Genomic DNA, 144,179 nt, shown 5'->3' on the forward strand with positions numbered 1-144,179 from the left:
CTTTAGATCCTTCCTGGCTACCTTATAACTCTCAATCACCCCAATTGAACCTTCAAGCCTCATCTTTACATAGGCCGCCCTCTTCCCTTTAACAAGGGATTCCAATTCCTTATTAAACCACGGCTCCCTCACATGACCCTTTCCTCCCTGCCTGACAGGTACATTCTTATCAAGGAAACTCAATAGATGCTCCTTGAACAAGCTCCACATATCGATTGTGCCCTTCCCTTGAAGCCTACTTTTCCAAGCCACACAACCTAAGTCATGCCTCACCTCTTCATAATTTCCCTGTCCCAGCTATAACTCTTACCCTGCAATGCACACTTATCCCTCTCCATCACTAGAGTAAAAGTCACTGAATTGTGGTCACTGTCCCCAAAGTGCTCACCTACCTCCAATTCTAACACCTGGCCTGGTTCGTTACCCAGAACCAAATCCAAGTATGGCCTCACCTCTTGTTGGCCTGTCTACATATTGTGTCAGGAAACCCTCCTGCATACATTGGACAAACACCGACCCATCTAACGTACTTGAGCTATAGCTTTCCCAGTCAATATCTGGAAAGTTAAAGTCCCCCATAACAACCACCCTATTACTTTCACTCTTCTCCTGAATCATCCTCGCAATCCTTTCTTCTACGTCTCTAGGACTATTAGGAGGCCTGTAGAAAACTCCTAACAGGGTGACCCCACCTTTCCTATTTCTAAGCTCAGCCCAAACTACCTCAGATGGCGAGTCTTCATCCATCGTTCTTGCCACCGCTGTAAAACTAGCAATTTCACACCCCCCCTCTTTTACCCCACCTCTGACCCTGCTAAAACATTTAAACCCTGGAACCTGCAACAGCCAATCCTGTCCCTGTTCTACCCATGTCTCCGTAATAGCCATAACATCGAAATCCCAGGTACCAACCCACGCTGCAAGTTCACCTACCTTATTTCGTATACTTCTCGCATTGAAGTATACACACTTCAAGCCACTTTCCTTTAACAATTCTGTTAAAGAAATGAGCTAGCGTTGGCAAATAGAATTAAGGAGAATCCAAAGGGTTTTTACAAATAAATTAAGGACAAAAGGGTAACTAGGGAGAGAATAGGGTCCCTCAAAGATCAGCAAGGCGGTCTTTGTGTGGAGCTGCAGAAAATGGGGGAGATACTAAACAAATATTTTGCATCAGCATTTACTGTGGAAAAGGATATGGAAGATATGGACTGTAAGGAAATAGATGGTGACATCTTGCAAAATGTCCAGATTACAGAGAAGGAAGTGCTGGATGTCTTGAAACGCATAAACGTGGATAAGTCCCCAGGACCTGATCAGGTGTACCCGAGAACTCTGTGAGAAGCTAGAGAAGTGATTGCTGGGCCTCTTGCTGAGATATTTGTATCATCGATAGTCACAGGTGAGGTACCGGAAGACTGGAGGTTGGCTAACGTGGTGCTACTGTTTAAGAAGGGTGGTAAAGACAAGCCAGGAAACCTGGTGAGCCTGGTGTTGGTGGTGGGCAAGTTGTTGGAGGCAATCCTGAGGGACAGGATGTACATGTATTTGGAAAGGCAAGGACTGATTAGGGTTAGTCAACATGGTTTTGTGTGTGGGGAATCATGTCTCACAAACTTGATTGAGTTTTTTGAAGAAGTAACAAAGAAGATTGATGAGGGCAGAGTGGTAGATGTGATCTATATGGACTTCAGTAAGGCGTTCGACAAGGTTCCCCATGGGAGACTGATTAGCAAGGTTAGATCTCATGGAATACAGGGAGAACTATCCATTTGGATACAGAACTGGCTCAAAGGTAGAAGAGAGAGGCTGGTGATGGAGGGCTGTTTTTCAGACTGGAGGCCTGTGACCAGTGGAGTGCCACAAGGATTCGTGCTGGGTCCTCTACTTTTCATCATTTATATAAATGATTTGGATGTGAGCATAAGAGGCATGGTAAGTTTGCAGATTGCAAAATTGGAGGTGCAGTAGACAGGGAAGAAGGTTACCTCAGATTATAACAGGATCTTGATCAGATGGGCCAATGGACTGAGGAGTGGCAGATGGAGTTTAATTCAGATAAGTGCGAGGTGCTGCATTTTGGAAAAGCAAATCTTAGCAGGACTTATACTCATAATGCTAAGATCCTAGGGAGTGTTGCTGAACAAAGAGACCTTGGAGTGCAGGTTCATAGCTCCTTGAAAGTGGAGTCGCAGGTAGATAGGATATTGAAGAAGGCATTTGGTATGCTTTCCTTTATTGGTCAGAGTACTGAGTACAGGAGTTGGGAGGTCATGTTGTGGCTGTACAGGACATTGGTTAGGTCACTGTTGGAATATTACGTGAATTCTGGTCTCTTTCCTATTGGAAGGATTCTGTGAAACTTGAAAGGGTTTAGAAAAGATTTATAAGGACGTTGCCAGGGTTGGAGGATTTGAGCTATAGGGAGAGGTTGGGGCTGTTTTCCCTGGAGCGTCGGAGGCTGGGGGATGACTTTATAGAGGTTTATAAAACCATGAAGGGCATGGATAGGGTAAATAGACAAAGTCTCTTCCCTGGGGTCGGGGAGTCCAGAACTAGAGAGTATAGGTTTAGGGTGAGAGGGGAAAGATATAAAAGAGTCCTAAGGGGCAACTTTTTCATGCAGAGGGTGGTGCGTGTATGGAATGAGCTGCCAGAGGATGTGGTGGAGGCTGATACAATTACAACATTTAAGAGGCATCTGGATGAGTATTTGAATAGGAAGAGTTTGGAGGGATATGGGCCAAGTGCTGGCAGGTGGGACTAGGTTGGGTTGGGATATCTGGTCAGCATGGATGGGATGAACTGAAAGATCTGTTTCTGTGCTGTACATCTCTCGGACTCTATGACTCTAAACGTCAACTTGTTATTGTAGACTGTGAGACAATTCTGAAGAGAAACAGCTTTTCAAGCCCTTTGTTCTGTAGAAGGTGTCTAGTAGTTAATGAGGGAGAGGGCTACAACTGAGATCCTGGGAGAGAGCTGCAGACAGGATAGGTTTCCAAAGAGTAATTTCAGTAATGCTCTCTTTCCAGCTGGCCAGAGACCCAGAGACAGTGCAGGCAATCCCAGAGCTCCAGATACACTCCCTACCTCACAGGCTTCAACTAAACCTCCAAAATCTTTGATTTGATTTAATTTATTATTGTCACATGTCCTGAGGTACAGTGAAAAGTATTATTTTGCGTGTTAGACATTAAATAAGTACATCAGAACACAGAGTATAGTGTTACACCTACAGAGGAGGTACAGGGAACGATCAACTCTAATGTATGAGAGGTCTATATTTGAGGGAAAATAAAATCCTCCTTAGCCAGATTCTCCTGGAAGAGGAAGCATTACCCAGCCAAGACCCCTTGATCAATTCACCCCTGATATTTCTAAACTCCGCTGGATATAATAAATCTCATCTGTCCAACCTTTCCTCAGGAAGCAACCTGTACATTCTTAGTATTGGTCTGGTAGATCTTTCTTGAACAGCTGCCAGCAGCTTTCCACCCCTCCTTCAATCAGTGAGCAGTTTTACTGATATTGTCTTACCCTTTCTAAGTGATTTCTCTGCTTTTCGATTCAATTCCCCTTTCAATAAGCGAGAGCATCGATTAGCTTTGCGGCACCTGCAAACTAACCCTTTACAATTCATGCACAAGGACAGCCAGATCCCTCTGCTACTCTGAGGCGCTGAAATCTTCAGTCTGCTCTTTTTTAAATAAATTCTTCCTGTCTGATTTATCCCCCTCAGCGGGGCACCATCCCTAGAGGCGTGGCATTCAACATTTGGCTTCCCTCGCCCTTTGGCGTTTGGCTCTTCACAGACTGCTCCCCATTCCCTGCATCCTGAAGATTTGACAGGTTACTTCTGGACCAGCTAGCAATGTGCCAAGTACCAGGGAACCCCTTTCAGGGGAAGAGGCTGGCAGAGTAGGATTTCAACTCCGTGATTCCTCACACTGGGAGTGACACTTCTACTGAGGACTTCCTAGCCAGCACTAAAACACATTGTAGTTCATCCCACTCAAGTAACCACTTAGTAGCCTCCTTATGTTCTCTTCCAAACTTGATTTCCTTTCTATCTTCATGTGATTTAGCTACCAGGCCTTTGGACACTTCATCCACGTGTGTGACATAACACCCGTAGCTCCTTACCAACTAGAGAATGGCCCATTTATTCCTGTTTGGACCGGGACTTTCAAACCCGCAAGCCTGCTCCACGTTTTATTTGACAATTTGCTCACCTTGGCTCCAATCCCCAGCACACGCATGAAAGAAACCAGAGCCGACTAGTTTATAGTAAGAGAAATCAATGTGGAAACAGGGAAATGTCGGATTCTAACAGAAAGTTTAATTTGGATAAATGTGAGGTGTTGCGTTTTGGAAAGGCAAATCAGGGCTGGATTTATTACAGTTAATGCAAGATCCTGGGGAGTGCTGCTGAACAAAGAGACCTTGGGGTGCAGGTTCATAGTTCCTTGGAAGTGGTGTCACAGGTAGACAAGATAGTGAGGAAGGCGTTTGGAATGCTTACCTTCATTGGTCAGTTTGCGTTAGCTCATAAATAATGAAGCCCACCAGAGAAAACGACTTTCTCCAGAGACCCGACTGGTTCCGTTTGTTATCCTCACCCCACCGCCGCCCCACCCCACCACCAGCGAGTCCTCTTGCTTGGACAGGGCTGTGTGAAAGAGTTTGTCTAACCCACCAGGTTCCACAGCAGGGGCAGGGAAAGCCAGATACTTCACACAAAACTGTCAGGCCAAAGTACAAAATGAAGTGAAGCCCCACCAGCACACCTGCAGCAACCGTACGTTACTGTAAAACCACACAAAGGTATAAAGCGATGTGCGAATGATGTGAGGCTGATGTGTGAGGTAACACGCAGTGAGTAATCAGGGTCCATCCCAGTGCCATCTCCACATTGTGGAATCCTGGTGCAGGTGGATTCAACTGAGGCTCCCTGGAGGTGCAGCTGGTGGTTAGTTGGATAATACTGATGTGCAGGGATATGGGGAAAGGCAGGAGATTGGCTCGAGAGAACAGAGGGTGTGTAGGCTTGATGGGCCAAGTGTTCTCCTTCTACAATAATAATTCTGCTTTTCTGTCTTTCTCAATGTCCTGTCTATTGGGAGGTGGGAGTCAGGGGTGGGTGGTGGTGAGCGAGAGAGAGAACGAGAGCGAGAGAAAGAGAAAGAGAGAGAAAGAGAAAGAGAGAAAGAGAGAGAGAGAGAGAGAAGTAGACACCGAGAAAGAGAAAAAGAGACAAAGAGAGAGAGAGAAAGAGAGAGAGAGAAAAAGAGAAATAGACAGAGAGGGAGAGAGAAAGAGAGAGAGAGAGAGAGAAAGAGACAGAGAGAGAAAGAGAGAGTGAGAGAGAGAGAGAGCCATACAGTGTCTGTGGGTCTCACACACAGTTCCAGGAATCTAGGCTATGGACAGGTTGCAGGGAAGTGGTTACGATCAATTGTGAGAGCTCTGTGCAAAGTTGACTTTGTTGGGGGAGAGAGTGAGAGGGAAAAACAGAGAGAGAGAGAGAGAGAGAGAGACCAGGTATTACAGTTTGACACTGAAGGGGGTGAAAAGATGAGAGTGATTAAGAAGCATATCGAATTGAGTGTGTTTTCATTGTTGTTTTCCCCCTGACAATTTCCCCATTCCCTTCCCCTCGGCTCACAGTGAGGAGCTGGCTGTTGTGAGGGCACAAGCTGAGGGCCAATCCTGAACCCCAGTGGCGAAGGGCTCAGTCCATACCTCTGAGCCAGGAGGCCCCGGGTTCACGTCGAGCACATTAGAAAACATCGGCCTTAGTGCGGATTTCTCTCACGGGTTACTAACATGCCAGAGGTCAAATCTGTCTGTACCCAGGATCCAGTAAAATCAGTAAATTACTGGATACAGAGTGGGCGAAAGCCTTTGGGATGAGCCATCCTCTTCCCAGGATTCTCAACTGAGATTAGCTCACCCCCACTGAATGAGGGTCAACATAGGACCCTCCCTACTCGGTGTCACTTGAGGAAGTTCGCGGGAGCCGGAGAATTTTTTTTGGATTGTTTTAAGGGTCATCAGGGTCAGGGGTATTGGGTCAAGGACAGCTCTATTCTCTGTTTGAATGACCACCACAGTCAAACAATGTGTTGGTTTTCAACAACTGGGTTTACATAGTTTGGGGGTAGGAAGGTCAAGAAAAGGTCTGTCCCTTTCAGGGCAACAAAGAAACAAGCTACATTTATATTCGTGCGAATAAGATTTTAGTTTTACTATCATGTGTACTTAGGGGTACCGTGAAAGGTATACAAAGTCGCCATTCCTGACACCATCCGGGGAAAAAATCTTAAGAATGGAAAAATAAAGAAATAAGTTGAAAAGTTTGACATTGGAGTTCTATAGCCATGGGTCTGCAGTTGCCCCATCCCATCAGGGCTTCCCATCCCCATGAGGGCCCACGACCCCCTGCACTGGACAAACACTCCTCCACAAGTGCCCTCACTCCCCCACCCAGGCCCACACTCCCCCACACAGGCCCACACTCCCCCATGCAGGCCCACACTCCCCCACCCAGGCCCACACTCCCCCACCCAGGCCCACACTCCCCCACACAGGCCCACACTCCCCCACCCAGGCCCACACTCCCCCACACAGGCCCACACTCCCCCATGCAGGCCCACAGTCCCCCATGCAGGCCCACACTCCCCCACACAGGCCCACACTCCCCCACCCAGGCCCACACTCCCCCACTCAGGCCCACACTCCCCCATGAAGGCCCACACTCCCCACACAGGCCCACACTCCCCCACCCAGGCCCACACTCCCCCACTCAGGCCCACACTCCCCCATGAAGGCCCACACTCCCCACACAGGCCCACACTCCCCCACCCAGGCCCACACTCCCCCAAGTGGGCATACACTCCCCCACACAGGCCCACACCCCCCCCACATGGGCCAACACTCCCCCACACGCCCCACATGGGCCCATAGTCCCCACACGAGCCCACACTCCCCACATGGGCCTACACTCCCCCACATGGGCCTACACTCCCCCACATGGGCCTACACTCCCCACACAGGCCCACAGGCCCCACACGGGCCCACACAAGCCCACACGGGCTGACAGTCCCCACACGAGCCCACACTCCACCACAAGGGCCTACACTGTCACATGGGCCCACATTCCCCCACAAGGGCCCACAATGCCCACACATGCCCAATCTCCCCTACACAGGCCTACACTCCCACACATGGGCCCACACTCCCCATGCAGGCCTACACTCCCCACATGGGCCTACACTCCCCCACATGGGCCTACACTCCCCACACAGGCCCACAGGCCCCACACAGGCCCACACAAGCCCACACGGGCCAACAGTCCCCACACAGGCCCACACTCCACCACAAGGGCCTACACTGCTCACATGGGCCCACATTCCCCCACAAGGCCCCACAATGCCCACACATACCCAACCTCCCCCACACAGGCCCACACTCCCACACATGGGCCCACACTTCCCATGCAGGCCTACACTCCCCACACGGGCCTACACTCCCCACAAGGGCCCACACGGCTCACAAGGGCCCACACTCTGCAAAAGGGCCCACACACACCCAGAAGGGTCCGCTTTCCCTGTGAGGGCTCACACATCCCCATGAGGGCCTGTTCTGGGCACAACAGATTTTGGATTTTGCGAAACACTTCTCAGCTAAAGGGCAGCTTTGAAAGTGTCGCCGCTACCAGAGTGTGAGAAACACTGAAACGGCGCAATTCTGCAGTGAGTGTGGAGAGGGAAAAAGAAGGGGCAATGGGCAGGGTGAGAGAAGGATGGTTGGTTGTCTGCAAAAAGAGGCAGGGATGGGCCTATAGTGCGAGAAAGAGAAAGCAGTCACTGAGGGCCAGTGACTGCGGTCCGACAGTTCAATATAGTAAGTATTTTGTAAAGCCCATGCATTCTGAGTTGTATGGAGGCCACCCAGAGAGAGAGGTGTTAGCCATTTACAACTCCCTGACCTGACACCAGGCAAGGCCACCTCCTGTTGGAATCTCAACAATTCCCCAGCTGTCAGCTTCCTCCTGGTCAATCACTCACTTTATATCCTGCCCTACTGCAGCATGGAGATCTTCTGAAGGATACCATTAGCTTTAAGCCTCCATACTCTTTGACCCACAACACTGGGAGGTCAAAGTATGCCTTCATCTTCGGCCCGAGGAATGTGAAGGATTATGGCGGGGCTTTAGTTAAATTTCTGCCTCAAGTACTCTGTATGAGATGAACTCAAACAATGGGAGCAGCACAGGATAAGTTGGTCAGGGGACTCTTGTAGCAATCAGTTTTGCCTGGGACAGTCTGGGGAGGTACTTGGGTGGGGTAAAATTCTTACAATCACTACCACAACCAGTGCACTTACAATGGCCCATATTAAAGTGGTGATTCTGCAAGTTGAGGAGAGTTGCCCTATTCTCCTCTGATAACCTGCAGTGTGGGATTAAACTAAAACAGGTCCGAAAGGCCTCTGCTAAACTTAATCTCTCAAACAAAAACACCCAGGGCAGACTATTAAGGGAGGTGTCAGTGAACAGTAATGCAGAGTGCCTGGTTAGTATCAAATTCGTCTGTGACAGACGATTACATTTGGATTCAATTAATGAGTCTGGAGTTAAAAGCTAGTCTGAGAATATTCATGAAATAACTGTTGCTCAAATCCACCTGGTTCGTAATGTCCTTTATTACTGCCATTCTTACCCAGTCGTGGGCTGCATGTGACTCCAGTCCCACAGCAATGTGGTTCATTCTCACCCTCTCCCCCCCAAAAAATGGCCAAACAAATCACTCAGTCCGAGCGCAATTAGGGATGGGAGGTAAATATTGACTTTGCCCACGTCCCACGAAACGAATAAAGAAAATAAAAACTAACCGTGCAGAACTACGACGATTCAGCCACTGAAACACTGCCTGCTGGAAATAAGTGGGAAGTGATACCAGTCTCTGGGATTTCATTTGCAGAGCGTGCATGGGAAAGAATTCAATTCTTTAGCATTCCTGCAACAGGAATAATTGAGAGTCGGACTGTGCAGAAGGGGAGACGTGATGGCATTGTGATATGATCACTGGGGGGCTGGCCAATCCAGAACCCCAGGTAAATCTCACCATAGCAGAGGGTGAAATTCAAATTCAATGAAAAGTTTGGAATAAGGAGTCGGCCCAATGGTGAGCAAATAACCATCGCCGATTGTTTTAAAACCCTTTTCTGGTTCCAATGGAAGGAAATCTGTCCTATCCTCACCTGGTCTGGCCTATATGTCACTCCAGACTCACAGTGATGAGGTTGACTCTGAACTGCCCTAAATGTTCTCCTTCCCAGTGATGCTTTCACCTCAGGACCACGTATACTAAAAAGAGATGAACAGAGGTTTACTGGAGGCCTAAGGGGTAACATTTTCACGTAAAGGGTGTTGGGGATTTTCAAACTCACTGTCCAACCTGATGGTGGAGGCAAAACTCACATCAACTTAAGGAGTACTTAAGCACATAACCTACAGAGTTACAGACCAAGAGCTGAAAGGTGGGGGTGAAGCTGGATGGTTCTTTGTTAGCTAGCATACAGGTGATGGGTTGAGTGGTCTCCTTCAATGCTGTTAAGCTCTGGGAGCTGAGTTTTCCCAGACCCTGAATGGCACGGGCCGAGGCAGGAAGATTAGATTCTTGATGGCGAGAGAAAGAAAGCCTGATTTTTCCAGGTTTGATTGGTGAGTGGGATCTCACCAGATTGTGAGCACAAATGACTACCTTGTTATTACCTCAGCCTGCTCCATTTCTGGACAGTGTATTATTTTCCCAGGCAGTGGGAGAGAAAATAGACAACAATAATTCCTGATGGAGTCATAGAGCTGTACAGCATAGAAACAGACCCTTTGGTCCAACATGCCGACAAAATTAATCTTGTCCCATTTGCCAGCACTTGGCCCATATCCCTCTTAACCCTTCCTATTCGTATACCCATCCAGGTGCTTTTTAAATTGTGGGTGGCACAGTGGCTCAGTGGTTAGCACTGCTGCCTCACAGCGCCAGGGACCTGGGTTCAATTCCTGCCTTGGGTGACTAGCTGTGTGGAGTTTGCACATTCTCCCCATGTGTGCGTGGGTTTCCTCCAGGTGCTGCGGTTTCCTCCCACAGTCCAAAGATGTGCAGGTTAGGTGAACTGGCCATGCTAAATTGCCCACAGTGTTAGGTGCATTAGTCCAGGGTAAATGTAGAGGAATGGGTCTGGATGGATTACTCTTCGGAGGGTCGGTGTGGACTTGTTGGGCTGAAGGGCCTGTTTCCACATTGTAGGGAATCTAATCGTGGGGGATTTTAATTATCATGATGATTGGCTTAATCAAATTGGAAAGGGTTGCTATAACAGCGAAGTGAGTTAGGGGTAGTTTCCAAGGGCAATTTGCCTTGGAGCCAACCAGGGAACAGGCTATCTTGGATACGGTAATGGGTTTAGGAAATGATCTTGAAGTAAAAGATGCCCTTGGAAGTAGCAATCATAACATGATAGAATTTATTATTCAGTTTGAGAGTGAGAAACTTGGGTCAGAATAAACTGTGTTTAACTTAAAGAAAAGGGAATGAAATGAGAGTAGAGTTGACTGAAGTAAAATGGGTGGATAGAATAGCAGGATTAACAGCAGGCAATCAGTAGCAGATATTTAAGACGGTGTTTCATAACTCTCGGCGTAAATACATCCCAGTAAGGAGGAAAGGTTCTAAGAGAGGGTTAAACCAAGAATGGCTAATCAGAGAAGTTAAAAGTTGAAAGGGAAAGCATCCAAGGAGATCAATGTCTGTGATAGCCCTGAATACTTAGGTAAAGTGAGAATACAGCAATTGAGGATTAAAATGATAACAGAAACAGAACATAAACGACGAAATCAAACTAGCAAAGAATATAAAAATGACAGTAAGCACTTCTTTGAAAGTATGAAAAGGAAGAGAGGATTCAAAATGAACTTAAACCCCTTAGAAACTGAATCTGGGAAGATGATTTAGTTGCAGTGATGGTGGATGTATTGGCTGTAATGTTCCAAAACCCTTGGATCCTGGATTGGAAAAATGCTAATGGGACACTCCTATTCAAACAGGGAGGGAGGAAACATACAGGTAACTACAGACTAATTAGCCTAACATCTAATTGTTGGAAAGGTATTGGAATCAATCATTAAGCAAGAAAGAGCAGAAGATTTAACAACTCCTAACCTAATCAAGCAGAGTCAGCCTGGCTTCATGACAGGGGGATTGTGTCTGACTCATTTATTAGACTTTACCAATGAAGGCTCAACCAGAGTGGATAGAGGCGATCCAGTGGATGTGTTGTGTTTGGACTTCCAGAAGGCATTTTACAAGATACCTCACAAAAGGTTAAGATCAGAGCCCACAGTGTTGGAGGTAGTATATTGGCGTGGATGGAGAGTTGACTCATGGGTAGGGAATAATGAGTGGGTGTAAGGGGCTCGTTCCAGGTTGGTGACCCACGACGTGTGAGGATCCACCAGGATCAGTGCTGGGACTGCAACGGTTTGCAATATCTGTTGATGACTTGGAGGAAGGAAGCAGATGTACTGTCCCCAAATTGGCCGATGGCGGGAAAACAGGTGGAAAGGCCGGTTGCAAGAGGATTACAAACAGTTTAGGTGGGGGGGGGGGGGTGGGGCGGGGGTTGATACGTGAAGATAGTGGGCAACAAATTGGCAAACGGAGCATGATGTGGGAAATTGTGACGTTATTCGTGTTGAAGATGAGAACAAAAGAACAGCGTGCTATTTAAATGGAGAGAAAGCACAGAGAGCTGCAACACTCTGAGGGACTTGAGGGACCTTATGCACAAAATGCAGAAAGCTAAGTCACAGGGGCAGCAGGTAATTGGACCGTTGGCCTTATCTCAAGAGGGTTGGACGAGAAGAATAAGGAGATCTTACTGCAAGGTGCTGGTGAGACCAAGGTGCTGGAGCGCTGTGAGCAGTTATGGTCCCCTTATTAAAGAAAATATATCATTTCATTGGAGGCAATGCACTCGGATGATTCCTAGTATGGGGGGATTGTGAAACAGGTTGGGACTCACTGGAGTTTAGAAAAATGAGAGGTGATCTCATCGAAACATCTGGGATTCTGAAAGGGTAAGTACTGAGAGGACATTTCCCCACACAGGGGACTGCTGGACCATAGGGTACAGTCTCAGAATAACAGGGCACCAATTCAAGATGGAGGTGAGGAGGAATTTCTTCCCCTAAGGTTGTGCATCTTTGGAATTCCTTGCCCCAGAGAGCTGCGGCAGAAGAGTATTTGTGTATATTTAAGACTGAGATAAATAGATTTTTGATCAGTCGGGGAATCAAGGGTTACAGGATAAGGGCAGGAAAGTGAATGTGAGGAACATCAGATCAACCATGATCCTATTGAGTGACAGAGCAGGCTTGGGGGGCTGAATGGCCTACTGCAGTCCTATTTCTTATGGTCTCATAGGAAAGAGGTGTCCTGACTGAAAGACATGATGGTTACCTGATGAAGGCTCAGCGCACCGAAAGCTAGTGCTTCCAAATAAACCTGTTGGACTATAACCTGGTGTTGTGTGATTTTTAACTCTGACTAAAAGAGGAAGCGTAGAGGGCATGGAAGATTGGGGTGGGGGAACAGGGTGGGTAAGAGCTGTTGAGCAGACAATCGTGATAGCACTAGACCATCAGCCTTGATGGGGGATAGGTGCAACAGCAGAGTTCAAGTGAATGTGAGGATGTGGAGAGAAGATGGCAGGTCTTACCCCTAGGGAATGTGGAGGGTGTGCAGCATTACAGGACGTTCCTCTGGACGGTGCACATCACACTGACCTGTGTGCCAGTTTTGACCTTATGCACAATTGGGGTTTGAATGTGGCACCCATGATGTAATCACTGGAAGGGAATGGCATTGGTGAGTATTGCCCCGTTGCTGAGCTTTGTAGAACAGAGAGACCGAGGGGTTCAGATACATAATTCTTTGAAGTTTGCATCACATACAGACGGGGTGGTTAAGAAGGTATGTAGCACCCCTGCTCTGATCATTGAGTTTGGAGTTGGCAAGTCATGTTGAGTCTGTACAGGACATTGGTGAGGCCTCTTCTGGAGCACTGTGTCCAGTTCTGGTCACCCTGGATATTATTAAGCTGGAGAGAATTCAGAAAAGATTTTCCAGGATGTGGCCAGGAATGGAGGGTTCCAGTTATCAGGAGTGGCTGGATAGGCTGGGACTTTTTTCATTGGAACGTAGGTGGCTGAAAGGTGACTTTATAAAGGTTTATAAAACCATGAGGGGCATAGATAAGGTGAATGGTAGATGTCTTTTCTGTAGTAATCCTGGGGGATTTCAAGACTAGGAGGCATATTTTTAAGGTGAGAGGAGAATGATTTAAAAAAGATACAAGAGGTAACTTTTTTACACAGAGAGTGGTTCATGTGTGGAATGAACTTCCCGAGGAAGTGATGGATGTGGGTACAGTTACAGCATTTAAAAGACATTTGGATAAGTGCATGAATAAGAGATGTTTGGAGGGATATGGGCCAAGCACAGGCAGGTGGAAATAGTTTAGTTTGGGATTATGTTAGGCATGGACTGGTTGGACCAAAGGGTCTGTTATGACTCTATAACGCAGGACACATAGATAATGAGATGGGCTTTAAGTTAGATTAGATTACTTACAGTGTGGAAACAGGCCCTTCGGCCCAACAAGTCCACACCGACCCGCTGAAGCGCAACCCACCCATACCTAACACTACGGGCAATTTAGCATGGCCAATTCACTTGACCCGCACATCTTTGGACTGTGGGAGGAAACCGGAACACCCGGAGGAAACCCACGCAGACACGGGGAGAACGTGTAAACTCCACACAGTCAGTCGCCTGAGTCGGGAATTGAACCCGGGTCTACAAACGCTGTGAGACAGCAGTGCTAACCACTGTGCCACCGTGCCGCCCGTGGCTGTGGAGAATTGTGAGAGAAACAAGAACAGGGAAATCTACCATGAACCTGCTCCGAACTGACTGATATATTTGCATCACCATTAGCCACGGATGAGGCTCTGGAAGATTGGAGGATATGAATGTTGTGCCCGTAAACAAGAAAGGCTACAAAGGAAAACCTGGGAACTATAGACCAGTAAGCCTAACATCTGTGGTAGGTAAGTTACTTAGAAGGTTCTGAGTGATAAGATATATCGTCGGTTCAGCTATTGCATGTGTTTCTTCAACGCTAATTGGCTTTAATGCGATTGAAGAATTTAGACCATTATTTGTAGAACATGAACTTCCCTGACCTGTATTGGTTATAGGAGAAAGTGAGGTCTGCAGATGCTGGAGATCAGAGCTGAAAATGTGCTGCTGGAAAAGCGCAGCAGGTCAGGCAGCATCCAAGGAGCAGGAGAATCGACGTCAATTCTCCTGCTCCTTGGATGCTGCCTGACCTGCTGTGCTTTTCCAGCAACACATTTTCAGCTCTATTGGTTATAACACGATTCTGACCCCATTAGTTTAAATGGTGCATTTATTGCATGATTTTCTGCCAACGCGAGATGGCACAATATAGCGTTATATTACTGCACATGCATATGGAAAGACAGGGGTTGATTAAGAATACTTAGCATGGCTTTGTGAGTGGGTGATCATGCCTCACAAATTGGTTAGGGTTCTTTGATGAAGTGGCCAGGAGTGTTGAGGAGGGTGGGGCTCTGGACGTCTATCTGGATTTCGGTAAGGCCTTTAATAAAGTTCCACATGGCTGTCTGCTCTGGGAGGTTAGATCACATGGAATCCAGGGCAGTTGAAAATGTGTTGCTGGTTAAAGCACAGCAGGTCAGGCAGCATCCAAGGAATAGGAAATTCGACATTTCGGGCATAAGCCCTTCATCAGGAATTCCTGATGAAGGGCTTATGCCCGAAACGTCGAATTTCCTATCCCTTGGATGCTGCCTGACCTGCTGTGCTTTAACCAGCAACACATTTTCAACTGTGATCTCCAGCATCTGCAGACCTCATTTTTTACCCTGGAATCCAGGGCAAGCTGGCAAATTGGATACACAACTGGCTTGATGGTAGGAAGCAGAGGGTAATAGTGGAAGAATGCTTGTTGGACTGGAGGCCTGTGATCAGTGGACTGCCTCATGTGCTGTACCCATTACTGCTTGCTGCAGGTTAGGGTGAATTGGCCACGCTAAATTGCCCATAGTGTTAGATGCATTAGTCAGAGGGAAATGGGTCTGGGTGGGTTGCTCTTCGGAGGGTCGGTGTGGACTGGTTGGGCCAAAGAGCATGTTTCCACACTGTAGGGAATCTAATATCAATGATTTGAATGAGAATGTACAAAGCATGATTAGTAAGTTGGCAGATGACACTAAAATAAGTGGTATCGTGGACAGTGGGAAAGGTTTCTCAGGAATTACAGCAGAACCTTGGTCAGCTGGGGCAGTGGGCCGAGAAATGGCAAATGGAGTTTAATATAGGTAAGTGTGAGGTGTTGCACTTTGGAAAGTCAAATCAAGGTAGGAATTTCATGGTGAATGGTAGGGCCTTAAGTTGTGCAGTGGAACCAAGGGACCTTGGCGTTCAGGTGCATGGTTCTCTGAAAGTGGAGTCCCAGGTAGACAGGGCAGGGAAGAAGGATTTTGGCACACTGGCCTTCATCAGTCAGGGCATTGAGTATAGATGTTGGGAAGTCATGTTACAGTTATACAGGGTGTGGGTGAGGCTGTACTTGGAGTATTGTTGGACAAACTAGGACTGTTTTCCTTAGAGCGTAGAAGACTGAGGGATGAACTTATACAGGTGTACAAGATCATGTGATGCATGGATAGGGTGAATGCACTCAGTCTTTTTCCCAGGGCTGGGGAATTGAGGACTAGAGGCCTTCAGTTTAAGGTAAGATGGGATAGAATAAATGGGAACCTGCGGGGCAACTTTTTCATACAGAGGGTGGTACGCATATGGAATGAGCTGCCAGTGGAAATGGTTGAGGTGGGGACATTAACAACATTTAAAAGGCATTTAGATAAATACACGGATAGGAAAGGATTAGAAGGATATGGTCCAACTGCAGGGAAATGGGGTTAGAGTGGAAGGACAGTTTGGTCAGCATGGACCAGTTTGGGCTGAAGGGCCTGTCTCCGTGATGCAGGGCTCTCAGCGTCTTAGTCCATCTTTAGGGAAACTCAAGCAACAGGTTGGCATCTACCTTTACATAGCAATGAGAAATGTAGCTGACACCATACACACACACACACACACACGCGCACACATACACACACACAGACACACACAGGCACACATACACACACACACACACACACAGGCACACATACACACACACAGGCACACATATACACACAGGCACACATACACGCACACACAGGCACACATACACATACACAGACACACATACACACACAGGCACACCCACACACAGGCACACATACACACCCACACACAGGCACGTATATATATACACACACACACACACACCCACACACACACTCACACTCAGGCACATATACACACACACACACACACACATACACTCACCCATACACACACACAGGCACACATACACACATACACACACACACACACAGAGTCGCTCACACATAGACTCTCTCTCTCCCACTCACACACAGACTCACTCTCACTCACACATACACACTCACACACAGACACACACAGGCGTATACACACACACACACACACAGACATACACACATGCACACACAGGCACACACACACACAGGCACACATATACACACACACACTACAGTCTGTTACACATACTCACACAGACTGTCTCTCACACACACACAAACACACACTCACACACACACACAGACACTCACACACACACAAACACACACACACAGACTCTCTCTGTCACACACTCACACAGACTCTCTCACACACACACAAACACACACACAGACTCTCTCTCTCACACACTCACACAGACTCTCTCTCTCTCACACACAAACACACATTCACACACACACAGACTCTCTCTGTCACACACTCACACAGACTCTCTCTCACACACACACAAACACACACTCACACACACAGACTCTCTCTCTCACACACACACAGACTCTCTCTCTCACACACTCACACAGACTCTCTCTCTCACACACACACACAGACTCACACTCACACACACACAGAGACTCTCTCGCACACACACACACAAACACACACACACAGACACTCTCACACACACACAGACTCTCTCACACACACAAACACACACTCACACACAGACTCTCTCTCTCTGTCACACACACAGACTCTCTATCTCACACACTCACACAAACACACACTCACACACACACAGACACTCTCTCTCACACACACACACACAGACTCCCTCTCACACACACACACACAAACACACATTCACACACACACAGACTCTCTCTGTCACACACTCACACAGACTCTCTCTCTCACACACACAAACACACACTCACACACACAGACTCACACACACACACACAGAGACTCTCTCTCTCTCACACACACACACACAGACTCACACTCACACACACACAGAGACTCTCTCTCACACATACACAGACTCTCTCTCTCACAGACACACACACACACACACACACACACACACACACACACACACACACACACACACACACACACACACACACACACACACACACACACACTCTCTCTTACACACACCCCTCAACAAGGTTACTCTTTTATGGCTTCAGTTCATGAATACATGGGCCAAAGAGGCAGAAAGTATTTTGCGAGCTCCAGCAGAAAGCAATGTCTCCCAGGAAGGGCAAGGATCCAAGAGTGAGCAGGCAGCTGGAAGCTGTGCCCTGCTCCACCAGCGGCACTTACAGACAGTTGGCACCATTTAACATGCCACAATGATTAACAGAGAACCTGTGCTGCCAAGTAACACCTTGCTTTGTTTGAATGTTTGCACTTCCTGGAGCACTGAGGCAGAGTCCCTTTCATGCTGCAGGAGCTAGAGGAGCAGCCAAGAAACCAAGGGGACGAGGAAGCCAGCTTCAGCCTAACGGGCAGAATACCAACTTCGATATGTTCCCTCTCCGAATCTCTCCCTCACCCACACACACACTCACTCTTACACATTCTTATTCACACACTCTCTCTGTCTCTCACACACACACACATACTCACACACATGCACACACACACACCCACACACTCTCACATGCACACACACTCTCTCTCATACACACACACAAACACACACTCTCTCTCACACACATACACACTCTCACATGCACACACTCTCTGTCTCTCATGCACACACACAACCACACACACAGACTCCCTCTCTCACACACACACACACTCTCTCTCTCACACACCCACACACTCTCACATGCACACACACTCTCTCTCATGCACACACACAAACACACACTCTCTCTCACACACATACACACTTTCACATGCACACACTCTCTGTCTCTCATGCACACACACAAACACACACACAGACTCCTCTCTCACACACACGCACACACTCTCTCACACACATACACACTCTCACGCACACATACACACACACTCTCTCTTTCTCTCACGCACACACACTCTCTCACACACATTGACATATACACATGCACACACTCTCTGTCTCTCATGCACACACACAAACACACACACAGACTCCTCTCTCACACACGCACACACACTCTCTCACACACATACACACTCTCACGCACACATACACACACACTCTCTCTTTCTCTCACGCACACACACTCTCTCACACACATTGACATATACACACGCACACATACTCTGTCTCGCACACATGCACTTATTGACACACACACTCTCTCACACACATTCACACACACCCACACATTCTCATGCTCTCACACATACACACACACAGACAAAGACACACGCTAAAGACTCAACAGTCTCTGATGAGGAAGAGATATTATGCTTTCTCTGGTTTGCATTCACATAACAGGCTGAGTACCACCCTGAATTGAACTAAAGTGAAAGGTAATGGACACCCAGAAAGACTGAAACCCCAATTGCTCAGTAACTTCAAACAAAGTAACCTCAGCTGGCTGTGCTATTAACTGTGCATCTGATATTTTTGTGGGTTCCGGGCCCACTGCAGAGAAGTGAACCTGCCTGTTCCCCTGCGGTGTACTGAACCCCCAGACATTGCATGGACCTCATACCTTGAAACCCACTCCTTAACCACCACTTACCCTAAACACCCTCGTCACTCATCCGGCAGCCTACCCAGCTTGTGTCATAACCCTAACCCCACACTTCCCTAATGGATCTAGGTGCCTTCTGTACCTGGCTCTGCTGCTGGACATTTAACTCATAGAATACACGGTTAGTAAGGTGGCTCAGTGGTTAGCACTGCTGCCTCACAGCGCCTGGGACCCAGGTTCAATTCCAGACTCAGTGACTGTCCGTGTGGAGTTTGCACATTCTCCCTGTGTCTGTGCGGGTTCCCTCTGGGTGCTCTGGTTTCTCCCCACGGTCCAAAGATGTGCAGTTTTGGGTGAATTGGCCACGCTAAATTGCCCGTAGTGTTCAGTGATGTGCAGATTAGGTGGATTAGTCAGGGGAAATGTAGAGTAAAAGGGTAGGGGAATGGGTCTGGGTGGGATACTCGTCAGAGAGTCAGTATGGACATGTTGGGCTGAATGGCCTATTTCCACACTGTATGGACTCAATGAATATGCCAAGGGGACTGCTGTGAAAAGGGATCTGGTTTCGCGAGTGATCATCTGCATTGCTGGATTTGTGGGTTCTCGGACAGGTTCACAATAAGAAGACCTTGTCCAGGAACCTCCACACCATGGCAAAGGTAGGTGGGGGTCATTTCTTTGGATTGGAACCCAGAGGGGAATTTCTGGGCCACAGCCTCGGCTGACCCTCCAATGCCACACTGAAGGAACGCTGTCAGTCTTTGAAGGGATGGGATTCTCAACCAAAGCACAAACGTCTTCTTCAGGTGGATTGAAAAGGTCCTAGAGTCACAGCACAGAAACAGACCTTACGGTCCAACCCATCCATGCCGACCAGATATCCGAAATTAATTTCGTCCCACTTGCCAGCACTTGACCCATATCCCTCCAAACTCTTCCTATTCATATATCCATCCAGATGCCTTTTAAATGTTGTAATTTTACCAGTCTCCACCACTTCCTCTGGCAGCTCATTCTATACAGGCATTCTATAAAGTTACCCCTTAGGTCCCTTTTAAATCTTTCTCCTCTCCCATTAAACCTATGTGCTCTCGTTCTGGACTCCACCACCCCAGGGAAAAGACCTTGTCTATTTACCCTATCCATGCCCCTCATGATTTTATAAGCCTCTACAAGGTCACCCTTAGCCTCTGATGCTCCAGGGAAAACAGCCCCAGCCTGTTCAGCCTCTTCCTGTAGCTCAGATCCTCCAACCCTGGCAACATCCTTGTAAATCTTTCTGAACCCTCTCAATTTTCACAACATCCTTCCTATAGTAGGGAGACCAGAATTGAATGCAGTATTCCAAATGTGGCCTAACCAACGTCCTGTACAGCCACAACATGACCTCCCAACTCCTGTACTCATATTTATGACCAATAAAGGGAAGCATACCAAACAGAACTGGTTCAAAGGTAGAAGACAGAGGGTGGTGGTAGAGGGTTGTTTTTCAGACTGGAGGCCTGTGACCAGTGGAGTGCCACAAGGATCGGTGCTGGGCCCTCTACTTTTTGTCATTTACATGAATGATTTGGATGTGAGCATAAGAAGTACAGTTAGTAAGTTTGCAGATGACACCAAAATTGGAGGTGTAGTGGACAGCAAAGAGGATTACAACAGGATCTTGGTCAGATGGGCCAATGGGCTAAGTGGCAGATGGAATTTAATTCAGATAAATGTGAGGTGCTGCATTTTGGGAAAGCAAATCTTAGCAGGACTTCTACACTAGGGAGTGTTGCTGAACAAAGAGACCTTGGAGTGCAGGTTCATAGCTCCTTGAAAGTGGAGTCGCAGGTAGATAGGATAGTGAAGAAGGCGTTTGGTATGCTTTCCTTTATTGGTCAGAGTATTGAGTACAGGAGTTGGGGGGTCATGTTGCAGCTGTACAGGACATTGGTTAGGCCACTGTTGGAATATTGTGTGCAATTCTGGCCTCCTTCCTATTGGAAAGATGTTGTGAAACTTGGAAAGGGTTCAGATAAGATTTACAAGGATGTTGCCAGGGTTGGAGGATTTGAGCTACAGGAAGAGGCTGAACAGGCTAGGGCTGTTTTCCCTGGAGCATCAGAGGCTAAGGGGTGACCTTATAGAGGTTTACAAAATTATGAGGGGCCTGGATAGGATAGATAGACAAAGTCTTTTCCCTGGGATCGGGAAGTCCAGAACTAGAGGGCATAGGTTTAGGATGAGAGGGGAAAGATATAAAAGAGACCTACTGGGTAACCTTTTCACACAGAGGGTGGTACGTGTATGGAATGAGCTGCCAGAGGACGTAGTGGAGGCTGGTACAATTGCAATATTTAAGAGGGATTTGGATGGGTATATGAATAGGAAGGGTTTGGAGGGATATGGGCCGGGTGCTGGCAGGTGGGACTAGATTGGGTTGGGATATCTGGTTGGCATGGACAGGTTGGACCGAAGGTCTGTTTCCATGCTGTACATCTCTATGACTCAATGACTCTATCCTAAGTACCTGCGACTCCACCTTCATGGAACTTTCAAGAACCCAAGGTGTTCGTTGTTCAGCAACACTCCTCAGGACCTTACCTTTAAGTGTATACCTCCTGCCCGGATTTGCCATACCAAAATGCAGCAGGCCTTATTGGAGAAATTAGATTTTCATCTTTTAGAAGATTTACGGCCATTGATGATGTTTGTCAGCATGGGGATTCAATGTTGGGGTAATGGTTTCAGTTCAAGGAGCCACCCAATATGGAGATAGGGAGGATATTCTCTTTGTAGAAGGTTGGTAATTTTCCGAATTCTCTATCCCAGAGGGCAGTGAAGGCCTGGTCACTGAATATATTCAAGGTTTGACTCAAGGGGAAATCCAAGGTTATGGGGAACGGATATGTAGTTGGAGTTGATGGTCATGATCTCAGTGAATGGTGCAGCAAACCCAAGGGGCAGAATGGCTTCCTTGTCTTGCTTTGAAGAAAAGCAAGGGAGTTCTCTCTCACACTTAGTCAATGTTTTATCTCTTGGCTAAACCCATTTAAATGGATTGTGCCTCTTTGGCGGCTTGCTATATGAAAATTGGCAGCCACATGTCCTATAGAACCACACTGATTACTATAGGACATCAAAACAGCATCATTGGTTGCCCAGAGCCTTAAGCATGCCTAAGACTGTGAAAGGTGCTATACAAATGCAGTTGTTTACCTTATTTATATTGCATATCGATGGGGGTTGATGAGAGGTTCAATATTGAGTTCTTTTATCCATACTGGGCTAGAATGTTCTCAGAACAATGGTGTGTTAGGCCAAATATTCTGAAATTCAGTTGACCTTCAATTAGTTTTCAAAATATCTACCATCGATGATCTTGGAGCCTTTTCTTGATGACAGTCACAACTGCCTCCAGCAGGGTACCTTTGCCTGATATGGTAATGCTCAAGTTATCTCTCACAATGCAAGAACATAGGTGTGGTTAATGTGGTATTGAAAGATCTAACAGATGTTTATTACAGCTGGCGATATTGTATATATAGACGTTAATTTCACAGGCATACCCCCGTCTGGGCTAACCTCAAACTATTAGATTACAATGATAAGCATTCTCCTAGTTGTATTGTTCTTTAAGTAAGGTGGTGTCTGGGACATTTAAACCGTGGTGTCATATTCTATGATACAGTAATGATTTCATAACCATGACTCTTAAAAGTAAACTGATGACCCGACCATGAAGGACATATCGGTTTGGGGGAGAGAGTGTGGGGTTGAAGGAAGCTTATAAACAGTATTTGCTTGTCACAGATGAACAAGATTAGATCTTGGAGAAATCCAGGGACAGTACCAACTAGACAGAAAATAGCGGTCCACGGACAAGCCTTGACGGTACCCAAGTATGCACTGGAACACAGTCCCAGTCCAATAAGTAAGAGTATCAGGATGTGAGCAGTCATTGAAACCGTCTGAGATAGACCACCTTTTGAGACAATTCCAAATCTAAGCTTGCAAAAGAGAGTTGGAATCCTTACAGAGGAAACAAAGTTGCAGCATGATTTAATGAACCACAGAGTCATTGCTGAGAAATCTATTGTTTGCTTGTTGTCCATATTTCCCTCATGTTAATTCAGGATGTTAGAATATAAGTTTTAATATCTATATATTGGCACAGGCCAAATCTTTTGTAAATAGTTTTTGTTTGAGTCAGTTTCATTTGTAATAACTGAGTTATTATTTGTAAACTAAAGAAACATAGTTGATCTGTTTCTGATACTGAACTATGAAACAGATAATACCACCAACGTTTTAGACAAATGGAGAAATGTGACTAGGAAAGGAATCAGTTCACCCTCCAAGCTGAGTTATAACATTGGATACAATCCTGCTTTGAGTAACATGGAGACTTCATGCAGGAATGTTATTGCATTTTCCTGGGAATGTTATTGTCGTCCTGTTCTGCCGAAACAGAAATGGCTAGATTCATAGAGTATGGAAACTGACCCTTCGGTCTAACCAGTCTATGCTGACCATACTCCCAAACTAAACCAATTCGACTTACCTGCATTTAGTCCATATCCCTCAAAACCTTTCCTAATCATGAAGCTATTCAAATGATTTTAAACGTTGTAACTTTACTCATAACCATCACTTCCTCTGGCAGTTCATTCCACACACAAACCATTCTCTGTGTATAAAAATTTGCTCCTCATGCCTTTTTAAATCTTGCTTCTCTCACTTTAAAAAAACATGCCCCCTGGTCTTCAAAACCCCCATCTTAGGGAAAAGACATCTACCAATCACCTTATCGATGCCCCTCATGATTTCATAAAACTCGACTAGGTCACTCCTCAGCCTCCTACGCTCCAGTGAAAATAAAATCCCAGCCTTTTCAGTCCAGTTTCATAACTCGACTCCTCCAGAAGTGGCAACATCCTGGTAAACCTTTTCTGAAACCTCTCCAGTTTAATAATTTCCTACCTGTAACAGAGCTAGCAGAACTGCATACAGTACTCCAGAAGAGGCCTCACCAACATCCTGTACAACCTCAACATGACACCCCAACTCCTACACTCAGAGGTCTGAGCAATGAAGACAAGCGTGCTAAACACCTTCTTAACCACCCTGTCTATCCATGATGCAACTTTCAAAGGATTATGTACCTGAACCCCTAGCTCTCTCTGTCCTACAACACTATCCAATTGCATAGGCCTGGCTAGGAGGGAAATCTTGCTGCAGACTTTTCTTCACAAGAAGAATGATGAGGACAGAGAGGTTTTGCCATACTTGAGGCAGATTAGAAACATATTTAAGAAGGAAGAAATTTGACAAAATGGAGGAAACAGGATTTGAGTATGGAACAGCACTTTGTTAAGATCGCTAGGCTCCTGCTTTCTGGCTGGAATGGCCTAGCTGTACATTGTAATTACTATCACTCCATAATGTGGGGATATTCATGACAAGAAGAAGCTTACAATGCTAAGATTTCACAATACACTGGTCAGTCTATACTTCCCACATTGTGTTTTAATGCTAACAGGAACCAGATACAATCGCACTACAGATAGAAGTGTAAAGGTCATTGGAAAACTCTAATGAATCAGCCATGACAAAAGAATAATGGAGAGAAAAATATACCAAGATTACTACATCAAAGTAGAATAAGACAACAAACTGGGAAATAGTGAAGGGCGAATTTAGAATACCTCTCCTTCAAACAGTAAGAAACATTGAACTGAAATTTTTCAGCAATATAATAGAGAGACTACAGGGATCATTCAAAATGCAACTGAACCCCCTATTATTGAGCAACCCATATATTTGTCATAACAATGGATCTCAACTATGGATCATCGTAACTTTAAGACTCCAACATGTCCTCTTTACAAGAGGGCTGAGAGAGCTACAAGTACTGCAGAGGGAAACCTCAGGGCTATCTGGGAGAGGTATTCTGTATTGTCACAACTGCAGGTACCAAAGGGAGACCTGTGCTGCAAATGGAACTGTAACCTCCTGTAAGTATCTAAGATTGTGAACCTGATGGTATAAAAAAAAACATAGCAGGCACACTAGTGGCTTCCCTTTTCACGAATACACAGTGGCAACAGTTTCAAGGAAGATTCAACTTTGACCTGCGTTTGTTTGTAGTCTGTTGGCCTAATAAGAAGGGTTAGGTGTTCTCAAATCTTCACAGCACATATTAGACACCCCTGTACTCCAGGCCAAGAAAGGAGACATTGGCTTACTGTGAGCAATGCCATTGTTGAATGGAACCAGGACAAAGGAATTCCAACCAACGTCCAAAGCTAGGAATCTCACAGATCAACCACGGACAGCAATGCCACCAGCAGCATCCACTGTAACAACCCCATTCTTCAATTAATACTCTTTACAGGATGAATCAGAGACTGATTTATATATCTTTGATTACTCTTTGGACTCACTCACCCTTTGTTTCTAATCTGTGTGTGTTGTGTTATTATTACATTATGCATTTTGCTCCTTCTTTTGTTAACACAAAGAAAAATCTGGTTAAGTTGGCACCTTAAAACACAGACTCATTTGAGTCTGGAAGCAAAGTATCCACAGGGCGTGGGGTGCTTTGTAAATTATCCTTGCTGCAGCCAACCAAGGGATGGATAAATAAATGAGGAAGGCTTCAAACCCAGGAACTTGATAATTCAGGATGTCCCTTCAGAAAGCATAATAAATTGGGGAATTTTGCCTGGAATATGATTCCAACAGATAGATAAGTGAATTTTAACTGGGGGCTCTCCACTCCAACTCATCACCAGACTTCATGCCAGTGCATTTGAAGCACATTAGCACCACCTATTGTTTGGAGGCAAGAGATGCAGTTTAAAAGGTGATCCTGAAGGGAGGTGGGGAAAGTATTCTGATGGCGAGATTAACCTGTTTGCCCAGGAGTAAATTCAACACAAATCTCATTGGAAAAACCGTGTAAAAGTTCTGGAGAATGAAGCCTGGATGGCACAGCGAAACCGTGAAACAGAGCATCGTCCTTTCCTCTGGAGAGTAATTGTGTCAACAACATTTTTTATTTCAAAAATATGCTTTTTTTCATAAAACTCATCAATAAAGATGCACAAACGTTCTAATTCAGTTTTTTTGCAGCCTTTGCACAGAAAAAAAGACAAAATAGCAGGATTTTGACATTTCTCAGAGCTCCTCTACAGTTGCAAAAACCAAGGAATTTCCTTTTTTGCAGAATGCTATTTATATTCATTTTGAGGCATCTAGAGGGTCCAGTAACTGAACAGACCCTTGTTATATTTTGGCAGGAAGACCTCAGACAGTGACCTTTTCCCCACTGTACCTTAGCAGCAGCTGCCCCATGCTTAGTGTGTCCCTCAGTATGTAGTCCTGGACTTGGAATGTCCCAGTCAGTAACACTCGGTCAGGGTCAACTCCATGCTCTGGAAGACCAATGAGGTTCGGGCAAACTAAAGAGTTTATGGTCCTCTGAGTGAAGTTGATGTTTGTCTCAGTGTGTGTCCTGGGGAACAGACCACAGAGTCCCACCTCATGGAGCTGCTCGGGACGAACCACAACAAAAGCCACTGCATCTTCCTCCAGACATCTTTTGCAAAGGAATATTCCAGAGGGAGGTGTGTGAACAGTCTCAATCCCACCCACCCCGACTGCCACTTTGTGGGCAGCGTGCAGTCGTGCAGGGTGACCGGGCGTACATAAAGGATGTCACAGGTCGCGCCCCTCTCATCACCAGCCAAATGGTGTCCTGGTGCTTGTTGGAAAGTTCTGGCGATGAGGCGTTCTGTCAAATGACTTGGACAGTCTGCTCAGGGAACCACGCAACAGGATCCATTCTCCGCTTTTCCCTCAGGGTCTCGACGACACCACATGCTGACCACTTCCTGATGGACTTGTGGCCAAAAGATGTTCTCCTTCACAGACTTGATGAAGGAAGGGTGATGCGGAACGGTCCAACTACTTGGAGTCAATGAGCAGGAATGACTTGGATTCTATTGAACCTAACTGACTCAAATGCAAGTGGGAACTGTAACATCAAATATCAAATTCAGTGTATGGGGCTCTGGCTTTCTGCTGGACTCATTGCACACATCTGCAGTATCTGTTACACCTGTAGGAGGTACTGTGAGAGGCTTTTCTGTGTTACAGTGTCACATTGTGTGAGCTGATAGAGAGAATACCAATCGGGTTACAGAGCCCACCTCGACAACCTTAAGAAGGAACCAAACTTTCTTTCAAAACCTTTTCACTTTAAAAAAGCATCCCTTGTCATTTTCCCTCCGCGATTGAAATTTTTAATGTCCAAAATAAGGCTTTTAGAGAAAATTGTTTCAGGAAAGTAAAACGCCGATGAATTTTAAAACCAACAATTTATCTAATTGTCTTCCGCCATTTGCATACATCTGTAATGTGGACGATGTGAGAGAGAGAAACATAAAGTCCCAGGCAGAAAGCTAGGCAAGCTTTAACCCTTCGTTCCTGTGCTGCGATTTCTAATCTCGTCCTAAATTGGAGTTTTGAAAGCACTTCAAATCCTGGAGGAAAACAATCAGGAAGCAGATTAGGAAGTAGGTGGAGGGAAGTTGGTTGAGGAATCACCGTGTTGCTTAAAATTCTGCATGCCCTTTTGGACCTTAGCTTGAGTCTCCTCCGATCCGTCGAGTTCCTCCAGTATCCTTCTTATATCCCAACTCCCTTTGCCCCCACACCGAAAGCCTGGCTCTCACTGTCAGCTCAACAATGGCCTCCGTGACCCTCTTTATCTCCTCATGTAAGACCACCCTTGTTGTATTAGTCTTAGATTTTCCTCAGTCGATTAAAAAAGAAATGCTGTGTTTTACCACTTTAAAGGCACAAGCATCATGTGTTGGTTGAAGGGAAGGGAACAGAACCACTGAAGGCCACACCTGTTTCTCGTGAAGGCTGTTTCAACGCGACCAGTGGTGATGCAATTCCCTGTCAGTCTGGGAGCCACTGGAACAACGTTTACATCAGACTGTGTCCCTCCATGCCCACTGTGCTATTCAAGATGGCGCTGAGTGGATTAGGAAGGCAGGAAGCTTAATTAAGGAGGTCTCTAGTTCTGGGAGGCAGCTGCTCTAGAGAAGAGGGGGGTGCTGGAGGTGTTCATGAAGATCTATCTCTTCACTGGTGCGTGGAACATCTAGGATGAGGCTTCCGCACATCCAGAGAATCCCTGTAGATGCTCATATGAATATGGCAGCACCCATGATCACTCAGCCCTGCTTTTTGTTACTATGAAGCTCAGGATTGTATGCTACAACAATGGAGCGATGGCTTTCCACATCTCTCGAGGTAGTTGGTGGCTGGTGATGGCTTCCCTTTACTCCTTCAACATACCATGTTCTCAAAAGGCACTGAGGACCTGTTCACACAAGACCTCAAAAGGTTCACACAAGACCTCAAAATGAATATCCTGACCCTGGGGTGGGCACTCCCAGAATTCTCTGGGCCTCATAGTAGAACAGAGGGACTTTGGAATTCAGGTGCATGGTTCTCTGAAAGTGGAGTCCCAGGTAGACAGGGCAGGGAAGAAGGCTTTTGGCACACTGGCCTTCATCAGTCAGGGCATTGAATCTGGAGTTGGGGAGTTATGTTGCAGTTGTACAGCGTGTTGGTGAGGACGCACTTGGAGTATTGTGTTCAGTTTTAGTCATATTGCCAAAGGAAGAATGTTATTAAACTGGAAAGAGTGCAAAAGAAATTTACAGGAAATGTTGCCTGGACCCAATGGTCTGAGTTATATGGAGAGGTTGGACAAGTTAGGATGTTTTCTCTTTAGAGCGTAGGAGACTGAGGGGGGACATTATAGAAGTGTATAAGATCATGAGAGGCATGGATAGGGTGAATGCACTCAGTCTTTTTCTCAGAGTTGGGGAATCGAGGACTAGAGGGAATCAGTTTAAGGTGAGAGGGGAAAGAATAAAAGGGAACCTGAGAGGCAACATTTTTTACACAGAGGGTGGTACGCATATGGAATGAGTTGCCAGCAGAAATGGTTGAGGAGGGCACATTAACAACATTTAAAAGGCATTTAGACAAATATATGGATAAGAAAGGATTAGAAGGATATGGGCCAACTTCCTGGGTAAATGGGGTTAGTGCGGATGGACATTTGGGTCAGCATGGACCAGTTTGGGCTGAAGGGCCTGTCTCTGTGCTGTAGCACTCTATGATTTGATGACACTGGATGTGGAACATTGCTGATGGCTTTCATCGATTGTCATTCTGGTTGCTGCGGATGGGTTGGACCGAAGGCTCTGTATCCATGCTGTATAACTCCGTGTTACATCGGACATGGCCCAGGGATCTCATATTCCTGCAACTTCACACTCCTTATTCAATGTCACCCCTGCAACTCGAATAAAATTCCCAGAACTTCCCAAACCCTGCGCTCATTCTCCTTCAGTCGCATCTGTATAAACATGTCAGCCAGATGACAACTGACTGACTTTTCCCTTCTCGAATGTGTCGCATTGTGCACTGAGCTGTCTCTGGAGCTGATGGTATCGCTGATGGAAGATGGTTGAAGCAGAGCTGTCCAAAAGGTTTGATAAACATCATTAACAGCTTCGGGTGTCAAGAGCCACCATTAGGCTCTGGCCTGTTGGAGAGCAGGATTTTGGGACGTTTAGTCAGACCATCATCCACTGAAGGATTTGGGAAGACCTGTCTTTGGATCAACTTCTCTCTCTTCACACTCTGCTGTGGTCACAGTCTCAGGCTCGTGCTGAATTCTGTCTGTTGCTGGGTCCTAAAGCAGTCACGCTGGCAACAACTTCATGCATTGATAGAGCACCTTTGATGCAGGAAATGTCCTGGTGTGCTACATCACGCCAAACCAGGTGCCAGATCCAAACCATCATGGAAGGGGTTAATATGAACCCGTAAATAAGATGATTTCCTTGGGAATTGGTTTAAGACACTAGGGGCTGTTTCTATCTGGCAGCCTCATGGTACAGATGGGGTCTTACATATCATTTGCCTCTACCAGGAATACAATGTTTGACAACCACATTGAGAGACTCCTGCAATAGTCACCATTTTTTGTTTCCTGGGCAGAAGCACATTATGATTCGGAAGGGGCAACCAAAAGCTCACTAAAAGGCTGCATCGAAACAGCAGAGGTCAATGTGGAGGAGAGTGGGGGGCAGTCAGGATGGGGACAGAGGGACTGCAATGGTGGAATGAAGGCGGGTGAGGGTGGGTATTGTACAAGAGGCGTCAGCTGTAGGAACGGACAGCTGAGCTTTGAAGACAAATGACAATTTGAAGGAAGACTCCAACTCCATCAACACACAAGTCAGGTTGTGGCTGTACAGGATACTGGTGAGGTTGCCTTTGGAACACTGCACGGTAGCTCAGTGGTTAGCACTGCTATCTCACAGCACCAGGGTCTCAGGTTCGATTCCAGCCTTGGATGACTGTCTGTGTGGAGTTTGAACATTCTCCCCGAGTCTGCGTGGGTTTCCTCCCACAGTCCAAAGATGTGCAGGTCAGGGTGAATTGACCATGCAAAATTGTCCATAGTGTTAGGTGCATCAGTCAGAGGGAAATGGGGTCTGGGTGGGTTACTCTTCGGAGGGTTGGTGTGGACTGGTTGGGCCGAAGGGCCTGTTTCCACACTGTAGAGAATCCAATCTAATCTAATCAATTCTGGTCTTCCTGCTGTAGGAAAGATGTTGTGAAACTTGAATGGTTTCAGAAAAGATCTAAAAGGGTTTTGCCAGGGTTGGAGGGTTTGAGCTACAGGGCTAAGGCTGAATAGGCTGGAGATACTTTCTTCTGAAGGCTGAGGGTGACCTTATAGAGGTTTATAAAATCATGAGGGGGCATAGATAGAATAAAAAGGCAAGGTCTTTTCTCCAGGGTAGGGGAGTCCAAAGCTAGAGGGCAGCGGTTTAAGGTGAAAGGGGAAAAGATTTAAAAACGACCTAAGGGGCAACATTTTCAGGCAGAGGTTGGTACGTGTATGGAATGAGCTGCCAGAGGATGTGGTGGAGGCTGGTACAATTACAGCATTTAAAAGGCAATTGGATGGTACATGAATAGGAAGGGTTTAGAGGGATATGGGCTAAATGCTGGCAAATGGGACTAGATTAATTTAGGCTATCTGGTCACAGTGGACAGATTGGACCAAAGGGTCTATTTCTGTGTTGTACATCTCTATGACTGTAAGTGCATTACATCAGTTTCAACAGACTGGTCAACATTTCGCCTTCAACTTGTGTTAAGTTGTGTATTTTTCCTGTAAGTCTGTCCTCCCTCAGTGTGTCAGTGGTTACACAGTGACCTTGGATTCTAGTGAATCCCTCATTGTGTATCCATTAGAATTCTTCCCCAGCACAGCTATCCGTTCAGCTCGGTAGAGTTCATTACTCACTGTTGTAGATAACTGATTGGGGTCAGCCAGGTTGAGTGGTCTGTTTATATTCGCACGTGGTTAGAAGTGGAGAACATTAGGGAGTTGACCTGTAGCTTGGAGGAATGCAGAAATGCATAAATGCTGCTGGCATACAAATTCAATGAACTGCAAAGTGGAGAGTAATTCACTATACTGTGTGTTACATTGAGATCAAGGGCATTCAGGGGGACACAGCAATCTATGAATCCATTCAAGGGTAGTGTCAGTGTAATAAGTAGCAAGAGAACTCTGCCTCTTCAGTACTGATCTTCAATTAGTGTCGGCGTTTGTGTATCTGATAGATCTCTCATGACATTGCTCACTGAGTTATGGTGCCTTAAAATAAATAGGGTTTTATCCTTCATATAATGCAGAGTGCTATCAAAGCCAGTGATTTACTCGTGTCTTGTATTTGTTATTGATTCTCTACTTTTTTTAAGGTTTAATTTGCTGCTGTTTTATTTCTAGGTATGTTCATAGAACCAAAGCAGAGAGGAAAAATGTTACCCTGATTGGCACAGGATTCCTGTCTCAGCAGGCCCCATCAGGATTCTCCCTGCACCACACCAGGCCCTGTCAGGATTCACTCTGTCTCACACCAGGCCCCATTAGGATTCTCTCTGCCTCACACCAGACTCTGTCAGGATTCACTCTGTCTCACACCAGGCCCCATTAGGATTCTCTCTGCCTCACACCAGACTCTGTCAGGATTCACTCTGTCTCACACCAGGCCCCATTAGGATTCGCTCTGCCCCACACCAGGCCCTGTCAGGATTTGCTCTGCCCCACACCAGGGCCTGATTCGTTCTGCCCCACACGAGGCCCTGTCAGGAATCACTCTGCCTCACACCAGGCCCCATTAGGATTCGCTCTGCACCATACCAGGCCCCATCAGGATTCGCTCTGCACCACCAGGTCCTGCCAGGATTCTCTCTGACACACACCAGGCCCCATTAGGATTCCCTCTGCCCCACACTAGACCCCATTAGGATTCACTCTGCCCTACATCAGGCCCCATTAGGATTTGCTCTGCTCCACACCAGGCCCCATTAGGATTCGCTCTGCTCTACACCAGGCCCTGTCAGGATTCACTCTGCCCCACCCCAGGTCCTGTCAGGATTTGCTCTGTCCCACACCAGGCCCCATTAGGATTCGCTCTGCCCCACACCAGGCAATGTCAGACTTTGCTCTGCCCCACACCAGGTCCTGACAGGATTCACTCTGCCCCACACCAGGCCCTGACAGGATTCACTCTGCCCCACACCAGGTCCTGTCAGGATTTACTCTGCCCCACACCAGGTCCTGACAGGATTCACTCTGCCCCACACCAGGCCCTGTCAGGATTCTCTCTGCTCCACCCCAGGTCCTGTCAGGATTTGCTCTGTCCCACACCAGGCCCCATTAGGATTCGCTCTGCCCCACACCAGGCCATGTCAGAATTTGCTCTGTCCCACACCAGGCCCCATTAGGATTCGCTCTGCCCCACACCAGGCCCCATTAGGATTCGCTCTGCCCCACAGCAGGCCCCATTAGGATTCACTCTGCCCCACACCAGGCCCTGTCAGGATTCGCTCTGCCCCACACCAGGTCCTGTCAGGATTCACTCTGCCCCACACCAGGCCCTGACAGGATTCACTCTGCCCCACACCAGGCCCCATTAGGATTCGCTCTGCCCCACACCAGGCCCCATTAGAATTCGCTCTGCCCCACACCAGGCCCTGTCAGGATTCTCTCTGCCCCACACCAGGCCCTGTCAGGATTCGCTCTGCCCCACACCAGGCCCTGTCAGGATTCTCTCTGCCCCACACCAGGCCCTGTCAGGATTGGCTCTGCCCCACACCAGGTCCAGTCAGGATTCTCTCTGCCCCACACCAGGCCCCATTAGGATTCGCTCTGCCCCACACCAGGCCCTGTCAGGATTCGCTCTGCCCTACACCAGGCCATGTCCAAATTTGCTCTGTCCTACACCAAGCCCAATTAGGATTTGGTCTGCCTCCCACACCAGGCCCCATTAGGATTCACTCTGCCCCACACCAGGCCCCATTAGGATTCGCTCTGCCCCCAGACCAGGTCCTGTCAGGATTTGCTCTGTCGCACTCCAGGCCCCATTAGGATTCGCTCTGCCCCACACCAGGTCCCATTAGGATTTGCTCTGCCCCCACACCAGGCCCCGTTAGGATTGGCTCCCCCCCACACCAGGCCCCGTTAGGATTGGCTCTGCCCCCACACCAGGTCCTGTCAGGATTTGCTCAGCCCCACACCAGGCCCTGTCAGGATTCACTCTGCCCTACACCAGGCCCCGATTCTCTCTGCCCTACACCAGGCTCTGTCAGGATTCTGCTGAAAATGTGTTGCTGGTCAAAGCACAGCAGGCCAGGCAGCATCTCAGGAATAGAGAATTCGACGTTTCGAGCATAAGCCCTTCATCAGGAATGAGAGAGAGTAGCCAAGCAGGCTAAGATAAAAGGTAGGGAGGAGGGACTTGGGGGAGGGGCGATCGAGGTGGGATAGGTGGAAGGAGGTCAAGGTGAGGGTGATAGGCCGGAGTGGGGTGGGGGCGGAGAGGTCAGGAAGAAGATCGCAGGTTAGGAGGGCGGTGCTGAGTTGAGGGAACCGACTGAGACAAGGTGGGGGGAGGGGAAATGAGGAAACTGGAGAAATCTGAATTCATACCTTGTGGTTGGAGGGTTCCCAGGCGGAAGATGAGGCGCTCCTCCTCCAGCCGTCGTGTTGTTATGTTCTGCCGGTGGAGGAGTCCAAGGACCTGCATGTCCTCGGTGGAGTGGGAGGGAGAGTTAAAGTGTTGAGCCACGGGGTGGTTGGGTTGGTTGGTCCGGGCGTCCCAGAGGTGTTCTCTGAAGCGTTCCGCAAGTAAGCGGCCTGTCTCACCAATATAGAGGAGGCCACATCGGGTGCAGCGGATGCAATAGATGATGTGTGTGGAGGTACAGGTGAACTTGTGGCGGATATGGAAGGATCCCTTGGAGCCTTGGAGGGAAGTGAGTGTGGAGGTGTGGGCGCAAGTTTTACATTTCCTGCGGTTGCAGGGGAAGGTGCCGGGGGTGGAGGTTGGGTTGGTGGGGGGTGTGGATCTGACGAGGGAGTCACGAAGGGAGTGGTCCTTGCGGAACACTGATAGGGGAGGGGAGGGAAATATATCCTTGGTGGTGGGGTCCATTTGGAGGTGGCGGAAATGACGGCGGATGATACGTTGTATGAGGAGGTTGGTGGGGTGGTAAGTGAGAACCAGTGGGGTTCTGTCTTGGTGGCGGTTGGAGGAGCGGGGCTCAAGGGCGGAGGAGCGGGAAGTGGAGGAGATGCGGTGGAGGGCATCGTCGATCACGTCTGGGGGGAATCTGCGGTTCTTGAAGAAGGAGGCCATCTGGGCTGTGCGGTGTTGGAATTGGTCCTCCTGGGAGCAGATGCAGCGGAGACGAAGGAATTGGGAATATGGGATGGCGTTTTTACAGGGGCAGGGTGGGAGGAGGTGTAGTCCAGGTAGCTGTGGGAGTCAGTCGGTTTATAATAGATGTCTGTGTTGAGTCGGTCGCCCGAGATAGAGATGGAAAGGTCTAGGAAGGGGAGGGAGGAGTCTGAGACAGTCCAGGTGAATTTCAGGTCGGGATGGAAGGTGTTGGTAAAGTTGATGAACTGTTCAACATCCTCGTGGGAGCACGAGGCAGCGCCGATACAGTCATCGATGTAGCGGAGGAAAAGGTGGGGGGGTGGTGCCAGTGTAGTTGCGGAAGATGGACTGTTCCACATATCCTACGAAGAGGCAGGCATAGCTGGGGCCCATGCGGGTGCCCATGGCAACTCCTTTAGTTTGGAGGAAGTGGGAGGATTGAAAAGAGAAGTTATTCAGGGTGAGGTCCAGTTCAGTCAGTCGAAGGAGGGTGTCAGTGGAAGGGTACTGGTTGGTGCGGCGGGAAAGGAAGAAGCGGAGGGCTTTGAGTCCTTCGTGATGGGGGATGGAGGTGTACAGGGACTGGATGTCCATAGTGAAAATAAGGCGTTGGGGACCGGGGAAGCGAAAATCCTGGAGGAGGTGGAGGGCGTGGGTGGTGTCCCGAACGTAGGTGGGGAGTTCTTGGACTAAAGGGGACAGGACCGTGTCGAGGTATTGGGAGATGAGTTCGGTGGGGCAGGAGCAGGCTGAGACAATGGGTCGGCCGGGGCAGGCAGATTTGTGGATTTTGGGCAGGAGGTAGAAACGGGCGGTGCGGGGTTGTGGGACTATGAGGTTGGAGGCGGTGGATGGGAGATCCCCTGAGGTGATGAGGTCATGGATGGTCTGGGAGATGATGGTTTGATGGTGGGAGGTGGGGTCGTGGTCAAGGGGGCGATAAGAGGAGGCGTCCGTGAGCTGGCGTTTGGCTTCAGCCGTATAAAGGTCAGTGCGCCAAACTACCACCGCGCCTCCCTTGTCTGCGGGTTTGATGGTGAGGTTGGGATTGGAGCGGAGGGAGTGGAGGGATTCTCTCTGCCCCACACCAGGCCCTGTCAGGATTCACTCTGCCCCACACAGGTCCTGTCAGGATTCACTCTGCCCCACACCAGGTCCTGACAGGATTCACTCTGCCCCACACCAGGTCCTGACAGGATTCGTTCTGCCCCACACCGAGTCTCATCAGGATTCGCTCTGCCCCACCCAGGCCCTGACAGGATACTGGTAACACTGTGGAAGAGGCCACTCACCAGTAATGGTATTGATAATGAGATGGTGATTGTTGTACCAACAGTTGGTCTGGTAGAATTAACTGAGAAGATTTGATACAATTCTGCCCACTGACATCTAAATAGAGTCATAGAGATGTACAGCATGGAAACAAACCCTTCGGTCCAACCTGTCCATGCCGACCAGATATCCTAACCCAATCTAGTCCCACCTGCCAGCACCCGGCCCATATCCCTCCAAACCCTTCCTATTCATATACCCATCCAAATGCCTCTTAAATGTTGTAATTGTACCAGCCTCCACCACATCCTCTGGCAGCTCATTCCATACACATACCACCCTCTGTGTGAAAAAGTTGTCCCGTAGGTCCCTTGTTTATCTTTCCCCTCTCACCCTAAACCTATTCCCTCTAGTTCTGGACTCCCCAACCCCAGGTAAAATACCTTGCCTATTTACCCTATCCATGCCCCTCATAATTTTGTAAACCTCTATAAGGTCACCCCTCAGCCTCCGATGCTCCAGGGAAAACAGCCCCAGCCTGTTCAGCCTCTCCCTTTAGCTCAAATCCTCCAACCCTGGCAACATCCTTGTAAATCTTTTCGGTACCCTTTCAAGTTTCACAACATCTTTCCGATAGGAAGGAGACCAGAATCAACTCTGGGACAGTTTGGTCAGTTGCTCTAGTTTGCAGTTCATCAGTTAGATCCTAAAGCCATGCAGTTCTATCCATTACCATCTCCTAGGACCTGACCAATAATCCACAAATCCAGCAATGCAGATGATCACTGCAAAAACCAGATCCCTTTTTACAACAGTCCCCTTGGCATATTCATAGAATTCCTACAGTGCGGAAACTGACCCTCCAAAGAGTATCCCACCCAGACCCATTCCCCTACATTTCCCCTGACTAATGCACCTAACCTACACACCCCTGAACACTATTTAGCATGACCAACTGACCCTAACCTGCACACCTCTGGATTGTGGGAGGAAACCAGAGCAAACCCACACAGACACGGGGAGAATGTGCAAACTCCACACAGAGAGTTGCCCGAGGCGGGAATTGAACCTGGTTCCCTGGCGCTGGGAGGCAGCAGTGCTAACCACTGAGCCACCATGCTGCCCAACCGCCTCTAAGTCTGGGGTAAGTTGATATTACAAGAAGGGGTGTTGACAGCAACACATGGACTGCAGCGGTTCAAGAAAGCAGCTCACCACCACCTTCTCAAGGGCAACTAGGGAGGAGCAGGAAATGCTGGGCCCAGCCAGCGATATCCACATCCCACGAGTGAATAAAATAATCATGTTTTTGTTCATTTGTGGGAGTTTGCGATGTACACATAATCTATTTTACCAGTTCAAAAGGATCCAATTGGAAAAGTGTCTCTCAACATCGCCTGCTCCACCGACACTGGACAGCTTGTTGTATCTGACCAGAATCCTATTCCAGTGAACCTCCAGGGTGAGGGTCGATAAAATTGACACAACACAGCAGCAGTAACCAGAGAGCAAGCAGCCACAGACAGCGCCAGAGCAGATACTCCAGAGAGAGAGAGAGAGGGACAGCCTGGTTCCCGGGAGAGACACTTTCCCGCGGGAGAGAGGAACAGCCTGGTTCGGGAGAGACTCTTACTGGATACAGCACCCAAAATCAAACAAAATTCTTCCAGACAGTGACAGGTAGGTTTACGAACCTGAGGCTGGCTACAGAGTGGTCACTCTGGAGTGCTTACAGAGGGCGTGGTTAAGCAGGGTTTCCAAGTCTAGCCCGAGACCATCCACAAACCTGCTGGCCTCCTGGGAAAGGAGCAACAGCTGTCTGAGCGTGAGCCTGAGAGTGAGCAAGCATCATCAGTGCTTGTGCAGCCGCACGAGCAAATCCTGAAGGGGTGCAAGATTCCTTTGAGGAAGAGTTCACATCATTGTCTGCTGACCTCCCCCAAGATCCCAGTCATCTCACTCAGTGACTTTGACAGCGGAGTTCATCGCAGACTAAGAGGGAGTTTTAGAGAGAAATGGAAAATGTAATGGGAAGCTGCAGCTGAACAGTGTGACAACCTGATTGCTAACGTGGGTGGGCATGGTGGCACAGTGGTTAGCACTGCTGTCTCACAGCGCCAGAGACCCGGGTTCAATTCCCGCCTCGGGCAACTGTCTGTGTGGAGTTTGCACATTCTCTCCATGTCTGCGTGGGTTTCCTCCGAGTGCTCCAGTTTCCTCCCACAGTCCAAAAAGATGCAGGTTAGGTGAATTGGCCTTGCTAAATTGCCCGTACTGTTAGGTGAAGGAGTAAATGTAGGGGAATGGGTCTGGGTGGGTTACTCTTCGGAGGGTCGGTGTGGACTTGTTGGGCCGAAGGGCCTGTTTCCTCACTGTAAGTAATCTAATCTAACGTTGTATTCCATTTGGCATCCTGCAGCAACACCTCCTGATAGCACCCTCAGTATATCCAGTTGACTATGTTAGTGTCTGAAGGACTGACCAGCAGAGCATCCAAGTATTGGAGCCTTGTGTGTGGAGCTGTTTGTTGGGTTGGCCAACTTCACTGACTCTAAGCTCCACGCCCATATTCAGCTCAGGACATGCCCCTCAAAAGGGGTTAAGTGAAAATCTTCACATCTCAAGACTCAAAATGGGTAGAGTGTGAGGGCAAGACCTTTCAGGAGTTTCTGGTAGTCAACAGCTACCTGGTCTTAAATTTATCACTCTCAGACCAGAGGATGACTGTATATCCTTCAAAGTCCTGTGAAGACCCAAGGAAATCTAAACAGATAAGTAAAAAGTGGGCCCATGCCAGCAGTGCTTCACCAGAGGCTCACTGATGATGTTACCGAGTATGGTGATGAAACGTCTGGAACCAAACCTTCCAGCTCAGCGAGGAAACTGACATCCGAGACCTGTGACCTGCTAAATACTGGAGACCAACCACCTTTAAACACCAGGACTGGTCTGACAGGAACACTGGGGGATTGAGACTCTGTTGGCTGAGAAATGACATGTCCTCAGAGCTTATCAAAACGACCATTCATCTGTTTCGAAAGAAAGACCTCATTTACAAAATCTCCCAAATGATCCAATCAAAGCTTAACAGGATTGCTGACCAAGCAAGAAGGAACATTAAACGTATCTGTAATTCTCTGAGGACATTAACTGCAGGCCTATGGAAATTCTCCCTTCACTGGTGAAAACACGCTCTGTACAGATCAGATTAAACCAAAGCTCTAGAGGGGCTGAACACTCCTACACAACATTTCCTGAATTGGCACTCAATAATCAATGAGGAGGGCTGTGTGCCCCACGTTGCAATCATCAGATCACTTACTGACACCTCCCTCCCCTCCCCCAGACTGGGATAATGGGTACCATGACTCTGCTGTTGGGTTAGGTGAAAGACAGGAGGACACAGAACTCAGTTACAAACTCAGCAACAAAACAATTCCAGATAACGTCGAACTAGGAAGTGGTTCCCTGAGGAATGCAATGATGCATTAATTGTCCAAATTCACAAAGGGAAAGGAGTATGGAGTTCACGAGGGAGTGCCTTGTTTCTGACCCATATCTCTACTGTCCTTTCCTACTATGTCCTTACCCAAATGTCTTTTAAATGTTTTAATTGAGCCCACATCCACTGCTTCCTCTGGAAGTGCCCTCCACACGCTAACCACCCTCTGTGTAAATAATTTACCCCTCATGTCTTTTTAAAATCTTTCTCCTCTCAACATAAAAATTTTCCCTTGAGCCTTGAAATTCCCCACCCTAGTGGAAAGACACCTGCCATGAGCCTTATCTATGCCCCTCATGATTTTATAAATTTCTACAAGGTCACCTCTCAACCTCCTCCACTCCAGTCAAATAAGTTCCAGTCTAGGACAAAGTGAGGACTGCAGATGCTGGAGATCAGAGTCAAAACATGTGATGCTGGAAAAGCTCAGCAGGTGCCCTGATGAAGGGCTTATGCCCGAAACGTCGATTCTCCTGTTCCTTAGATGCTGCCTGACCTGCTGCACTTTAACCAGCAACACATTTTCAGCTAAGTTCCTGCCTAGCCAGCCTATCTTTAGATCTATTGTCTGATTTCACCTTGTCTAGTGCAGGTTAAATCCTATTATGAGAGGGAGCTGTCAAAATTGGAAGGTTTTCCTAGGAGGAGCGTATCACGCTGATGGACAGCCCCCTTGCCCGATATGAGGGCGGGGGTGGGTGGGGTGGGGGAGGGGGAGTGGGGAGTGTTCAGACTGACTCTGGAGCTGTAGTGCTCAGGTCATGGCCTACAGTGGCACAACAGCAGTGTATCGCAAAACAGGTCAGGCCATTGATTAGATTCCCGACAATATGGAAACAGGCCCTTCGGCCCAACACGTCCACACTGACTCTCCAAAGAGTTACCCACCCGGACCCATTCCTCTACCCTACATTTACCCCTGACAAATGCACCTAACACTATGGGCAATTTAGCATGGCTAGTTCACCTGACCTGCACGTATTTGGACTGTGGGAGGAGGCTGGAGCACCCGGAGAAAACCCATGCAGAGAGAATGTGCAAACTCCACACAGGCAGTCACCTGAGGTTGGAATCGAACCCGGGTCCCTGGTGCTGTGAGGCAGCAGTGCTAACCACTGAGCCACTGTGCCACCCCACACTGGATGACACTGCATAATAATAAGTCACCCTTAGCACATAAGCTCCTTTGGCTTGTTGTCTTTTGGAGGGAAGCAGTGCGAGATTTTATTCACTCACAGAATATGGGTGTCACCAGCTCGGCAATCAGTCTTACCCATCCCTGATTGCCCAGAGGGCATTTAAGAGTCAGTCACATTGTTGTGGTAGGTGTTACGAGTTCTGGGTGCCTTTTGGCTCCCTGATGTTTCAAATCACCACATTTTAGGCTTGGAAAGATAAGAGGGAACTCTTTGTTTAATTTGAACCAGGCACCATGGCAGAAGACTGTCTTTTCTCAATGTTATGTTGTACACGGCTAACACTGCAGTGCAGGTGTGAACGTGATCCCACTGGAACATGACCCCACATACAAGTGGTTCCCGGTTAAACAGTTTCCAGCTCTTTATAGACTAACACGTGACAGTCAATAATGAAGAGAAGAAGCCGTGGGTTATCTTTATGTTTGGAGTTGGAGCTGCCCAGTGCTTGATGTGATCCAGTTAGATCTGGTGATGGGTGGCCAAACTATTGTTACCCGTATAGGTGGGAAAATCTGCCCCTCTTGCACTGTAAAATACTGAAGATGGGGCATAGAAGAGTCACTCCTGATGAAGGACTTATGCCCGAAACCGCGATTCTCCTGCTCTTCGGATGCTGCCTGACCCGCTGTGCTTTTCCAGCACCACACTCTTGACACAGAAGAGAATGTGCAAGATGCACAAATGTCCAATAATTAAGAGCACTTTGAGGATAAAATCGCTTTATTTTAATGGCAATTTATGATCGCTTATCACAAAATTTCCCTGCCAAGCTTCACAATTCCTCATTCCTAACATATTAATAACAATGACCTATTTCTCATTTATTAATTCCTTTTCTGGTCTTATGTCATTTTAAAAACATTAACCTATTTTTCTAGTCAACCTGTTCCCTGATGTTATTGCACACACCTCTGGAGCAGATATATGAAATAACTATTGCCACACTCGGGTGCTAAACTGCATGATACTCCCTCAATTCAATGCCCTTTCCAAACTAAAATGGGCATGTAGCTGTAATTGGCAATTTTCTGACCATTGTTCTGAAGTCACAGTAAAATGAAAAGTTTGATTTTTTTCCTCTATTGCTCCTTCAGATGGTTATGGAAATGCATGTTCATAAATTTCTCAGAGATGAAGAAAAATATTCCAGCACGTCAATGACTGATGCATCCTGGGAAGGTGCCTTCCCTGCACGTGCTGCAATCCAACAAAATGGATTCCATTCATAGAATCGCACCTCCTGGATACCAACATTACACCTGGATAAAGGCTTCAACTGGAAACTTGAACACTGACAAAAGGCATTAAAAGACACTAAAGATAAACCTTTTAATCCATGAAATGTGGGCCCATCATTCACTGCACATCCCAAGTTGCCTAGAGAGCAGTCAACAACATTGCAGTGAGTCTGGAGTCACACATAGGCCAGACCAGGTAAATATGGCAGATTTCCCTCCCTAAAGGACATTAGTGAACCAAACGGGGTTTTATGACTAAATAGATACATGGAGAAAGTGAGGACTGCAGTTGCTGGAGATCAGAGTCGAGAGTGTGGTGCTGGAAAAACACAGCCGGTCAGGCAGCATCCGAGAAGCAGGAGAATCAACATTTTGGGCATAAGCCCTTCATCAGGAATTCCTGCTCTTCGGATGCTGCCTGACCGGCTGTACTTTTCCAGCACCACACTCTCGACTCTAAGTAGATACATAGTCATCATTAAATTCTTAATTCCAGAATTTTATTGAATTCACATTTCACCCTCTGCCATGGCAGGATTTGAACTTGGATCCCATAATGCTACCTGGGTCCCTGGATTAAGAGTTTAGAGATCATACCACTGGGGTGGTCTACTCAAGAGCAAGGTGAGAGTTTCCATTGTGAAATATGCGTTGCTTATGTCAAAAGTTTTGTTCTGTTTATGCAGGAATTTTAATTACCAGGGAAAATACCAGACCTTTTCACTAAATAAAAAAATCTGTGTGTGATATGTGGGAAAAAGCAATAAATAATAATAGAATAATAGATGTTAATGCTAGGTGAGGATTCAAAGTATCTATGATTGCAGCATTGTCAAATACAGGCAAGCGCATGTATTGTCAAAGAAGATTTAGTTAAACATCAAACAAAACCAGGTTATAGTCCAACAGGTTGAACTATAACCTGGTGTTATGTGATTTTTAACTTTGTCCACCCCACTCCAACACCGACTCCTCCACATCAAAGAAAATTAAGACTTTTATCATGAACTCTAATTTAGCATTTTCAATGGAGTGTACCACATAACTGAGTATATTGCAGACAGTACACTATCTTCAGTAGAAATCTTCGCATTCTCAAATTTATTGCGGACTCCAATCACACAAAATCAAAGTCGTATTTTCTTTTTACTATGGCGCACAATGAGCTAAATGAATTTGAGAGATTGATAAGGAAGAGCAGTTCCAAATATCCATCTCTTGGGTTTACCTTGCAACGCAGCCTCCAATAATGTGAGCACAGAGCGCATGTTAATTCAGGCAGGACTGTCTTGTTATTTTTACTGGTCGCCTTGGAACGAGAAAGGGTTCAGCCTTTTAAGCTGAAGAACGCCACAAGTCAAACATTAACAAAACCTCAAAACACGAGGCGTGCTGAGATTTGCCTGGCAACAGGGCCCAGGGTCCTTTGTTTGATTGACTGTCTGCCATGTTGTAAAGAGTTATGGCTGGCAGGGGGGTGGGATCAGTGTCTTTTCACACACCCACACATCACTGTTGCTGTACTGTACGAGGTAGCCAATATCCATATTCTCAAATCAGGAAAGATGCAAGAGTTTTATTTTTGAATGTTGATTCTGCTATTGGCTACCAGTAGGTTGGTCAACATCAAAGCATGGTGGTTGGGGGGGGGGGGTTGGGGGGGGAATGCTATTCCTCCCACCTTCCTCCACACCCCCACCTGTTCTCAGCATCATGGGTCAGCCCAGCATCCTGGGGTCAGCCATGACTCAGTTGGTACCACAGATCCAAGAGTTCAGACACAACGGTAAGGCCATGTCTGATTGAGACAAGGAGAAATCTCTTCACTCTTGTCAGATCCTTTATCAGAGGAAGTGGCGAAGGCTGAGTCGGTTGAATGTTGTTTTTCAGAAAGAAATAGATTTCTAGACACAGCGCACGTCACAGGATATGGGGGAAGAGAGCAGGATCAAGGTGTAGAAAGAGAGAGAGAGAGGGAGAGGGGATGACCATGTTGATTGGCCGGGTGGAGGGGGTCAAATTACCTACTCCCACTCCTATTTCTGATGTTTCTATAACTCGGATAGTTCAGGCCCCCGTCTGGAGATTTAAGTCCCTCATCCAGAATGACACTGTCGAAGGCACTGTCTTTCCCATGGTGCTTCAGTCCATGGATGGCAAAGAACTCGTGGCATATTTGAAAAGAACAGCAGGGGGAGCTGTCCCTGAAGCCCTGGTCAAGAATTCTCCCCCAATGAACATCGCTAACTATCAGATCATTGCCACATTAATATTTACGCACGGTCTGCCTTCAAACTGGTTGCCATGGTTTCTGTGCTGTGACAGTACTTCAAAAAGTGACTCTGAGATGTTTTAAGGCATGGAAAGATGCGATAGAAGTTCTTTTTTTCAAGATAAAATGCATAAATGGGAGGAAAGCAAAATAGCCCATGTGTTCTGAATTGGACCGAATGGGAAGTGAACAGGGTGTCCCAATCTGGTGCTGACAACTTCATCTGGAGCCCCGGTTGGATTTTGTCTTAACCCCAGTTTTCTGAGCTTGCAACAGAATAAAGGGAAGCCTGACCCAGTGCGACATTTGTACCATGAAGACCAATAGGTCTCAGTTCTATTGCAACGAAATTGCCTCAGCTTCCCTTGTTGTATAGGGTGGTGGTCGTCAAAGAGTTAATTTCGACGGATCGGATATTGAGCTCCCCACAAACCTGAAGATATCGCACGGCCTTTCAGCCGGGAAACATTTAGATTCACGCGAGATTGCAAGCAGCTCCTGCTAGCTGTTCAGTTAGTTGTGCATACTGTGATTAGATGTAAGCTACAGCCTGTTATGTAAGACAAGTGACTTTACTCATTGAGATGTTACAGTGGCCTATCCTTTTGCACTGGTAATTAGACCGGTTCTAAAAGTCAGCAAAATTAAAAAAGGGGGGATGATTTAATCAGCTTCTGTGATCTGAAGGAGCATCTTCAAAGTGTTTGGTTGCATTTCATTTTCTGATCTTTGGGCGCCTGGAGCGAAGGGGAGTGGGCAGTTCAGAGGACCTCCTGCTTATAAACAGGCCCAGGCAGTGGGCTGTGGAGGGAGCCAGCTGAACTTAATGCACGCCTCGTATCCGTGGTTACACTCATGCCTGGGTGTCCTTGGAGAGGGAGCATGTGGTGTTCCACCAGTGCTCTCGACGCCTTTCGAGAGAGAGGTGGGCACTGCGGAGCAACAAGTGTCTTATGTCCCCCTCCAACTCCATTTTGATTTTGTCCCTTCCCTCTCTCCCTACCCTCCCGCCCTCTCGCATTTGACTGTTTTTGTGGCTTAGCTAATAAACACTGTCAGATACGCAGCGTTTTCACTAATGACTGTTGCTGGTTTCAAAAAAAAAATTCACACTGATGTTGGGCAGTGGGAGGGATTCAGTTGTGCAAGATAACATTCCTGGGTAGAGAAAAAAAAGAAATTAAATGTTTGGCTGCCTCTTCTAGACAGCACTCCTAATCTTTGGCATCCGAAAAGGGTCAGACAGATGGATGAGTCTGTGCCAGGGTCTTGCTGGCTAAGGTGTCGTCAACAGTTCTAGGCTGCTAGAAGCAGTCACTCTATGGACCTCCATCATTTCAACTGTGCTCTCAGAGGAATGGTGGTGGGGAGGGGAGGGAATGGAGGGGGGAACGCAGTGTTTTGACCAAACCGTGATGACTCATTGGCATCATCAGTCGCCCCTCACCACCTCCTGAAACAAGGCTTCAAAATGTTTCGCCCGAGATTTTAGCCTTTTTTCAACCCTCACGCCATCATTCCTAATTTGGTTTCGTTTTGCAAAAGGAGGATTGGTGGCAGTGAACTGTCCTAGCCACAAAAAGTCACCAGTACCACACTTCTCCTGTCAGAGAGGGCGAAATTAATCTCGGTTAAATTTAAGAAGAAATATGGGAAAGGCTTCCTACTTGGAGTGGGTGTCTGTTCCAACTGGCCCACTTTGGATATACCTACGGTCCCATCTGCAGGCAAAGACCATCACTGAGTAAAAAGTGAGGTCTGCAGATGCTGGAGATCAGAGCTGAAAATGTGTTGCTGGTTAAAGCACAGCAGGTCAGGCAGCATCCAAGGAACAGGAAATTCGACGTTTCGGGCCAGAGCCCTTCATCAGGAATGAGGAGAGGGTGCCAGGCAGGCTAAGATAAAAGGTAGGGAGGAGGGACTTGGGGGAGGGGCGATGGAGATGTGATAGGTGGAAGGAGGTCAAGGTGAGGGTGATAGGCCGGAGTGGGGTGGGGGCGGAGAGGTCAGGAAGAGGATTGCAGGTTAGCAGGGCAGTGCTGAGTTCAAGGGAATCGACTGAGACAAGGTGGGTGGAGGGGAAATGAGGAAACTGGAGAAATCTGAGTTCATCCCTTGTGGCTGGAGGGTTCCCAGGCGGAAGATGAGGCGCTCTTCCTCCAACCGTCGTGTTGTTATGTTCTGGCGATGGAGGAGTCCAAGGACCTGCATGTCTTCGGTGGAGTGGGAGGGAGAGTTAAAGTGTTGAGCCACGGGGTGGTTGGGTTGGTTGGTTCGGGCGTCCCAGAGGTGTTCCCTGAAGCGTTCTGCAAGTAGGCGGTCCGTCTCCCCAATATAGAGGAGGCCACATCGGGTGCAGTGGATGCAATAGATGATGTGTGTGGAGGTGCAGGTGAATTTGTGGCGGATATGGAAGGATCCCTTGGGGCCTTGGAGAGAAGTAAGGGAGGAGGTGTGGGTGCAAGTTTTGCATTTCCTGCGGTTGCAGGGGAAGGTGCCGGGAGTGGAGGTTGGGTTGGTGGGGGGTGTGGACCTGACGAGGGAGTCACGAACGGAGTGGTCTTTGCGGAACGCTGATAGGGGAGGGGAGGGGAATATATCCCTGGTGGTGGGGTCCGTTTGGAGTTGGCGGAAATGACGGCAGATGATACGCTGTATACGGAGGTTGTTGGGGTGGTAGGTGTGAACCAGTGGGGTTCTGTCTTGGTGGCGGTTGGAGGGGCGGGGCTCAAGGGCGGAGGAGCGGGAAGTGGAGGAGATGCGGTGGAGGACATCGTCGATCACATCTGGAGGGGATCTGCGGACCATCACTGCACAATCTCACCAATTAGATCCTTGGGATTCTCCAAACACTTAGCAGTTAGAAGTTCTACGTCGACTCTTGGATACTGGACTCACTGAGTTCCCGCGTTGATAATTGCTGTGGGCCTTCGTAACTTGACAGAGCAGTCCCACACTACATTGGACAGTCTACCATTATGTCATGCAGCATCTGAGGAGCAGGAGAGTCAACACTGCGAACATAAGCTCTCCATCTGGAAACGCTTGTGCTCAAAATGTCGAATCCTCTGCTCCTCGGATGCTGCCTGACCTGCTGTGCTTTTCCAGCACCACATTGTTCCACTCTGATCTCCAGCATCTGCAGTCCTTACTTTCTACCAGTCTACCAGTATGGGTTAGCCTCACAATTGGTGCACTGCCCTGGACTTGAGGCCACACAGTATGAGGGCTTTTGTTTTGTTAATGAAGATACCCAGGTTCATAGCTCCTTGAAAGTGGAGTCGCAGGTAAATAGGATAGTGAAGAATGTGTTTGGTATGCTTTCCTTTATTGGTCAGAGTATTGAGTACAGGAGTTGAGAGGTCATGTTGCGGCTGTACAGGACATTGGTTAGGCCACTGTTGGAATATTGCGTGCAATTCTGGTCTCCTTCCTATGGGAAGGATATTATAAAACTTGAAAGAGTTCAGAAAAGATTTACAAGGATGTTGCCAGGGTTTGGAGGATTTGAGCTACAGGGAGAGGCTGAACAGGCTGGGGCTGTTTTCCCTGGAGTGTCAGAGGCTGAGGGCTTCCTTATAGAGGTTTATAAAATCATGAGATGCATGGATAGGGTAAATAGGCAAAGTCTTTTTCCCAGGGTAGGGGGAGTCGAGAACTAGAGGGAATAGGTTTAGGGTGAGAGGGGAAGGATTTAAATGGGTCCTAAGGGGCAACCTTTTCACACAGAGGTTGGTACATGTATGGAATGAGCTGCCAGAGGAAGTGGTGGAGGAGGGTATAATTACAACATTTAAAAGGATTACGGATGGGTATATCAACAGGAAGGGTTTGGGGGGATATGGGACAAGTGCTGGCCAGCAGGACTGCATTAATTTAGGATATCTGGTCAGCATGGGCGGGTTGGACCGAAGGGTCTGTTTCCATGCTGAACATCTCTCTGACTCTCAGCCATTACAGAGCGTTTACTGCAAAACTATGCTTTATTCATAGGAAGAAATCTTCAGTACATGTAGAGTCAATGAAGCTGTTCAGATCTATCCTCTCTTTACTCACAGAGAACAGGTTAAGTCTTTGATGTTCACCGTACTCGATATTTACAGTCAACCTCTTGGCCTTTAGTGGTGGCATCAGCGGGTCCAATCAGATTAGATTCCCTACAGTGTGGAAACAGGCCACACCTGACCTTCCGAACAGTAACCCACCCATTCCCCTACAGTTACCCCCGAGTAATGTACCTAACACTGTGGGCAATTTAGCATTGGCCAATTCACCTGACCTGCACATCTTTGGATTATGGGAGGAAACCCACACAGACACGGGGAGAATGTGCAAACTCCACACAGACAGTCACCCGAGGCTGGAATCGCACCCAGGTCCCTGGTGCTGTGAGGTAACAGTGCTAACCACTGAGTCACCGTGCTGCCCACTGAATTACTGAATGAAGCTCTGTTCTTCTTCAGCAGAAGGGCCTTACATGGCGCCTTTCCCCACTGCGCCTTGGTGGCAGCTGCCCCAAGCTTTAGAAAAGACAACATGGAGACACATTGTGCAGAAGATTTAATACAATGCACGTTTATGCTGGCAAGTTTAACACCCATTTTAAAGTTTATCGGCTTACCAATATCATTCACCAATGGTCCTGTCACTGGGGGGACTGTCTGCATCCCCGTGGTGTGGGTGAACTTTTGGACCGTTGCAGGGCAGAGGTAGCTGTCCAGTTCCACCCAGGGGGGCATTTCTCTGCTCTGGGGTCAGCAGACTTTAGTTCTGAGTCTGACAGAAGGACTGTCAGAGGATCGCGGCTCCCAGCTACCTGGGGCTGCGGCCCAATGGGTACCCCTTGGTTCTCACCAGGTGGGATCTGTGCTTTACTGGGCCCCTTGTTGGGAGTGGGGGTGGTGGGGTGGGAGTGGAGGGGAGGGGGAGAGCATCCATTGTTTGCGGGTTGGGGGGGCGTGTACTCCTCTCTGTGGCATTTAACCTCTTTTCTACCCTCCTTCCGCATCCCCTTTTCGCCATCAGGGGAGTTGCTGGTGTCATCCACATGTAGTTGGCTCTTTCTGCTTTGCTGTAGGGCCATGGGAACCTGGCGGAATTTCCTTTTCCTGTTGTATTTCACCAGTATCCACTCCCCATCCTCCTTGGCTTCCTCCTCCTCCTCCGTTGACTCCGTCTGTCCAGCTAGGGCCGTGCCTCCGCGTTGGCTGTTGTCCATTGCACTCCGGCCTGTCCTTGTCTCTGGGTCTCCATTCCCTCAGACGGTCGTTGTAGAGCCCACTCTCTCCCGCAGGTTCGGCACACTCTAGGCTGCCCCGCATACACCAGGTAGCACCTGCTCCCTCCAATGGTGAAGCTGGAGGGTGGGTGGAGGATGTTCCAGCTGTTCCATCCACCCTCAGGGTCACCTTGACCTGCCACTTGCTGGTCCAGGTTCCAAAGGGGTCGATGACATCTGTCTCCCTTGAGCTCCATGTACCACCCCAGGAAGATCAGGACATCTGCCACTGGGATACATGGGTTGTACACATGCATTGTCACAACCCTGCTCCTCTGTGCAGGGAGAACACACAACAGCACAGCAGACAGGATGGAGAACACAGCCTCGCCTCCTTTCTCCTCGAATACCTTTAGGAATAACTCCCATTGCTTTCCCCCTCCTGAAGGTCACATCGAGATATCCACCCCTGGGGAAATCCTGCAGGCAGGTGTATGTCTGCTGCTTGGAACCACATTTACCCAGCAGGGCACTTCCACAGCCTTCCGAAGATACACAAAGCTAACAACCACAACAAGGACAGAACCCCCCAGTCCTCACCTTCCACCTCACCAACCTCCGTATACAACACATCAGCCTCCGCCGCTTACAAACAGACCCCACCACCAGAGATATATTTCCCTCCCACCCCTATCCGCTTTCTATAAAGACCATTCCCTCTGTGGCTACCTGGTCAGGTCCATGCCCGCCAACAATCCACCCTCCCGTCCTGGCACCTTCCCCTGCCACCGCAGGAATTGCAAAACCTGCAAAGGAGCCTTCCACATCCATCAAAGGTTCACCTGCACATCCACCAATGTCATTTATTGTATCTGTTGCTCCCAATGTGGTCTCCTTTACACTGGGGAGACTGGACCCTTCCTCGCAGAGTGCTTCAGATCACATCTTCAGATAACCCGCACCAATCAACCCCTCTGCCCTGGGGCTAAACACTCCACTCTGCCGAGGACATGCAGATCCTGGGCCTCCTCCATCGCCACTCCCTCACCACCCGATGCCTGGAGGAAGAACGCCTCATCTTCTGCCTCAGGACCCTCCAATCCCTTGGTGTCAATGTGGATTTCACCAGTTTCCTCATTTCCCCTCCCCCCACCTTATCCCAGTTCCAACCTTCCAGCTCAGCACCACCCTCATGACCTATCCTACCTGCCAATCTTCCTTCCCATCTATCCCCTCCACCCTCCTCTCTGAGCTATCACCATTACCCCCACCTCCATCCATCTACTGCACTCTCAGCTACCTTGCCCCCAGCCCCATTCCTTTCCCAGTTATCTCACCACCCCCTCAGCTCACAGCCCCATTCCTGATGAAGGGCTTTTGCTCGAAACGTTGACTCTCCTGCTCCTTTGATGCTGCCTGACCTGCTGTGCTTTTCCAGCACCACACTCTCGTCCCATCGTATCAGGCAGTGGGACTCTGTGGGAGAACCTCTCTGGCTATGTTGAAGGCATTTTGAAGCCCATTGTACAGGAGACCCTCAGTTTCTGTCACGACACTACGGATTTCTTACAGAAACTCAACACCCACAGACCAGTCGAACAGTGAACATTCCTCGTCACAATGGACGTTTCCGCACTCTACACCAACATCCCCCACAATGACGGCATCGCAGCAACAGCCTCAGTACTCAACACCAACAACTGCCAATCTCCAAACACTGTCCTACAACTCATCCGTTCTATCCTTGATCACAGCATCTTCACCTTTGACAACCAGTTCTTCAGCCAGACACATGGATCAGCCAAATGTGCACCACAATATGCCAACATCTTCATGCACAGGTTCGAACAAGACTTCTTTGCTCTAACTAACACTATACACCAGGTATGTTGATGACATTTTCTTCCTCTGGACCCATGTCGAAGAGTCATTGAAACAACTACGCAGTGATATCAATGAGTTTCATCCCACTGTCAGACTTACCATGGACTTCCTGCCCGTATCAGTGGTGAACTCTCCTTCTTTATGGTCATTTAAGCGGGCATTGGATAGGCATTTGGAAGTTATTGGGCTAGTATAGGTTAGGTAGGATTCGGTCGGCGCAACATCGAGGGCCGAAGGGCCTGTACTGCGCTGTATCCTTCTATGTTCTATGTTCTATGTTCTATGTACTCTTTAGTATCTGTCTCATTCTTGGACACATGCATCTCCATCAAGGATGGACACCTCAGCACCTCACTCTACTGCAAACCCACAGATAACCTCACGATGCTACACTTCTCCAGCTTCCACCCGAAACACAATAAAACAGCCTCCCCTGTGGACAAGCCCTACACATACAACAGGACCTGTTCAGATGAGGAGGAACACACCAGACATCTGAAGGTGCTGAAGGACCCCCTCAGGACGATGCTCAACTCATCAATTGCCAGTTCTGAAGTGCCACAGTGAGAAACCGTAATGACCTCCTCAGGAGACAGACATGAGCTGTGACTGACAGGGTACCCTTTGTTGTCCAGTACTTCACAGGAGCTGAAAAACGACATCATGTTCTTCACAGCCTGCGGAACATTATCAATGAGGATGAGCACCTCGCCAAGACCTTCCCTATTGCCTCCACTTCATATCTTTAAACAACCACCAAATCACAAAAAGATCATTGTTCATAGCAAACAGTCTGGCTTTCAGCACACCATTGACCACAACACCGTACAACCCTGTCATAGCAACCACTACCAAACGTGTCAGAGTGTCAACATGGATATTACCATTACATGTGGGGACATCACCCACCGTGTACACGGCAGGTACTCATGTGACTTGGCCAACGTTGTCTATCTCATGCCCTGAGGCATGGTACATCGGTGAGACTGAGCAGAAGCTACGGCAATGGATGAATAGACGCAGCGCAATGGTCACCAGACAGGAGTGTTCCCTCCCCGTCACTCAGGGACATTTGGCCTTAGATCTTCGGGTGGCCATCCTCCAAGGCAGACTTCAGGATGGGCAACAACGCAAAATGGCCGAGCAGAGGCTGATAGCCAAGTTCGGTCCCCATGGGGATGGCCTCAACCAGGATCTTGGGTTCATGTCACACTATAAGGTGACCCCATTGCACTATACCCTCGCTCACTCACTCTCTCTCTCTCTTTCTCTCTCTCACACACACATACATACATTCTTACATACTCACACAGATATGCAGACCCTCTCTCTCACACACACATACACCCCCCACAGTCACTCGCACGCACCCTCTCACAGGCTTATACCCCATCACACTCACACACTCACACACACACACACACTTTACCACGCTTGCACACATGTAGGTGGCACTGTGGCTCAGTGGTTAGCACTGCTGCCTCACAGCACCAGGGCCCCGGTTCGATTCCACACTCGGGTGACTGTGTGGAGTTTGCATATTCTCCCCGTGTCTGCGTGGGTTTCCTCCGGGTGCTCCGGTTTCCTCCCAAAATCCAAAGATGTACAGGTCAGGTGAATTGGCCATCGGAAATTGCCCACAGTGTTTGGTGAATTAGTTAGAGGGAAATGGGTCTGGGTAGATTACTCTTCGGAGGGGTGGTGTGGGCTGGTTGGGCCAAAGGGCCTGATTCCATGCTGTAGGGAATCTAATCTAATCAAACACACACTCTCTCACATGCAATTACCTTCACATGCACTCCCTCACTCTCATGCACGCACACATACATATAAGTCTATGGGGTGAATTCATATTTGCAGAATTGTAATTGCAGATACAATCTATTTTGTTCAGAAAAATGCACAATCATGCAATATTTTAAAAATTCCTACTTTGGAAATAGAACCAGTCTGACTCAAGAATGGGATACAGACAGACTCTAACCTCACAACTTTAATAAATTGTTTGAACTGAGGCATAACCTTTCTTTTTATAAAACCTTAAGTTATGTCGGGAATGGGACTTAAACGAAGTTCTGGGATTTACATATTAATGACTCCAAAACCTGCAACCCATTCTAAAAGATGAAAGACTTAACAGCAATCTAGGTTTGTTCCAGATATTGTTTCAGTTGCACGACATTGTGATCTTTTGCTATAAATTCTGGTCCTGCTTCTTAACCACCTGATGAAGGAGCGTCGCTCTGAAAGCTAGTGCTTCCAAATAAACCTGTTGGGCTATAACCTGGTGTTGTGTGATTTTTAACTTTGTCCACCCCAGTCCAACTTTGTCGAGGTTCATCCCGAGCAGCGCCGTGACGGGGGACTCCGTGCTCTACGGTCTGTTCCCCGGGACGCACACCGAGACGAACATCAACTGCGCCTGGAGGATCATCAACTCGGTGAAGGACGCTCTCTGGGTGGTCCGAAACCTGTTGATCTTCCAGCTGAAGGAGTTGACCCCGACTGAGTGCTGCAGACTGGCAGATTCCAAAGTCCAGTACTATGTGTTGAGGGACACGCTGAAGTATGGGGCAGCTGCTGCCAAGGCGCGGTGGGGAAAGACCACCGTGTAACATCCACCTGCCTGAGAAGAACAGGGGGCCCACACAGTCATTTGGGCTCTGCTGACACCTCAGCTAAATATATGGGCATATGATTGAAAAATATATAGACCCGTATATGTGAATGATAAATTCTGATCTCTGTATGTAAATGTATACGTAGTATGGCATAACCAACTGTACAGACCATCAAATTATTTTATGAATAAAGTATATTTTTGAAAAAAAATTGAAGATCCACTAAGAGCAGGTCAGCTCAACTGACAATTCTCCAACATCCAATCACAATCCAGCAATGGTCCCAATAGCTCTGATGACTTGCAACTTGACCCTTGATCTTAGCCAAAAGGACGAGAAGCAAAGGAGATTTATTTAAAATTCAAAAACATACCTTATTCATAGAAAATAAATCTTTGGCAAATAGACAGTTAATGCACCCACTCAAAACAATACTGGGTTTTTTTTAACCTACAAATGACAAATAAAGTCTTTGATGTCCACCATACTCGATATTTACAGCCAACCTCTTACCCTACAGCTGAGGCCATAGGAGGGCCCAACACCAGGACCTGGCAGGCTGCCCCGACTGCCTCAATGCCAGTCTCCACAGACCATAGCAACAGTGGCAGTGCCATAAGAAGGTCAATGACCTTCCTCACTCTTCCAGGGTAGGTGCCACACTCTCCCCTCTGCCACCTCATGCCCACTCTATCTCAGCTTCTGTGCCCACCGAGGCCCAGGCTCTGCCACTCTCACCATTGGTTTGAACATCTCCTCACTGAGAGCCAGCGTTGACTCTACGCTGACTCCTGTCTTCCCCTGGGCACCTCTTGATTAGCTCCAGCAGCCCGGTGCCAACCATTTCCGTCCTGCTTGATCCCTCCCGCCTTGGCAAGTCTGGCTTTGTCCAATCCACTGCCATGCCTAGGGTCACCTGACTGAACCTCCAGGGTCAACGAACCCTGCTGCTGAAGCAGCGTCCCTTAGCCCAGCTGTGAGACCAGGGACTGCAATGGGGTGGAAAGGAGCCATTGATGGCACATTGTTGACACCGACTGACAGCGTACTGTGTATAAAGTACGACATTTAGATACATTTGTTTTGTTTCTTGTGACCCCTGTTGGTTTGACTCTCTGCTTAGCTCCTATTCTATGATGACATACTTAATAATGGAGCTTGATACAAAACAGACGTGTGCTTTCCCATTGGAAAGGAATCATGGGATATTGTGGTAATGTATGCAAGTGACACTGAGGTATTCAATCAGCCATTGTCCTGTGGAATGCTAGGGGAAGCTTGAGGGCAGAATGGCCTACACCCTATTGTTAATGTTCCCTCCCTGAGATAAGTGTGACTCCACCCACCAGTCTGTGTTTTTCTCAGTCTCTCTGTCTCTCTACTACATGTGTGTTCCTCTTGTTTTCTCACCCAAGTCTGTTTGACATCAAGATGGCCGCCACCAAGAGGAATTTTTTGAGGATGTAACACTGAAGATGCACAAGGGAGATCCAGTAGATGTAGTATACCTGGACTTTCAGAAAGCCCTTGATAAAGTCCCAAATAGGAGGTTAGCGAGCAAAATTGGGACACATGGTATTAGGGGCAAAATACTGACTTGGATTGAAAGTTGGCTGGCTGACAGGAAACGAAGGGTAGTGATAAACGACTCTCTTTCGGAATGGCAGGCAGTGACCAGTGGGGTACCGCAGGGATCAGTGCTGGGACCGCAAATTTTTATAATGTACATGAATGATATAGATGAAGGTATTAAAAGAAATATTAGCAAATTTGCTGATGACACAAAGCTGGGTGGCAGGGTGAAATGTGAGGAGGATGTTAGGAGAATACAGGGTGACCTGGACAGGCTAGGTGAGTGGACGGATGCATGGCAGATGCAGTTTAATGTGAATAAAAGAATGGTTATCCACTTTGGTGGCAAGAACAGGCAGGTGGATTACTACCTAAATGGAATCAGTTTAGGTAAAGGGGCAGTACAGAGAGATCTGGGTGTTCTTGTACACTAGTCAATGAAGGTAAGCATGCAGGTACAGCAGGTAGTGAAGAAGGCTAATAGCATGCTGGCCTTCATAACAAGAGGGATTGAGTATAGAAGCAAAGAGGTTCTTCTGCAGCTGTACAAGGCCCTGGTGAGACCACACCTGGAGTACTGTGTGCAGTTCTGGTCTCCAAATTTGAGGAAAGACATTCTGGCTATTGAGGGAGTGCAGCGTAGGTTCACAAGGTCAATTCCTGGAATGGCAGGACCATCTTACGCTGAAAGATTGGAGTGACTGGGCTTGCATACGCTTGAGGTAAAAACGATGACTGCAGATGCTGGAAACCAGATTCTGGATCAGTGGTGCTAGAAGAGCACAGCAGTTCAGGCAGCATCCGAGGAGCAGTAAAATCGACATTTCGTGCAAAAGCCCTTCATCAGGAATAAAGGCAGTGAGCCTGAAGCGTGGAGAGATAAGCTAGAGGAGGGTGGGGGTGGGGAGAAAGTAGCATAGAGTACAATAGGGGAGTGGGGGAGGGGATGAAGGTGATAGGTCAGGGAGGAGGGTGGAATGGATAGGTGGAAAAGAAGATAGGCAGGTAGGACAAGTCATGGGGACAGTGCTGAGCTGGAAGTTTGGAACTAAGGTGAGGTGGGGGAAGGGGAAATTAGGAAACTGTTGAAGTCCACATTGATGTCCTGGGGTTGAAGTGTTCCGAGGCGGAAGATGAGGCGTTCTTCCTCCAGGCGTCTGGTGGTGAGGGAGCGGCGGTGAAGGAGGCCCAGGACCTCCATGTCCTTGGCAGAGTGGGAGGGGGAGTTAAAATGTTGGGCCACAGGGCAGTGTGGTTGATTGGTGCGGGTGTCCTGGAGATGTTCCCTAAATGTCAATGCCTTTATTCCTGATGAAGGGCTTTTGCACGAAATGTCGATTTTACTGCTCCTCGGATGCTGCCTGAACTGCTGTGCTCTTCTAGCACCACTGATCCAGAATCTGGTTTCCAGCATCTGCAGTCATCGTTTTTACCTCAAGCGTATGCAAGCCCAGTCACTCCAATCTTTCAGCGTAAGATGGTCCTGCCATTCCAGGAATTGACCTTGTGAACCTACGCTGCACTCCCTCAATAGCCAGAATGTCTTTCCTCAAATTTGGAGACCAGAACTGCACACAGTACTCCAGGTGTGGTCTCACCAGGGCCTTGTACAGCTGCATCCAGTCTCCCCAATGTAGAGGTGACCCTATTGGGAGCAACGGATACAATAAATGTTATTAGTGGATGTGCAGGTAAAACTTTGATGGATGTGGAAGGCTCCATTAGGGTCTTGGATGGAGGTGAGGGAGGAGGTGTGGGCACAGGTTTTACAGTTCCTGCGGTGGCAGGGGAAGGTGCAAGGATGGGAGGGTGGGTTGTAGGGGGGCGTGGACCTGACCAGGTAGTCACGGAGGGAAAAGTCTTTGTGGAAGGTAGAAAGGGGTGGGGAAGGAAATATATCCCTGGTGGTGGGTATTTTTGGAGGTGGCGGAAATGTCGGCGGATGATTTGGTTTATGCGAAGGTTTTTAGGGTGGAAGGTGAGTACCCGGGGCATTCTGCCCTTGTTACAGTTGGAGGGGTGGGGTCTGAGGGCAGAGGTGCAGGATGTGGACGAGATGCGTTGGAGGGCATCTTTAACCACGTGGGAAGGGAAATTGCGGTCTCTAAAGAAGGAGGCCATTTGGAGTATTCTATGGTGGAACTGGTCCTCCTGGGAGCAGATATGGCGGAGGCGGAGGAATTGGGAAAATGGGATGGCATTTTTGCAGGAGGTAGGGTGGGAAGAGGTGTAATCCAGGTAGCTGTGGGAGTCGGTGGGTTTGTAAAAAATGTCAGTGTCAAGTCGGTCGTCATTAATGGAGATGGAGAGGTCCAGGAAGGGGAGGGAGGTGTCAGAGATGGTCCAGGTAAATTTAAGGTCAGGGTGGAATGTGTTGGTGAAGTTGATGAATTGCTTAACCTCCTCGTGGGAACACGAGGTGACGCCAATGCAGTCATCAATGTAACGGAGGAAGAGGTGGGGAGTGGTGCCGGTGTAATTACGGAAGATCAACTGTTCTAAGTAGCCAACAAAGAGACAGGCATAGCTGGGGCCCATTCGTGTGCCCATGGCTACCCCTTTGGTCTGGAGGAAGTGGGAGGGTTCGAAGGAGAAATTGTTAAGGGTGAGGACCAGTTCGGCCAAACGAATGAGAGTGTCGGTGGAAGGGTACTGTTGGGGACGTCAGGAGAGGGAAGAAACGGAGGGCTTGGAGGCCCTGGTCATGGCGGATGGAGGTGTAGAGGGATTGGATATCCACGGTGAAGATGAGGCGTTGGGGGCCAGGGAAACGGAAGTCTTGGTGGAGGTGGAGGGCGTGGGTGGTGTCTCGAATGTATGTGGGGAGTTCCTGGACTAGGGGGGATAGGACAGTGTCAAGGTAGGACTGAGTTCAGTGGGGCAGGAGCATGCTGAGACAATGGGTCGGCCAGGGTGGTCAGGCTTGTGGGTCTTGGGAAGGAGGTAGAACCGGGCAGTGTGGTTCCCGGGCTATGAGGTTGGAAGCTGTGGGTGGGAGATCTCCTGAGGTGATGAGGTTCGGTATGGTCTGGGAGACGATGGTTTGGTGAGGGGAGGTGGGGTCATGATCGAAGGGGCGGTAGGAAGAGGTGTCCTCGAGTTGGCGTTTGACTTCAGCAGTGTAGAGGTCAATGCGCCAGACTATCACTGTACCCCCTTTATCTGCTGGCTTGATGGTGAGGTTGGGATTGGAGCAGAGGGATTGGAGGGGAAGGCTGAGAGGGGATCTGATTGAGACGTATAAGATTATTAAAGGATTGGACACTCTGGAGGCAGGAAGCATGTTTCTGGTGATGGGTGAGTCCTGAACCAGAGGACACAGTTTAAAATAAGGGGTAGGCCATTTAGAACAGAGTTGAGGAGAAACTTCTTCATCCAAAGGGTGGTGGCTGTATGGAATGCTCTGCCCCAGGAAGCCCAGTCTCTGGACACCTTCAAGAAAGAGTTGGATAGAGCTCTTAAGGATAGTGGAATCAAGGGTTACGGGGATAAGGCAGGAGCAGGATACTGATTGAGGATGATCAGCCATGATCATAATGAATGGTGGTGCTGGCTCGAAGGGCTGAATGGCCTACTCCTGCACCTATTGTCTATCTCTGGGACTTTGTCTTTGTTTCTGCATCAACCCAGCTCCTAGTTTTTATTACATTTGTATCCCACAATCCCCGGTGGGCACCTTCCATACCTTTGAGCTTCTTCAAAAACTCTGCTGCCAGTATCTTAACCCACACTGAACCTCTACCACCTCTGCACATTTGCACTAGTTCTGGCTCTAATTTAAAATTATCATCTTTGTCCTCAAAAGTTTCCAAGGTTTCAAATCCCTACCTATCTCTGCAGCCTTGACTGACTTCCCTGACCCTCTGACATCTCTACACTTGGCTGTTTCTCGTTTCTTAACCATTGTTGGTCTTAATTACCCCACCATTGGCTGCCATCACCCCAACTTCCCTCACCTTGCAGCCTGGGGTCCCCTTCCCCTCTGCCTCTTTATCTTTCCTCCTTAGAATAACTCATTCTTTGGCCAAGTGTTTGGGCTAATACCGCCTCATGTGACTCAGGGTCACACTTGGATCACTTCGGTCCTGGACACGCCTTGTGGATGTGGTGCTATAGGGGTCACAGGTTCCTAGGGAAACACCTGGCAGACATTCTTTATTCACCAGCTCAAACACAGCATGTGAACTTAGTGCTAAGAGGATACACTGTTGGTTATTTCGACACCATTAGTCTCTTGCCCTTTCAACTCTGTAAGAAGGAAGCTGTGTGTTTATCTCATGTTTTCCATGAATTTTCATCCTTCTTTTTCATGGACGTAGGAGTTGCTGGCTGAGCCAGCGTTCCTTGCCTGTCCATAATTGCCCCTGATAAGATGGTGGGAAGCTGCCTTCTTGAACTGCTGAAGTCCATTCAGTGTAAAGACACCCACAGCACCATGGGGGGGGGGGAGTTTCAGGATCCGGACCCTGTGACACTGAAGGAATGGCTGACATATTTCTAAGTGGGAATGGTGAGTGACTTGGAAGGGAACTTGCAGGGGGTGGTTAGATTAGATTACTTACAGTGTGAAAACAGGCCTTTCGGCCCAACAAGTTCACACCGAACCACCCAAGCACAACCCACCCAGACCCATTCCCCCCTTCACCTAACACTACAGGCAATTTAGCATGGCCAATTCACCTAACCTGCACATCTTTGGACTGTGGGAGGAAACCGGAGCACCCGGAGGAAACCCACGCAGACACGGGGAGAATGTGCACAGTCAGTCACCTGAGGTGAGGAATTGAACCCAGGTCTCTGGCGCTGTGAGGCAGCAGTGCTACCCACTGTGCCACAGTGCCGCCCATGGTGTTCCTATATATCTGCTACCCTTGTCCTTCTAGGTGTTAGAGGTCATAGGTTTGGAAGGTGCTGTCTGAGGAGCTTTGGTGAATTTCTGCAGTGCATCTTGTAGATAGTGCACACTGAGCGTTGATGGTGGAGGGAGGGGATGTTTGTGGTCGTTGTGCCAGTCAAGTAGGGGCTGCCTTGTCCTGGATGGTATCAAGTGTTGTTGGAGCAAGTGGGGAGCATTCCATCACACTCCTGAGTTGTGTCTTGTAGATGGTGGGCAGGAAGGAGAGTCAGGAGGTGATGCAGGATGAACTCATGCTCAGAAAAATGGATACATTTTGTGGAAGCTTTTCATCTTGTACACATCAGAGTAACTCGCAAAAGTAGAAATCATTGGAGAAACTGAAGAACAATCATACCAGACTCGAAACACTATCTCTCTCTCTCTCTCTCCAGTGATGCTGAGTCCTGCTGAGTTTCTCCAGCATCCTCTGAGGTCACTCTGGCGATTATGAGATGGAAGACTTCCATAAAACGAGTCCTTTGTTCTGCAATATTCAGACTCTGCCCGAGCAAGTGACTATTTGTGAATTACTGCCGGCTGATGTTAGAAATGAAGGAAGGCTGCGATCGAAACTCTGCCAAACTCTGTACAGCCACTTCCCAAAACCTTGAACACCGGCCCCTCAATTGTGGTACCCTCTAGGGTTTTCCCTGCTCCAGTGCCGGATGTGAAATATTTTGAGGTGAAAGCAAAAATTGCTGGTGGAATTCAACAGGTCTGACAGCGTCAGTGGAGGCAGAAAGCAGAGTTAACACTTTTGAGTCCAGTAAGCGTTTTGATCTGAACAGCTGGGTCTCCTCTCCCCACTGCTCTTTGTTTGGCTGGGGGTGGGATGGGGATAATATGAATAATAAAAACTCCAGGTAGCAGCATTGAATATCGGGGAGATGAGCCGTTGATGATTCGGTGTTTGCGATGGCTTCTTCTTCCCCCGCTCTCCCCCCTCAATCATCCTTACAGGGGCATACCTTATTCAGGGAGATCGGTATCGACACTACCTTTTGTGGGGTGCCTTGGATAGTGGAGATAGGGGCTCCAACTCTCTATCCCCCCTCTCCTGCCATGCAAATCTTTCTGTGGGTTTGAAACCAGTGGGTTTTGGGTTACACGTAGGGATATTGTCCAGGGTTTCCTCCTGGTGTTGTATATCACCAAAACAAAAAAAAATAGACTGAGCTCCTGTCGATCGGCACAGCATGTCTAAGAATCCCCACAGTGTGGGAGCAGGCCATTCAGCCCGCTCTGAACAGCATCCCACCCAAACCCAGCCCCTACCCTATTACCTTGCATTTCCCATGTAAACCTACACATCCTTGGACACGACGGGACAATTTTGCTTAGCCAATCCACCTAACCTGCATATCTTTAGAATGTAGGAGGAGATCCACACAGGCACGGGGAATATGTGCTAACTCCACACAGACAGTTGCCCGAGGCTGGAATTGAACCTGGGAGCCGTGAGGCAGCAGTGCTTACCACTGTGCCACCATAGTGCCCAGGAGGAAGCTGGCTGAAACTGGGCCCAAGGAGATAAGATTTTAAGATGTGGATATTTTTCCTTTTCTTTCGGCTCTGCTTGTTTTAGTTCTTGCTTTGTTTTTTTTAAAAGCTCTGGTTTTGTGGCGTGTATTTTAAGATGGTGTCAGACAATGGTGACTTCACACACTTTTCACCAGACCAGATACATGTGACAATAAAATCTGATTCTTAACTCTGCAATGCTGCAGTACCATGAGCTGCCACATGGGGTTGCTAGATACTCAAGTAAAAAGTGAGGTCTGCAGATGCTGGAGATTGGAGCTGAAAATGGGTTGCTGGTTAAAGCACAGCAGGTTAGGCAGCATCCAAGGAACAGGAATTCTGATGAAGGGCTCTGGCCCGAAACGTCGAATTTCCTGTTCCTTGGATGCTGCCTAACCTGCTGTGCTTTAACCAGCAACACATTTTCAGCTTGCTAGATACTCAGCCTACTGGCATCCAGGTTGGCCTGACCACTGTGTGCTCAGGTACAGAGCCACACATTCCATTCCACAAAAAAAGTTGCTGCTCTGAACTCTCCATAAAGACTAGCTGAAACAGAATAAAAATTGCTCAACCGGACACCCTAGGAACAGCAGGAGAGCATACAGTCTGGAACGTACGACTGTGAATGTGAATGGACTGCAGATTCGCGCTGCGAGTCTCCAACAGTTCCATCACCTGTTTCCATATTGCGGCACGGTGGCACAGTGGTTAGCACTGCTGCCTCACAGCGCCAGAGACCCAGGTTCAATTCCCGACTCAGGCGACTGACTGTGTGGAGTTTGCACATTCTCCCTGTGTCTGCGTGGGTTTCCTCCGGGAGCTCCGGTTTCCTCCCAATTGGCTGAGCTAAATTGCCCTTAGTGTTAGGTGAAGGGGTATGGGTGGGTTGTGCTTAGGCAGGTCGGTGTTGCGCCGAAGGGCCTGTTTCCACACTGTAGGTAATCTAATCTAATCTTAACTGCAGAAAGCTGAGGCAAGGGAGTGAACTGCATGTTCAATGGAAGTCATGATGTGGAGGTGCTGGTGTTGGACTGGGGTGTACAACGTTAGAAAAATCACACAACACCAGGTTTATTTGGAAGCATGAGCTTTCGGAGCGTCGCTCCTTCATCAACCTTCTGATGAAGGCTCAATGCTCCGAAAGCTAGTGTGCTTCCAAATAAACCTGTTGGACTATAACCTGGTGTTGTGTGATTTTTAATTTTGTACCCCCCCCCCTCCCCCCCCAAAGGAAATGACCTTCGCGGTTGGAGGGTCTGAGCTATGGAGAGAGGCTGAATAAGCAGGGGCTGTTTTCCCTGGAGCATCGGAGGCTGAGGGGTGACCTTATATAAAATCATGAGGAGGGCATGGATAGGGAGAGTAGCCAAGGTCTTTTTCCCAGGATAGGGGAGTCCAAAACTAGAGGACTTAGGTCTAAGGTGAGAGGGGAAAGACGTAGAAGGGACATAAGGGGCAATGTTTACACGCAGAGGGTGGGGTGTGTTTACAATGAGCTGCCAGAGGAAGTGGTGGAGGTTGGTATAATTCCAACATTTTAAAGGCATCTGGATGGATATATGAATAGGAAGGGTTTGGTGGGATATGGGCCAAGTGCTGGCAAATGGGACTAGATTAATTTAGGATATCTGGTCAGCATGGACGAGTTGGACAGAAGGGTCTGTTTCTGTGCTGTACATCTCTATGACTCCATGAAACAGCAGCAAAGGATGTGCCTAGTAACAGCTGGTCACTAACTGTGCACATCAACCCCAGACAATCACTAGGGTTACATTTCTAACACAGCCGGCCTTGTTGCTATTGTCTTTGGCTGTGACCCTTGGCTGGTTTACTCTCAACTCAAAGCAACTGTAAGGGGAAGAGGACTGAGAGTTCAGGATGGACCCAGATTAGAAATAGAGTACAATCCCTGTCTACCAGGCCATAAGTTTTCCTCGTATTGTTGTGTATCTCAACATAAAAAACCACTCAAATCCCATCGATGGCAACAAAGACTATGGGGGGAAAGCATGTCATAGAATCCCTACAGTGCGGAAACTGGCCATTCGGCCCATCGAGTCCACACCAATAGCAGCCAACCCAGACACACCCCCATCCCTGTAACCCTGCATTTCCCATGGCTAACCCACACATCTCAAGACACTATGGGGTAATTCAGCCTGGCCAATTCACCTAACCTGCACATCTTTGGACCATGGGAGGAAACCCACGCAGACACACAGAGGATGTGCAAACTCCACACAGACAGTCACCTGGAATTGAACCTGGGTCCCTGATGCCGTGAGGCAGCAGCGCTAACCACTGAGCCACCACATTCTTCTGTATCCCAATGGGCACAGGTCCAACTTTCTCAACATGTCTTCATAAGGCAGGCCGTCCATATCTGGGACCAATCCAATGAACATTCCCTGGACTGCCTCCAATGCTAATGTATCTTCCCTGAGATACGGGGCCTAAAAGCCTTCACAGCATCCCAGTTGTGGTCTGATCAGTGCCCCGTATTGTTTTAGCAAAGCCCCCCGACTTACATACTCCATTCCCTTTGAAATAAAGGCCTTCTCTAACACCAACACCAAACGTTTGATTGCTCTTCATCTCACGAGAGTAAAACCAGTATCACAATGGGTGTGAAATGGGCAGAAACCAGGGTTCAGGGTGACATTGAATGTCAGATCCCTTCCAACGTGAAGATTCAGTTGTTGTAGCCATTAGTCCTGCTGCACTTTCCACAGACAGTGGACAATTGGCTGATTTCAGAAATGAAGTTCAAAATTCCTGACCAATTCTCTGACCAGACCCACCAAGGCTAAAGATATCCCCAGGTGACCTGTGTGAATTTGACTAACTGCTTGCTCTGACCGTCACGGGGCACAGATCAAAGCCTGCAGTGTACTATAGACTCGTGTAGATAGACTCTTGCCTCGAGATCCTACATGTTAGGGTTGGAGTGATGCTGAGACTTCAGTTGCTGTGAACCGCCATCTATATTGGATTAACGGAACAGATAACAACTTCAACTGGGGTAAGGGTGTCTCTTGTGAGGCAAGGGTTTCTGGGCCCTGCCTAGGCCAGGTGCTGAGGTCAAGGAATATCAGCCCCCTTGCACTGCCCCAGCATTGGCCATTTCATGGTAGTGAGCTCAGGACCTGGTATGGCGCATTAAACACCCTGTTACTTAAAGGGGCAGCTGACGTTTTCGAGCAGACTGTGTGTGTTTTTTTATGCATGTGTGTCTGTGTATGTGTTTGTGTGTGAGTGTATGTGTGTGTGGGTGTGTGTGTATATGTTTGTGTGTGAGTGTGTGTGGGTGTGTGAGTGTGTGTGTGTCTGTGAGTGTGTGTGGGTCTGCGGGTGTGTGTGGGTAGGTCTGTGGGTGTGTGTGTGTGTGTGTGTGTGTGTGTGACTACGTGAATGTGTGTGTGAGACTACGTGTGTGTGTGTGTGTGTGTATGTGTTTTTGTGTGAGTGCGTGTGTGGAGGTGTGTGAGTGTCTGTGAGTGTATGTATGTTTGTGTGTGTGGGTCTGTGGGTGTGTGTGTGTGGGTCTGTGTGTGTGTGTGTGTGTGTGTGAGAGAGAGTATGTGACATGGCAGCCTGTTAATCTTCTGATACAGGAAGACCTTCCCCATACCCCACCCAACCCTCATTGGTTGTGAAATGTGTCTCCATGGTATTTATCGGGTTGTGAAAGTCCCAGTGTTTGGTTGTTGCCCTGTCCTCCTGGAGGGTTTGCTCCGATTTCCTCCCACAGTCCAAAGATGTGCAGCTCAGGGTTAATTGGCCATGCTAAATTGCTCATAGTGTGAGGTGTATTAGTCAGAGGGAAATGGGTCTGGGTGGGTTATTCTTTGGAGGGTCGGTGTGGACTGGTTGGACCGAAGGGCCTGTTTCCACACTGTATGTAATCTAATCTATCTCCTGTTTCCTGACCCCACAAAGTGACGATTCAGCCCCTGTGTCAGTCTCATTCCCTTAAAGACTCACTCTTCAAAGTATTGAAATTTCAGGCTTCTCCTGAGTCTAGGCCCAATCAGGTTTAGCACTCACCACACAAGGCCCACTGTAGATTTCACCTCAAAATATTCTTCAAAACTACAAAAAGGCATGGCGCTGCCAGAATTCTTTCAGTTTAAGTTAGTCACTTCATTCTTTTATGTAACTATAAATAATGCGATCAGTGTAACCTTTAATAGGAAACTCGGCCACGTCTCATACCGGTGAAAGTGCTGCTTTTTTTTTAAGAGGAATTCATCTTGAATGAATTGACCTTTCTTTTAGTCAGAAGTCAACTCAGAAAGCACGTCTGTACTTCGTTCTATTTTGATGCTTCTGAAATGAAAACTAAAACTGGATTCCCTGAGTTTTTCCCAGCTCCATTCACTCTCCACTGATGCCCAGGAGCAGGTGAGTGGATGGATTTGACGAACAACAATTCCTGGCATGTTCCATGAATTGCCAGACTGGGTTGGAGAACAAAGCTGGGAAAATATTTGGTGACTTCTTTGGGAGATAACGTGACCCTGTCTTGTCAATTCAGCGAGCGATATAAAAACAAAGTGCAGATGCTGGAATCCAAGGCAGAGAGGCAGGAGGCTGGGAGAACACAGCAGCATCAGGAGGGGGAGAAGTCGACGTTTCGGGTGTAACCCTTCTTCAGGGCTGTCTTTTCGGTGGATAGCCCCAGGGTTCTCACTAAATTTAAGCCTGAGACATCGAAGTGGGGAAATGTAGCAAACTGGCCTCTGATAGATAACACGGTTCTTTTTTTGAAATTCATTCATTGCTGGCAAGCCCAGTATTTCATGCCTGTCCCTCACTGCCCCTTGGGGTTGCTAGGCATTTTCAGTAGGCACAACCTCATTGGGGCGGGGCTGGAGTCACATGTAGGGCCAGGCCTGCGGAATTTCTTCCTGAAAAAGAAGCTGGTGAAGGAGCTGCCTTGGTTAATGACAATCGGTGAGATGTTCATAATCTCCACCACTGAGTCTCATTAGATTAGATTAGACTTACAGTGTGGAAACAGGCCCTTCGGCCCAACAAGTCCACACCGACCCGCCGAAGCGCAACCCACCCATACCCCTACATTTACCCCTTACCTAACACTACGGGCAATTTAGCTTGGCCAATTCACCTGACCCGCACATCTTTGGACTGTGGGAGGAAACCGGAGCACCCGGAGGAAACCCACGCAGACACGGGGAGAACGTGCAAACTCCACACAGTCAGTCGCCTGAGTCGGGAATTGAACCCGGGTCTACAGGCGCTGTGAGGCAGCAGTGCTAACCACTGTGCCACCGTGCCGCCCACAATGTTGGGTTCCAGATTCGTGACCTAATTAAATTGTCACAGTGGCTTTAGAACTCCTGTTCTCTCGACATGAGCATGGGCACTGGGGGGAAGAGTTTCCTTTGTGGGGTGGGGTAGGGTGGCTAGCATTCCAGTCTCTGATCCAACTGCTCTAAGTTCAAATCCCACTCCATTGGTTCTTGGTCACAGAAGGGTCATGTACGATGTAGGTCAATGAGCCAGCAAATCCTTCTTCCTCCGGTATTCCCCAAAGGAAAGAAAATGAGTGTGTGGAGATATGAAACAAACAATTAAAAGGCCAGAGGGATGGTACAAATGCCTTTTCTTTTCATGCAATGGGAAAACTAGCCAAGGTGTGATCTGAATGATGATTCATAGCCAGTTGTGCTTAGAATCCCCGAGGGCCCAACAAGTTCATGTCAACGCTCTGAAGAGTAGCCCACTCAGACTCACGACCCCTCCTCTATCCCTGTAACCCAGGATAACCCACCCAGCCTGCGTACCCCTGGATGGTCAGAGGCTTTTGCCCAGGGTTGAAGTTTCAATTACAAGGGGGCACAGGTTCAAGGCGAGAGGGGTTATGTTTAAGGGGGATGGGTGAGGGACGTTGTTCACGCAGACAGTCGCAAGGGCGCACTGCTTGAGGAGGTGGTGGAAGCAGGCACATTGAAGAGGATGGTTGCATGAATAGGGAGGGAATAGAGGGTTAGGGACCAAATCAGGGCAGAAGGTTTGTTTTTTAGTTTAGTTAGGGCATGGGGAACAGCACAGGCTTGGTGGGCCGAATGGCCTGTTCTTTTCCTTCTTTTGTGCTCTACTATGAATAATGCGGTAACATACAGTGAAAAGCTTCAACGATTGTTGCAATCGTGCGCCATTGGAGTACTCCAAGAACGAGGAGACAAAGTCCTTTGACCCCACCATGAGTCACTTGCCCTGAGCCAGCTGACCAGCGACACTCGCACTGCCACCTCTCCTGGATCCACGAATGTCAGAAGCCTCACGCTTCAGGCACAATTTCTTCATTCCTGAGCCCACTGATGTCGGGTCATGTGCTGGACTCATGCTCACTGTGCAACCAGGGGTCCCCGGCTCCAGGCCTACCACAACCAGGGGTCCCCGGCTCCGGGCCTACCACAACCAGGAGTCCCTGGCTCTGGGCCTACCACAACCAGGAGTCCCTGGCTCCGGGGCTACCACAACCAGGAGTCCCTGGCTCTGGGGCTACCACAACCAGGAGTCCCTGGCTCCGGGCCTACCACAACCAGGAGTCCCTGGCCCTAGGCCTACCACAACCAGGAGTCCCTGGCCCTAGGCCTACCACAACCAGGAGTCCCTGGCTCTAGGCCTACCACAACCAGGAGTCCCTGGCTCTAGGCCTACCACAACCAGGAGTCCCTGGCTCCGGGCCTATCACAACCAGGAGTCCCTGGCTCTAGGCCTACCACAACCAGGAGTCCCTGGCTCTGGGGCTACCACAACCAGGAGTCCCTGGCTCTGGGGCTGCCACAACCAGGAGTCCCTGGCTCTGGGGCTACCACAACCAGGAGTCCCTGGCTCTAGGCCTACCACAACCAGGAGTCCCTGGCTCTGGGGCTACCACAACCAGGAGTCCCTGGCTCCGGGCCTATCACAACCAGGAGTCCCTGGCTCTGGGGCTACCACAACCAGGAGTCCCTGGCTCCAGGCTTACCACAACAAGGAGTCCTTGACTCTGGGCCAATCTCAACCAGGGCTCCCTAGCTCCATTGCCAGGCTGCCACCTCACCAAGAGTCCCGGTTCGCCGCTCCCTTCGGCAATGTCACCCCCTCCATCACCGCCAACAGGTCGTAGACAAAAGAAAAGGAAAGAAGATCAGCATGATGGCCTTTGTGTGGAGCCACAGAAAATGGTGGAGATACTAAACAAATATTTTGCATCAGGATTTACTGTGGAAAAGGATATGGAAGATATAGAGTGTAGGGAAATAGGTGGTGACATATTGCAAAATGTCCAGATCACAGAGGAGGAAGTGCTGGATGTCTTGAAACGGGTAAAGGTGGATAACTCCCCAGGACCTGATCAGGTGTACCCGAGAACTCTGTGGGAAGCTAGAGAAGTGATTGCTGGGCCTCTTGCTGAGATATCTATATCATCGATAGTCACAGGTGAGGTACCGGAAGACTGGAGGTTGGCTAACGTGGTGTCACTGTTTAAGAAGGGTGATAAGGACAAGCCAGGGAACTATAGACCAATGAGCCTGACCTCGGTAGTGGCCAAGTTGTTGGCGGGAATCCTGAGGGACAGGATGTACATGTATTTGGAAAAGCAAGGACTGATTCGGGATAGTCAACATGGCTTTGTGCGTGGGAAATCAAGTCTCACAAACTTGATTGATTTTTTTTGAAGAGGTAACAAAGAAGATTGATGAGGGCAGAGCAGTTAATGTGATCTATATGGACTTCAGTGCCTTCCATCTCTCTCCAAAGGCGTTCGACAAGGTTCCCCATGGGAGACTGGTTAGCAAGGTTAGATCTTATGGAATACAGGGAGAACTAGCCATTTGGATACAGAACTGACTCAAAGGTGGTGGTGGAGGGTTGTTTTTCAGACCGGAGGCCTGTGACCAGTGGAGTGCCACGAGGATCGGTGCTGGGCCCTCTACTTTTTGTCATTTACATAAATAATTTGGATGTGAGCATAAGAGGTACAGTTAGTAAGTTTGCAGATGACACCAAAATTGGAGGTGTAGTGGACAGAGAAGAGGGTTACCTCAGATTATAACAGGATCTGGAACAGATGGACAAATGGGCTGAGAAGTGGCAGATGGAGTTTAATTCAGATAAATGTGAAGTGCTGCATTTTGGAAAGCAAATCTTAGCAGGACTTATACACTTAATGGTAAGGTCCTAGGGAGTGTTGCTGAACAAAGAAACCTTGGAGTGCAAGTCATAGCTCCTTGAAAGTGGAATCGCAGGTAGATAGGATAGTGAAGGCGGTGTTTGGTATGCTTTCCTTTATTGTTCAGAGTATTGAGTACAGGAGTTGGGAGGTCATGTTGCGGCTGTACAGGCCACTGTTGGAATATTGCATGCAATTCTGGTCTCCTTCCTATTGGAAAGATGTTGTGAAACATGAAAGGGTTCAGAAAAGATTTACAAGGATGTTGCGAGGGTTGGAGGGTTTGAGCTATAGGGAGAAACTGAACAGGCTGGTGCTGTTTTCCCTGAAGCGTTGGAGGCTGAGGGGAGACCTTATAAAGGTTTACAAAATCATGAGGGGCATTGATAGGGTAAATAGGCAATGTCTTTTCCCTGGGGTGGGGGAGTCCAGAACTAGAGGGCATAGGTTTAGGGTGAGAGGAGAAAGATATAAAAGAGACCTAAGGGGCAACGTTTTCAGACAGAGGGTGGTATGGGTGTGGAATGAGCTGCCACAGGAAGTGGTGGAGGCTGGTACAATTGCAACATTTAAGAGGCATTTGGATGGGTATATGAATAGGAAGGGTTTGGAGGGATATGGGTCGGGTGCTGGCCTGTGAGACTACATTGGGTTGGGATATCCGGTCGGCTTGGATGAGTTGGACCGAAGGGTCTGTTTCCATGCTTACATCTCTATGACTCTATGAGTCTACAAGGGTAAGGAAAGAAGGGATGGAGAGAATGGGCCCAGGAGCCCAAACACTGCATGCCTTTCCATTGCTGCACCTTCCTCCATCTCTCTCCAAAGGCACTTTGAGGAATGCATTGCCTTCTCCTTGTGAAGACATCAGTAACTCAGAGTGAGTCAATCTGGGTCGTAAAACAAATTGGAAAGTGAAAAGGTAATGTAGGAAACATCGTGGTTAATACTTACGTGTATGATCTACAAGGGTAATGAGATATGGCAGGCATGAAATTGAAGCAGCTGGGTTATTTTAGCAATATGAATGGCAGACCTTCCACAACATCATGGGATTGCCTGACTTGTACGTGTGTCCCGTTCTGGTTGCCCTGTTATAAGAAGGATATTCTTACACTGGAGAGGTTTAAAAGAGGTTTACCAGAATGTTGCATGGTGACTCAGTGGTTAGCACTGCTGCCTCACCGCACTGGGACCTGGGTTCAAGTCTAGCCGCAGGCAGCTGTCCGTGTGGAATTTGCACACTCTCCATGTATCTGTGTAGGTTTCCTCCCACAGTCCAAAGATGTGTAGGTTTAGGTGAATTGGCCATGCTGAATAGTGTTCAGGGATGTGTAGGGTGCATTAGTCAGGGAACATGTTGAGTAATAGTGTAGGGGAATGAGTCTGGCTGGATTACTCTTCGGAGGGTCGGTGTGGATTTGTTGGGCCGAAGGGCCTGTTTCCGCACTGTAGGAATTCTACAATTTAATGGAGGGCTGGAGTTATAAGGATAGGCTGGGACTTTTCTGACTGGAGTGTAGGGGGTGGAGGGGTGGCCTTACAGAGGGTTACAGATAAGGTGAATGGCTGCTGTCTTTCCCCGTGGTTGAGGAATGTTAAGACTAGGGAGTATATTTTTAAGTGCTTAGATCAGAGTGGTGCTGTTAAAGCACAGCAGGCCAGGCAGCATCCGAGGAGCAGGGCGAAGGGCTTTTGCCTGAAACATCGATTTCCCTGGTCCTCGGATGCTGCCTGACCGGCTGTGCTTTTCCAGCACCACTCTGATCTAACCTCTGGTTTCCAGCATCTGCAGTCCTCACTTTTGCCTGGTATATTTTTAAGCTGAAAGGAAAAAGATTTTAAAAAGACACGAGGAGTAATATTTTTACACAGAGAGTAGTTTGGCTGTAGAATGAACTTCCAGAGGAAGTGGTGGATGTGGGTACAGTTACGATGTTTAAAAGACACGTGGATAAGTACATGGATGAGCAATGTTTGGAGGGATACAGGCCAGGAGCAGGCAGGTAGGACTAGTTTAATTTGGGATTATGTTCGGCACAGCCTGGTTGGACTGAAGGGTCTGTTTCTGTGTTGTATAACTCTATGACTCTATAAATGTTGTAATGAGATCTACATCTACCACTTCCTCTGGCAGTTCATTCCATACACGTACCACCCTCTGTGTGAAGAAGTTGACCCCTCTTTACATATTTCCCCTCTCACCCTCAATCTATGCCGTCTAGTTGTGGACTCCCCTATCATAGGGAAAAGGCTATTTCCCTATCCATGCCCCTCATGATTTTACAAACCTCTATAAGGTCACCCTTTAACCTACAATACTCCAGGGGGAGAAGTCCCAGTCTATCCAGCCTCTCCCATAACTCAGATCCTGCATTCCCTGCAACTTCCTTGTAAATTATTCCAGTCGCCTTTCTGGTTTACTAATGTCCTTCGAGCAGGAGTAGACCATTCTGCCCCTTGAACCTGCTCAATCAGTAATGACTGATCAGATTGTGGCCTTGACTGTATTGTCAAGGCTATCCCTTCAATTCCCTTGTTAGTCTACTAATATTTGGGGTGGACACAATGGCTCAGTGGATAGCACAGCTACCTCACAGCACCAGGGACCTGGGTTCGAGCCCAGCCTCAGGTGCCGATCCATCTGGAGTTTGCACATTCTTCCCCGTGTCTGTATGGGTTTCCTCAGGGTGCTCTGGTTTCCTTCCACAGACACAAATATGTGCAGGAAAAGAAAACAACAAAATTCTATTTGTCCAGCATGTAAGAATTAGCACATTTGAAATGAATCTGGAAGTTAGGGTGGATTGGCCGTGCTAAATGACCCATAGTGTTCAGGGATGCGCAGGCGAGGTAGATTAGCAATGGGTTACAGCTAAGGGGTGGGTCTGGGTGAGATGCTCTTTGATGGACAGGCTGAATGGCCTGCTTTCACAGTGTGAGGATTTTATGAATACAACAATGATAACTCGCAATCCAGTATATAGGTGCCCGTATGCCAAATGTTGCAGGAGTCACCTGAGCCTTAAAAAGGTAGATTCAGAGTTTCAGTCTCATCACTTTTAATGCTTTTGGGCTGTTGTGTGCCTCGTTATATTCTCATTGCTGTTCTGCGTGTCTCACGTTGCTGTCACCCAGTTTTATTGGCCATTAAACTTCTGTTGTGCTCGGCTTTGATGTTTTATCTTTCCCAATTTTTATTGCTGAGGGAATAGTCTGTCTTATCTAGAGCGACAACCGAAAATGCTTCTTTACATCACCTCTGTTGTGATAACAACTGGTATGAAATTGCTTTTATTGTCTCCGATAATATATAAAAAACCGAAAATGCTGGAACGGTGCCTAGTGACGAGACCGGCACTCGAGGATTTATTCATGGACGTAGCCTTTTTGTTGGGAGCTAACTTTTACCAAGGTAACAATGGCCCCTGTGCAATCATCTTGGTCAGAAGGAAATGGTGCTTATGGGGTTTTCAATTTGCAGTGTTAATGCTTATTCTGAGGCCATCAAGATTCCCTCAGAGTCAGTGACTACCTCAACTTCCAAGGATCTCTTCCAGGTCCTGACTCCAACTCTCAGCAGCTTGCTACTTTCTTCCTGAGTTTGTTCTGACAGCCATCCAATGGCACTGAAATCCTCACTTCAGCTGCCTTCCTTGTAGCCCTGCTAACTGCTGCACTCCCAAAACAGAGCCTGCCCCACCCTGTCCGGCTCGATTTCTTCAATTATCCACTCTTCCTCCTGAGCATAGAGTCATAGAGTCAGAGAGATGTACAACATGGAAACAGACCCTTCGGTCCAACTCGTCCATGCCAACCAGATATCCCAACCCAATCTAGTCCCACCTGCCAGCACCCGGCCCATATCCCTCCAAACCCTTCCTATTCATATACCCGTCCAAATCCCTCTTAAATATTGCAATTGTACCACCTTCCACCACATCCTCCGGCAGCTTATTCCATAGACACACCACCCTCTGTGTGAAAAAGTTGCCCCTAAGGTCTCTTTTATATCTTTCTCCTCTCACCCTAAATCTATGCCCTCTAGTTCTGGACTCCCCAACCCTAGGGAAAAGACTTTGTCTATTTATCCTATCCACGCCCCTCATAATTTTGTAAACCTCTATAAGGTCACCCATCAGCCTCTGATGCCCCAGCCTGTTCAGCCTCCCCCTGTCGCTCAAATCCTCCAACCCTGGCAATATCCTTGTAAATCTTGCTGAACCCTTTCAAGTTTCACAACATCTTTCCAATAGGAAGGAGACCAGAATTGCACACAATATTCCAACAGTGGCCTAACCAATGTCCTGTACAGCCACAACATGACCTCCCAACTCCTGTACTCAATACTCTGACCAATAAAGGAAAGCATACCAAACGCCTTCTTCGCTATCTTATCTACCTGCGACTCCACTTTCGAGGAGCTATGGACCTGCACTCCAAGGTCTCTTTGTAAACCTGCATGACCCTGTTAAAACCTTTAAAATAAGCCATTGCCCAATCACAGAGTGGAACAGAATCTTGCCACCATTTTCACAAAATGCTGGCTGTCCGCATGAAGAGCTTTGACACCAAGGGGTGATTCATCGCAACTTTACATCCTTTGAAACAGAACAGAAGGCTGTGGAAAGGTGTTTGCTGTAGGGATCCCTGAATTCTTTGCTTGGTTTCGATCCGATTGTTGGACTGAAGGGGGATGAAAGATTAGGTTTATTAGATTAGAGTCCCTACAGTGTGGAAACAGGCCCTTTGGCCCAACCAGTCCACGCCGACCCTCCGAAGAGTTATCCAATCTGACCCATTTCCCTCTGACTGATGCACCTATGGGCAATTTAGCATGACCAATTCACCCTGACCTGTACATCTTTGGACAATGGGAGGAAACCAGAGCACCCGAAGGAAATCCACACAGAATGTGCAAACTCCACACAGACAGTCGCCCGAGACTGGAATTGAACCTGGGACCCCGATGCTGTGAGGCAGCAGTGCTACCCACTGAGCCACCATGCCACCCCAACATCCTCTGTTGGTGATGTATCAATGTCCTATCTGCAGCGAATTCAAGAAGGTGGTTCCAAATCAAATTTTTCATTCAAGTACAAGGACCTCAGCTGCATCAATCTCTGAAGGTGCCAACAGAGAATGCTTGGAATTAATTGAGTCCCATCTCTTGTTTGGAATAGGGGCCTTGAACTCAGGGAAATCCGACCACAAGGAAACCAATTGTTACTTTTTTAAAGAAAATGCGCAACGCAGGTTGTTTGTAGACAGTGAGAATGCTCCAAAAACCATCGAGCAAGCTGCAATTTACCACACCACATTAACCATGTGTGAATATAATTAACCTTCATTATGTTAAAACTTGCCCGAAACTTGCTGCTTGAATTATTAAATAAGGGTTCTTGCTCTGAGAGGAAGAAAGCACGTGTCTCTTTCAGACTAACATGCTGATCATGGTCAGTAAGAAAGGAAATCATAAATTCTGTCCATGACAGTAGCTTTTCACAAAATCAAGAGAAATTTTTCTTCTCTCATGTAAGGACTAGATAAATAAAGTATTCCTCTGAAACTGGTAGACAGGGCTGTAAACGGCCAGCACTTAATCCTCTTTTTAAAAAAGAATGTTTATTTAATCTAAATTACTCCCTCCCCTCATTTTGAATCCTGATGCTTGGAAGAAGGCCATTTGGCCCATTGACCCTCTGAAGATCACCCACCCAGACCCACCCCATCTCTGTAACCCAGCATTTCCCATACCCACCCCATCTAGCCTGCACATTTCTGGGCCTATGGGGAGTATATCATGGCTAACTCATCTAGCCTGCACATCACTGGACAATTTAACATGGCCAATTCAACTAATCTGCGCATCTTTGCACTGTGGGAGGAATCCTGAGCATCTGGAGGGGCCCCATGCAGACACGAAGAGATTGTGCAAACTCCATGCAGACAGTGGGTGGAATTGGACTCGGGTCCTTGGTGCTGTGAGGCAGTAGTGCTAACCACTGAGCTCCTGTGTCACCCTTTCCTAAGCTTAGATTAAAAATGGCTTTATCCAAACTTACATAACTACAAAGTGTGAAGGCCAGATATTGGAGGATAAAAGGGGGAGGATGGGTGATACAGTCGGTAAAGGAAGGCATTAATCTTTTTGAGTTGTCGGCCCAACTTCCACCAATGAGCCCAGTCCCAAATCCACCCCACGGCTGAGTTGAACCTGTTGGTCCCAATCTGATTCATTGCTGGCCAAACGGGCACCAGAGAGTCCAAGTTGCCGTAGCAACATCCATGATTCCATGCATGTTGTAACCTGGAGCTTTTGGCCATAATCAGTTAGGGCTCAATCTGTATGTCATGTGACTGACTAAGAAGCATTTCGGCGCGTACCTCCAGTGTTGGTGTGTACTGAAAGGGTTTGCAAATTGATATCCAACTTGTTGGGCCTTACCTACCTTATCCTGGAGTGGGACTTGGACCTGAACCTCCCAACTTGGAGGTGGGATCACTATCTGCTGTATTTGGCACTGCTTCTCAAAGGTTGCATGTTCATTTTCCATGGCACTGAGTTCTGCCTTTACCGATCTTGTCCATACCAACTCCTGAGAGTCTGAATCGTTATACCTGACTAAATATCATGATGTATGATGATATGATCCACCTTCCAGTTATCTAATAACAGTGTCATCTCTGCAAACACTGTCGAGTTGGGGCCGATATCACAAACCTGCTCCTAATGTCCTGATCTCAGCTAATGTTATTACTACACAGGTCAAGTCCTAGTCTGAATTTTGACTTGATGGAGCATAATTTGCCTCCTTTTCATTTTGATGAGGTGGCCTCTGATATAAACATAAAAATGCAATTTTGTAGATTTTGTTTCAACATTAAAACAGAAATTTATGATGTCAGTAAAACAACAACCTACCTACATATAACCCAAACATAAAGATTTTTAAATGCACAATAACGTATAAATCATAAGACCACCTGAAATAGATAGGCCATTCAGATCCTCAATCCTGCTCCACCGTTCAATAGGATCATGGCTGATCCAACATACCTCACACCCATTCTTCTGACCTTTTCCTGTGACCCTTGATTCCCTAACTGGTCAAGAATCTGTCCATCTCAGCCCTAAATATACATAGGGACTCTGTCCCCACAGCTCTCTGGGGCAAGGAGTTCTAAAGACTCAACCCTCTGAGGGAAGAAATTCCTGCTCATCTCAGTCTTAAATTGGCTCCCCTTTATTCTGAGACTGCGCCCTCTGATCCTGGACTCTTCCATGAGGGGAAACACCCTCTCAGCATTGACCCTGGCAAGCCCCTTGAGAATCTTAGATGTTCAGTGGTTAGCAGCCTCACAGCGCCAGGGACCTGGGTTCGATTCCAGCCTCAGGTGACTGTCTGTGTGGTGTTTGCACATTCTCCCTGTGTCTGTGTGGCTTTCCTCCCACAATCCAAGGATGTGCAGGTTAGGTGAATTGGCTGTGCTAAGTTGCCAGTAGTGTAGGTTAGATGTATTAGTTAGGGGTAAATATAAAATAGTAGGGGGATGGGTTACTCTCTGGAGAGTTGGTATGATTTGTTGGGCTGAATGGCCTGTTTCCACACTGTAGAGATTTTATGATAACCTCTAATTTTTCTCAACTCCAGTGAGTAGAGTCCCAATTTGTCTAGTCTTCGATCATAAGACAATCCCGCAGTACCAGGGATCATCCTAGTGAATCTTCCTTGGACTGGCTCAAATGAAATGATGTCTTTCTTTAAATAAGGGGACCAAAACTCCTCAAAGTCTTCCAGATGTGGTCTCACCAGCACCTTGTACAATTGCAGTAAGACCTCCCTACTTTGATACTCCAACTCCCCCTGAAATAAGGGCCAACATCCCATCGGCCTTCCTGATTACCTGCTGCTCCCCATGCATTAGCTTTCCGTGACTTGTGCGCACGCACTCCCAAATCCCATTGTGTTGCACCTTTCTGCAGTCTCTCCTCTGTTTAAATATACTCATTGTTTATCCTCACTACCAAAATGAATAACTTCACATTTTCCCACATTATATTCTGTTTGCCAACTTTTTGCCCACTTACTTAACCAATCAATATCGCCCTGCAAACTGTTTGTATCCCTCTTCCAATTTGCCTTTCCATCTACTTGTGTGTCTTCTGCAAATTTGGCTACAGTACATTTGCTTCCTTCTTCCAAGTCATTAATATATATTGTAAACAGTCGCAGTACCAGCACTGCTCTGAGTGGAACCCCACCGATCGTGGGTCACCAACCTGAAGAAAATGCCCCTTAACCTCATTTGCTATTTCCCACCCATGATGCAATTCTCCATCCACGGCAATATACTGCCTCCACCACTGGGGACTTTATCTTATCACTTAACCTTTTGTGGGGTTGTTTGTCGAATGCTTTCTGGAAATCCAAATACAACACATCTACTGGTTTCCCTCTATCAAAGTGCTGCTTGATATCACTATTGACGACCCCTTCCATCACTTTACTGATGATTGAGAGTAGACCGATGGTGCGGGAATTGGCCAGGTTGGATTTGTCTTGTTTTTTGTGTACAGGACATACCTGGGGAATTTCCTTATTGGTGGGTAGATCCCAGTGTTGAACCTGTACTGGAACAGCTTGGCGAAGGGAGTGGCAAGTTCTGGAACACAAGCCTTTAGTACTATTGCTGGAAGTTTGTCAGGGCCCACAGCCTTTGCAGTATCTGGTGTCTCCAAGTGTTTCTTGTCATCACGTGGAGTGAATCAAATTGACTGAAGACTGGGATCTGTAATGCTGGAGCCGTCAAGATGGGTCAATCTCTTGTCACTTCTGGTTGAAGATGGCTGCAAAAGCTTCATCCTTAAGCCTTTGCACTGATGTTCTGGACTCTTCCATCATTGTGGATGGGTAGATTTGTGGAGCCTCCTCCTCCAGTGAATTGTTTAACTGTCCACCAACATTCACCACTGGATGTGGCAGGACTGCAGAGCTCAGATCTGATCAGTTGGTTGTGGGATCCCTTAGCTGTGTCTCTAACTTGCTACTTATGCTGTTTGGGATACAGGTGGTCCTGTTTGGTAGCTTCACCAGGTTGACCCCTCATTCTCAGGTATACCTGGTGCTGCTCCTGACATGCCCTCCTGCACTCTCCATTGAACCAGGGTTGATCCCCTGGCTGGATGCTAATGGTTGAGTTGGGGACTGGGCCATGAGGTTACAGATTGTGCTGGAGTACAGTTCTGCTGCTGTTGGTGGCCCATAGCGATGGAACGCCAGTCTTGAGTTGGTAGGTCTGTTTGAAGTCGATCCCATATAGCATGGATGAAAGTGCCACACAACGCAATGTGAGATGTGAAGGCGGGATTTTATCTCCACAAGGACTGTGCGGTGTTCACTCTGACTGATACTGTCATGGACAGATACATCTGCAGCCGACAGGTGGGTAAGGGTGAGGTCGAGGATGCTTTTCCCTCTTGTTGGTTCCTTCAGCAGCTGGCACAGACCCAGTCTCACAGCAATGTCCTTTAGGACCAGACCAGCTCGGTCAGTAATGCTGCTGCCGATCCCCTCTTGGTGATGGACATTGAAATCCCCCACCCAGGGTACATTCAGCTCCCTTACCACCCTCCGGGCTTCCTCTAAGTGTTGTTCAACATGGAGCAATACTGATTCCTCAGCCAGGGGAGGACGGTACATGGTAATCAGCAGGAGGGTTCCTGGCCCATGTTTAACCTGAAGCCATGAGACTTCATGGGGTCTGGAGCCAATGTTGAGGACCCTCAGGACGACTCCCTCCTGACTGTATCCCACTGTGCCACCATCTCTCCTGGGACAGGACAAATCCAGGGACGATGATGGTGGTGTCTGGAACATCAACTGTAAGATAGGGTTCACTGAGTATGACTATGTCAGGCTGTTGCTTGGCTAGTCTGTGAGAGAGCTCTCCCAATTTTGGCACGAGCTGTTAGTGAGGAGGACTTTGCAGGGTTGTCAGGGCTGTTTCTGTCATAGTCTTTTCTGGTGCCTGGGTTGATGCCAGGTGATCTGTCCAGTTTCATTTCTCTGTTGAGACTTCATAGCAATTGTCTTACTAGGCCATTCAGGGGAGAGTTAAGAGGGAACCACATTGCTGGGGAGCCTGGGGTCACATGTAGGCCAGATCGGGTGAGGATGACAGATTTCCTTACCAGAAGATCATTAGTGAACCAGATGGGATTTTCCCAAGTGACAATGGTTTCGTGGTCCTCAGTAGATTTCTTAATTTCAGATGATTTTTACTGAATTCCAATTCCACTACCTGCTGTGGTGGAGTTTGGATCTGGATCCCTAGAACATTATTTGATTTTCTGGATTAATAGTCTGGCAAAAATACCACCAGCCCACTGCCTCCCCATGTTGGTTTCAAATTATCTCTTCAGGCTTTTATCCAAATATGTTTGGTCTTGGATGACCCAGTAACTCCTTATTCTAAGGTAATCTAGTGCCAACATTCTAATTTGCCTTTTCTTTTCTCAGGGCACTGCTTTCCACATGCATCTTTGTTGAGGACTTCCTAAAACTGTAAACAAAACTGAAAAGGTCTCTCTCTCTCTCAAAGCTTTAGATCTTTTGCCAGCTTAACAACAAAACAAGTCCAGAAATATCCAACCTGAACTTTGAGGCACAGTTTGTTTCCCTTACTCGAGTATAACCTGCCCAAATGTACACAACACGAGAAACAAAAATTGCAGGAGAAACTCAGCAGGTCTGGACGTATCTGTGGGAAGAAAGCAGAGTTATCGTTTAGAGTCCAATGCATAGAAGCAGATTTGTTCTGAAAACTAGCTCACACAGATTGTTTAAAACAAAATAACCATGGTTTCAGAAACACTCACAGGTTAATTATCAATTCCTTCAGAAACACAATATGCCGCTAATTCAAAATCCAGACTTAACACAAACAATATTGCAAGAATGTGTCATACACGTTGTCTACGTAAGAATCAATCTGCTGAAAATTCAACTACAAGAAACCTTGCAACTTATTAAGAATCCTTTACCTCACAAGACTTTCATTTCACCTTGATCTATGCCACACAAGTGTTAAGCAATGCCCATCTCCAATAAAGGAGAATCCAACCATAACAGTCAATGGCATTGCCATCACTAAATCTTTCACTATCAACGTCCTGGGGATTACTATTGGTCAGGATGTGGGATGCATGTACCTTGAAAAGCACGTCTAACCTATATAAGACACTGGTTAGACCACAACTAGAGGATTGTTTCCAACTCTGGTTGCAAATTTTAGAATGGATATGAGGATCCTTGGGAGAGGCTCGAAGGAGATTTACCAGAATGCTTCCAAAGATTAACTACAAGAGTATATCGGAAAAACTGGTGTCTCTTTGGAGTAAAGAGTGTTAAAGGATGATGTGAATTGTACATGATTGGGACAGGTTGATGAAGAAAAGTTATACTGTATTAGATGATGCTGCATGCTCATGGACTTTAGCTTTGGAATAGCAGATGCAGCAGGAATGTAAGGAAAGGATGCTTTTACACAGGAAGTGGAAATAATCTGGGAATCACTGCCAACAGAGAAGGTCAATGACTTTGAGAGGAAGTTGGACAGGCACTTGAGGGACTGAATGCTGCAGACCTCCAAGGAGAGAGCAAGGTAGTGCAACACCTTGCACTAATTCAACACTTTAGTGTCAATGAACTGACGAGCTCATACTGTGTCAAAATGTCTCTATAACTCGGTGATTTTAACAAAATATCGACTTGGAGTTAATTAGGAAAAGCTCATTTCTTAATTAAATTAGATATGTACAGGATATCATTAGCATAATTCATTAATATGGCATTGAGAGTGGCGTACTCATATTAAAACATTATAAAGATAAGATTTACAGTTTAAGTAAGCTGCAAAACTATTTCTTAATTAACCTAATGTGTGTATGCACTAAAGGCCAACCTTCCACAATTAACAGAGGGTCTGTAATAGCAGCTTTACGATGCTTTCGAATTTCTTTCTGAGCATCAGCATGAGGTCTGTCCGATAAGCGTCTTCAAACCACTGCAGCAGTGCTGAGCAACCTCTACCGAGAATGGTCCCATGATCAGTCCTCAGGACATACTCATTCTCCAGGGAATGGATGAGACATGTCCAGTAATAGCCTCCGACTGACTGAATTCTAGCAGCTCCTCCCTCTCTCCTCTTCCTCTGATCCCTGTTCGTGTTCAGTCATGGTCATTGGTGGTGACTTCAGCCTGTAAAGATTGTACAGGTTGCACCCCTGGCTCTCATTGGCATCAAGTTCCACGTTGGCACTTGAATGGCTCTCTCATCTCTTGATCTACATCGAGGGCACAACCCAAAAAAAGCCAAAGTGTTGACAGCGAGAATGAGGAGAAAGATCGAGTTACGTTTAAAGAAGGCCTTTAATGCTGTAAAACATCCGAAACACCTTCCCTGTGGGAGGTCAGCAGTAGGGAAACTGAGGGAATGAAGATTATGATATTATTGGAAATAACGTTTTTGGTTAAAATCTTCTGCACTTAGGGAAATGAAGACTAAGGTGGAGGCCTGTAGTGAAGGAATTCCAAAGTGGCTGTTTTAAAACCAAAGATATAGAAGGAATTGCTAAACTTTGACAGCAACTTACTGGACCTCATTATGTGCTGTATTTACACTGATGCTTTGCAAGCTGTGGGGGAAGACAGGACATGACAGTGTGTGTGTAGAGTGAGATTCGCCTGGAAGCAGGGAACTGATTGGTTTGTGGCCGGTTGTAGATGTCAAAGGTCAACAGCCTGATGGCAACTCTCTGATTCGCTGCAGGTCAGCTGACCAGCTGAGGAGCATGAATGACAGGGGGAGTAGAAGGTTTCCAGAAGAACTGGATCTGTCTCAATATCCTTTTGCAGCGAAGTAGCTCAAACCTGAAGACAATCCCTCCTTCCGGCTGTTGCAAGCTGTCACCTCTAACCGGTGACTGCGAAACTGAAGAATTAATGTCTAAATCCCTTGTGTTTTTGGTAGAGAACTTGGAATCTGGTAGGAAGGAATTGTAAGATCCAAAATTCTTGGCAAGAAGTCAAGAACACCTTACTGAAGCCTGCGGGCTGATGCCGTTGAACTGTGATTCCCAGATTTCCTCCATTCATAACAACAAATTCTTTTCTTTGTCTATGTTTGTCCATATGTACGTATAGAGGGTTAGATTTGTAACTGGTAGATGCACATGTTGATAGCTCAGAGCTGTTTACTTACGTTCAGAATTTACTTCTTTGTAACAAATAATAGTTTTTTTATGTTTGAGTCACACAGCACGGAAACAGACTCTTTGGTCCAACCAGTCCATGCCGAACATAACCTCAAACTAAGTAGTCCCACATGCCAATGCTTGGCTTACATTCCTCCAAATCTTTCCTATTCATGTACTTATCCAAACATCTTTTAAACATTCGAATTGTGACCACATCCATCACTTCCTCAGGAAGTTCATTCCACACACGGACCACTCTCTGTGTTAAAAAAAATGGTCTTTTTCAAATCTTTCTTCTCTCACCCTTTTAATTTTGAAATGCCCCACTTTAAGGGAAGGACACCTGCCATTCATTTTATCTCTACCCCTCATGATTTTGTAAATGATTATGAAGTCACCCCTCAACCTCCGACATTCCAGAAAGGAAAGTCCCAGTCTCTCCAGCCTCTCCTTACACCCCAAACCTCCAGTCCCAGCAACATCCTGGTAAATCTCTTCTGAACTCTCTCCAGTTTAATGATATCCTTCCTGTAACAGGGAAACCAGAACTGGACACGGTATTCCAGAAGAGCTGTTACAATACGGAATAAACTTCTGCAAATGTAGACCAGCAACAGAGAAAAGATTTATCCCGTGCTGTAGTCTGTTAAAATTCAGGAGGCAACAAGCTCAGAGGACAGTTTTTAAAGTAAAAATGAACAACTTTATGCTTTAAGTCCAGCAGAGAATATTAAAACTAACAACTATTTACAATTCATTTCTTTTAAGCCTATCTTTTCCCTTCCACTCTACAACATTAGTTTTGATAAAGAAAATCATGTTTCAAAACCAGTCAGCTTTGCCGAGGTTCCTCTGTAGATTCTCTCTAGGTCAGTTTTGATATCCTGTTGTGCAAACTCCTAACCCTATCAGGTCTCTCTCAGAGAGTTCTTGGGCTAGCAGTCTCCATGGCAGTTCTCTCTCTAATTGTTCAAAATGTCCGGTTTTATACCCCAAAACATCTGATCTTTTCATTGGTTTTAATATTATCAAAATACTAAATTCAAACTTGATTGGATTTTGGTATCTTGGAGCACAATTTAAACTGATTGGCTGAATTTGAATTTATTTTTGTCTCATGGCAACCCATCTACTCTATTTGTTTCAACCATGTGTTACATTGTTTTACCTTGTTCAGAACACATTATGCTATGTCAGGCAGTTTTGCTAGCTTTTCAAATCTCTTAAAGGTACTGTCCAACTACACCTTCATAACAGAAGGTTCACCAACATCCTGTACAACCTCAACATAACATCCCAACTCGAAGACTCAAAGGTCTGAGCAATGAAGGCAAGCATATTAAACGCCTTCTTAACCCCCCTAACTACATGTGATCCAAACTTCAGAAAATTATGTACCTGAAAGAGAAGGTCTCTCTGTTCTAAAACACTTTCCAAGGCCCTACTTTTAATTGTATAAGTCTAGCCCTTATTTGTTTTACTAAAATGCAAATTTACTAAATTGCTTTTATTCCGATTAAATTCCGTCTGCCACTCCTCAGCCCATTGGCCCAAGAATGTTAAATACAGGAACGTGGGCAATGTTTTCTGTCCATCAGACAGGTAAATTGGGCACTTGATGGACTTTGATGAAAGCATTAACTTACGTGGCATCTCAGGGAGTGATAAGATTTGAGAATCAATGCACTTCCCAAGTGAGCGGTAACACAGAGAGAGATGAGGATGCCAGCAAGGACAGGGTGACAGGAAGTGGAACTTCGTGTGGGATGGAAGGTTGGAGGGTCATATAGACTTTGGGATCTGGGCGATTTGGAGTTTATGAACATCATAGGAGATGAGCCTGAGTATGATGGACCTCAATGCAACTCATGACAGAGTTCGATTCTTCTGCTGCCACCATCTTCTTTGATGGGAGGCATCTATAGGGTCTGTTTTGTCTCACGTGGGACAGGAAAACACAGGCAAATCCATGGAGAAGTAAGCCAGATGTAGTTTACTGCATGATAACAACAAGGGTCAAAGTTATACTGGAATGATAAACCTTTATTTTGTGGGTATGAGGACACCTTAATATGTGTTTCTCCTGGAAGGTCTTCAGTCGTTTCCCCTGCCTGGATCCACATGATATTGTCACGATTGGTGCTTAATGCACTCCTCAATATTAACCCTTTATCCTACCAAGGTTTCTTCCTGTTGTCAATACTTGCTTACTTAATTATATTTGCCACTACCCTCTCTCTCTCTAATCAGACTCTAACTTCACAGATTCAGGCTGTCTTGAGGTTTCACTGTTTTTTCAGAATGCAATCTCTTCAGAGGTCTGTAGGTTGAAGACTGTTACCTTTGATTGTGTTCCTGACAGTGGGAGGTTCCAAAGTCCTTCTAAACAGGAGGACCTTTAATCTCCAGCGTTTCCTTCATGGAGATATCGCCCTGTCTGAAACCAGCAGCTGTCCACTATAAGCTCAGGAGGGATATGAATCTCCCAAATTTCCCGTGTGGAGGATGGCGACTCCGTTGCGCCCTTTTGTTTGCAATATCCTGAATCTGAGTCAGGCAAGGTCTTCTTGACTGAGTGTCATGTATTTGTGAACATGGGTCATCCCATTTTGGTGGTGGCATCCATGGCATCTTACGCAACACATCTTTAACCTGTGTCAGCGGAGTTTATCTCTCAATCTTCCTGTGTCGAAGGGCGTAGGCTCAGGTATTGACTTGGATAGTTTCATTTGTCCTCAGTGCTTGCAGTGAGACCAACATGTTCACTTCCTTGGTCACACTACTTGAAAATTTCTTCTTGATATCTTCTGCCCAGAGTCTGATGCTTCTTCCTGATGCAGTCCTGCAAAAACTTGCATCTTCTCCTGCGTCCGGCGAAACACTCAAGCACGTCTTTACAATTCATCTCGCCAAGTTGTCCAGCAGTCTTTCTTAATCTCGTGGATTAGCCACTGTATTTCCCACACCACAAAAAGAGAACATAATGCTAGGACAGCCATGAGGCATCTGCACCCTAACATTTTTAAATCTGTTCCCAATCACTGGATTTGACAGCAGGGGGTGGTTTTGCTACACTGAGGTAGTGCATGTTAGTGAGTGAGAGTTGAAAATGTGTTGCTGGTTAAAGCACAGCAGGTCAGGCAGCATCCAAGGAACAGGAAATTCGACGTTTCGGGCCAGAGCCCTTCATCAGGAATGAGGAGAGTGTGCCAGGCAGGCTAAGATAAAAGGTAGGGAGGAGGGACTTTGGGGAGGGGCGATGGAGATGTGATAGGTGGAAGGAGGTCAAGGTGAGGGTGATAGGCCGGAGTGGGGTGGGGGCGGAGAGGTCAGGAAGAGGATTGCAGGTTAGGAGGGCGGTGCTGAGTTCGAGGGAACCGACTGAGACAAGGTGGGGGGAGGGGAAATGAGGAGACTGGAGAAATCTGAGTTCATTCCTTGTGGTTGGAGGGTTCCCAGGCGGAAGATGAGGCGCTCTTCCTCCAACCATCATGTTGTTATGTTCTGCCGATGGAAGAGTCCAAGGACCTGCATGTCCTCGGTGGAGTGGGAGGGAGAGTTAAAGTGTTGAGCCACGGGGTGGTTGGGTTGGTTGGTCCGGGCGTCCCAGAGGTGTTCCCTGAAGCGTTCCGCAAGTAGGCGGCCCGTCTCCCCAATATAGAGGAGGCCACATCGGGTGCAGAGGATGCAATAGATGATGTGTGTGGAGGTGCAGGTGAATTTGTGGTGGATATGGAAGGATCCCTTGGGGCCTTGGAGAGAAGTAAGGGAGGAGGTGTGGGCGCAAGTTTTACATTTCCTGCGGTTGCAGGGCAAGGTGCCGGGAGTGGAGGTTGGGTTGGTGGGGGGTGTGGACCTGACGAGGGAGTCACGGAGGGAGTGGTCTTTGTGGAACGCTGATAGGGGAGGGGAGGGAAATATATCCCTGGTGGTGGGGTCCGTTTGGAGGTGGCGGAAATGACGGCGGATGATACGCTGTATACGGAGGTTGGTGGGGTGGTAGGTGAGAACCAGTGGGGTTCTGTCCTGGTGGAGGTTGGAGGAGCGGGGCTCAAGGGCGGAGGAGTGGGAAGTGGAGGAGATGCGGTGGAGGGCATCGTCGATCACGTCTGGGGGGAGTCTGCGGTCTTTGAAGAAGGAGGCCATCTGGGCTGTACGGTGTTGGAACTGGTCCTCCTGGGAGCAGATGCGGTGGAGACGAAGGAATTGGGAATATGGGATGGCGTTTTTACAGGGGCAGGGTGGGAGGAGGTGTAGACCAGGTAGCTGTGGGAGTCAGTCGGTTTATAGTAGATGTCTGTGTTGAGTCGGTCGCCTGAGATAGAAATGGAAAGGCCTAGGAAGGAGAGGGAGGAGTCTGAGACAGTCCAGGTGAATTTGAGGTCGGGATGGAAGGTGTTGGTAAAGTTGATAAACTGTTTAACCTCCTCGTGGGAGCACGAGGCAGCGCCGATACAGTCATCGATGTAGCGGAGGAAAAGGTTGGGGGTGGTGCCAGTGTAGTTGCGGAAGATGGACTGTTCCACATATCCTACGAAGAGACAGGCATAGCTGGGGCCCATGCTGGTGCCCATGGCAACTCCTTTAGTTTGGAGGAAGTGGGAGGATTGAAAAGAGAAGTTATTCAGGGTGAGGACCAGTTCAGTCAGTCGAAGGAGGGTGTCAGTGGAAGGGTACTGATTGGTGCGTCGGGAAAGGAAGAAGCGGAGGGCTTTGAGTCCTTCGTGATGGGGGATGGAGGTGTACAGGGATTGGATGTCCATCGTGAAGATAAGGCATTGGGGACCGGGGAAGCGAAAATCATGAAGGAGGTGGAGGGCATGGGTGGTGTCCCGAATGTAGGTGGGGAGTTCTTGGACTAAAGGGGACAGAACCGTGTCGAGGTATGCGGAGATGAGTTCGGTGGGGCAGGAGCAGGCTGAGACAATGGGTCGGCCGGGGCAGTCAGGTTTGTGGATTTTGGGCAGGAGGTAGAAACGGGCGGTGCGGGGTTGTGGGACTATGAGGTTGGAGGTGGTGGATGGGAGATCCCCTGAGGTGATGAGGTTATGGATGGTCTGGGAGATGATGGTTTGGCGGTAGGAGGTGGGGTCATGGTCAAGGGGGCGATAAGAGGAGGCATCTGCGAGCTGGCGTTTGGCCTCAGTGGTATAAAGGTCGGTGCGCCAAACTACTACCGCGCCTCCCTTGTCCGCCGGTTTGATGGTGACGTTGGGGTTGGAGCGGAGGGAGTGGAGGGCTGCACGTTCTGAGGGTGAGAGGGGTGGACAGGTTGAGTCGGTTAATGTCACGGCGGCAGTTGGCTATAAATAGATCGAGGGCAGGTAAGAGGCCAGCACGGGGTGTCCAGGTGGATGGGGTGTGTTGGAGGCGGGAGAAGGGGTCTTCAGAGGGTGGGCGGGAGTCTTGGTTGTGAAAGTAGGCATGGAGGCGAAGGCGGCGGAAGAATTGTTCAATATCTCGCCGCGTGTTGAACTCATTAATCCGAGGGCGTAGGGGAATGAAGGTGAGGCCTCTGCTGAGGATTGATCTTTCATCCTCAGAGAGGGGGAGGTCTGGAGGGATGGTGAAGGAGGGAGGTCAGTCCATCTTCCGCAACTACACTGGCACCACCCCTCACTTTTCCTCCGCTACTTCGATGACTGTATCGGCGCTGCCTCGTGCTCCCACGAGGAGGTTGAACAGTTCATCAACTTTACCAACACCTTCCATCCCGACCTCAAATTTACCTGGACTGTCTCAGACCCCTCCCTCCCCTTCCTAGACCTTTCCATTTCTATCTCGGGCGACCGACTCAACACAGACATCTGCTATAAACCGACTGACTCCCACAGCTACCTGGACTACACCTCCTCCCACCCTGCCCCCTGTAAAAACATCATCCCATATTCCCAATTCCTTGGTCTCTGCCGCATCTGCTCCCAGGAGGACCAGTTCCAACACCGTACAGCCCAGATGGCCTCCTTCTTCAAGCACCGCAGATTCCCCCCAGACGTGATCGACTATGCCCTCCACCGCATTTCCTCCACTTCCCGCTCCTCCGCCCTTGAGCCCCGCTTCTCCAGCCGCCACCAAGACAGAACCCCACTGGTTCTCACCTACCACCCCACCAACCTCCGTATACAACGTATCATCCGCCGTCATTTCCGCCACCTCCAAACGGACCCCACCACCAGGGATATATTTCCCTCCCCTCCCCTATCAGAGTTCCGCAAAGACCACTCCCTCCGTGACTCCCTCGTCAGGTCCACACCCCCCACCAACCCAACCTCCACTCCTGGCACCTTCCCCTGCAACCGCAGGAAACGTAAAACTTGCACCCACACCTCCTCCCTTACTTCTCTCCAAGGCCCCAAGGGATCCTTCCATATCCGCCACAAATTCACCTGCACCTCCACACACATCATCTACTGCATCCGCTGCACCCGATCTGGCCTCCTCTATATTGGGGAGACGGGCCGCCTACTTGCGGAACGCTTCAGGGAACACCTCTGGGACGCCTGGACCAACCAACCCAACCACCCCGTGGCTCAACACTTTAACTTTCCCTCCCACTCCACCGAGGACATGCAGGTCCTTGGACTCTTCCATCGGCAGAACATAACAACACGACGGTTGGAGGAGGAGCGCCTCATCTTCCGCCTGGGAACCCTCCAACCACAAGGAATGAACTCAGATTTCTCCAGTTTCCTCACTTCCCCTCCCCCCACCTTGTCTCAGTCGGTTCCCTCAACTCAGCACCGCCCTCCTAACCTGCAATCTTCTTCCTGACCTCTCCGCCCCCACCCCACTCCGGCCTATCACCCTCACCTTGACCTCCTTCCACCTATCCCACCTCCATCGCCCCTCCCCCAAGTCCCTCCTCCCTACCTTTTATCTTTGCCTGCATGGCACCCTCTCCTCATTCCTGATGAAGGGCTCTGGCCCGAAACGACGAATTTCCTGTTCCTTGGATGCTGCCTGACCTGCTGTGCTTTAACCAGCAACACCTTTTCAGCTCTGATCTCCAGCATCTGCAGACCTCACTTTTTACAGTGAGTGAGAGTTGTCAGGGGTTCTTGCTGTAATATTGTTGTTTCAAAATCTTTGCTTTGTTTTTAATTGAATTTCCACCTCATTCCACGTGCACAGTTCGTGTGGTTGTGAAAGTTGCTACAAAAAGGCAAATGTGTCGTCTTCTCTGCCTCTCTGTCAGTGATACTGGTAACAGTTATTTGACTGTGTGTTGGCTGTGCCTATTTTGAGCCTGATACACTGGAGAATTTAAACGGGTTAACTGTATCTCTACCACTGGCTCACCAGCAAAGTGAAAACCACTGGGATTCAGTGGGTCACTGATGGGCATCAGACTTGCATTTATCACCAGAGCCCTTGGTATGGAAGCTTGTAAGTGTCATAATGCAGTCCATCCAGGTAATGTCAGGTCATTTAGTCACCTGTAGGAGGAGACATAACACACAGATGCCAAGGGGGAATTAGCAGAGGACGCGCAATGAGATACTTCCTGTTCAGCCTTGCTACATTTCAGATGGGTAATTGGTGAATGAATGTTTCATTGCCTTTGCTATTTTTAAATGAGTGAGACAATATAGCCATGAACTGAGCTCAGCAGCACAGGCCAATTCAATAATATTCTGACCCGGCACTGCCCTCTTGTCTCAGCAGAAATACTTAGCGGTGATTTATTGCAGGAGGCTCAGTACTATATTGTCATTGAGTAGCGTGGGAGAATGACAGCTCATTTCTGCTGGCTGAAAGAAGCTTCTTTTAATGGCAAGTATTACAGTTCAAGAGCAGAAGGCCATGAATTGGATTCATTATATCATAATTCCAAGCTCAACTTTAGTTCCAATCATAAAGGGATCTGAATATCAATCTTGCCTGAGGAAACAAAAATGAGATTTTTATAAAAAATGGATGACATTAGATAATACTTTTAGTGGGATGCATTATGGAGCTAAGTATTAAAATAGAGAAATGTCATTGTAAATATTCTCATTCACTGTCATCACCACATTTCTGTATACAATGCCCGTTGACCTTCAACGGTGTTACCATCACTGAATCTCCCACAGTCAATATCCTGGGGGCTACCATTGATCAGACTCACCACTTACACACAGTGGCTGCAACAGCAGGTCAGGTGCCAGAATGGCGTGGTGGCTCAGTGGTTAGCATTGCTGCCTCATGGTGCCAGGGTCCTGGGTTCGATTCTAGCCTCGGGCGACTGTGTGGAGTTTGCACATTCTCCCTGTGTCCATGTGGATTTCCTCCCATTGTCCAAAGATGTGCAGGTCAGGTGGATTGGTCAAGATAAATTGCCCATTGCATCATTAGTCAGAGGGCAAAAAGGGTCTGGTGGGTTTCTCTTCAGAGGGTTGGTGTAGACTGGTTGGGCTGAAGGGCCTGCTTCCACACAGTAGGGATTCTAATCCTACAAGTAACGCACCGCCTGACTCCCCAAAGCCTGTCCATCACCGACAAGGTACAAGTCAGGGGTGTGATAGAATACTTCCCACTTGCCTGGATGGGGGCAGCTCCAACAACACTCAAGAAGCTCGACACCTTCCAGGACAAAGCAGCACGCTTGATTGGCACCACATCCCCATCCTCCATCACTGGTGTGTAATATCTACAAGATGCACTGCAGAAATTCACCAAAGGTTCTTCGATAGTACCTTCCAACCCCACGTCCACTTCTATCTAGAAGGACAAGGACGGTACATACATTGGAATACCACCCTAATGAAGGGCTTATGCCTGGAATGTCAATTCTCCTGCTCTTCAGATGCCATCTGTGCTTTTCCAGCACCACGTTCTTGACTTCTATAGCTAAAGAAATAGAACATAAAGGTCAGGAAGTATCATTGCAACTATCCAAGGTATTGGTGAGACCGCATCTGGAGCATTGTGCACAGCTTTGCTCCCCTTATTTGAGGTAACATTGGAGGCAGTTCAGAGGAGGTTCACTAGATTGATCCCAGAGATGAGGGGTTTGTTGTATGAAGAGAGATTGACCAGTTTAGGCCTCTACTCTCTGCAATTTAGAAGAATGATGGGAGATCAAATTGAGGCATTCAAGATGGTAAAAGGTCTGGGTAAAATAGACACAGAGCAGATGCTTCCTCTTGTGGGCCATTCTAGAACAAGAGGTCATAGTCTACAGGGTTCAGGGTAGCAAAGTTAAAATAGAGCTGAGGAGAAACTACTTCTCCCAAAGGGTTGTGAATCTGTGGAATTCCCTACCTCAAAGTGTGGTGGATGCTGGGACAGTGAGTAAATTTAAGGAGGGGTTGGACAGATGTTTAATTGGTAATGGATGAAGGGTTATGGGGAGCAGGCAGGAAAATGGGGGGGGGAGCATATCAGCCATGATTGAAAGGCCGAGCAGACTCAATAGACCTAATTCAGCTTCTGTATCTTACGAATTTATTGCAATGTTGCTGCATTTCCTTTTGCTGCTGCATATTCTCTGCTTTTCATTTTTATTTGATAGAAACCTATCGGGGTCAAGCTTACCAGAAGTTGGTATTTCTGTCCAGGTGAGGCCTAGTGAGTTTTCTCACACCATCGTAAAAACTGCACTCCAGTGACTGCGCGTTGGGCCCCAGGGTTCATGGGCGTACCACCAATGCCAGCCTGATTCACCCACTTGCCCAGACACCCTGGCACGGTCTGGCACCAGTGCCCTTTTAAAAAGAATGTTGTTCACCCGGTCAAGCTGTGCCAGGCTGGAGCTGCCAGTGCGGTTTGTGACACTGGCCCTGGACGTGGGTAGGTGGGGGTAAATTCACGCCCGGCTTTGGGGAGCTCCTCACAAAGAGGGTGGTGCCAATTAGGGCCAACCCCTTCACCCAGGACGATCACTGAGCTGTGACCAGGTCAGTTCTACAGCCTGGGTAGTAGGCTCTGCCAACAAAGCTGGCTTCCCCCATGTGCCAGGCACAATAGACTGCGTGCACGTTGCTCTGAGAGCCCAGTATACCATAGCTGAAGTCATCAATAGAAGAAGTTTCCATTAAAATGTATAGGTGATCATTGGTGCCATGTCTTAGAGGAGTGTGCCAGGTACCCTTGTTGCTGTCATTGATGCCTGTAGGGAACTTCTATATTCTGGCATGCTGTGCTGTGTACAACTGGGATGATTTGGAGATGCCGGTGTTGGACTGGGGTGTACAAAGTTAAAAATCACACAACACCAGGTTATAGTCCAACAGGTTTAATTGGAAGCACACTAGCTTTCGGAGCGACGCTCCTTCATCAGGTGATAGTGGAGGGCTCGATCGTAACACAGACTTTATAGCAAAAATTTACAGTGTGATGTAACTGAAATTATACATTGAAAAATTGCTTGTCTGTTAAGCCTTTCATCTGTTAGAATACAGTGATAGTTTCACTTCTTTCATGTGTAAATCATAAAACCCTTTTTAAAGTTGCATTCGCAGGTTAGCTGTTAACAATGGTGATAGCTAGACAATATGTTGAAGGTGTTAGCCCCCTGTGTTCTCTATCTATGACCTGATGTTTAGATTGATTCTAATTTAATAAGTGAGATAACAGTGTTTTACATAAATTCATGCAGTTTTTGAGCTCAGAGTTCTAGATGAATGTATGCAGTGTTTGAGCAAAGTGCTATGTGACTCTGCAAGTACAAATTCACCCCACAAAATATATGTGTGCATGTGGGTCTTTGTCTGTGTGTGTCTGTCTGGGGTGGGGGTTGTCAGTGTGAGAATGTGTGTGTGTGTGTGTGTGTGAGAATGTGTGTGTGTGTGTGTGTGTGTGTATGTGTGTGTGTGTGTGTGTGTGTAGTGCAATGGTGGTCACCTGTAACGTGACATGAACCCAAGGTCCCGGTTGAGGCCCTCCCTATGGGTACTGAACTTAGCTATCAGCCTCTGCTCGGTCACTTTCCTCTGCTGCCTGTCCCGAAGCCCACCTTGGAGGATGGTCACCCAAAGGTCCAAGGCTGAATGTCCTGGACCACTGAAGTGTTCCCCAACTGGGAGGGAACCTTCCTGTCTATTGATTGTTGTGCGGTGCCCATTCATCCGTTGTTGTAGCCTTTGCTCGGTTCCCCCAATGTACCATGCCTCAGGGCATCCTTGCCTGCAACTTATAGGATAGACAATATTGGCTAAGTCACATGACTATCTGCCATGTACAAGGTGGGAGGTGTTCCCACGCGTAATGGTGGTATCTATGTCCACACTCTGACACGTCTTGCGGCGTCCACTGTGACAGGGTTGTATGGAGCTGTCCTGAGAGCCGGGCAGTTTGCTACGAACAATGATCTGTTTAAGGTTTGGTGGTTGTTTAAAGGTGAGCAGTGGGGGTGTGGGGAAGATCTTGGTGAGGTGCTCATCCTCATTGATAATATGTTGCAGGTCACGAAGGACATGGTGTAATTTTTCAGCTCCTGGGAAATACTGAACAACGATGGGTACCCTGTCAGTTGCAGCTCGTGTCTTTCTCCTGAGGAGGTCATTACGGTTTCTTGCTGTGGCACGTTGGAACTGGCGGTCGATGAGTTGAGCATCGTACCCCTTTCTTGTGAGGGAATCCTTGAGTACTACCAGGTGTCCGTCATGTTCCTCCTCATCTGAGCAGATCCGGTGTATGCGTAGGGCTCGTCCATAGGGAATGGCTGTCAGCACCACGCTCTACCGCAAACCCACAGACAACCTCACAATGCTACACTTCTCCAGCTTCCACCCAAAACATATTAAAACAGCTCATCAGGTGACCACCATTGCACCACACACACACACAGATATTCCTACACACACACACTCTCACATACACATGGACACAGGTATACACAGACGCGCACACAGATACCCACACATACACCCTTATAGACACACACACTCCCACGCTCACACATGCACCCCCTCACAGACTTAAGACACTCTGCACGCACACACACACGCACACGCACGCGCACGCACACACACACACACACACACTTCCTCACACACACAACCCCCACCCCAGACAGACAGACACACACAGACAGACAAAGAACCACACACACACACACATATATTTTGTGGGTGAATTTGTATTGCAGAGTCACATTGCACTTTGCTCAAACACTGCATACATTCATCTAGAACTCTGAGCTCAAAAACTGCATGAATTTATGTAAAACACTGTTATCTCACTTATTAAATTAGAATCAATCTAAACATCAGGTCATAGACAGAGAACACAGGGGTCCAACACCTTCAACATATTGTCTAGCTATCACCATTGTTAACAGCTAACCTGCGAATGCAACTTTAAAAAGGGTTTTGTGATTTACACATGAAAGAAGTGAAACTATCACTGTATTCTAACAGATGAAAGGCTTAACAGACAAGCAATTTTTCAATGTATAATTTCAGTTACATCACACTGCAAATCTTTGCTATAAATTCTGTGTTACGATCGAGCCCTCCACTATCACCTGATGAAGGAGCGTCTCTCCGGAAGCTAATGTGCTTCCAATTAAACCTGTTGGACTATAACCTGGTGTTGTGTGATTTTTAACTGTGTACAACTGGGATGGCATGGTGGCTCAATGGTTAGCACTGCTGCCTCACATTGCCAGAGACCCAGGTTCGATTCCACTCTCAGGTGACTGACTTTGTGGAGTTTGCACGTTCTCCCTGTGTCTGCGTGGGTTTCCTCCGGGTGGTCTGGTTTCCGCCCACAGTCCAAAGATGTGCAAGTTAGGTGAATTGGCCGTGCTAAATTGCTCATTGTGAAGGTTAAATGCATTAGTCAGGGGAAATATAGACTAATAGGGGAATAGGTCTGGATGGGATACTCTTTGGAGGGTTGGTGTGGACTTGTTGGGCCAAATGGCCTGTTTCCGCACTGTAGGGTTTGCATGAAACATGAAGCTGAGAAAGCAAGAGCATGATGGGCTCTGAATAATTGGAGAACAGCAGCTGACTGAGGAGGAAGGTGAGGACATTGGTCAGAAGGAATACCAGCTTCAGGTTAGATGAGATTAGATTACTTACAGTGTGGAAACAGGGCCTTCGGCCCAACAAGTCCACACCGACCCGCCAAAGCGCAACCCACCCATACCCCTACATTTACCCCTTACCTAACACTACAGGCAATTTAGCATGGCCAATTCACCTAACCTGCACATCTTTGGACTGTGGGAGGAAACCGGAGCACCCGGAGGAAACCCACGCAGACACGGGGAGAACGTGCAAACTCCACACAGTCAGTCGCCTGAGTCGGGAATTGAACCCGGGTCTCAGACGCTGTGAGGCAGCAGTGCTAACCACTGTGCCGCCGTTAATAGAGTGTTGCAACTAGAGATGCAACAAGCCAGGCAGAATTTAACTGGTGCCCAGCTCCAGTAGATATGAGCTGGGGGCAGTGACCGGTTTAGTGATAGTCCATTTGTTGTTGCTCAAAAAGCAGGTGATTCCTGTCTGTTCCCTGAAGCAAAGGCAACTTTCTGTTTTATCTTCACCTGCATTGTTGAAGAATAAAAGTGAACATTTTTAACCATTTGAAGACTGTCCAGTATGCGATGCTCCCACACTGAACAATGAGATCTTAGGCTGCATTGGGCATCAGAGACAGAGTAACACTCCCTTGGAAAGGGTTCAAAGATGGGACGGTGTTGAGGATGAGTAACCTGTTTTTGTTTATTCATTCATGGGCTGTTGGCATCGCTGGGTGTGCCAGCATTTATTGCCTGTCCCTAGTTGCCCTTGAGAAGGTGGTGGGAGCTGTCTTCTTGAAACGCTGCAGTACATGTGCTGTGGATGGACCCACAATGCCCTGAGGGCGGGAATTCCAGGAATTTGACCCAGTGACAGTGAAGGATCAGCGATATATTTCCAAGTCAGGATGGCGAGTGGCTTGGAGGGGAACTTGCAGGGGGTGGTGTTCCCGTATATCTGCTGCCCTTGTCCTTCTAGATGGAAGTGGGCATGGGTTTAGAAGGTGCAGTCTAAGGATCTTTGGTGTATTTCTGCAGTACACCTTACAAATAGTACACACTGCTGCTACTAAGCGTCAGTAGTGGAGGGAGTGGATGCTTGTGGATGTGATGCCTTTTGTGTGGACTGCTTTGTCCTGGATGGTGCCCAGCTTCTTGAGTGTTGTTGGAGCTGCGCCCACCCAGGCAAGTGGGGAGTATTCCATCAGACTCCTGGCTTGTGCCTTGTAGATGGTGGACAGGCTTTGGGGAGTCAGGAGGGGAGTTACTTGCTGCAATATTCCTCGCCTCTGACCTGCTGTTGTAACCTAATTTGTTCACATGTGTAAATATGAACTGTTATTTGCAATAAAGTCTCACCCATTTCATCTATGTGACTCAAGCTTTTCTTTATTACTCCCTTCCTAATGTATGCACTGTACATAGTAGCCCCTTGTACATAGTACATTGGCAGCAGCTGATCAGATGCATGGCTGGGGTTTAAAAGTGGTACCCATCAGTGCAAGGGATTCTGTGAGGCCCTGGCATTGGTTGGCACTTGCGCCATTGCTTCGTGTATAATGAGTGAAGTGCCATAGACTCATCGTGGATACATAATGAGGTGAGCCATGTGAGAAAACCTGCCCACAAAGAGAAACGCTCCAGGAAATTCCCTGTGAAGTAACACATTTTCCCTGATTTGCAGTAACATTCAGTCTGATATGCTGCACTCCCAGGCTGTTTTCATGAGACACGTGTGGCTATCATGGGAATCTTTTCCGATGGACTGAGGAGATATCAGAACTCTTCCAGAAGCTTCGTGGGAAAATTGCAGTATCAGATTCTTCCGCTCTCCCACTTGGTGTCCATTACAGAGTCTTGGATATCACAGGGGCAGGAAGGGTTGCTCCGGGGTTTAGATGTTTCAAAAGGTATGGGAGGGGGGAGGTAAAGGAGGTGAGGGAATGGCACTGCTAATCAGGGATGGTAAAATAGCTCCAGAAAGGGAGGTCATTAAGGAGGGATTGTCTACTGAGTCATTATGGGTGGAAGTCAGAAACAGGAAAGGAGCAGTCACTTTATTGGGAGTTTTCTACAGGCCTCCAAATAACAACACAGACACAGAGGAGCAGATTGGGAGGAAAGTTTTGGAATTTGCAAGACTAACAGGGTTGTTGTCATAAGTGACTTCAACTTCCCTCATAATGATTGTAACCTCCTTAGTGCAAATAGTTTGGATGAAGCTGACTTTGTCAGGTGTGTCCAGTCAGGATTCCTGACTCAATATGTAGATAAGCCAACTAGAGGGGAAGCCATATTGGATTTGGCACTTAGCAATGAACCAGGCAGGTGTTAGATCTCTCAGTGGGAGAGAATTTTGGTGATAGTGATCACAACCCTCTGACCTTTACTATAGTCCTGGAGATGGATAGGAGCTGACAGTATGGGAAAGTATTTAATTAGGGGAGGGGGAATTACAATGCTATAAGAGAGGAACTGTGGAGCATAAATTGGGAACAGATATTCTCAGAGAAATGCATCACAGAAATGTGGAGGTTGCTGAGGGAGCACTTGCTGCAAGGTTTGTCCCACTGAGGCAAGGAAGGGATGGTAGGGTCAAGGAACCATGGATGACGAGGGACGTGGAACATCTAGTCAAGAGAAAGAAGTTAGCTTACTTAAGGATGAGGAGGCAGGGATCAGACAGGGCTCAAGAAGGTTACAAGGTAGCCAGGAAGGAACTGAAGAATGGAAGGGGGCATGAAAAAGCTTTAGCGGGTAGGATTAAGGAAAACCCCAAGGCATTCGACACTTATGTGAGGAACAAGAGGATGGGTAGGGCCAATCAGGGATAGTGGAGGGAACTTGTGCCTGGAGTCAGAGGAGGTAGGGAGATCCTTAATGAATACTTTGCTTCAGTATTCACTAGTGAGAGGGACCTTGTCATTTGTGAGGACAGTGTGAAACAGACTGGTACGCTCGAACAGGTTAATGTTAAGAAGGGGGATGAGCTGGAAATTTTGAAAACCATGAGAATAGATAAGCCCTGGGTCATTTATCTTAGCCTGCTGGACACACTTTCCTCATTCCTGAAGAAGGGCTTATGCCCGAAACGTTGAATCTCCTGCTCCTTGGATGCTGCCTGACTTGCTGCGCTTTTCCAGCAACACATTTTCAGCTCTGATCTCCAGCATCTGCAGTCCTCACTTTCTCCTCAGACAGGATATACCCAAGGTTACTACAGGAAGTGAGGGAAGAGATTGCTAAGCCTTTGGCGATAATCCACTGTCTACTGGAATAGTATCAGATGATTGGAGGGTGGCAAGTGTTTTCCTTTGTTCAAAAAATGAAATAGGGATAATCCTGGGAATTAGAGACTAGACAAGTCTTACTTCAGTGGTGGGAAAACTATTGGAGCGAAATCAGAGAGACAGGACTTATGATTATTTGGAAATAGCTTGATTAGCGATAGTCAGCACGGCTTTATGAAGGGCAGGTCATACCTCACAAGCCTCATTGAATTCTTTGAGGATGTGGCAAAACATGCTGATGAAGGTCGAGTAGTGGATGTGGTGTACATGGATTTTAGCAAGGCGTTTGATGAGTTTTCCCATGGTAGTCTCATTCAGAAAGTAAGCAGGCATGTGATACAGGGGAAATCTGGCTGTCTGGATCCAGAATTGGCCGGCCCATAGAACACAGAGGATGGTGGTAGATGGAAAATATTCAGCCTGGAGCTCAGTGACCAGTCGTGTTCTGCAGGGATTTGTTCTGGGACCTCTGCTTTTTGTGATTTTTATAAATGGCTTGGATGAGATAGTGGATGGGTGGGTTAGTAAATTTGTCGATGACACAGATGTTGGTGGAATTGTGGATAGTGTGGAGGGCTGTTGTAGGCTGCAATGGGACATTGCCAGGATGCAGAGCTGGGCTGAGAAATGGCAGATGGAGTTCAACCTGGAAAAGGGTGAAGTGATTCACTTTGGAAGGTCGAAGTTGAATGCAGATTCAAAGTTGAAAGCAGAATTCTTGACTGTGTGGAGGAACAGAGGGATCTTGGGATCCACATCCATAGATCCCTCAGAGTTGCCACCAAGTTGTTAAGAAGGCGTATAGTGTGTTGGCCTTCATTAGCAGGGGGATTGAGTTTAAGAGCCAAGAGATTATGCTGCAGCTCTAAAAAGCCCTGGTTAGATCACAATTAGAATATTGTGCTCAGTTCTGGTCAGTTCTATAGGAAAAATGTGGAAGCTTTCGAGAGGATGCAGAGGAGATTTACCAGGATGCTGCCTGGACTGGAGGGCAGGTCTTAGGAAGAAAGGCTGAGGGAGCTAAGGCTTTTCTCGATGGAGTGAAGAAGGATGAGAGGTGACTAGATAGAGGTGTATAAGATGATGTGAAGCATGGATAGAGAGGGTAGCGAGAGACCTTTTCCCAGGGTGGAAATGGCTATCACAAGGGGGCATAATTTTAAGGTGATTGGAGGAAGATTTAGGGGAGGTGTCAGAAGTAGATTCTTCACACAGAGAGTGGAGGGTGTGTGGGATGCACTGCCAGCAGTGGGAGTAAAGTCAGATACATTAGGGACATTTAAGCGACTCTTGGATAGGCTCATGGATGATAGTAAAATGTAGGGTATGTAGGTTAGTTTGATCTTAGAGTAGGATAAAAGGTCAGCACAACATTGAGGGCCGAAGGGCCTGTACTGTGCTGTAGTGTTCTGTGTTTTTGACTCTCAAAGGAATTTTTTTCTCTCTTGGCAGGCTACCCAACAGCAATGTTGTTTCAAAACATTACCTCCTCAGCGATAAACCCAGGTATGCAACCTTTCTGTGACAAGTTAAATCAGTCCTCCAGTCAGTAAGGCTCTGACTCTATACTTAGCTTAGTTGTCTCTTCAAGTAAGTATTTTAAAAAAAGCATAAATGTGCAATATCACTCTCGTAAACCTTTTCTTCAAAGAAATTCCATATGTATCTGCGATCTTTCAATTATCACAATCTTTAAAACTTTGTCCTTTAAGATTATTGAGTAATGGAAGCACTTTCAGTGACAAACTGATAGAAGACTTTAAGAAATCAGGTAACCATCATTTATTTCAAATGTATGTACAGGTTTATCACTCAGTGTGCTGGATTACAAAACAAAAACCTTCAATCATTACAACATAAATGTCTCACATTATCGGCTGTTTTCACAGCCTTCATAGACATTGTCCGTATTTAACCCAAGGCTATCTTGTTGATAGTGTAGCTCCTGATCTTTTAGCCTGACTTTGTGCATCAGTCAGTTCCCATTTACCTTCATAATATGCCTGAAAATTTAACCCTTAACTAACTAAAACTGACTCAACTCTTTCAAACTCCATAACACACCCTACAGCCTCCCAGATTCATGATTCAACAATTTAAATGACAATGTTTTCCCCACATTGTTTACTTTTTCCAATTTTCCTTTTTTTAAAAAAGTGCTTTCTCGTGGACTCAGTCCATGATTCTGCCGTTTACACTGTAAATTGTAGATTGCTCGTGTTTAACTGTGCACAGAGCCGTGTATCGATGATTTATTTGTGCTTAATATAAGCAGACTGAAGCTGTGGTTGCTGGGTTAGGAGTTATGTGCTTGTGAAGGGAAACTCTATGCATCAATTATACTAAAATGTCTGAATATTGGCTCTTGTTCTATCCTTTCTGAGATGGAACACATGGAAGAGAATGAGAACCTAAGAGTGAAACTAAAAGACTTATCAGACGATAAACTGGAGGCCCAATGGAAAATCTCCATTTCTGTCTCTCCACATAATCATTGGGGTGTAGATCAACTGATGTAAAAGTCATATTTCTATAGTGCAGTATTTAGCAGGGAGAATTGTTTCTGGAATGGCCCAAAGCAAAGTTATTGAAACTAAAACAAGGGGCTGGCCTACCCCAGGAATGGGTAAAGTGTCATTTTTGGTGCAATTTGAGAGGGAGAGGGAACAATCGGAAGTCACAATATTTCTGTTGAATGAAGGGAACTATGGAGCTATGAGGGAGGAGCTGGCCAAAGTTCAATACCTTAGCAGGGATGACAGTGGAGGAACAATGGCGGATATTTCTGGGTATAATGCAGAAGATGCAGGAACAGATCATTCCAAAAAGGAAGAAAGATCCCAGGAGGAGGCATGGGTGGCCGTGGCTGACGAGGGAAGTTAAGAAACATATAAAGTTAAAAGAGGAAAAAGTATAACATAGCAAAGATAAGTGGGAAAACAGAGGACTGGGAAGCTTTTAAAGAACAACAGAGGATTACTAAGAAGGAAATACACAGAGAAAAAATGAGGTATGAAGGTAAACTGGCCAAAAATATAAAGGAGGATAGTAAAAACTTTTTTAGGTATGTGAAAGGCAAAAAAATGGTTAAAACTAAAATTGGGCCCTTGAAGACAGAAACAGGGGAATATATTACGGGGAACAAAGAAATGGCAGAAGAATTGAATTGCTACTTCAGATCTGTGTTCACTGGGGAAGACACAAGCAATCTCCCTGAGGTAACAGTGGCTGAATGACCTGAACTTAAGGGAATTTATATTTGCCAGGAATTGGTGTTGGAGAGACTGTTAGGTCTGAAGGTTGATAAGTCCCCGGGGCCTGATGGTCTACATCCCAGGGTACTGAAGGAGGTGGCTCGGGAAATTGTGGATGCGTTGGTGATTATTTTCCAGAGTTCGATAGATTCGGGATCAGTTCCTGCAGATTGGAGGGTGGCTAATGTTGTACCACTTTTTAAGAAAGGTAGGAGAGAGAAAGCAGGAAATTATAGACCAGTTAGTCTGACCTCAGTGGTGGGAAAGATGCTGGAGTCTATTATAAAGGATGAAATTATGACACATCTGGATAGTAGTAACAGGATAGGTCAGAGTCAGCATGGATTTATGAAGGGGAAATCAGGCTTGACTAATCTTCTGGAATTTTTTGTGGATGTAACTCTGAAGATGGACGAGGGAGATCCAGTAGATGTAGTGTACCTGGACTTTCAGAAAGCATTTGATAAAGTCCCACATAGGAGGTTAGTGAGCAAAATTAGGGTGCATGGTATTGGGGGCAAAGTACTAACTTGGATTGAAAGTTGGTTGGCTGATAGGAAACAAAGAGTAGTGATAAACGGCTCCATTTCGGAATGGCAGGCAGTGACCAGTGGGGTACCGCAGGGATCAGTGCTGGGACAGCAGCTTTTTACAATACATGTTAATGATATAGAAGATGGTATTAGTAATAACATTAGCAAATTTGCTGATGATACTAAGCTGGGTGGCAGGGTGAAATGTGATGAGGATGTTAGGAGATTACAGGGTGACCTGGACAGGTTAGGTGAGTGGTCAGATGCATGGCAGATGCAGTTTAATGTGGATAAATGTTTGGTTATCCACTTTGGAAGCAAGAACAGGAAGGCAAATTACTACCTAAATGGAATCAATTTAGGTAAAGGGGCAGTACAGAGAGATCTGGGTGTTCTTGTACAGCAGTCAATGAAGGTAAGCATACAGGTACAGCAGGTAGTGAAGAAGGCTAATAGCATGCTGGCCTACATAACAAGAGGGATTGAGTATAGAAGCACAGAGGGTCTTCTGCAGCTGTACAGGGCCCTGGTAAGACCACACCTGGAGTACTGTGTGCAGTTCTGGTCTCCAAATTTGAGGAAAGACATTCTGGCTATTGATGGAGTGAAGCGTAGGTTCACGAGGTCAATTCCTGGAATGGCAGGATTACCTTACACTGAAAGACTGGAGCGACTGGACTTGTATACCCTTGAGTTTAGAAGACTGAGAGGGGATCTGATTGAGACATATAAGATTATTAAAGGATTGGACGTTCTGGAGGCAGGAAACATGTTTCCGCTGATGGGTGAGTGCCGAACCAGAGGACACAGCTTAAAAATACGGGGTAGACCATTTAGGTCAGAGATGAGGAGAAATTTCTTCACCCAGAGAGTGGTGGCTGTGTGGAATGCTCTGCCCCAGAGGGCAGTAGAGGCCCAGTCTCTGGATTCATTTAAGAAAGAGTTGGATAGAGCTCTCAAAGATAGTGGAATCAAGGGTTATGGAAATAAGGCAAGAACAGGATACTGATTAAGGATGATCAGCCATGATCATATTGAATAGTGGTGCAGGCTCGAAGGGCAGAATGGCCTACTCCTGCACCTATTGCCTATTGTCTACTGTCTCACACCCTTGCTATGGCACGGTGGTGAATCCTTCTGTTAATTAAACCAAACATGCAGAAAAGGTCACCTTGCCTCATAATCTGTTAAAACATGAATGACAGAGAACTCCCAAATCCCACTTTTAACAAAAAGTATCAGTTTATTCTTTAACTCTAAAAACATGAAACATTAAGCAACAACTATTTACAACGGTAAGCCTCCCTTCTCTTTAAGGTTTGTGGTCTCTATAATAGTATACTGTTTCAATAAATGCCCCAATTAAAGTTCCTTCAACTTGATTTTCAAAACCAGACAGTAGCTGTCATTTCTGGTGTCTGTATTCCTCTGGCTATAGATCTCCCTGGGTCATCTCTGGTCTTTTGCTGCAAAGATGTTTCATATGAAAAAGGTACCTTTGATAGAGAGTGTTTTGAATGGCAGTCTCTCTCAAAGGTGGTTTACTTTCCGGTTAACTCTCAAAATGCCTGTTTCTTTATATCCCCAAACATCGGATCGTCTCATTGGTCAATGTTGTCAAAAACAACAAATTCAAACTTGGTTGGGTTTTAGTATCATGGGGCATAATTTAAACTGATTGGTTAGATTTGAATGATGGTCAAAATAACTGAGGTATCTAGTTTACAGCCAAATGTGACATATTTTCAATCTTCCAGTACACTCTGAGATTGCTCGTCAGTCACATGATAGTTGCCTGTAAGCTCTCAGTGCAAAACAGCTTTCACCCTCTCTTAAAGGTACAGTACACTGCTTCAACTTCATAACGCCCTTGTTCCAAATTCACTGAAGCATCATGCTCCTTTGGCACCCCACGTGTTGAGCTCTCCCATGTACCACAGGTGTATGCAATACCCATCTGAGACTCCTGGCATTGGTGCCATCTTTAAAGGTGCGTGGTCAGACACACAGCTGCCCTGCACATTCCTGGTCAATGGCCCCTGACCTGCCAGTGGGAGGGTCTTTGGTACCAGGAAGTGGAGGAGATTCATATGGTCGCTGCCCACAGAGTGTGTCCTGAGATGTTGGTACCTGATGGAGATCTAGAAGATCAAGCAGCGAACAGGGCTCATCAGATAATCACTCTGACATTCATTTTGGGAAACTGTTGCCATCTTGTTTCTAAGTGTTGGGTCGCAGAGCGGGAAACTGCGCAACCATGATGCCATCGGGATATATTAATACTTAGCTAATGTACGTAAACAGGCCGCTCGCCAGTGAGAAACCTGTCTCACACATCAGGAAATGGGACCTGTCACTCTCAATGAGGAAAGCTGGTTGCTGCTGGAACTCACATGATTCTCCTAACTTTCTAACCAACTTTCTCACCCTCCTTCAGTGCCTGGGACGATCTGTTTTGTTGGAAATAGTTCACTTGTCTTATTCCTTCATGGGACATAGGTATCGCTGGCTGGGCCCAGCATTTATTGTCTGTCCATAACTGCCCTTGAGAAGGTGGTGGCCAGCTGCCATCTTGAACCGCTGCAGTCCATGTGCTGTAGGTGGACCCACAATGCTGTTCAGGATTGTGAGCCAGCAACACAGAGGGAACAGTGACATATTTCCAAGTCAGGATGGCGAGTAGTTTGGTAGATACTTGAAGCTTTGCCCCTGTGCTTTTCAGGGGCGTGGGTTTTGCATTTGGAAAGGGCTGTTCAAAGAATTTTAATGAATTGGTTGTTATCAACCAAGAGCTGTTGATCAAGTTCCCTCTGGACAACAGGTTACATAAGTGACCCCAATTCACCCCAGTTAAACTGGAAATAGGTATGCCCAGGCAACATGGGGTCAGATTTCATTTTTTTAAGAATTGAAGATGACATTCCCACTCACCCAAACCCCCCCTCCCCCCCCATTCCTTGTCCAACCTGAAGGAGGAAGTGAGGACTGCAGGTGCTGGAGATCAGAGTCGAGAGTGTGGTGCTGGAAAAGTACAGCAGGCCAGGCAGCATCTGAGGAGCAGGAGAATTGACATTTCAGGCATAAGCCTGATGAAGGGTTTATGCCTGAATCATCGATTCTCCGGCTCCTCGGATGTTGCCTGGCCTGCTGTGCTTTTCCAGCACCACACTCTCGACCTGAAGGAAGTAAAGATCCCAACAATGTTCCAGTTGAGAGCTCACCATTGATTACCAGCTGTTTAGTGTAACTTCCTTATTTTTGTGTTTGCAAAAGAATCTGTTTACCCTGACTCCCAATAACAGATGGATGCTGCACAGATTGAGCAAGGAGCAAATGATGTCACGTAAAACATGAAACTGATAAGAAAAGATTTACATGGATGTTGCCAGGGTTGGAGGGTTTGAGCTATAGGGAGAAGTTGAACAGGCTGGGGCTGTTTTTCCTAGAGTGTCAGAGGCTGAGGGGTGACCTTTTGGAGGTTTATAAAATCATGAGGGGCATGGATAGGATAAATAGACAAGGTCTTTTCCCTGGTGTCGGGGAGTCCAAAATTAGAGGGCATTGGTTTAGGGTGAGAGGGGAAAGATATGAAAGGGACCTAAGGGGCACCTTTTTCACACAGAGGGTGGTACGTGTATGGAATGAGCTGCCAGAGGAAGTGGTGGAGGCTGGTACAATTACAACATTTAAAAGGCATTTGGATGGGATGGTTTTCAAAGAAAAGAACAAAGACAATTTACAGCCCAGGAGCAGGCCCTTCGGCCCTCCAAGCCGGAGCCGATCCAAATTCACTGTCTAAACCTGCCGCCCAATTCCTAAGCATCTGTATCCCTCTGCTCCCCACCTACTCATGCATCTGTCCAGACACACCTTAAATGAACCTACCGTGCCTGCCTCTATCACCTCTGCTGGTAACATGTTCCAGGCACCCACCACCCTCTGTGTAAAGTACTTGCTGAATGTATCCCCCTTAAACGTCTCACCTCTCACCTTGAAAGCATGACCTCTTGTTATTGAATCCTTCACCTTGGGAAAAAGCTTATCTCGATCTTCCCTGTCTATACCTTTCACGATTTTGTAGACCTCAATCAGGCTCCCCATCAATCTCCTTTTTTCTATTGAAAACAGTCCTTACCTACTCAACCTCGCTTCAGAGCGAGAAGGATTTAGAGGGATATGGGCCAAATGCTGGCAAATGGGATCAGATTAATTTAGGATATCTGGTCGGCATGGACGAGTTGGACCGAAGGGTTGTTTCTGTGCTGTCCATCTCTGTGATAAAATGTCTTTGGATTGAGTTTCTCATTTGCTGTTAAGTGCAGTTAGCTGAAAGCCACTGTCTAGCTGTAGCCTGTTCAAGGAATCCATTATTGAGCTGTGTCAAGGTTGGTAGGTTCTATCTCACTGGCTTGTCACAAACTACTATTTAGGAAATTGAGTGATTCAGCACTTGGGTAGGAGGCCAGCAATCTATCTCTAGCCCTCGTGACAGCTCCAGCACCCTGTCTGCTCTGCCTGATTGTAACTGTCACCTTCAATCTCTGTCCTCCCTTCCCCTACCCACTGGTTGCCTAATTGTGCAGCAATTCATCGTGTCTGATTTATCCCAGACCAACAGCAATTAATCTATCGGCGAGCATCACAAGTTACCAGCAGCATCTTAACCCCAGCTCCCCATTCCGTACTGAAAAGCGCAAACTCGTCAGAAGGCAATTCAGGGAGTCCCCAAGTGTGCCTTTTCTTTTTAGTAAATAATACACTTAAGAAACTCATCCAACGGCGTTGTCTTTCTCCTGTCCCCCCCTCTCCCTTTAGCTGACTGACTTTTTGATAAGGGAGATAAAGATTTGGATGAGGTGGAGACAGAGAGAATGTCTTGTGGAGAAACCGCATAATGAGAGGGGATCAATATAAGATAGTCAGCAAGGAATCTGATCAGGAATTCAGAGAGAGCTTCTTTACCACAGGGACTGGAGGGATGTGGAATTCAGTACCATGGCTTTGATGCATTTACAGGGAAGTTAGACAAGGAGATGAAATTAGAAGGCTACAATAATAGTTTGAGATCATGAGGAGAGTTCCTGTTGTATTCTTTAGAGCAAAAAAGGCTGCAGGATTTGGAGGCTGTTGCTGATAGAGATGATTTAACTCTGAGGGGCATGGACAAGATGGATCGGACATCGCTCAAAGAGTCAATAACAAGGCGGCATTATTTTATGGTTTCGAGGGAACCAGAGGAAAAGGTTTTTACTCACCCAGAGGGTGGTGGAGGTCTGGAATGCACTGCCTGGGAGGCAAGTTGAAGGCAGAAATCCTCACAACCTTTAAACAGTGCTTGGGCAGCGTGGTGGCTCGGTGGTCAGCACCGTTGTCTCACAGCGCTAGGGACCCAGGTTCGATTCCAGCCTCGGGTGACTGTCTGTGTGGAGTTTACACATTCTCCCTGTGTCTGTGTGGGTTTCCTCCAGGTGCTCTGGTTTCCTCCCACAGTCCAAAGATGTGCAGGTCAGGGTGGATTGGCCATGCTCAGTTGCTCAGGGATGTGCAAGCTCGGTGGGTTAACCACAGAAAATGTGGGGTTACAGGGTTAGGATGCTATCCTATCTGGTTGGGATGCTCTTTGGGGGAGCTGTCGGCGTGGACCTGATGGGTTGCATGTAGGGATTCTATGAAATGTTGTAATACTCAAGGCTATGGCCGAAGAGTTGGAAAGTGGGACAGGAGTAGGTTTATTGGTGCAGATTTGATGGGCCAAAGGACCTTTTTTGTTGTGGTTCTGTTCGCCGAGCTGGGAATTTGTGTTGCAGACATTTCATCCCCTGTCTAGGTGACATCCTCAGTGCATGGGAGCCTCCTGTGAAGTGCTTCTGTGATCTTTCCTCCAGCATTTGTAATGGTTTGAATCTGCCGCTTCCGGTTGTCAGTTCCAGCTGTCCGCTGCAGTGGTCGGTATATTGGGTCCAGATCGATGTGCTTATTGATTGAATCTGTGGATGAGTGCCATGCCTCTAGAAACGATGAGAACATAATCATACTACCAGCAGACAAAGGCAGAATGACGGTCATCCTGGACAAAGCAGACTACATCCAAAAAGCGCAACAACTACTTACAGATACCAACACCTACCAAAAGAGGGAGTTTGACCCCACCCCACAGCTCGCCAATAGGATAAACAACACACTGAGGAACCAACAAAAAAAAAGGACAGATAACCAGGTCTGACCTACAAAGAATGAAACTTGAAAGCAACAACACCCCCAGATTCTATGGACTACCTAAAGTGCACAAACCAGACATTCCACTCAGACCCATAGTATCACTACCAGGGACACCATCACACAAACTGGCTAAAGAACTACTGCAGAAACTGAAACACCGGATCAGCGGATCCAGACACTCTATACAGTCAACACAGGAATTCTTGGACATCATCAGAAATATACACATAGACAAGGAAGAAACCATGGTCTCATTCGTTGTAACGGCATTGTTCACCTCTATCGACAAAACCCTAGCCAGAGAAACAATAGCCAACCTGCTGGACATACAGAACAGACAACAGGACGGTGAACCTATCAACAAAGACGGCATACTCAAACTACTGGACCTGTGCCTCACAACACACTTCACATTCAACAACCAAATATATGAACAAATCAACGGCACACCCATGGGCTCACTCATCTCTGGACTCATAGCAGAAGCGGGAATGCAAAGGTTAGAACAAACAGTCTTACCGCAAATTCAACCCAAACTCTGGGTCAGATATGTGGATGACACCTTTGTAATCATTAAAAACACAGAAATAGAGAACACACACCGGATCATCAACACCACACTCACAGGAATCCGATTCACTAGAGAGGAAGAAAAGGACAACCAACTCCCATTCCTAGACGTGATGGTACAGAGAACACCTAATGGGGAATTCAGCACAAAGGTATACAGGAAAGCCATGCACACAGACCAAGTCCTGAACTACGAAAGCAACCACCCCAACACACATAAAAGAAGTTGCATCATGACACTATTCAAAAGGGCCACAACACACTGCACTACACCAGAACTGCAAAAAGAGGAAGAAGAACACCTATACAATGTATTCGCCAAAAACGGATACTCGCGCAATTTCATCAACAGATGCCTCAGGGAAAGACAATGGAACGAGGACATGCCGCAATCCAAAGGACTAGCCACACTACCATACATCAAGAGCATTTCTGAACTGACAGCCAGGCTACTGCGACCACTAGGACTCATAACAGCTACTCTCAGACAACAACTCACCAGGACAAAGGACCCGATACCCAGCATGAGCAAAACCAACATAGTGTACAAAATCCCATGCAAGGACTGCACAAAACACTACATAGGACAAACAGGAAGACAGCTAACGATCCACATCCATGAACACCAACTAGCCACGAAACAACACGACCAGCTATCCTTAGTAGCCACACACGCAGATGACAAGCAACATGAGTTCGACTGGGACAACACTACTATTATAGGACAAGCCAAACAGAGAACAGCCAGGGAATTCGTCAAGGCACAGCACTCATCCACAGATTCAATAAATAAGCACATCGATCTGTTTCCATGCTGTACATCTCTATGGCTCTAATACATGCATCTGTTTCTTAACTGTGAAAATTTCAAGTCGTTCAGGGTACATTGGCTGTTTAGAGTCAGTTGGCTTTCTCAGGATGCTAAGTCCAATTATGAGACCTTGTATGTGGACAAATCTTGGTTTGACCACTTAGGCCCTGGCTAGGACATCATTCGGGAAGAATAAGTGTCTGGTTCTACAGCATCCAGAAGAGCGTTACAGGTGAGATGAGGTCATAGGAAATGGGAATCCACCTTGTAGGAGACAATAACCATTAAACAGCAATGAGATGATGATCACTGCATCCCTTTCCATTACTGGAGCCAGTAATGATTGGCTCCCGGGAGAAACAGTGTGGTGGGATCTTTAAAGAGCTTCTTGAAGTGGTGAAAAATGGTATACAAAAGCAAATCATTCTTTCCAAAGCTCCCTATTGCACACAGATATTTCCTCTGTACTCCAGTATCTGTTCAACAGTCCCTCTTTATCCTCCAAACTTTAGATGTTTAATTTAGTGAAGCACTTCACATTCAACAGTATAGCTTTGAAAAAGCACAGATCTTTGGCAGTGATGGGATATGTGGTTAAAATTGTATCCTTGGCTTTGTAGGATGATAAAATCATATAAGTACAGAAGGAGGCCATCAGCCCCATTGTACATATAACAGGCTTTTGAAAGCATGATCCAATGTCCATACGTTTTCCCCAATACCCCACAAATGTTCTCTCTTAAAGTGGAAATTCAACTGTCCTTTGAGGAGGAGGAGACTAGAACCAAGGGTACAATGTAAAACTAAGTGAGGGTGGCATGCTGGCTCAGTGGTTAGCACTGCTGCCTCACAACGCCAGGGACCCGAGTTCAATTCCAGCCTTGGGCGACTGTCTGTGTGGAGTTTGCACATTCTCCCCGTGTCTGCGTGGGTTTCCTCTGGGTGCTCCGGTTTCTTCCCAAAGTCACAAAGGGGTGCAAGTCAGGTGAATTAGCCATGCCAAATTGCCCGTAGTGTTAGGTGAGAGAAAGTGAGGACTGCAGATGCTGGAGATCAGAGCTGAAAATGTGTTGCTGGGAAAACGCAGCAGGTCAGGCAGCATCCAAGGAGCAGGAGAATCGATGTTTCAGGCATAAGCCCTTCTTCAGTGTGTTAGGTGCATTAGTCAGGGGTAAATGTTGATGAATGGGTCTGGGTGGGTTACTCTTCGGAGGGTCAGTGTGGACTTGTTGGGCCGAAGGGCCTGTTTCCACACTGTAGGGAATCTAATCATACCTTGAGGACCAAGATGAGGAAAATGTTATATTAGACATGGAGGATGGTGAATCTTGGATTTGTCAACCCCAGAAGAAGCTCAGTTGTTCAGCAAATTTAAAGTAGAGGTTGTTATATTTTTGCTTCTACACGGTGTAGGGGGTTGTGCAGATCATGTGAGTAGCAGGAGGGTTTGATCAGCCACAACTGGGTTACATGGAAAAGCAGGTTCACTGGCTAGATAGTCTACTCCCATTTCAGTATTCCCATGATCAGCCAATCTTCAACTCCACTTCCCTGCCCTTTCCCAAAACCCTGGAATCTCTGACTGATTAACAATCTTCTTCAGCATTAAATAGGCTTCATGACCTGGCCTCAACAGCCCTGAGTGATGAAGAATTCTACAGACTCACAGCCCTCTGAGAGACAACATTCCTGCTCATCTCTGCCTTAACTGGAAGGCTATTTACTCTGAGATCACGCCCTGAGGGGAGCAGCATTTCCGCAACTACCCTGTCATGTGACTTAAGAAATATGTTTCAATAAGGTGGCCTCTTATTCTCTATATTCCACCATGTACCGGTTCAACCACTGCACCTCTCCTGAGAAGGAAATACCTCCATACCTGGGATCTACCGAGTGAACCTTCCCTGGCCTGCCTCCAATGCCAGTGCATCTTCCCTTAGATAAGGAGCCCAAACTATACTCAATAGTCTAGCTGTGGTCTGACTATACCCTGAATAATTTTAACAAGACATCCCTATTTTTATGGTTCTTTCCTTTTGAAATAAAGGCTACCTTTGCATTTGTCTTCTCTATGACCTGTTGAACTTGGATGCTAGTTGTTTCTGATTTATGGGCAATGACTCTCAAATCCTTCTGCACTGTTCTGTAGTCTTTCTCCATTTTAATAATATTCAGCTGCTCTATTCTTCCCGCCGAAGTGCATAACATTATAGTCCATCTGCCAAGTTTTTGCCCGCTCACTTAACCTGGCCATATCCCACCAGAGATTCTTTGTGTCATCCTCAGCACTTTCCTTCCCATTTATCTTTGTCTCATCCGCAAAGTTGATGACAGTACATTCACTTTCCTCGTTCAAGTCATTGTTACGTATTGTAAATAAAGGTGGCCCTAACGCTGACCCCTGTGGCACACCACTAGTTACAGGCTGTCAGTCTGAAAATATGTCCCTTATCCATACTGTCTGTCTTCTATTTGTTAGCTAATCCTCTATCCATGCTAACATGGTATCTCCAACACTGTGAGTCCTTGTCTTATTAAGTATTAAGTATTTGGAAAGGCAAGGACTGATAAGGGATAGTCAACATGGCTTTGTGCGTGGGAAATCATGTCTCACAAACTTGATTGAGTTTTTTGAAGAAGTAACAAAGAGGATTGATGAGGGCAGAGCGGTAGATGTGAGCTATATGGACTTCAGTAAGGCTTTTGACAAGGTTCCCCATGGGAGACTGGTTAGCAAGGTTAGATCTCACGGAATACAGGGAGAACTAGCCATTTGGATACAGAACTGGCTCAAAGGTAGAAGATAGAGGGTGGTGGTGGAGGATTATTTTACACATTGGAGGCCTATGACCAGTGGAGTGCCACAAGGATCGGTGCTGGGCCCTCTACTTTTTATCATTTACATAAATGATTTGGATGCTAGCATAAGAGGTACAGTTAGTAAGTTTGCAGATGACACCAAAATTGTAGTGGACAGCGAAGAGGGTTACCACAGATTACAACAGAATCTTGACCAAATGAGCCAATGGGCTGAGAAGTGGCAGATGGAGTTTAATTCAGATAAATGCGAAGTGCTGCATTTTGGGAAAGCAAATCTTAGCAGGACTTATACACTTAATGGTAAGGTCCTAGGGAGTGTTGCTGAACAAAGAGACCTTGGAGTGCAGGTTCAAAGCTCATTGAAAGTGGAATTGCAGGTAGAGAGGATAGTGAAGGCGGTGTTTGGTATGCTTTCCTTTATTGGTCAGAGTGTTGAGTACAGGAGTTGGGAGATCATGTTGCAGCTGTACAGGACATTGGTTAGGCCACTGTTGGAATATTGCATGCAATTCGGAAAGATGTTGTGAAACTTGAAAGGGTTCAGAAAAGATTTACAAGGATGTTGCCGGGGTTGGAGGATTTGAGCTATAGGGAGAGGCTGAACAGGCTGGAGATGTTTTCCCTGGAGTGTTGGAGGTTGAGGGGTGACCTTATAGAGGTTTACAAAATTATGAGGGGCATGGATAGGATAAATAGACAAAGTCTTTTCCCTGGAGTGGGGGAGTTCAGAACTAGAGGGCATAGGGTTAGGGTGAGAGGGGAAAGATATGAAAGAGACCTAAGGGGCAAATCTTCCACACAGAGGGTGGTACGTTTATGAAATGAGCAGCCTGAGGAAGTAGTGGAGGCTTGTACAATTGCAACATTTAAGAAGAATTTGGATGGGTATATGAATAAGAAGGGTTTGGAGGGATATGGGCCGGGTGCTGGCAGGTGGGACTAGGCTCGGTTGGGATATCTGGTCGGCATGGACGGGTTGGACTGAAGGGTCTGTTTCCATGCTGTACATCTCTATGACTCCATGACTCTAAGTGAATGACACGCTGGCTCAGTGTTTGATTGTAGCCTCAGGCGACTGTCTGTGTGGAGTTTGCACATTCTCCCCGTGTCCGCTTGGGTTTCCTCCGGGTGTTCCGGTTTCCTCCCACAATCCAAAGATGTGCAGGTTAGGGTGGATTGGCCATGCTAAATTGTCCATAATGTCCAAGGATGTGTAGGTTAGGTGCATTAGTTAGGGGTAAATGTAGAGTAATGGGATGGGGGATGGGTCTGGCTGGGCTACTCTTCGGAGGGTCGGTGTAGATTTGTTGGACCAAATGGCCTGTTTACACAATATATGAATTCTATGATCTATGAAGTAGTCTAACGTGTGGTATCTTTCAGATGCCTTCTGAGAATCCAAATATAATACTTTTACTACTTCCCCTTAATCTATCCTGCCTGTTACCTCATCAAGAAATTCCAATCAATTTGTCAGATATCATTTTCTCTTTACACTGACTCTGCTCGATCATATTATGCATTCAAAATGATCCATTTTTACATCCTTTATAAAACACTTTAACATTTCAATAAGAAACATTAATTGACTGCCTATAGAGTCAAACAGTATGGAAACAGACCCTTTGATCCAGCCAGTTCATCCCAAACTAAATTAGTCCCATCTCCCTGTTCCTGGCCCATATTTCTCCAAACCTTTCCTATTGATGTATCTATCCAAATGTCTTTGAAAACTTGTAATTGTACCCACATCCAGCACTTCCTCTGGAAGTTCATTCCATGTGCGAACCACTCTCTGTGTAAAACAATTGCTATTAAATTAGTTAACCTGTTTTTTAAATCTCCTTTTATTTAAATAAAGGTGTTACGTTGGCAATTTTCCCAATCTTCTCGGACTTTTCCAATTGGAAGATTACAATTTCTGCAACCACTATCTCTGTAGTTACCTCTTTCATCATTCTCTGATGTACCCAATGAGGTCTAGGGAACTTATCAATCTTTGGTCCCCATTAATTTCCCTAGCACTTTCCCTCTAGTGATAGTTATTGTCAGTTATTTACTTCCCCCTTGGTTTCCCTTGATTTTTCGAATGCTGGTAGCAACATCGACAGTGAAGATTGATGCAGAATTCGATCCCCATCCCGGCTCTGAATTGGACTACTAATCTGACCCAACTGAACTTGATCCAATTACCAGTTTAAAATAAAAATCAATGCTAACTCTTCATCACTCACTTCACTCTTCGAGAACAGAGTGGGGAAAAATTACATTTTGAAAGGGAAAAAGAAATCAAAAATAAAAAATGCAAATCTCACTGACAGCCCTTCGAATGGTAGAACTGACTTCAAGAAAAATTAATTTCACACTGGGCTGTGATGGAACTTTATTTCCTTATTGAGAAATCTAAATAATTTACCCACCAAACATCAGCGCTCTAATTAATTTTCTTTGTGACAAGAACTTTTCTGGTTTCGCCCTGCACAGATGTTCAGCAGCAATTCATAATGTGGTAATGTGAACAATGTATTTTAAATATCCTCCAGACAGCTATTAAGGCCACATAAAATATCATTTCTAATTAAGATTCATCAATATTTTAATACACGCTGAACAAAGTTAGAAATTAATTTAACGCTTCAGTTTTTCCTGTTTCTTGTGGAATTTCTTGATAATAGGCAACTTGCACCTCAACCGCCTCAAAGCCTGCCTTGCTAGGCCGTGAAGCAGCAAGTTAGTGCACTCCATCTCAACTCTGGAAATGGGCCCAGCACAGTTTCCATCAATGTCGGCCCTTTATCATCTCATCTGGTAGAGTGTGCCAGGGAACCCGGGACCAAATAGAGTGAGTGAGCAGGCGATGATTGTATGTTAAATCAGGTATAATTGGGTGAGATCTTTACTGATATATAGGTTTATGAAGTCTAAGCAGAAATAAAATACTGACTGGAAAGTACTGTATATGCCTAAATGCTGTCTGGCCAGTTTTAAGTCTCTGATATTTAACACTTTACAACTAAAAGCAATCTTTTTCTTTATTCATTCAAAGGATGAGGGTCTTGCTGGCGAGGTCAGCATTTATTGCCCATCCCTAATTGTCCAGAGGGCAGTTACGCATCAACCATATTGCCATGGGTCTGGAGTCACATGTAGGCCCGACCAGGAAGGGATGACAGTTTCCTTCCCTAAAGGCCCCAGATGCCGACAATCAGCAATGGAGTCATGGTCACCACTAGACCCTTAATTCCAGATTCTTACTGAATTTAAATTCCTCTATCTGCCGTGGTGGGATTTGAACCCAGGTCCCCAGAACATGACCTGGGTCTCTGAACTAACAGTCCGGTGATAATATCTCAGCTCATTAGAACTTGGATGGTGAGCCAGTGAAGAAAATTTTAGCGGTGGGCCCATGGAAGGTTTGAAATGCAGGAGAGAGAAACAGAAAAAGGGAGGGAGTTTGTGGAATGCAGATTGGCAGAAGAACCACTCTGGGAGTTTGTAAAGAATAAAGTTCTTCCCTCTTCCTGAACTCTAAAGATTAGGTGGCAATTGATTTTGAGAGTTTTAACAAGCTATTTAGATGCTGAGACTTCAAAGCATGAAAAGAATTCATACTTGGCACACCTTACACATGAGCTGCCAACCCCCATCAGTGACAGTTTTATTTTAAGACAAGATTAGATTAGATTAGATTCTCTACAGTGTGGAAACAGGCCCTTCGGCCCAAGAAGTCCACACCGACCCTCCGAAGAGTAAGCCACCCAGACCCATTTCCCTCTGACTAATGCACCTAACATTATGGACAGTTTAGCGTGGCCAATTCACCTAACCTGCACATCTTTGGACTGTGGGAGGAAGCCGGAGCACCCGGAGAAAACCTGCGCAGACACGGGGGGAATGTGCAAACTCCACACAGTTAGTCACCCGAGGCTGGAATTGAACCTGGGTCCCTGGTGCTGTGAGGCAACAGTGCAAGAAAATCAATCAAGCTTTGTATAAAATAATGATTCTGAAGGATCAATATTATAGAGTGTATTAAACTTTATTCAATGTGATAATGTCATACACTCCTGGCTGGGGAAATAGGGATGAAAATGTGTTGCTGGTTAAAGCACAGCAGGTTAGGCAGCATCCAAGGAACAGGAAATTCGACGTTTCGGGCCAGAGCCCTTCAGCCCCTCATTCCTGATGAAGGGCTCTGGCCCGAAACTTCAAAATTCCTGTTCCTTGGATGCTGCCTCACCTGCTGTGCTTTAACCAGCAACACATTTTCAGCTCTGATCTCCAGCATCTGCAGACCTCACTTTTTACCTGGGGAAATAGGGAAGTTAGCTCTGATCTCGAAGAGGACAGATATGTCATTTGTATCTCCAGATAGTCTTAGTCACAGTGTCTAACTAGCCAACCTAACTTGGATCTGGTTGCTGTCATTGCAATAACCTATCTCTTGTTAAGACAAAACTCTCTCCTCATTAAGACTCACTTGTGGTTGTTCCTCACCCATGATAAACCAAGTTGGTTCTTAGGTCCAGTCAAGAGCAATGGTGGCAGTATGTTTCTGCCCACAAATACCACATGGTGATCAGCGGTGGGCATCATGTCTTAACATTACAGGATGCAAATGTGGAAAATAAATCCACCGAACCCAAGAGAAGGAATTCCTTGAGTTTACAACTTTTAATAACTTGCTGCTTTGACTGCATCCTCCTGCAGTCAGTAGGTGGGAGATCTTGAACAAACTTCAGAAAGGCCAGCAGAGGAGAAAGATCACCAGAGGCTAAAGCCTTGACTTCAGACTTGGTCAGAAGCATAGACTGAGCAGTGTGGCTAGAAATGACCTGGTCGTTATAAATTCCACAGGACCTGTTGGAGCATTCCCAGTTAGACGTTGAGCTAGGAAGTGAATATATCTGTGAGCTCCATGATTAAGGTTTGAAGTTCTGTTGGATAAGGGCTTAATCATTAAATTAGTGGAGCAGAGAAGAGAAGGGATGGCTAGAAGCAAAAACCGGAGTCGGTCCAGCTCACAACAAGCATTACCACAGTGAGTGGACACCAGAAGGCATGGCTACAGAAGGGGAATCAAGGGCCATTGAAGTAAGTTATACAAAAGGCAATGCTGCAAGGTAGGGATAAGAGAAGGCCATTCAGTCCATCAAACCTACTCTGTCATTCAATATGATCATGAGATAAAAGCGTTATTCTCAGGCTGCGACCAGTGGCGTACCAGACAGTTCAGTGCTTGGACCCCAGATCTTCACAATCCATCACAATGATTTGGACTTGAGGGCCAAATGTAATGATTCCACAACGTGGTGAGAATCTGAGTTGCGAGGTGGATGGACAGAAGGTTTCAGAGAGACTGCGTGAGCAGACAAGAGCACAGCCGCTGGTGTTTAATGTGGATGAGTGAGAGGTCATGCCTTTCAGTAGAAGAGAACTTGAGAATGATCTTCTGCATAAGTTGCTGAAGCTGTTGTGCAGGCGCATTGGTATCTTGGAAGGAAAACCGTTACGTTAGCCATTAGCGCATGGGGATTTGAGCAAACAATCCTTGCTTCAGTTCTGTAGAATCTTGCCAAGAAATGTATTTGGGGCACAGTCTCAAAATAAAAAGCAGGACATCTATAGCTGAGATGAGGGGCAACTTTTTCACACAGAGGGTGGTGAACCTTTGGATTTCCCTACCCCTGGGAACTCAGGCACTAAGTTCACTCAAGATGGAGCTCAACAGAATTCTCATTATTAATAACATTGTGTAAGACTATGCCATTGGGGTAGATAAGTAGCCATGATCTAGAATGATGGTGCCAAGGGACTGAATGGTCTACCCCTGTTCCTATTTACTATATAACAGGATTCATCTTTCAAAGGAATCTTTGGATAATTTTGTTAATGATTTCTGCAGATTGGGTAAAATTGTGATTATGAGGTTTTGAAATCAGAATTCATAACGAACAGATTCTGTTATGATTATTTGTCAGATTTAGTTCATTTTGGCTCTGGGGAAAATGATCCTGATTATGCTGGAAGCAGACACCTTCAACAACTTCGAAGGTAAGAAGGACAACCATAACATAGGAAAGCAACAAAACTAACTCACATTTCAACACAGAAACACTCGAAGACACGCGTGACAAGCCAGCAAGAGCAGGCCTGACAGTAGATATTCAGCAGCTTGGAACAGAAACAGCCTCACAGGCACACACAGTGCCCAATATGACAGACCACGTGCTACACTTGGTGGATGGGCGAAAGTAGGGCACAGTTTTAAAGTCAGATGTATATTCACTCAGAGATTTTAAGGTGATTGAGTCACCAGTATCTGAAATGTTACCTGATGAATTCCGTGAGTAATTTGCTGAAATGACTTGTGTTTGATATTGCCTGCTTTGCTAATGTATGGGTGAGTGTCTCTGTCTTATGTATAAATGCCTCCTCTTGCTCAGACACAACAGCAGTTGTTCCTCTATCACTGTAATCCATTTAGGTTGTAGAGTCATACAGTCTGGAAACATACCCTGAAGTCCAACTCGTCCATGCCAACCATAATCCTAAACTGAACTAGTCCCAGCTGCCTGCACTTGGCCCATATCCCTGCAAACATTTCTTATTCATGTACTCATCCAGATATCTTCTAAACATTGTAATAGTACCTGTATCCACCACTTCCTTTGGAAGTTTATTCCACACACTGTGTAAAAGAAATGTCCCTCGCATCTCTTTCAAATCTTTCTCCTATCACCTTAAAAATATGCCCCCTAGTTTTGAAACCCACACCCTAGGGAAAAGACACCTGCTTTTCACTTTATCTATACCCCTCATGATTTTATAAAACTCTAAAAGGTCACCCCTCAGCCTCTTACGCGCCAGTGAAAGAAGTCCCAAGCCTAACCAGCCTCTCCCTATAATTCAAACCCTCCATTCCTGGCAACGTCCTGGTAAATCTCTTCTGAACACTCTCAGTTTAATCAAATCCTTCCTATAACAGAGCGACCAGAACTGGACCCAGTACTCCAGAAGAGCCCTCACCAACTATCTGTTTAACCTTGACATAACGCCCCAACTGCTCTACTCAGTGGTCTGAGCAATGAAAGCGAACGTGCCAAACGGCTTCTTAACCCTGCCTTTTGTGACGTAAACTTTAAAGAATTCTGTACCTGAACCCCTAGGTCTGTTTGTTCTACATTACTCAAGGCCTTACTTTTAATTGTATAAGTCCTGCCCTTGTTTGTTCCACCAAAATGCAATGCCTCACATTTGGGGAATGATGTGGGAATGATTAATTGGATGAGCTCTCCCAAGCATTGTGAAGTCACTTAGACACCCTCCATAAATGCCAACGATCACCATAACATTGTGATATTCAAGTCTTTATTCAATTGACTGTAAGCATGAAGTGAATGGATACTGCTTTGAGCACAGTGATAGAAGATAATTGTTTCCATGTTTCATTCCAGAGACTTGTGCCAAGGTAAGTTTATGAATAGGCACTTGATCCAACGTCAGACATTTTTCACTGTGGGTAAAATGAACTAGCCTCCAGTGTGAGTGTCAACATCGCTACCACACAAACAGAATGCATTCTAATAACTTTGAGATTGAAGATGAGGTTGAATCAGGATTTCCACAGTGGGTGCCAACAGAGAGACTCTTAAAACCAAAGTTCAAGGCACTGAGCTCCCCAACAAACTCTGCTGGTCTCGGAGACGCTGGCACCAGAGGTTTGGTGAAAATGGCCAACTCTTTTCCATTTGCACCAATTCCTTGGAATGACCTATCAGTTTATACATGAAGGTATGATGCTTTTTAAACCTGTATTCTTATAAAAACAGAAACTCAAGAATTGATAGGATGACTGTCAGGTGAACATTACAACAACACAGACCATAAGACCACAAGATATAGGGAGCAGAATTAGGCCATTTGCTCTATCAACTCTGCTCTGCCATTCGATCATGGCTGATATGTTTCCCAACCTCATTCTCCAGCCTTCTCTGTTACCCTGAATCCCCTTACTAATCAAGAACTTAACTATCTTTCTCTGTCTTAAATGCACCAGTGACTTGACATCCACAGACTTCTGCAGCAATGGGTTCCACAGATTAACTACCCTCTAACTTAAGAAATTCCTCCTCATCTGAGTTCTAAAGTGTCGTCCCTTCTCTTTAAGGCTACACCATTGAGTCCTAGTCTGTCTGGCTAATGGAAACATCTTCTCCATGCCTACAGTATCCTGTAAGTTTCAATCAGATTCCCTCTCACACTTCTACAATGCATCCAGTACAGGCCCAGATTCCTCAACCGCTCCTCATTATGGCAAACCCTTCATCCCCAGGATCATTCTTATAAGCCTTCACTGGACCCTCTCCAATACTAGCATATCCTTCCTTAGATACAAGGCTCAAAACTCCACATAATATTCTCAATGTGGTCTGACCACAGCCTTACACTGCCTTAGCAGTATAGCTACACTCTTGTATTCTTGACCTCTTGAAATGAATACTAACATTGCATTTGCCTTCCTAACTGTCAACTGAACCTTAAGAGAATCCTGAAGTAGGACTCCCTTTGTACTTCAGATTTCCAAAGCTTTTTCCTGTTTAGAAAATAGTCTATGCCTTTATTCCTCCTACAAAAGTGCACAACCTCACACTTTCCCACATCTGCCACATCTCTGTCTACTCTCCAAGTCCTTCTGCAACCTTCCTGCCTCCTCAACACTGCCTGTTCCTCCACATACCTTTGCAAATTTAACAATTCCTTCACTTCTTTCATTCAGAGCATTAAAGTCATAGAGATGTACAGCACTGAACAGACCCTTTGGTCCAACTCGTCCATGCTGACCAGATATCCTAAATTAGTTAGTTCCACCTGCCAGCACCCGGCCCATATCTCTCCAAACCCTTCCTATTCATATACCCATCCAGATGCCTTTTAAATGTTGTAATTGTACCAGCCTCCACCACTTCCTCTGGCAGCCCATTCCACACACTTACCACCCTCTGTGTGAAAAAGTTGCCCCTTAGGTCTCTGTTATATCTTTTCCCTCTCACCCAAAACCTATGCCCTCTAGTTCTGGACTACCCCAGCCCAGGGAAAAGACATAGAACAAGGAACATAGAAAAGTACAGCACTGAACAGGCCCACGATGTTGTGCCGAGGATTAATCCTAATTTAAAATAAAATAACCTAACCTACACTCCCCTCAACTCACTGCTGTCCATGTGCATGTCCAGCAGTCACTTAAATGTCCCTAATGACTCTGCTTCCACCAGCAGCGCTGGCAACGCATTCCATGCGCTTACAACTCTCTGTTTAAAGAAACTCCCTCTGATGTCTTCTCTGCACCTTTCTCCTAACACCTTAAAACTACGACCCCTTGTGTCAGTCAGTCCTGCCCCGGGGAAAAGTTTCTGGCTATCAATTCTATCCATGCCTCTCATCACCTTGTACAAGCCAACGAGGTCTCCTCTCTTCCTCCTTCTCTCCAGAGAGAAAGGTCCGAGCTTATTCAGCCTTTCTTCATAAGGCAAGCCCTCCAGTCCAGGCAGCATCCTGGTAAACCTTCTTTGCACCCTCTCCAAAGCCTCTGTATCTTTCCTATAGTAGGGTGACCAGAACTGGACACAATATTCCAAGTGTGGTCTCACCAGGGACTTGTAGAGCTGCAGCAAAACCTCGCAGCTCTTAAACTCCATCCCCCTGTTAATGCTTTCTTAACAACGCTATCCACTTGGGTGGCAACTTTGAGGGATCTATGCACTTGAACACCAAGATCCTGCTGTTCCTCCACACTGCCAAGAATCATGTCTTTAATCCTATATTCAGCATTCGAGTTTGAAATTCCAAAATGCATCACTTTGCATTTATTGAGGTTGAACTCCATCTATCATTTCTCAGCCCAGCTCTGCATCCTGTCAATGTCATGCTATAGCCTGAAACAGCTCTCGATGCTATCAATGGCACCTCCAAACTTTGTGTCATTGGCATATTTACTAACCCACCCCTCAACCTCCTCATCCAAGTCATTTATAAAAACTACAAAGGGCAGAGGTCCAAGAACAGAGCCCCCCAAGATATTGTCAATTTATCCTATCCATGCCCATCCTAATTTTATAAAACTCTGTAAGGTCATCCCTCAGCCTTCAATGCTCCAGGGAAAACAGCCCCAGCTTATTCAGCATCTCCCTATAGCTCAAACCCTCCAACCCTGGCAACATCCTTGTAAATCTTTTCTGAACGCTTTCAAGTTTCACAACATCCTTCCGATAGGAGGGCGACCAGAATTGTACACAATATTCCAAAAGTGGCCTAACCAATGTCCCATATGTTTGCAACATGACTTCCTAACATGAAGAATTGTGGTCACAACATGGATCCCTGGGGAACTCTACGAGTCACTGGCTGCCATCTTGAAAACCAGACCATGAATTTCTGGAAATTCCTGACCTGAATTGTAATATGCAGGGTTTTCCCCCATTGAGTGAACATCCATCAACAGCATTCCTCTGAAATACAACTCCTGCTCTTGTCAAAGATGTTCCAAAACAGAGATTATGGGCTCCTAGATTCTGTGGCTACAGGTTAGTGAGAGAGGGGTGGCATGGTGGCTCAGTGGTTAGCACTACTACCTCTCAGCACCAGTGTGGCCTATTTCCTTTCTATTCAACAAGGGTGAACCATCAAGGCTGATTCAGACAGCCACCAGTTACCTTCTATTGGGTATCAATAGCCATTAATTGCATGATTGAAGTCAGTTGTATGATTCCGAAATCCTTCATCCCTGAACCCAGAAATGACCCAAAGATGTGCAGGTCAGGTGAATTGGCCATGCTAAATTGCCCACAATGTTAGGTGCATTAGTCAAGGGTAAACAGAGGGCAGGGGAATGGGTCTGGGTGGGAGACTGTTCAGAGGGTCAGTGTGGACTTGTTGGGCCGAAGGGCCTGTTTCCACACCATAGGGATTCTATATCTAAAGCATTATTATGGATCAAACTGATAATACAACAGCTGCAGAAAAAAAAATGATTGTGGCATTTTTGACTTTTGAAAACTGTCAGGATTAAAAATATTTTAATAAAGCTTCAGTAGTTTCCAAAGTTCTGAGTTTACTATGATTGGATTTCCAGAAATTACCTTGTAAATGTTCTTAACTTTATTTCTTAATTGTATCTTTCTTGAAAGTGTACAGCAAATGAAGTCAAATTAAACTAATCCCTTCTGCCTGCCTTTGGTCCACATCCCTTCATTCCTTGCAAATTCATGTGCTTATCTGAAACCCTTGTTGTATCTACCTCCCCCTCACAACCATGGCAGTGTGTTCCAGGCTCCCACCGCCCTCTGTGTAAAGAACCTGCCCATCACCTCTTTGAACTTCCCCTCTCTCACCTTAAATGCATGCCCCTTAGTTAGTATTAGACATTTCCGCTCTGGAAAGAAATTCTGACTGTGATGTGTGACTGATGTAAAGTTAAATCATTGCAGGAATGTGCGAATTTATTTAGCCCTCTTTACTTAAACTCACAAAAGACTGCTGATCTTTTTTTCTAAACTGATTGCACACTGACAGAGGTCACAGCAGAAGTTCAGGAAAACCTCCAAGGAATTCAACAGGTGGAAAGATCAGGATAAACAGCTTGACTCCAATGGGTCTGAGAGTCTGAAATGGAGAATGCCCCCATCAGCTACATTTATTTTAATAACCCCAGACTTCAGAATTTTTCTCTGATTAATCCACTCTGATTCCAAAAGCAATAATCCAAAAAGGTGCTTACTAAAGATAAAATTTCTTTGGACACTTGCCCGCTCAAGAAACTAAATAAGTAATGATCTTTTCTGAAGCTTATTGAAGGTCTCTTCACTCCTGCATGTAATTAGGAATATTTATTAAGATGGTGTTTATTGTTCTTTGGAAACTAGATTGATTATGCCACTCTAATACCGCGATTAGTCATTCTTGAATTCCTTATTGTTATCACAACACCCAAACAGTTAGAATTAGACATTATACTTCAAGTTTAATTTTGCACAAGCATTTATTGAATAATTAAAATGCATCTGCCAGGATCGAGGTTTTACATTTACTTTTCCAAGTTTACACTGGACAGTATCCAATGTCTATACTTGCTGGCATACACTGTCTAGCATAGAGACAACCAGGAATACTGGGCAGTCTCTATACCCAGTGGTCTCTACCCTGGGACACTGTGGTCTCTATCCTGGATAGCCTCTATACCTGGTTGGCTCTATACTGGGACAATCTCTAGACCTGGTAGTTTCTATCCTGGGACAGTCTCTATATCTGATTGTCTCTATATCTGGTTGTTGCTATTCTGGGCAGTTGTGGTACCTGATGTTCTCTATTTTTACACAGTCTCTATACTTAATGGTCTCTATCTTGACAAAATCTCTACAGCTGGTGGTCTCAATATAGGGCAGTCTCTATACCTGGTGGTCTCTATACTGGGACAGTTTTTATATACATGGTAGTCTCTATCTTGGGACAGAGTCTATACCTGGTGGTCTCTATCCTGGATAGCCTCTATACCTGGTTGGCTCTATACTGGGACAATCTCTAGACCTAGTAGTCTCTATCCCAGGACAGTCCCTTATACCTGGTTGTCTCCATATCTGGTAGTCACTTTCCTGGGCAGTCATTATACCTGATGTTCTCTATCTTTACACAGTCTGTATGCCTGATGTTCTCTATCTTGGGACAGTCCCTATACCTGGTGGTCTCTATACTGGGACAGTCCCTATATCTGGTGTTCTCTGTAGTGGGACAGTCTCTATTCATGGTGGTCTCTATACCGGGACAGTCCCGTTAACCTGGTTGTCTCTGTACTTGGTGATCCCTATCCTGGGCAGTCTGTATATCTGGTGGTCTCTATATTGGGCAGTCCCTATACTTGGTGGACCCTATACTGGACAGTCCCTCTATCTTCAAATCACAAACAGATCTTTCCTATTGGGGCATGTGGTGTAGGAAAATGTCACTGTTTATTCAAATCAGAAACCAGGAACCCAATAGGACTGGGGAACAGCTGGAATGTGGATGTGATTCTTTATAGGGTGACAAGCAAGAAAGATAATGGAATTCTTAATCAAACATGCAATTAAAAATGTGTAGGAAGTGAAAATATAATGAAGCAATCAGCACATACAACAAAAATGGCAGTCATGCTGAACAAACAGGATTGAATTCTTCGATGAAATGACAGATGGAGTAGAAAAAGTTAGCATATTAAACATAAGGGGTAAGAAGCTGGCTTCAATAGCTGCCTTTGTTGGGTGCTCCAAAATGACATACACTCATACCTCTGGGCGGTATTACACCAGACACTGCACAAGTGCTTCATTTGTATGAGCAGTGAGTGTCTACTCTCATCAGAGACGTCGTGGTGAAACCCGAGAGTCACCGTGCCTCAGGTGAGGGGACAGGTTGAGGGGGAGAGTCCTTCATGGTGACCAAAGCCAGGGTAGGGATCGAACCCATGTGGTTGCTGTCACTCCACATGACCAACCAGTCATCCAGTCAGCACCGAGCAGGACAGGTGGACACAGCCAATCAATAGGTGATACTGCTTTAAAGCTAGTGCTGCATCCACACTGAACCACTGTCCACCTCTTCAGCCGCCTGAAGGGGGTCTCCCCAGCACAATGTATAAGGCCAGCCCTCAGCCTCCGAGGCTTCAGCACTCTGGGAAAACTACAACCATCAGTACCCTCTCCAGGGATGGCCAATAAATACCAGCCCAGGCAAGAAGGCCCAACGTCCCATGAATGAATGCAATTGCTTGTGGCTCAGTCACTGATCGATGCGATTTTTCTGTGTGTTGCTGCGATGCCGAAAGAGCTTTCCCAGAGTGCTTTCAGGAAGGGCTATGACGGCGCTGAAGGATGGTTTGGCCGATATCATCCGTGGAGCAACCTCCGATCAGGCCAAGGGCTACACAATGGTCCCTGCCTGTCTTAGTGTTCCCACACAGTGCCATCCCAGTGAACACAACCTGGTCAGTGAAAGGCTCCTGACCTTCACTGGGAGGGAGGGGTGGGAGGTTGCAGACACCATTACAGGGTGAGGTTAAGCAGCCCTGAGGCTAGAAGTTCTGGTTGCCCATCAAGAGTGCAAGATACAGGCATTGGAGGAAGAAATCGGAGCCAGTTTTCCTTGGAGTTTCACAGGGTGAAATGGTGCAGACGTATAAATCCTGACTGCTCTTTGCTGCTATGTTGGGAAGTCTCTCTTTATCTTCCTTTGATGGAACTGATCAAAACAATTTAATGAATGATAACCCTTTTGTTGACCAGGGGCTGCTCAGACATGCTGGGAGGTCATGTGGCAGCTGTACAAGACATTGGTTAGGCCACCGTTGGAATATTGCGTGCAATTCTGGTCTCCTTCCTATAGGAAGGATGTTGTGAAACTTGAAAGGGTTCAGAAAAGATTTACAAGGATATTGCCAGGGTTGGAGGATTTGAACTATGGGACAGGCTGGGGCTGTTTTCCCGGGAGCATCGGTGGCTGAGGGGTGACCTTGTAGAGGTTTATAAAATCACAAGGGGCATGGGACAGAGTGAATAGCTAAGGTCTTTTCTCTGGGGTAGGGGAGTCCAGAACTAGAGGGCACATGTTTAGGGTGAGAAGGGAAAGATATAAAAGAGACCTAAGGGCAAACTTTTTCACGCAGAGGGTGGTACGTGTATGGAATGAGCTGCCAGAGGATGTGGTGGAGGCTGGTACAATTACAACATTTAAGAGGCATTTGGATGGGTATATGAATAGGAAGGGTTTAGAAGGATGTGGGCCAAATGCTGGCAAATGGGATTAGATTTGTTCAGGATATTTGTTCTGGTTGGCATGGATGCGTTGGACCAAACGTGCTTCTATGCTGTACATCTCTGTGACTCTATGACATGAGAATAGCAGCTTATGAACTGAAGTTACCTGAGCGCCAGCCACCGGTTTGTGCTAGCTGGAACCAGTTCGATACGGGTCAGCTCAGACCAAGGACACATGGTGTAAATCCTGATTTGGTGGATGAGTAATGAGGTAATGCGAACGGTGACCTTGGAGCAAGCCTACAGTGGAAAGGCACAGGTTCACCGGATGAACCAGCACACCAATGAGGGCAAAATATTGTGAAAATAAGGAAAAGGGATAAAATGAAGGATTTCCAGGCAGTAAAAGCTCCAGAGATCAACCTTTGCGAAGTTGAGGACCCCATGCTTGGAAGATAACAGCAAAGACTTGGGGAATAGTGTGGTCAGCAAATGGCTCCTATTCTCGGGCATTACCTTTACATTTTGTGACTGTACAGTGAACAACTGATGGTGTGCACATAGAGTTTGGTCTTGTATGAATTGCATGCCTGCTTTTAACCCTTCCTTAACCAAACAGTGTGAATAGCTTGTCTGTTGTAAACTAACCAATAAAGTTGGTTGTTTGTTGATACAGACTTGACTCTTTTCCTCTTGGTGCCAAGCCAATAACTGTTGGCGAAGGTGGTAACTGGGCAACACCTTAAAGAGAAGTCTCTCGTTATATGTACTCAAGTAATGAACAAGTCCATGTCTTCCACTTAACTGCACTTAGCCACAATATTACAATTGGCACAGTGGTATGAGCAATAGCTGGTGTCTGGCATGCTGGCGGTCAGCAGGAAGTGGCAGGGATGGTAACATGACTGCTATCCTGAAAGTTGAGAGTAGGTTTGTTCTACATGAAGTCCCTGCAACTCCCCTGTGATAGCACCTCATACACTCAAAGTGGAATAGACTGCAAGGTTACGGGAAAAATCCTGGAGCATGGGACTAAATTCAACTCTCAGTCAGCATTGGCACCAGGGTGTGAATGCCCTCAGTGTCTGCTGATATCCTGGCCAACATGTATCTCTCAACTAACAATTGCAAAGCAAAAACAAAAATTGCTGGAAAAGCTCAGCAGCATCTGTGGAGAGAAATCAGGTTTAAAGTTTTAGATCTGGTTACCCTTCCTCAGAACTTTAACGTTAAATCTGACTTCTCTTCACACATGCTGCTAGACCTGCTGAGCTTTTCCAACAATTTCTGTTTCTGTTTCTAATTTACAGCATCCACAGTTCTTTTGTTTTTTAACAATTGCAGAAAGTAGATTGATCCAGACATTAGTATCATCACGGTCTCTGCGGCTGTGTGCTTAACAGTGCCTGCAATTACTGATGTAACAATGGCAGTAATTAATAGTAGTGGAATATCTTGCAGCAGTTCAGAAATCTTTGATAATGTGCTTTATTTGTTTTTCTTTTCATTTTTATAAGACTAAGAGAAATTCCATAAATAGTCAAATTGCTAACCAGAATTTATAAGCAACATCAATTTCATTTGTGCATTGGAAGTGTGGCAAATTCTTTTTTAGTCATGTTATAAGCTTCACAAGTGAGCATGTTGTGAGAATGCAACATTGGGAAGATTATAAGCAAGACAGATAAAGGGAAACCAGTAGATGTAATATCTTTGGATTTCCAAAAAGCATAAAACGCCCAAACAAGATAAATGCCCCTGGTAATTGGGGGTGCTAGATTAACGTGGATAGAGAGTTGATTAACTAATAGAAGACAGAGTGTTTGGGATAAAAGGGAAATTTTCACAATGGCAACCTTTAACTAAGGTAGTGCCACAGGGATCAGTGCAGGGGCAACAATTATTTACAACATACGTTGATGACTTGGAAGAGGAAAGTGAATATAGGGCGACCCCCTTATCAGCAGAATCGTTTTCCACGGTTTCAGTTACCTGAGGTTTACCGCAGCCCAATCATACTATAGGGGAACCTTCCGGAACCAGGGACCGGGGGACTGCTGGTAAGGTAAATTTCCCTTTGAAACGAATGTGTTCGCTCCTATCCGCGATTACGGTTTTCCCACGATAGGTCTTGGAATGCATCCCCGTGGATATGGAGTGGGGGGTGGGGGGGGGGGGGGGGGGGGGGGGTAGATGCGGAGACTATAGCCAAGCGCAAGTGCAGATGCTACAAAAATAGTTGGGAAAGCAAATATGACACAAGAATTCTTCAGCGTGATATAAGCAGGTTAAGTGGGTGGATGAAACATTGGCAGACAAAATATAATGTGGGAAAATCCAAGCTGATGCATTTTGGCAGGAATCATGGAAGAGCTGAGTATTATTTAAACAGGGAGAGACTGCAGGAAGCTGCAACACAGAGGAATTTGGGATTCTTGTACATGCATCACAAAAGAGCTAGCAGCCAAGTTCAGCAGGTAATAGGGAAGGCAAGAGGAATGTTGGCTATCCTTTTAAAGGGCGTGCAGTATAAAGATAGCGAGCTCTCCTTAAAACTATACAAGAAACCAGTCAGACCACACCTGGAATATAGGAAACAGTTTTGGGCCCCTTATTTCGGGTGGCACGGTGGCTCAGTAGTTAGCACTGTTGCCTCACAGCACGAGGATCCCAAGTTCAATTCCAGCCTCGCGCAACTGTCTATGTGGAGTTTGCACATTCTCCCCTGTGCCTGCGTGGGTTTGCTCCAGTTTCCTCCCACAATCCAAAGATGTGCAGGTTAGGGTGAATTGCCATGCTAGATTGCCCATGGTGTATTAGTCAGAGGGAAATGGGTCTGGGTGGGTTGCTCTTCAGAGGGTTGGTGTGGACTGGTTGGGCCAAAGAGCCTGTTTCCACACTGTAGGGAATCTAGTCTATCCAATGGTATTTTAACATAGGAGGCCGTCCAGAGAAAGTTCATATACAGGGGGATTTTCTTACAAAGAAAGGTTGTATAACTTGGACTGGTACTCATTGAATTGAGATTGAAAGTTGTTAGATATATTCAAGGCTGAGATAGACAGACTTTTAATTAGGAAGGAAATCCAGGGCTCTGGGAATGAGGTAGAAAAGTAGAATGGAAGATTACCAAATCAGACATTCTCTCACCGAATGGTGGAGCCATTCTCTCCATCAATGGGATGAACAGCCTATGTTTTACCGTCTTTTGTTTTCATGGCACACTCAGGAACAAAAGTTGTTACATTTGGCTTTTCCTAAATATTAGTGACATGCAATTCAGGTGGGGGTCATGCGGAGGTTTGCAACGGATCACTCTCATCAGTTCAATGGTCACTGAACAGGAGTTCAGAGGAGACAGGTAGTCAGTGAGTATGTGTGTGTGAGAGGGAGGTGTTGCTTCTACCTGTACTGCTGCAAAACAACTGAATTATATTGGCTCAGTTTAAGGGACTCAGTGAGAAGTCAAGAGCAGAAATCAAGGATATCTTTTTGCTGGTAGAATTTAGGAAGAGCCTCCAGGTGTTAGATTAGATTAGATTCCCTACAGTGTGGAAACAGGCCCTTCGGCCCAACCAGTCCACACCGACCCTCCGAAGAGCAACCCACCCAGACCCATTCCCTTACATTCAGCCCTAACTAATGCTCCTAACAACTATGGACAATTTAGCGTGGCCAATTCACCTGACCTGCACATCTTTGGACTTTGGGAGGAAACTGGAGCACCCGAAGGAAACCCACGCAGACACGGGGAGAATGTGCAAACTCCACACAGGCAGTTGCCTGAGGCAGGAATTGTACCGGGGCCCCTGGTGCTGTGAGGCAGCAGTGCTAACCACTGAGCCACCGTGCTACGCCAGATATTGGAGTCAGGTCTCCAGAGAGATCCTGGGAGCTGTGGGACTCAGAAGAAGCTTTGGCCCACGAATAGCTCAGCACATCTGAGAATAGGGGCTAAAAATCTCACAAGCAGTATTTGTTTGATGCGGCCACTCAGGAGTAGAGGTGAAGAAAGGCCTTGGGGTAGTTCAAGTAGCTGAAGGTAGCTCTCTTGGAAGAATATTAAAGTAAGCACTCAAGTGTAGTTTCTGGAGTTGGAAAACCAGCAAAGATGATTGACTAAGAACAGAGCAGGAGTAGACATTGAAGTACTTCATGAAGGAGCAGCTGTTGAAGGCTACATCAAGGACTGATCAGTGACGCTGAAGAATTGCAATCCCCTATGAAGTTTAATGTGATTTGTGGACCCACTGTGTCAATAACATCTGGGGAGATTTGCTACAAAATCCTTGGTCATGACTGCACATACTATTTTGATATGCACTATGAACTGTTCCATCACAGTTTATTGCCCACTTTTATCTTATGTTAATTCTGGGCATTAGAATATATTGCACATATATTGCAGATTGTATGACTACCCTAACACTGTCGTATTGATGTTTGTTGACAATAATGGAACCTTATGGCTTTATTCCCTTTGTGAGTTCCCTGGACAATGCACTCCACTTACTTTAATAAAATGCCACTGGGTTCCCACTCAGATCATTACGTAAATCATCTTAACAATAAAGACAATTTATTCATTAATCCTCCATTGTAAATAATTTCTCAACTTATCACAGATTTTGATTTTAATTTAGAACTGAACTGGATTACTGAAGTAACTCCAGCATCTTCTCAATGACCTGAACTATTTGACATAAACATTCGCAACGGTATTATCTCAGGAACACAGTATAATGTAGCGTGACTGATGCCCTTTCCTCTCAGACAATTTGCCAATGGCTTCTCCCTTTGTTCCCAACCTTATTTGCAGAAATACTTTAGAAGGAGCGACTCCTTTCCTGAAAGAACCTTTTCCGTGTTGTGACAACGGCTGCAGTATCAAGATCTGAAAGCAAACAGTCCGCAACTTACATGTGGATGCTTTTAGGACATTGACACGTATTGATTGCCAGTGCAGCAATTGCTCTGACACTCTGTATCTTGAATGTGCCCCTGAAGTAATTCAACTCAGCCGCCTTGCAGCTGCCCAATTACTTGGCAAATTACGTCAGGGCTAAACTTGCAAATAACAGTGCACGGCTAATTTTCTGAATAAAGATTAGAGAGGCCCTACTGTAAACTCAATTTATTTGAGTAACCCGAGGCTTAATCATTGGACCTGTCCATCTCACACTTGCAGCGTTTAATTTCATTAGGGCTGAGGTGTAACGTACAGACAAGACAGAACCGACATCTGGGAGCAGTAGTAGACAACGGTTTGGAAACGATAAGAAGGAACCAGGTCAGACTTACGTCGAGTTTGAAAGAATTAAACATAACAAAATCAATGAATGGGGGAGTGCCTACTGTCATCTGAAGTGACAGCACACTCGTCATCTGAGAAAAGAATACCGGACTCTCACGAGAAATCTCCACGCGCTCTAAGCTAATAATTCTCAAGATTTCTCCTTTTTCTGTCTTTCTAAACTTCCTTGGCAAATTTGAGAAATGTATTCAAACCCCCAGAACCTCTTTAGCAATGTTAAGAGCCATTTCCCCCTCTTTTGATTTAACCAACCAACTTTCGTCTATTGGTGAGAGTGTTGAGTACAGGAGTTGGGAGGTCATGTTGCAGCTGTACAGGACATCACTTAGGCCATTTGTACAATTATGGTCTCCCTCTTAACAGAACGTGAAACTTGAAAGGGTTCAGAAACAATTTACAAAGATGTTCCCAGGGTTAGAGGATTCATCTGTAGGGAGAGGCTGAATAAGCTGGGGCTGTTTTCCTTGGACTGTTGGAGGCTGAGGGGTGACCTTATAAAGATTTATAAAATTATGAGGGGCACAGATAGGGTGAATAGACAAGGTCATTTCCCTGGGCTGGGAGAGTCCAGAACTAGAGAGCATAGGTTTAGGGTGAGAGGGGAAAGATATAAAAGAGACCTACGGGGTGAAAATCTTCACAGAGGGTGGTACATGTATTGAATGAACTTCCAGAGGAAGTGGTACAATTACAACATTTAAAAGTCATCTGGATGGATATATGAATAGGAAGGGTTTGGAGGGATATGGGCCAAGTGCTGGCAATGGGACTAGATTAATTTAGGATATCTGGTGGTCATGGATGAGTTGGACCAAAGGGTCTGTTTTCATGCTGTACATCTCTATGACTCAATGACTCCAATAATGGAAATTATATAGACTTTCCACTTCTCATTTAAGTTTTACTTTAAGATCTGGGACACTAGTCCACAAATCTGTTTAAATCTGCTGGGACCCTTTGTACACTGAATCTGTTCAAATCCGTCCAAAACCACTCAGATGCCTCCAGATCCCGTACACGAATGGGCCAGATCCCGGTTTGTCTAAATCTGCCCAAATCCCAGAGCTGAGGAGATTCCGAGCTTCTGCCTTGTCGGTCAGTGTGCTGCCAGCCCGGCAGCTTTCCGGTTTCCTGGCTGGTGCTGACTCATTCGCGGGAACTGGTACCCAGTGGTGCATGCCCAGCGCCAACGACTCGGCTAGATTTCCCGCAGCTCGCCTCCCGTTTCTCCCGCTCCACTTCCTCCGAATCCTTGGAACGAGAATCCCGCTGCTTCCTTGTAATGCGTTTCAACTTGCCCTTTCTCCACATTTTGCTTCCTTGGCCCTTAATACCCGTTATTGCTCTCCATTTGTGCAGACGTTGAGCTTCTGATCTCCTGCCTCCATCCCCCAACCCCCCAGCTATCTTGGGCTGTCCGCGCTTTGCAAACAGCTTTCCTGAAATCTCCCTCTTCCTCAGGCGACCACCTTCCTTTCCGGAGACCATAGCTCAACGTGTTCAGAAATCTGCCCCTGCACTGAGCTTAGTTTAGCTGCTACGGGAAGGCATTGCACTGTCTTGCAGTTATTTTCTCCTGGATTGTGTAGTTTGTAGATGACAAATTCAGTGTGATAGCTGGGGAAGGTGGGAAGACCAACCATCAGAGCAGACTGACCCTCGTCCAGTACAGCATTATAACTTTCGTTATTGGCTTGACACGCTCTGAGACAGATATTAACAGATTGGGCAGATAATGTCTATTACAACTGGGCTTTCCTTACAAATATCATACCTTGTGATTGTACAACACAATGCAGCACAGGAACAGGCCCTTCGGCCCACCAAGCCTGCGCTGATTCCTAGTCCTTCTCTCCCAGGTGTGGGATTTATCCCTCTGTTTGCCTCCCGTTCATGTCTCTCTCGAGGTACAACTTAAAAGTTGTTAACGTGCCTGCTTCCAACATCCTCACTGGCAGTGTGTTCCAGCCACCCACCACCCTCTATGTGAAAAGTTTTGCCTACACTTCTTCCCTAAACATTCCCCTCTCACCTGTGCCCTCTTGTCATTGACCTTTCCACCCTGGGGAAGAAACAGCCTTTGTCTATCCAGTGAAAATAATCCGAGTTTATCCAACCTCTCCTTATAACTAAATCCGTCCAGGCAATATCCTGGTCAGCCTTCTCTGCACCCTCTCCAAAGCAGCCACATCCTGGTGGTAGAGAACTTCACACAAAATTCCAAACGTGGCCCTAACTAAAGCTTTTTACAGCTGTAAACCTGCCAGCTTTTATATTCGATGTCCTGACCAATGAAGGCAAGCATGCAGTATGCCTTCTTGACCACCTTATCTACCTGTGTTGCTACTTTCAGGGGTCTATGGAGCTGTACTCCCAGATCTCTCTGTATGTCAATGACCCTAACAATTCAATTTCCTTTTTAAAAACTTCTGTCAGAAGGCAATGCTTGGTTCTCATTGTTTTCATTATTGGAGAATAGATGAGCTGGACTTTGACAACATGGACCCAAGTCCTTGCCTCAGCAAACTCTCACCTCCTTCGCTTATTGCTGCTGCTGACCACAATATCAGAGAATTGTTCAGACAAACCGACATGTGCAGCAACCATGGTTGAATAGTGGTATGGCATTGGGCTAGAAATCTAAATGCCGTCATTCAACTAATCAAACTAAACTTGAAGTTTGAAGAAGTTCATCTCAGAAATAGTGAATGTGGAACTATTGGATTGTCGTGAAAACTTGTCTGGTTCACTAATGTCTTTAACAGCTCTGGCTTGTACATTAATTGTTAATATAACCTGGCAAACCACTGAATTATATTTTTAAAAAAATGGGCTCCAACATCTTTGAAAGGCCAATAAGAGATTGGTAATAAACGTTTGCTTTATAAAATTTTCTTAGGCCTCACTTAGAGTATTGTGTTCAATCCTGGTCACCATATTACAGGAAGGATGTGGAGGCTTTGGAGAGGGTGCTGAAGAGGTTTACCAGGATTAGAGGGTGTGAGCTTTAAGGAGAGGCTAGAAAAACTCGGGTTGTTTTCTCTGGAGCGGTGGAGGCCGAGGGGCGACTTGACAGAAGTCTATAAAATTGTGAGATGCATAGATAGGCTTGACCATCCGATTCTTTTTCCCAGAGTTGAAATGTCTTTTACTAGAGGGCATGCACTTAAGGTGAGAGGGGGGGAAAGTTCAAAGGGGCAAGGTTTTTTCAGGAAGTGTGGGAGGAGTCTGGAATGTGCTTGCAGGGGTGGTGTTGGCAGTGGCAGATACGGTAGGGGTGTTTAAAGGATATTTAGAATATGCAAGAAATTGAGGGATATGGACCAAGGACAGGTAGAAGGGATTAGTTTCATACGGTGTCATGTCCAACACAACATTGTGGGCTGTACGGCCTGGTCCTGTGCTGAACTGTTCAATGTCCTATGTTCTATAAATGATACCCAGGTCCTGCGAACAAGTTAAAAAACAAGGTGCCATTCACTTTAGACCCATGAAAGACCTAAATTTTCTAAACGGTGAGAAGGATTTGGGCGCGCATGTACAGAAATCAATATATGGGCTGTACAAAGCATACCTTAAAAGGATAACATAGTCCTTTATCTCAAACAGGCTGGAATACAAAGCAGTGGAAGTTGTGTTATATTTGTATATAAAGCTGTGGTTATATAAAGGGCATAAACTTCGAGCTGAGGCAAGGCATCAATGAGCACTTCTTCAAACAAGTATGGAAAGATGGAATTCTCTCCCCACAAAACTTCTTAGATCTCACATTCATTGAAAATTTCAAAGCTGATTGTTATGGGGACAGGGTATTGAGAGGTATGGACGTAATAGTGACTAGGTGGAGTTAAGGCACAGTTCAGTCACACTCTAGTTGAATAGTAGAATAGACTCAAGGGACTTAATAGCCTGCTCCTGCTACTATTTCATATGTACTGTGCTTAAAAGGTAGAAAGAGCATACTTGTTCAATAGACTATACAGAGCATGTGGGTTCTCAAGTCTGAAACTTAAATGTGTCTTGTCACTCCGCACCCTTCATATACACAGCACACTTGGGAATATCCTATCCATTGTTACAAATAGAGATGACACGACCCAGTGGAATCACATTCTAACATATCCTGAGACACAGTGTTCTAAATCACTGGCCTGAGCACAAATTACTGCAGCAGGAAATTTGCTCGAACCAAACAAATGTGTTTCCAATTATTTTTTTGGAACCACTCAGGAGAGTCAGCTCTCTGTCTAAATTGATTCAACTTTCTGGGAAGCTTTCTTCCTCACCACCGATTTTCAATTCACTGAACGTTAATTGTTTCTACAAAATTTATCGCTGTTCCTGCACACTGTCCCTCAAGAGCATCTCATGGTCCAGCACCAGAAAGCGATTGAAATCCTTGTTTTCGGAATTTTCCGCAATTTGCAAACTCGAAGAATTTCACCAGATTAAAATCTACATCTGAGCATCTTGTGAAAAGGTTTGCTCATTTCAATGAGCCATTTTCATGCTCGCTGTCTCACTGGGCACTTTGTAAGTGGGATCTTTTGAAAAATCTCTGAAATTCTCTGCTCTGATCTCCAAAGCTACCAGATCAGACACCGATAAATACATTCAAGACTGTCATTTCTCAAATAATCAATACACCTACCTATTGCATGATGTTTACTCCCTGGGTTTTATCACAGTTCTTCCAAGGAAAACAGTCTCGGGTTCTCTCATTTGTCTACACTGTAAAGACGGTATCTTTTCCATTCTGCTGTATGTTTGATGGTGAACTGAAATAATAAACGGATTGTTTTTAAAAATAAGTGTGGAAGGGTTGCACCAATTTGATGCCTTTGCAACTTGGTGTTTCTCTCAAATATTTTTCTGATACTTTCTCTCACTTGGATCTGTGTCATTTCAATTCCCTCTGTTCCCAGTGATCTCTGCACCTTTTAAATCACGTTTGCACCTTATTTAACCCATTCACAAAGCCCTCTCTGTGTGGGCAGTGCCCGGTGCAGTCTGTTACACTGCAGCCTGTATTAACAGAAAGAGGTTTAACTGAATGTCTGCCAGTGTTCCAGTGCCCTTCAAATGTTTGCCAGTGCCAGCCAAACTCTGCACGTGTGTGAGGGTACAAAAGCAGCCAAGTGGCACAGATTAAATAGAGCTGGCTGCAAATTAATTCAGGAGCGACTGGTGCCAGGTTTGATCCGCTCCGTTACATATTTGTAGAAATGGTTCTATTGGAAATTCAAGCAATTTTGACTAAATTGAAAAACACAGCCTGCATAATGTCTCCACAAGATTTTGAGCGTGAACCTCGGTTCAGCTTTCTGAAAAAGCTCCGCATTCTCAGTAAATAGTGTGGTTTGTATTTTTAATGCAACTTCCTTTTCGACTCGGCAGTGTATATTAATGATTTTTAGAATGATTGTAATCTTGCTAACAGCACAGTGCAATGCTGGTGGGTCTACTTTCTTAAGTATTCCCTGCTATTTTCCACTTCATCACCTCCACAATAGCTCTTGTAGAAACCATTCCTTTCTGATGCAGTTGAAAAATTACCCTCCTGTTGCTATTCTTTCACACTCATTTTCTTTGCTTGTTTTAGTCAAGAGGCGATTGGGGGGAAAAATAAATGCTTCCTGAGTGGGTCAGGGCTGTCTTCAGCAACGTTCTTAAACTGCAATCAGCACATTGTCTCTTCTCTCCCCCATCACTCAAAGACCCAAACAGGAATCTGGGACGGTTTTGTTTCATTCATTCACAGAATAAGGGCATCGCCATTTATCGCCCGTCAATCGGTTAAAAGTCAACCACATTGCTGTGGGTCTGGAGTCACATATAGGCCAGACCAGGTAAGGATGGCAGTTTCCTTCCCTGAAGGACATGAGCAAATCAAATGGATTTTTCCCCTCACAATCATTTCATGGTCATCATTAGACACTTAATCCCAGATAGCTCCTGTGGTGAGATTGGAACCCAATCCTCAGGATATTACCTGAGTCTCTGGACAAAGAATCCAGCGATAATACCACTAGGCCATTGCCTGCCATGTTTATGGCATGGTACAGTTGACTCCCTGTTACCCGGTCCCCACACATTCAAAGTACTCACACAACTGTCAAAAAACTTTCAACGCAAGTTTATCATTTTTTTAAAAAACAAAATTCTTCAAAAAAAGTCCAGCTTTTCCTCATCAGGCAATCTGCTCATCCCAGCTATTAGTCCAGCAAACTTTCTCTGAACTCCTTCTATTGCATTAATATCCTGTTGGTGGAACAGGGCAGAGCCAGGGATAGACATCACTGGAGTCAGTTCTGAGGCCTAACCGTATTATGGCCTATGCTAATGGCCTGCATTGTAGCCAGGTTTGCTGATGCTCCAAAGATTGTGAGGGAAGTAGTGAGGAAGATACAGAGTTGGTGAAGTCGTAGATGACTTTAGTTAGGAATATTGTGTTTATTCTGGTTCCCACACCCTTTCAGTCAGGCCATGCTTGGAGTATTGCATTCAATTCTGGTCACCACACTATAGGATGGATGTGGAGGCTTTGGAGAGATTGCAGAAAATGTTTACCAGGCCACTGCCTGGATTAGAGGGCCTGAGTTATAGGGAGAGGCTAGAAAAACTTGAGTTGTTTCCTCTCGAGGTTGAGGGGAGACTTGGAGGCTTTGGAGAGGGTGTTGCCGGGTTTGGTGGGTATTAGCTGTGAGGAGAGATTCAACAAACTTGATTCATTTTAAGTTGAATTTTGGAGGCTGAGCAGTGACCTGATAGAGGTTTACAAAATCATCGAGTAAAAAGTGAGGTCTGCAGATGCTGGAGATCAGAGCTGAAAATGTGTTGCTGGTTAAAGCACAGCAGGTTAGGCAGCATCCAAGGAACAGGAAATTCGACGTTTCGGGCCAGAGCCTGATGAAGGGCTCTGGCCCGAAACGTCGAATTTCCTGTTCCTTGGATGCTGCCTAACCTGCTGTGCTTTAACCAGCAACACATTTTCAGCGTTGACAAAATCATGTCAGGCATGGATAGAATACATAGTCGGAGTCTTTTTGCCAGCGTAGAAATGTCAGTTACTAGGGGACATAGGCTTGAGGTAAAAAGGGGGGGAGTTGAAAGATGTGAGAAGCAGATTTTTTTACACAGAGGGTGGTCAGTGTCTGGAATGCATTGCCAGAGGAGGGGCTGGAGGAAGATACAATAGCAACGTTTAGGAGGTGTCTTGACAGATACATGAATAGGCAGGGAATGAAGGGATACATACTGCATGGAGGCGTCATATGTTAGCACAGTCTTGGTGGGACAAATGGCCCGTTCCTGTGCTATATTGTTCTTTGTTTGATAAGTGAGTAATGCTGGCAGACGGAGTCTGTGAAGCTCGCCCACTATGGCGAGAAAAAAGAACACTACGGTCAGTTCTGCTTTAATGCACGATTCTTCAACACGCATTGGCTTCAACGCGATTGAAGAATTTAGACCGTTAATTGTAGAACGCGAACTTTCCTTATCCGCATTGGCCGTAACACGATACCGGCCCCATTCGTTTAAATGGCGCGGTTAATGTGGGATTTTCTTATAACCTGAGGTCGCACAAGAACGGAAGCATTGCATTATCCCAGAATTTAAATGGAGAGCAAGAGAGCAGATTGTGGCAGTGCTGAGGTATCTGAGGAGTCCATGTGCATAAATCATAAAACATCAGCATGTAGGGTGGGCTAAGTAACTAGGAAGGTAAATGAAACGTTGGCCTTTATTGCAAAAGGGGATGACGCATAATGGTGAAGTCTTACCACAACTGGACAGGGCTCCTTGTGTACTGTGTACAGTTTTTTGTCTTCTTCTTTAAGGGCGGACATGCTTGCAGTGGAAGCAGCTCAGAGATGGTTGACTGAGCCAATTTCTGGCAAGAGGGGTTCGTCCCATGGGAGGCTGAGTTTGGTGGGCCGATGCCCCTCAGGGTTCAGAAGAACAGGAGGCGATCTCATTGATGCATGTACAATTCTGAAAGGACTTGGCAGGGTGAGAGAATGTTACATCCCTTGGGGGGAGTTTAGAACTAGGATTGTACAGTTTAGAATAGGGGATCTTCTATTGAGTTTGGAGATGGGGAGGAATATCTCCTTGTAGAGGGTGCTTAGTCTTTGGAATTCCGTTCCTGAGTGAATAGTGGACACTGGGTCACTGAATTGAGTTGGATTGCTGGGTGACAAAGGAGTAAAGGGTTAACAGGTCAGACAGGAAAGTGGAGGAAAAGTCAAGACAGATTCAAAGATGGTAGAGCAGACTGGAAGAGCCAAATGTCTTACATTTGCTTCCATGTCTTATGTTTTGTTTTAAAAATCATTTGTTCCTGAGACGTAGACATTGCTGGCTGGGTCAGGACTTAGGGCCCATTCCCTGTTGTCCCTGAGAAAGTGGTTTGGAGACATCATGCAGTCGGGCAATGGGAGGGCCACCTATTCCATGATGTCCCAAGGCCGTCCCTATCACAGGGTGTCTAGTGCATCCACAGAGGGAGAGAATTAAGGGTCATCATGATACTGAGAATGGCCTCCAGCTCAAGTGTGAAACACTGACCACACGGTGCAACAAATCCTTCAGCACTTGTACTACTTTTTAATTCAACCAGTTAGTAAAAAGATCTTACCTTAACAGAATTCGTCTCTAGTACCAGATGAGGAGAAATTACTTCACTCAAAGCTTGGTGAATTGATCAAGTAGTCTACCCCAAGGAGCTGTGGATGCTCTGTCATTAAGGGAAGGTGATGCCCTTGTGGTATTATCTCTGGGCTATTAATCCACAGACCCTCAAGTTCAAATTCCTCCATGGCAGATGGTGGAATTTGAACTCAATTTTTTTTTAAAGATCTGGGATTAAGGGAATCTAATAATGACCACACGGCCATTGCTGATTGTCAGAAAAAGCCCATCTGTTTCACTAACGTCCTTTAAGAAAGGAAATCTGCTGTCTCTATCTGGTCTGACCTACACGTGATTCCAGACCCACAGCGATGTGAGTGATGCTCCAATGCCCACTGGGCAATTAAGGATGGGTTATGAATACTGGCCAGGTCAGCCATATTCACATCCTGTGAATAAATGAAAAGAAGTATATGGAAGGTTCAGAGAGACAGGTTATATGTCTCTCATGGATTTGAGGGGTGTGGGGACCAAGTAGGAAAGTGGATTTGAAACTCAAGACTAGCCACAATTTTATTGGATTGGTGGGGAGGGGGTGGGGATGCATGTTCAATTGGCCAAATGTTCTGCTCCCACTCCTATTCTCATGTTCTATCCAGCCCATGAGCACCCTGGCATCAGTAGCGTCAAGCTTTGAACGGGCAAGTATCCTCCACGACCTACCTTTGGTGAAAATCTGGCTGTGTAAAATTGTCAACGCTACACAGTCTTCAAGCACTTAAGGAGTGTCCAGGCTGTTTTAATGCTGTGCCAAGCTTGGAGAAGCAAACAAAGAGGGTGGTGCCTTTACCCACACTGCCAACCTCACCAGCTCATGAACCACAGACATGCGCTTAGAGGCTTGGAGTTTTGGGATACCTGGTCAGCATGGACGGGTTGAACCGAAGGGTCTGTTTCCATGCTGTACATCTCTATGACTCTATGACTCCATGAGCAAATTGCCACCGTCCAAAGGTCAGTCCAAATATTTATTTATTTGTAAAATGTGGAGTTGTGAGAGGTCTGTTTGCTTCCATCACACTCCTGCTGGCTACAATCATATGATCCATCCAGGAAGCAGAGCTACCTGGAAAGGCGACCCTGAGGCTTTTCACATCTCGATCCTGAGATGGAGGACAAGGCTTCATTTAACCTTCCGATCGTCCCTCCTGGCAGTTGGATACAGTTGCTATTCTCTCAGCGCTAGCAAGCATGCTCATGACAGCACTGTTCTCCACCGGCCGAAATTTCCCAGCATTAGATTGA

Source organism: Hemiscyllium ocellatum, chromosome 17, assembly GCF_020745735.1.
Source record: "Hemiscyllium ocellatum isolate sHemOce1 chromosome 17, sHemOce1.pat.X.cur, whole genome shotgun sequence".
Taxonomy (NCBI): Eukaryota; Metazoa; Chordata; class Chondrichthyes; order Orectolobiformes; family Hemiscylliidae; genus Hemiscyllium; species Hemiscyllium ocellatum.